Consider the following 139632-nt stretch of genomic DNA (forward strand, 5'->3'; position numbering starts at 1 on the left):
AGGTAGCATCTAGTGCCTCCCCCGGGACAGGGGAGGAAATTAGCGGAATTCCCCCTGCCAGGGAACACCTGTGACACCAGTCAGCTGCGAGGGGGGCGGCCTCAAACCTCGCCCACAAAGTCAGCCGTGTTCCGGAATTCTGAGTTTGGGGAGGTACCGTCATCTGTCTGCAGCACCCGGGATCACCTAGGAGCCATTCGCGAGTCTTCCCCGAGTCCATCCCATTGCGGGCTGCCGGGGTAAGGCGGGGGTTGGGCTGGAAATGCAGGTAGCATCTAGTGCCTCCCCCTGGACAGGGGAGGTAATTAGCGGACTTCCCCCTGCCAGGGAACACCTGTGATACCAGTCAGCTGCGTGGAGGGCGGCCCCAAACCTCCCCCACACTGTCAGCCGTCTTCCGGAATTCTGAGTGTGGGGAGGTTCCGTCATCTGTCTGCTGCACCCGCGATCACCTAGGAGCCCTTCGCGTGTCTTCCCCGAGTGCCTCCCAGTGCGGGCTGCTGGGGAAAGGCGGGGGTTGGGCTGGAAAGGCAGGTAGCATCTAGTGCCTCCCCCTGGATAGGGGGGGTAATTAGCGGACTTCCCCCTGCCAGGGAACACCTGTGACACCAGTCAGCTGCGAGGGGGCGGCCCCAAACCTCCCCCACACAGTCAGACGTGTTCCGGAATTCTGAGTGTGGGGAGGTTCCGTCTTCGGTCTGCAGCACCCGGGATCTCCTAGGAGCCCTTCGCGTGTCTTCCCCGAGTGCCTCCCAGTTCGGGCTGCCGGGGAAAGGCGGGGTTTGGGCTGGAAATGCAGGTAGCATCTAGTGCCTCCCCCTGGACAGGGGAGGTAATTAGCGGACTTCCCCCTGCTAGGGAACACCTGTGACAACAGGCAGCTGCGAGGGGGGCGGCCTCAAACCTCCCCCACACAGTCAGACGTGTTCCGGAATTCTGAGTTTGGGGAGGTACCGTCATCTGTCTGCAGCACCCGGGAACACCTAGGAGCCATTCGCGTGTCTTAACCGAGTGCTTCCCAGTGCGGGCTGCCGGGGAAATACGGGGGTTGGGCTGGAAATGCAGTTAACATCTAGTTCCTCCAGCTGGAGAGGGGAGGCAATTAGCGGACTTCCCCCTGCCAGGGAACACCTGTGGCACCAGTCAGCTGCGTGGGGGGCGGCCCCAAACCTCCCCCACACAGTCAGACGTGTTCCGGAATTCTGAGTGTGGGGAGTTACCGTCATCTGTCTGCAGCACCCGGGATCACCTAGGAACCATTCGCGTGTCTTCCCCGAGTCCCTCCCATTGCGGGCTGCCGGGGAAAGGCGGGGGATGGGCTGGAAATGCAGGTAGCTTCTAGTGCCTCCCCCTGGACAGGGGAGGTAATTAGCGGACTTCCCCCTGCCAGGCAACACCTGTGACACCAGGCAGCTGCGTGGAGGGCGGCCCCAAACCTCCCCCCCACACTTCAGACGTGTTCCGGAATTCTGAGTGTGGGGAGTTACCGTCATCTGTCTGCAGCACCCGGGATCACCTAGGAACCATTCGCGTGTCTTCCCCGAGTCCCTCCCATTGCGGGCTGCCGGGGAAAGGCGGGGGTTGGGCTGGAAATGCAGGTAGCATCTAGTGCCTCCCCCGGGACAGGGGAGGTAATTAGCGGAATTCCCCCTGCCAGGGAACACCTGTGACACCAGTCAGCTGCGAGGGGGGCGGCCCCAAACCTCGCCCACAATGTCAGCCGTGTTCCGGAATTCTGAGTTTGGGGAGGTACCGTCATCTGTCTGCAGCACCCGGGATCACCTAGGAGCCATTCGCGAGTCTTCCCCGAGTCCATCCCATTGCGGGCTGCCGGGGTAAGGCGGGGGTTGGGCTGGAAATGCAGGTAGCATCTAGTGCCTCCCCCTGGACAGGGGAGGTAATTAGCGGACTTCCCCCTGCCAGGGAACACCTGTGACACCAGGCAGCTGCGTGGAGGGCGGCCCCAAACCTCCCCCACACAGTCAGACGTGTTCCGGAATTCTGAGTGTGGGGAGTTACCGTCATCTGTCTGCAGCACCCGGGATCACCTAGGAACCATTCGCGTGTCTTCCCCGAGTCCCTCCCATTGCGGGCTCCCGGGGAAAGGCGGGGGTTGGGCTGGAAATGCAGGTAACATCTAGTGCCTCCAGCTGGAGAGGGGAGGTAATTAGCGGACTTCCCCCTGCCAGGGAACACCTGTGACACCAGGCAGCTGCGAGGGGGGCGGCCCCAAACCTCCCCCACACAGTCAGCCGTCTTCCGGAATTCTGAGTGTGGGGAGGTTCCGTCATCTGTCTGCTGCACCCGCGATCACCTAGGAGCCCTTCGCGTGTCTTCCCCGAGTGCCTCCCAGTGCGGGCTGCCGGGGAAAGGCGGGGGTTGGTCTGGAAATGCAGGTAGCATCTAGTGCCTCCCCCAGGACAGGGGAGGTAATTAGCGGAATTCCCCCTGCCAGGGAACACCTGTGACACCAGTCAGCTGCGAGGTGGGCGGCCCCAAACCTCGCCCAGAAAGTCAGCCGTGTTCCGGAATTCTGAGTTTGGGGAGGTACCGTCATCTGTCTGCAGCACCCGGGATCACCTAGGAGCCATTCGCGAGTCTTCCCCGAGTCCATCCCATTGCGGGCTGACGGGGTAAGGCGGGGGTTGGGCTGGAAATGCAGGTAGCATCTAGTGCCTCCCCCTGGACACGGGAGGTAATTAGCGGACTTCCCCCTGCCAGGGAACACCTGTGACACCAGGCAGCTGCGTGGAGGGCGGCCCCAAACCTCCCCCACACAGTCAGACGTGTTCCGGAATTCTGAGTGTGGGGAGTTACCGTCATCTGTCTGCAGCACCCGGGATCACCTAGGAACCATTCGCGTGTCTTCCCCGAGTCCCTCCCATTGCGGGCTGCCGGGGAAAGGCGGGGGTTGGGCTGGAAATGCAGGTAGCATCTAGTGCCTCCCCCTGGACAGGGGAGGTAATTAGCGGACTTCCCCCTGCCAGGGAACACCTGTGACACCAGTCAGCTGCGTGGAGGGCGGCCCCAAACCTCCCCCACACAGTCAGCCGTCTTCCGGAATTCTGAGTGTGGGGATGTTCCGTCAACTGTCTGCTGCACCCGCGATCACCTAGGATCCCTTCGCGTGTCTTCCCCGAGTGCCTCCCAGTGCGGGCTGCCGGGGAAAGGCGGGGGTTGGGCTGGAAATGCAGGTAGCATCTAGTGCCTCTCCCGGGACAGGGGAGGTAATTAGCGGAATTCCCCCTGCCATGGAACACCTGTGACACCAGTCAGCTGCGAGGGGGGCGGCCCCAAACCTCGCCCACAAAGTCAGCCGTGTTCCGGAATTCTGAGTTTGGGGAGGTACCGTCATCTGTCTGCAGCACCCGGGATCACCTAGGAGCCATTCGCGAGTCTTCCCCGAGTCCATCCCATTGCGGGCTGCCGGGGTAAGGCGGGGGTTGGGCTGGAAATGCAGGTAGCATCTAGTGCCTCCCCCTGGACAGGCGAGGTAATTAGCGGACTTCCCCCTGCCAGGGAACACCTGTGACACCAGGCAGCTGCGTGGAGGGCGGCCCCAAACCTCCCCCACACAGTCAGACGTGTTCCGGAATTCTGAGTGTGGGGAGTTACCGTCATCTGTCTGCAGCACCCGGGATCACCTAGGAACCATTCGCGTGACTTCCCCGAGTCCCTCGCATTGCGGGCTGCCGGGGAAAGGCGGGGGTTGGGCTGGAAATGCAGGTAGAATCTAGTGCCTCCCCCTGGACAGGGGAGGTAATTAGCGGACTTCCCCCTGCCAGGGAACACCTGTGACAACAGGCAGCTGCGAGGGGGGCGGCCCCAAACCTCCCCCACACAGTCAGACGTGTTCCGGAATTCTGAGTTTGGGGAGGTACCGTCATCTGTCTGCAGCACCCGGGAACACCTAGGAGCCCTTCGCGTGTCTTCCCCGAGTGCCTCCCAGTGCGGGCTGCCGGGGAAAGGCGGGGGTTGGGCTGGAAATGCAGGTAGCATCTAGTGCCTCCCCAGGGACAGGGGAGGTAATTAGCGGAATTCCCCCTGCCAGGGAACACCTGTGACACCAGTCAGCTGCGAGGGGGGCGGCCCCAAACCTCGCCCACAAAGTCAGCCGTGTTCCGGAATTCTGAGTTTGGGGAGGTACCGTCATCTGTCTGCAGCACCCGGGATCACCTAGGAGACATTCGCGAGTCTTCCCCGAGTCCATCCCATTGCGGGCTGCCGGGGTAAGGCGGGGGTTGGGCTGGAAATGCAGGTAGCATCTAGTGCCTCCCCCTGGACAGGGGAGGTAATTAGCGGACTTCCCCCTGCCAGGGAACACCTGTGGCACCAGTCAGCTGCGTGGGGGGCGGCCCCAAACCTCCCCCACACAGTCAGACGTGTTCCGGAATTCTGAGTGTGGGGAGTTACCGTCATCTGTCTGCAGCACCCGGGATCACCTAGGAACCATTCGCGTGTCTTCCCCGAGTCCCTCCCATTGCGGGCTCCCGGGGAAAGGCGGGGGTTGGGCTGGAAATGCAGGTAACATCTAGTGCCTCCAGCTGGAGAGGGGAGGTAATTAGAGGACTTCCCCCTGCCAGGGAACACCTGTGACAACAGGCAGCTGCGAGGGGGGCGGCCCCAAACCTCCCCCACACAGTCAGACGTGTTCCGGAATTCTGAGTTTGGGGAGGTACCGTCATCTGTCTGCAGCACCCGGGAACACCTAGGAGCCCTTCGCGTGTCTTCCCCGAGTGCCTCCCAGTGCGGGCTGCCGGGGAAATGCGGGGGTTGGGCTGGAAATGCAGGTAGCATCTAGTGCCTCCCCCGTGACAGGGGAGGTAATTAGCGGACTTCCCCCTGCCAGGGAACACCTGTGACACCAGGCAGCTGCGTGGAGGGCGGCCCCAAACCTCCCCCACACAGTCAGACGTGTTCCGGAATTCTGAGTGTGGGGAGTTACCGTCATCTGTCTGCAGCAGCCGGGATCACCTAGGAACCATTCGCGTGTCTTCCCCGAGTCCCTCCCATTGCGGGCTGCCGGGGAAAGGCGGGGGTTGGGCTGGAAATGCAGGTAGCATCTAGTGCCTCCCCCTGGACAGGGGAGGTAATTAGCGGACTTCCCCCTGCCAGGGAACACCTGTGACAACAGGCAGCTGCGAGTGGGGCGGCCCCAAACCTCCCCCACACAGTCAGACGTGTTCCGGAATTCTGAGTTTGGGGAGGTACCGTCATCTGTCTGCAGCACCCGGGAACACCTAGGAGCCCTTCGCGTGTCTTCCCCGAGTGCCTCCCAGTGCGGGCTGCCGGGGAAAGGCGGGGGTTGGGCTGGAAATGCAGGTAGCATCTAGTGCCTCCCCCGGGACAGGGGAGGTAATTAGCGGAATTCCCCCTGCCAGGGAACACCTGTGACACCAGTCAGCTGCGAGGGGGGCGGCCCCAAACCTCGCCCACAAAGTCAGCCGTGTTCCGGAATTCTGAGTTTGGGGAGGTACCGTCATCTGTCTGCAGCACCCGGGATCACCTAGGAGACATTCGCGAGTCTTCCCCGAGTCCATCCCATTGCGGGCTGCCGGGGTAAGGCGGGGGTTGGGCTGGAAATGCAGGTAGCATCTAGTGCCTCCCCCTGGACAGGGGAGGTAATTAGCGGAATTCCCCCTGCCAGGGAACACCTGTGGCACCAGTCAGCTGCGTGGGGGGCGGCCCCAAACCTCCCCCACACAGTCAGACGTGTTCCGGAATTCTGAGTGTGGGGAGTTACCGTCATCTGTCTGCAGCACCCGGGATCACCTAGGAACCATTCGCGTGTCTTCCCCGAGTCCCTCCCATTGCGGGCTCCCGGGGAAAGGCGGGGGTTGGGCTGGAAATGCAGGTAAAATTTAGTGCCTCCAGCTGGAGAGGGGAGGTAATTAGCGGACTTCCCCCTGCCAGGGAACACCTGTGACAACAGGCAGCTGCGAGGGGGGCGGCCCCAAACCTCTCCCACACAGTCAGACGTGTTCCGGAATTCTGAGTTTGGGGAGGTACCGTCATCTGTCTGCAGCACCCGGGAACACGTAGGAGCCCTTCGCGTGTCTTCCCCGAGTGCCTCCCAGTGCGGGCTGCCGGGGAAAGGCGGGGGTTGGGCTGGAAATGCAGGTAGCATCAAGTGCCTCCCCCGGGACAGGGGAGGTAATTAGCGGAATTCCCCCTGCCAGGGAACACCTGTGACACCAGTCAGCTGCGTGGAGGGCGGCCCCAAACCTCCCACACACAGTCAGCCGTCTTCCGGAATTCTGAGTGTGGGGATGTTCCGTCATCTGTCTGCTGCACCCGCGATCACCTAGGATCCCTTCGCGTGTCTTCCCCGAGTGCCTCCCAGTGCGGGCTGCCGGGGAAATGCGGGGGTTGTGCTGGAAATGCAGGTAGCATCTAGTGCCTCCCCCGGGACAGGGGAGGTAATTAGCGGAATTCCCCCTGCCATGGAACACCTGTGACACCAGTCAGCTGCGAGGGCGGCGGCCCCAAACCTCGCCAACAAAGTCAGCCGTGTTCCGGAATTCTGAGTTTGGGGAGGTACCGTCATCTGTCTGCAGCACCCGGGATCACCTAGGAGCCATTCGCGAGTCTTCCCCGAGTCCATCCCATTGCGGGCTGCCGGGGTAAGGCGGGGGTTGGGCTGGAAATGCAGGTAGCATCTAGTGCCTCCCCCGGGACAGGGGAGGTAATTAGCGGACTTCCCCCTGCCAGGGAACACCTGTGACACCAGGCAGCTGCGTGGAGGGCGGCCCCAAACCTCCCCCACACAGTCAGACGTGTTCCGGAATTCTGAGTGTGGGGAGTTACCGTCATCTGTCTGCAGCACCCGGGATCACCTAGGAACCATTCGCGTGTCTTCCCCGAGTCCCTCCCATTGCGGGCTGCCGGGGAAAGGCGGGGGTTGGGCTGGAAATGCAGGTAGCATCTAGTGCCTCCCCCTGGACAGGGGAGGTAATTAGCGGACTTCCCCCTGCCAGGGAACACCTGTGACACCAGTCAGCTGCGTGGAGGGCGGCCCCAAACCTCCCCCACACAGTCAGCCGTCTTCCGGAATTCTGAGTGTGGGGATGTTCCGTCAACTGTCTGCTGCACCCGCGATCACCTAGGATCCCTTCGCGTGTCTTCCCCGAGTGCCTCCCAGTGCGGGCTGCCGGGGAAAGGCGGGGGTTGGGCTGGAAATGCAGGTAGCATCTAGTGCCTCTCCCGGGACAGGGGAGGTAATTAGCGGAATTCCCCCTGCCATGGAACACCTGTGACACCAGTCAGCTGCGAGGGGGGCGGCCCCAAACCTCGCCCACAAAGTCAGCCGTGTTCCGGAATTCTGAGTTTGGGGAGGTACCGTCATCTGTCTGCAGCACCCGGGATCACCTAGGAGCCATTCGCGAGTCTTCCCCGAGTCCATCCCATTGCGGGCTGCCGGGGTAAGGCGGGGGTTGGGCTGGAAATGCAGGTAGCATCTAGTGCCTCCCCCTGGACAGGCGAGGTAATTAGCGGACTTCCCCCTGCCAGGGAACACCTGTGACACCAGGCAGCTGCGTGGAGGGCGGCCCCAAACCTCCCCCACACAGTCAGACGTGTTCCGGAATTCTGAGTGTGGGGAGTTACCGTCATCTGTCTGCAGCACCCGGGATCACCTAGGAACCAATCGCGTGACTTCCCCGAGTCCCTCGCATTGCGGGCTGCCGGGGAAAGGCGGGGGTTGGGCTGGAAATGCAGGTAGAATCTAGTGCCTCCCCCTGGACAGGGGAGGTAATTAGCGGACTTCCCCCTGCCAGGGAACACCTGTGACAACAGGCAGCTGCGAGGGGGGCGGCCCCAAACCTCCCCCACACAGTCAGACGTGTTCCGGAATTCTGAGTTTGGGGAGGTACCGTCATCTGTCTGCAGCACCCGGGAACACCTAGGAGCCCTTCGCGTGTCTTCCCCGAGTGCCTCCCAGTGCGGGCTGCCGGGGAAAGGCGGGGGTTGGGCTGGAAATGCAGGTAGCATCTAGTGCCTCCCCAGGGACAGGGGAGGTAATTAGCGGAATTCCCCCTGCCAGGGAACACCTGTGACACCAGTCAGCTGCGAGGGGGGCGGCCCCAAACCTCGCCCACAAAGTCAGCCGTGTTCCGGAATTCTGAGTTTGGGGAGGTACCGTCATCTGTCTGCAGCACCCGGGATCACCTAGGAGACATTCGCGAGTCTTCCCCGAGTCCATCCCATTGCGGGCTGCCGGGGTAAGGCGGGGGTTGGGCTGGAAATGCAGGTAGCATCTAGTGCCTCCCCCTGGACAGGGGAGGTAATTAGCGGACTTCCCCCTGCCAGGGAACACCTGTGGCACCAGTCAGCTGCGTGGGGGGCGGCCCCAAACCTCCCCCACACAGTCAGACGTGTTCCGGAATTCTGAGTGTGGGGAGTTACCGTCATCTGTCTGCAGCACCCGGGATCACCTAGGAACCATTCGCGTGTCTTCCCCGAGTCCCTCCCATTGCGGGCTCCCGGGGAAAGGCGGGGGTTGGGCTGGAAATGCAGGTAACATCTAGTGCCTCCAGCTGGAGAGGGGAGGTAATTAGAGGACTTCCCCCTGCCAGGGAACACCTGTGACAACAGGCAGCTGCGAGGGGGGCGGCCCCAAACCTCCCCCACACAGTCAGACGTGTTCCGGAATTCTGAGTTTGGGGAGGTACCGTCATCTGTCTGCAGCACCCGGGAACACCTAGGAGCCCTTCGCGTGTCTTCCCCGAGTGCCTCCCAGTGCGGGCTGCCGGGGAAATGCGGGGGTTGGGCTGGAAATGCAGGTAGCATCTAGTGCCTCCCCCGTGACAGGGGAGGTAATTAGCGGACTTCCCCCTGCCAGGGAACACCTGTGACACCAGGCAGCTGCGTGGAGGGCGGCCCCAAACCTCCCCCACACAGTCAGACGTGTTCCGGAATTCTGAGTGTGGGGAGTTACCGTCATCTGTCTGCAGCAGCCGGGATCACCTAGGAACCATTCGCGTGTCTTCCCCGAGTCCCTCCCATTGCGGGCTGCCGGGGAAAGGCGGGGGTTGGGCTGGAAATGCAGGTAGCATCTAGTGCCTCCCCCTGGACAGGGGAGGTAATTAGCGGACTTCCCCCTGCCAGGGAACACCTGTGACAACAGGCAGCTGCGAGTGGGGCGGCCCCAAACCTCCCCCACACAGTCAGACGTGTTCCGGAATTCTGAGTTTGGGGAGGTACCGTCATCTGTCTGCAGCACCCGGGAACACCTAGGAGCCCTTCGCGTGTCTTCCCCGAGTGCCTCCCAGTGCGGGCTGCCGGGGAAAGGCGGGGGTTGGGCTGGAAATGCAGGTAGCATCTAGTGCCTCCCCCGGGACAGGGGAGGTAATTAGCGGAATTCCCCCTGCCAGGGAACACCTGTGACACCAGTCAGCTGCGAGGGGGGCGGCCCCAAACCTCGCCCACAAAGTCAGCCGTGTTCCGGAATTCTGAGTTTGGGGAGGTACCGTCATCTGTCTGCAGCACCCGGGATCACCTAGGAGACATTCGCGAGTCTTCCCCGAGTCCATCCCATTGCGGGCTGCCGGGGTAAGGCGGGGGTTGGGCTGGAAATGCAGGTAGCATCTAGTGCCTCCCCCTGGACAGGGGAGGTAATTAGCGGAATTCCCCCTGCCAGGGAACACCTGTGGCACCAGTCAGCTGCGTGGGGGGCGGCCCCAAACCTCCCCCACACAGTCAGACGTGTTCCGGAATTCTGAGTGTGGGGAGTTACCGTCATCTGTCTGCAGCACCCGGGATCACCTAGGAACCATTCGCGTGTCTTCCCCGAGTCCCTCCCATTGCGGGCTCCCGGGGAAAGGCGGGGGTTGGGCTGGAAATGCAGGTAAAATTTAGTGCCTCCAGCTGGAGAGGGGAGGTAATTAGCGGACTTCCCCCTGCCAGGGAACACCTGTGACAACAGGCAGCTGCGAGGGGGGCGGCCCCAAACCTCTCCCACACAGTCAGACGTGTTCCGGAATTCTGAGTTTGGGGAGGTACCGTCATCTGTCTGCAGCACCCGGGAACACGTAGGAGCCCTTCGCGTGTCTTCCCCGAGTGCCTCCCAGTGCGGGCTGCCGGGGAAAGGCGGGGGTTGGGCTGGAAATGCAGGTAGCATCAAGTGCCTCCCCCGGGACAGGGGAGGTAATTAGCGGAATTCCCCCTGCCAGGGAACACCTGTGACACCAGTCAGCTGCGTGGAGGGCGGCCCCAAACCTCCCACACACAGTCAGCCGTCTTCCGGAATTCTGAGTGTGGGGATGTTCCGTCATCTGTCTGCTGCACCCGCGATCACCTAGGATCCCTTCGCGTGTCTTCCCCGAGTGCCTCCCAGTGCGGGCTGCCGGGGAAATGCGGGGGTTGTGCTGGAAATGCAGGTAGCATCTAGTGCCTCCCCCGGGACAGGGGAGGTAATTAGCGGAATTCCCCCTGCCATGGAACACCTGTGACACCAGTCAGCTGCGAGGGCGGCGGCCCCAAACCTCGCCAACAAAGTCAGCCGTGTTCCGGAATTCTGAGTTTGGGGAGGTACCGTCATCTGTCTGCAGCACCCGGGATCACCTAGGAGCCATTCGCGAGTCTTCCCCGAGTCCATCCCATTGCGGGCTGCCGGGGTAAGGCGGGGGTTGGGCTGGAAATGCAGGTAGCATCTAGTGCCTCCCCCGGGACAGGGGAGGTAATTAGCGGACTTCCCCCTGCCAGGGAACACCTGTGACACCAGGCAGCTGCGTGGAGGGCGGCCCCAAACCTCCCCCACACAGTCAGACGTGTTCCGGAATTCTGAGTGTGGGGAGTTACCGTCATCTGTCTGCAGCACCCGGGATCACCTAGGAACCATTCGCGTGTCTTCCCCGAGTCCCTCCCATTGCGGGCTGCCGGGGAAAGGCGGGGGTTGGGCTGGAAATGCAGGTAGAATCTAGTGCCTCCCCCTGGACAGGGGAGGTAATTAGCGGACTTCCCCCTGCCAGGGAACACCTGTGACAACAGGCAGCTGCGAGGGGGGCGGCCCCAAACCTCCCCCACACAGTCAGACGTGTTCCGGAATTCTGAGTTTGGGGAGGTACCGTCATCTGTCTGCAGCACCCGGGAACACCTAGGAGCCCTTCGCGTGTCTTCCCCGAGTGCCTCCCAGTGCGGGCTCCCGGGGAAAGGCGGGGGTTGGGCTGGAAATGCAGGTAACATCTAGTGCCTCCAGCTGGAGAGGGGAGGTAATTAGCGGACTTCCCCCTGCCAGGGAACACCTGTGGCACCAGTCAGCTGCGTGGGGGGCGGCCCCAAACCTCCCCCACACAGTCAGACGTGTTCCGGAATTCTGAGTGTGGGGAGTTACCGTCATCTGTCTGCAGCACCCGGGATCACCTAGGAACCATTCGCGTGTCTTCCCCGAGTCCCTCCCATTGCGGGCTGCCGGGGAAATGCGGGGGTTGGGCTGGAAATGCAGGTAGCATCTAGTGCCTCCCCCTGGACAGGGGAGGTAATTAGCGGACTTCCCCCTGCCAGGGAACACCTGTGACAACAGGCAGCTGCGAGGGGGGCGGCCCCAAACCTCCCCCACACAGTCATCCGTCTTCCGGAATTCTGAGTGTGGGGAGGTTCCGTCATCTGTCTGCTGCACCCGCGATCACCTAGGAGCCCTTCGCGTGTCTTCCCCGAGTGCCTCCCAGTGCGGGCTGCCGGGGAAAGGCGGGGGTTGGGCTGGAAATGCAGGTAGTATCTAGTGCCTCCCCCGGGAAAGGGGAGGTAATTAGCGGAATTCCCCCTGCCAGGGAACACCTGTGACACCAGTCAGCTGCGAGGGGGGCGGCCCCAAACCTCGCCCACAAAGTCAGCCGTGTTCCGGAATTCTGAGTTTGGGGAGGTACCGTCATCTGTCTGCAGCACCCGGGATCACCTAGGAGCCATTCGCGAGTCTTCCCCGAGTCCATCCCATTGCGGGCTGCCGGGGTATGGCGGGGGTTGGGCTGGAAATGCAGGTAGCATCTAGTGCCTCCCCCTGGACAGGGGAGGTAATTAGCGGACTTCCCCCTGCCAGGGAACACCTGTGACACCAGTCAGCTGCGTGGAGGGCGGCCCCAAACCTCCCCCACACAGTCAGCCGTCTTCCGGAATTCTGAGTGTGGGGAGGTTCCGTCATCTGTCTGCTGCACCCGCGATCACCTAGGAGCCCTTCGCGTGTCTTCCCCGAGTGCCTCCCAGTGCGGGCTGCCGGGGAAAGGCGGGGGTTGGCCTGGAAATGCAGGTAGCATCTAGTGCCTCCCCCGGGACAGGGGAGGTAATTAGCGGAATTCCCCCTGCCAGGGAACACCTGTGACACCAGTCAGCTGCGAGGGGGGCGGCCCCAAACCTCGCCCACAAAGTCAGCCGTGTTCCGGAATTCTGAGTTTGGGGAGGTACCGTCATCTGTCTGCAGCACCCGGGATCACCTAGGAACCATTCGCGTGTCTTCCCCGAGTCCCTCCCATTGCGGGCTGCCGGGGAAAGGCGGGGGTTGGGCTGGAAATGCAGGTAGCATCTAGTGCCTCCCCCTGGACAGGGGAGGTAATTAGCGGACTTCCCCCTGCCAGGGAACACCTGTGACAACAGGCAGCTGCGAGGGGGGCGGCCCCAAACCTCCCCCACACAGTCAGACGTGTTCCGGAATTCTGAGTTTGGGGAGGTACCGTCATCTGTCTGCAGCACCCGGGAACACCTAGGAGCCCTTCGCGTGTCTTCCCCGAGTGCCTCCCAGTGCGGGCTGCCGGGGAAAGGCGGAGGTTGGGCTGGAAATGCAGGTAGCATCTAGTGCCTCCCCCGGGACAGGGGAGGTAATTAGCGGAATTCCCCCTGCCAGGGAACACCTGTGACACCAGTCAGCTGCGTGGAGGGCGGCCCCAAACCTCCCCCACACAGTCAGCCGTCTTCCGGAATTCTGAGTGTGGGGAAGTTCCGTCATCTGTCTGCTGCACCCGCGATCACCTAGGAGCCCTTCGCGTGACTTCCCCGAGTGCCTCCCAGTGCGGGCTGCCGGGGAAAGGCGGGGGTTGGGCTGGAAATGCAGGTAGCATCTAGTGCCTCCCCCTGGACAGGGGAGGTAATTAGCGGACTTCCCCCTGCCAGGGAACACGTGTGACACCAGTCAGCTGCGTGGAGGGCGGAACCAAACCTCCCCCACACAGTCAGCCGTCTTCCGGAATTCTGAGTGTGGGGAGGTTCCGTCATCTGTCTGCTGCACCCGCGATCACCTAGGAGCCCTTCGCGTGTCTTCCCCGAGTGCCTCCCAGTGCGGGCTGCCGGGGAAAGGCGGGGGTTGGTCTGGAAATGCAGCTAGCATCTAGTGCCTCCCCCGGGACAGGGGAGGTAATTAGCGGAATTCCCCCTGCCAGGGAACACCTGTGACACCAGTCAGCTGCGAGGGGGGCGGCCCCAAACCTCGCCCACAAAGTCAGCCGTGTTCCGGAATTCTGAGTTTGGGGAGGTACCGTCATCTGTCTGCAGCACCCGGGATCACCTAGGAGCCATTCGCGAGTCTTCCCCGAGTCCATCCCATTGCGGGCTGACGGGGTAAGGCGGGGGTTGGGCTGGAAATGCAGGTAGCATCTAGTGCCTTCCCCTGGACAGGGGAGGTAATTAGCGGACTTCCCCCTGCCAGGGAACACCTGTGACACCAGGCAGCTGCGTGGAGGGCGGCCCCAAACCTCCCTCACACAGTCAGACGTGTTCCGGAATTCTGAGTGTGGGGAGTTACCGTCATCTGTCTGCAGCACCCGGGACCACCTAGGAACCATTCGCGTGTCTTCTCCGAGTCCCTCCCATTGCGGGCTGCCGGGGAAAGGCGGGGGTTGGGCTGGAAATGCAGGTAGCATCTAGTGCCTCCCCCTGGACAGGGGAGGTAATTAGCGGACTTCCCCCTGCCAGGGAACACCTGTGACAACAGGCAGCTGCGAGGGGGGCGGCCCCAAACCTCCCCCACACAGTCAGACGTGTTCCGGAATTCTGAGTTTGGGGAGGTACCGTCATCTGTCTGCAGCACCCGGGAACACCTAGGAGCCCTTCGCGTGTCTTCCCCGAGTGCCTCCCAGTGCGGGCTGCCGGGGAAAGGTGGGGGTTGGGCTGGAAATGCAGGTAGCATCTAGTGCCTCCCCCGGGACAGGGGAGGTAATTAGCGGAATTCTCCCTGCCAGGGAACACCTGTGGCACCAGTCAGCTGCGTGGGGGGCGGCCCCAAACCTCCCCCACACAGTCAGACGTGTTCCGGAATTCTGAGTGTGGGGAGTTACCGTCATCTGTCTGCAGCACCCGGGATCACCTAGGAACCATTCGCGTGTCTTCCCCGAGTCCCTCCCATTGCGGGCTCCCGGGGAAAGGCGGGGGTTGGGCTGGAAATGCAGGTAACATCTAGTGCCTCCAGCTGGAGAGGGGAGGTAATTAGCGGACTTCCCCCTGCCAGGGAACATCTGTGGCACCAGTCAGCTGCGTGGGGGGAGGCCCCAAACCTCCCCCACACAGTCAGACGTGTTCCGGAATTCTGAGTGTGGGGAGTTACCGTCATCTGTCTGCAGCACCCGGGATCACCTAGGAACCATTCGCGTGTCTTCCCCGAGTCCCTCCCATTGCGGGCTCCCGGGGAAAGGCGGGGGTTGGGCTGGAAATGCAGGTAGCATCTAGTGCCTCCCCCTGGATAGGGGAGTTAATTAGCGGACTTAACCCTGCCAGGGAACACCTGTGACAACAGGCAGCTGCGAGGGGGGCGGCCCCAAACCTCCCCCACACAGTCAGCCGTCTTCCGGAATTCTGAGTGTGGGGAGGTTCCGTCATCTGTCTGCTGCACCCGCGATCACCTAGGAGCCGTTCGCGTGTCTTCCCCGAGTGCCTCCCAGTGCGGGCTGCCGGGGAAATGCGGGGGTTGGGCTGGAAATGCAGGTAGCATCTAGTGCCTCCCCCGGGACAGGGGAGGTAATTAGCGGAATTCCCCCTGCCAGGGAACACCTGTGAAACCAGTCAGCTGCGAGGGGGGCGGCCCCAAACCTCGCCCACAAAGTCAGCCGTGTTCCGGAATTCTGAGTTTGGGGAGGTACCGTCATCTGTCTGCAGCACCCGGGATCACCTAGGAGCCATTCGCGAGTCTTCCCCGAGTCCATCCCATTGCGGGCTGCCGGGGTAAGGCGGGGGTTGGGCTGGAAATGCAGGTAGCATCTAGTGCCTCCCCCCCCAACAGGGGAGGTAATTAGCGGACTTCCCCCTGCCAGGGAACACCTGTGACACCAGTCAGCTGCGAGGGGGGCGGCCCCAAACCTCCCCCACACCGTCAGCCGTTTTCCGGAATTCTGAGTTTGGGGAGGTTCCGTCATCTGTCTGCAGCACCCGGGATCACCTAGGAGCCATTCGCGTGTCTTAACCGAGTGCCTCCCAGTGCGGGCTGCCGGGGAAATACGGGGGTTGGGCTGGAAATGCAGGTAACATCTAGTGCCTCCAGCTGGAGAGGGGAGGCAATTAGCGGACTTCCCACTGCCAGGGAACACCTGTGGCACCAGTCAGCTGCGTGGGGGGTGGCCCCAAACCTCCCCCACACAGTCAGCCGTGTTCCGGAATTCTGAGTGTGGGGAGTTACCGTCATCTGTCTGCAGCACCCGGGATCACCTAGGAACCATTCGCGTTTCTTCCCCGAATCCCTCCCATTGCGGGCTGCCGGGGAAAGGCGGGGGTTGGGCTGGAAATGCAGGTAGCATCTAGTGCCTCCCCCTGGACAGGGGAGGTAATTAGCGGACTTCCCCCTGCCAGGGAACACCTGTGACAACAGGCAGCTGCGAGGGGGGCGGCCCCAAACCTCCCCCACACAGTCAGACGTGTCCGGAATTCTGAGTGTGGGGAGGTTCCGTCTTCGGTTTGCAGCACCCGGGATATCCTAGGAGCCCTTCGCGTGTATTCCCCGAGTGCCTCCCAGTGCGGACTGCCGGGGAAATACGGGGGTTGGGCTGGAAATGCAGGTAACATCTAGTTCCTCCAGCTGGAGAGGGGAGGTATTTAGCGGACTTCCCCCTGCCAGGGAACACCTGTGGCACCAGTCAGCTGCGTGGGGGGCGGCCCCAAACCTCCCCCACACAGTCAGACGTGTTCCGGAATTCTGAGTGTGGGGAGTTACCGTCATCTGTCTGCAGCACCCGGGATCACCTAGGAACCATTCGCGTGTCTTCCCCGAGTCCCTCCCATTGCGGGCTCCCGGGGAAAGGCGGGGGTTGGGCTGGAAATGCAGGTAGCATCTAGTGCCTCCCCCTGGACAGGGGAGGTAATTAGCGGACTTCCCCCTGCCAGGGAACACCTGTGACAACAGGCAGCTGCGAGGGGGGCGGCCCCAAACCTCCCCCACACAGTCAGCCGTCTTCCGGAATTCTGAGTGTGGGGAGGTTCCGTCATCTGTCTGCTGCACCCGCGATCACCTAGGAGCCCTTCGCGTGTCTTCCCCGAGTGCCTCCCAGTGCGGGCTGCCGGGGAAAGGCGGGGGTTGGGCTGGAAATGCAGGTAGTATCTAGTGCCTCCCCCGGGAAAGGGGAGGTAATTAGCGGAATTCCCCCTGCCAGGGAACACCTGTGACACCAGTCAGCTGCGAGGGGGGCGGCCCCAAACCTCGCCCACAAAGTCAGCCGTGTTCCGGAATTCTGAGTTTGGGGAGGTACCGTCATCTGTCTGCAGCACCCGGGATCACCTAGGAGCCATTCGCGAGTCTTCCCCGAGTCCATCCCATTGCGGGCTGCCGGGGTATGGCGGGGGTTGGGCTGGAAATGCAGGTAGCATCTAGTGCCTCCCCCTGGACAGGGGAGGTAATTAGCGGACTTCCCCCTGCCAGGGAACACCTGTGACACCAGTCAGCTGCGTGGAGGGCGGCCCCAAACCTCCCCCACACAGTCAGCCGTCTTCCGGAATTCTGAGTGTGGGGAGGTTCCGTCATCTGTCTGCTGCACCCGCGATCACCTAGGAGCCCTTCGCGTGTCTTCCCCGAGTGCCTCCCAGTGCGGGCTGCCGGGGAAAGGCGGGGGTTGGGCTGGAAATGCAGGTAGCATCTAGTGCCTCCCCCGGGACAGGGGAGGTAATTAGCGGAATTCCCCCTGCCAGGGAACACCTGTGACACCAGTCAGCTGCGAGGGGGACGGCCCCAAACCTCGCCCACAAAGTCAGCCGTGTTCCGGAATTCTGAGTTTGGGGAGGTACCGTCATCTGTCTGCAGCACCCGGGATCACCTAGGAACCATTCGCGTGTCTTCCCCGAGTCCCTCCCATTGCGGGCTGCCGGGGAAAGGCGGGGGTTGGGCTGGAAATGCAGGTAGCATCTAGTGCCTCCCCCTGGACAGGGGAGGTAATTAGCGGACTTCCCCCTGCCAGGGAACACCTGTGACAACAGGCAGCTGCGAGGGGGGCGGCCCCAAACCTCCCCCACACAGTCAGACGTGTTCCGGAATTCTGAGTTTGGGGAGGTACCGTCATCTGTCTGCAGCACCCGGGAACACCTAGGAGCCCTTCGCGTGTCTTCCCCGAGTGCCTCCCAGTGCGGGCTGCCGGGGAAAGGCGGGGGTTGGGCTGGAAATGCAGGTAGCATCTAGTGCCTCCCCCGGGACAGGGGAGGTAATTAGCGGAATTCCCCCTGCCAGGGAACACCTGTGACACCAGTCAGCTGCGTGGAGGGCGGCCCCAAACCTCCCCCACACAGTCAGCCGTCTTCCGGAATTCTGAGTGTGGGGAAGTTCCGTCATCTGTCTGCTGCACCCGCGATCACCTAGGAGCCCTTCGCGTGACTTCCCCGAGTGCCTCCCAGTGCGGGCTGCCGGGGAAAGGCGGGGGTTGGGCTGGAAATGCAGGTAGCATCTAGTGCCTCCCCCTGGACAGGGGAGGTAATTAGCGGACTTCCCCCTGCCAGGGAACACCTGTGACACCAGGCAGCTGCGTGGAGGGCGGCCCCAAACCTCCCCCACACAGTCAGACTTGTTGCGGAATTCTGAGTGTGGGGAGTAACCGTCATCTGTCTGCAGCACCCGGGATCACCTAGGAACCATTCGGGTGTCTTCCCCGAGTCCCTCCCATTGCGGGCTGCCGGGGAAAGGCGGGGATTGGGCTGGAAATGCAGGTAGCATCTAGTGCCTCCCCCTGGACAGGGGAGGTAATTAGCGGACTTCCCCCTGCCAGGGAACACCTGTGACAACAGGCAGCTGCGAGGGGGGCGGCCCCAAACCTCCCCCACACAGTCAGACGTGTTCCGGAATTCTGAGTTTGGGGAGGTACCGTCATCTGTCTGCAGCACCCGGGAACACCTAGGAGCCATTCGCGTGTCTTCCCCGAGTGCCTCCCAGTGCGGGCTGCCGGGGAAAGGTGGGGGTTGGGCTGGAAATGCAGGTAGCATCTAGTGCCTCCCCCGGGACAGGGGAGGTAATTAGCGGAATTCCCCCTGCCAGGGAACACCTGTGGCACCAGTCAGCTGCGTGGGGGGCGGCCCCAAACCTCCCCCACACAGTCAGACGTGTTCCGGAATTCTGAGTGTGGGGAGTTACCGTCATCTGTCTGCAGCACCCGGGATCACCTAGGAACCATTCGCGTGTCTTCCCCGAGTCCCTCCCATTGCGGGCTCCCGGGGAAAGGCGGGGGTTGGGCTGGAAATGCAGGTAACATCTAGTGCCTCCAGCTGGATAGGGGAGGTAATTAGCGGACTTCCCCCTGCCAGGGAACACCTGTGGCACCAGTCAGCTGCGTGGGGGGCGGCCCCAAACCTCCCCCACACAGTCAGACGTGTTCCGGAATTCTGAGTTTGGGGAGGTACCGTCATCTGTCTGCAGCACCCGGGATCACCTAGGAGCCATTCGCGAGTCTTCCCCGAGTCCATCCCATTGCGGGCTGCCGGGGTAAGGCGGGGGTTGGGCTGGAAATGCAGGTAGCATCTAGTGCCTCCCCCTGGACAGGGGAGGTAATTAGCGGACTTCCCCCTGCCAGGGAACACGTGTGACACCAGTCAGCTGCGTGGAGGGCGGCCCCAAACCTCCCCCACACAGTCAGCCGTCTTCCGGAATTCTGAGTGTGGGGAGGTTCCGTCATCTGTCTGCTGCACCCGCGATCACCTAGGAGCCCTTCGCGTGTCTTCCCCGAGTGCCTCCCAGTGCGGGCTGCCGGGGAAAGGCGGGGGTTGGTCTGGAAATGCAGCTAGCATCTAGTGCCTCCCCCGGGACAGGGGAGGTAATTAGCGGAATTCCCCCTGCCAGGGAACACCTGTGACACCAGTCAGCTGCGAGGTGGGCGGCCCCAAACCTCGCCCACAAAGTCAGCCGTGTTCCGGAATTCTGAGTTTGGGGAGGTACCGTCATCTGTCTGCAGCACCCGGGATCACCTAGGAGCCATTCGCGAGTCTTCCCCGAGTCCATCCCATTGCGGGCTGACGGGGTAAGGCGGGGGTTGGGCTGGAAATGCAGGTAGCATCTAGTGCCTTCCCCTGGACAGGGGAGGTAATTAGCGGACTTCCCCCTGCCAGGGAACACCTGTGACACCAGGCAGCTGCGTGGAGGGCGGCCCCAAACCTCCCCCACACAGTCAGACGTGTTCCGGAATTCTGAGTGTGGGGAGTTACCGTCATCTGTCTGCAGCACCCGGGACCACCTAGGAACCATTCGCGTGTCTTCTCCGAGTCCCTCCCATTGCGGGCTGCCGGGGAAAGGCGGGGGTTGGGCTGGAAATGCAGGTAGCATCTAGTGCCTCCCCCTGGACAGGGGAGGTAATTAGCGGACTTCCCCCTGCCAGGGAACACCTGTGACAACAGGCAGCTGCGAGGGGGGCGGCCCCAAACCTCCCCCACACAGTCAGACGTGTTCCGGAATTCTGAGTTTGGGGAGGTACCGTCATCTGTCTGCAGCACCCGGGAACACCTAGGAGCCCTTCGCGTGTCTTCCCCGAGTGCCTCCCAGTGCGGGCTGCCGGGGAAAGGTGGGGGTTGGGCTGGAAATGCAGGTAGCATCTAGTGCCTCCCCCGGGACAGGGGAGGTAATTAGCGGAATTCCCCCTGCCAGGGAACACCTGTGGCACCAGTCAGCTGCGTGGGGGGCGGCCCCAAACCTCCCCCACACAGTCAGACGTGTTCCGGAATTCTGAGTGTGGGGAGTTACCGTCATCTGTCTGCAGCACCCGGGATCACCTAGGAACCATTCGCGTGTCTTCCCCGAGTCCCTCCCATTGCGGGCTCCCGGGGAAAGGCGGGGGTTGGGCTGGAAATGCAGGTAACATCTAGTGCCTCCAGCTGGAGAGGGGAGGTAATTAGCGGACTTCCCCCTGCCAGGGAACATCTGTGGCACCAGTCAGCTGCGTGGGGGGGGGCCCCAAACCTCCCCCACACAGTCAGACGTGTTCCGGAATTCTGAGTGTGGGAAGTTACCGTCATCTGTCTGCAGCACCCGGGATCACCTAGGAACCATTCGCGTGTCTTCCCCGAGTCCCTCCCATTGCGGGCTCCCGGGGAAAGGCGGGGGTTGGGCTGGAAATGCAGGTAGCATCTAGTGCCTCCCCCTGGATAGGGGAGTTAATTAGCGGACTTCCCCCTGCCAGGGAACACCTGTGACAACAGGCAGCTGCGAGGGGGGCGGCCCCAAACCTCCCCCACACAGTCAGCCGTCTTCCGGAATTCTGAGTGTGGGGAGGTTCCGTCATCTGTCTGCTGCACCCGCGATCACCTAGGAGCCGTTCGCGTGTCTTCCCCGAGTGCCTCCCAGTGCGGGCTGCCGGGGAAATGCGGGGGTTGGGCTGGAAATGCAGGTAGCATCTAGTGCCTCCCCCGGGACAGGGGAGGTAATTAGCGGAATTCCCCCTGCCAGGGAACACCTGTGAAACCAGTCAGCTGCGAGGGGGGCGGCCCCAAACCTCGCCCACAAAGTCAGCCGTGTTCCGGAATTCTGAGTTTGGGGAGGTACCGTCATCTGTCTGCAGCACCCGGGATCACCTAGGAGCCATTCGCGAGTCTTCCCCGAGTCCATCCCATTGCGGGCTGCCGGGGTAAGGCGGGGGTTGGGCTGGAAATGCAGGTAGCATCTAGTGCCTCCCCCCCCAACAGGGGAGGTAATTAGCGGACTTCCCCCTGCAAGGGAACACCTGTGACACCAGTCAGCTGCATGGAGGTCGGCCCCAAACCTCCCCCACACAGTCAGCTGTCTTCCGGAATTCTGAGTGTGGGGAGGTTCCGTCATCTGTCTGCTGCACCCGCGATCACCTAGGAGCCCTTCGCGTGTCTTCCCCGAGTGCCTCCCAGTGCGGGCTGCCGGGGAAAGGCGGGAGTTGGTCTGGAAATGCAGGTAGCATCTAGTGCCTCCCCCGGGACAGGGGAGGTAATTAGCGGAATTCCCCCTGCCAGGGAACACCTGTGGCACCAGTCAGCTGCGAGGGGGGCGGCCCCAAACCTCGCCCACAAAGTCAGCCGTGTTCCGGAATTCTGAGTTTGGGGAGGTACCGTCATCTGTCTGCAGCACCCGGGATCACCTAGGAGCCATTCGCGAGTCTTCCCCGAGTCCATCCCATTGCGGGCTGCCGGGGTAAGGCGGGGGTTGGGCTGGAAATGCAGGTAGCATCTAGTGCCTCCCCCTGGATAGGGGAGGTAATTAGCGGACTTCCCCCTGCCAGGGAACACCTGTGACACCAGTCAGCTGCGAGGGGGGCGGCCCCAAACCTCCCCCACACCGTCAGCCGTTTTCCGGAATTCTGAGTTTGGGGAGGTTCCGTCATCTGTCTGCAGCACCCGGGATCACCTAGGAGCCATTCGCGTGTCTTCCCCGAGTGCCTCCCAGTGCGGGCTGCCGGGGAAAGGCGGGGGTTGGGCTGGAAATGCAGGTAGCATCTAGTGCCTCCCCCTGGACAGGGGAGGTAATTAGCGGAATTCCCCCTGCCAGGGAACACCTGTGACACCAGTCAGCTGCGAGGGGGGCGGCCCCAAACCTCGCCCACAAAGTCAGCCGTGTTCCGGAATTCTGAGTTTGGGGAGGTACCGTCATCTGTCTGCAGTACCCGGGATCACCTAGGAGCCATTCGCGAGTCTTCCCCGAGTCCATCCCATTGCGGGCTGCCGGGGTAAGGCGGGGGTTGGGCTGGAAATGCAGGTAGCATCTAGTGCCTCCCCCTGGACAGGGGAGGTAATTAGTGGAATTCCCCCTGCCAGGGAACACGTGTGGCACCAGTCAGCTGCGTGGGGGGCGGCCCCAAACCTCCCCCACACAGTCAGACGTGTTCCGGAATTCTGAGTGTGGGGAGTTACCGTCATCTGTCTGCAGCACCCGGGATCACCTAGAAACCATTCGCGTGTCTTCCCCGAGTCCCTCCCATTGCGGGCTCCCGGGCAAAGGCGGGGGTTGGGCTGGAAATGCAGGTAGCATCTAGTGCCTCCCCCTGGATAGGGGGGGTAATTAGCGGACTTCCCCCTGCCAGGGAACACCTGTGACACCAGTCAGCTGCGAGGGGGGCGGCCCCAAACCTCCCCCACACAGTCAGACGTGTTCCGGAATTCTGAGTGTGGGGAGGTTCCGTGTTCGGTCTGCAGCACCCGGGATCTCCTAGGAGCCCTTCGCGTGTCTTCCCCGAGTGCCTCCCAGTGCGGGCTGCCGGGGAAAGGCGGGGGTTGGGCTGGAAATGCAGGTAGCATCTAGTGCCTCCCCCGGGACAGGGGAGGTAATTAGCGGACTTCCCCCTGCCAGGGAACACCTGTGACAACAGGCAGCTGCGAGGGGGGCGGCCTCAAACCTCCCCCACACAGTCAGACGTGTTCCGGAATTCTGAGTTTGGGGAGGTACCGTCATCTGTCTGCAGCACCCGGGAACACCTAGGAGCCATTCGCGTGTCTTAACCGAGTGCTTCCCAGTGCGGGCTGCCGGGGAAATACGGGGGTTGGGCTGGAAATGCAGTTAACATCTAGTTCCTCCAGCTGGAGAGGGGAGGCAATTAGCGGACTTCCCCCTGCCAGGGAAAACCTGTGACACCAGGCAGCTGCGTGGGGGGCGGCCCCAAACCTCCCCCACACAGTCAGACGTGTTCCGGAATTCTGAGTGTGGGGAGTTACCGTCATCTGTCTGCAGCACCCGGGATCACCTAGGAACCATTCGCGTGTCTTCCCCGAGTCCCTCCCATTGCGGGCTGCCGGGGAAAGGCGGGGGATGGGCTGGAAATGCAGGTAGCATCTAGTGCCTCCCCCTGGACAGGGGAGGTAATTAGCGGACTTCCCCCTGCCAGGGAACACCTGTGACACCAGGCAGCTGCGTGGAGGGCGGCCCCAAACCTCCCCCACACAGTCAGACGTGTTCCGGAATTCTGAGTGTGGGGAGTTACCGTCATCTGTCTGCAGCACCCGGGATCACCTAGGAACCATTCGCGTGTCTTCCCCGAGTCCTTCCCATTGCGGGCTGCCGGGGAAAGGCGGGGGTTGGGCTGGAAATGCAGGTAGCATCTAGTGCCTCCCCCTGGACAGGGGAGGTAATTAGCGGACTTCCCCCTGCCAGGGAACACCTGTGACAACAGGCAGCTGCGAGGGGGGCGGCCCCAAACCTCCCCCACACAGTCAGCCGTGTTCCAGAATTCTGAGTTTGGGGAGGTACCGTCATCTGTCTGCAGCACCCGGGAACACCTAGGAGCCCTTCGCGTGTCTTCCCCGAGTGCCTCCCAGTGCGGGCTGCCGGGGAAAGGCGGGGGTTGGGCTGGAAATGCAGGTAGCATCTAGTGCCTCCCCCTGGACAGGGGAGGTAATTAGCGGACTTCCCCCTGCCAGGGAACACCTGTGACACCAGGCAGCTGCGTGGAGGGCGGCCCCAAACCTCCCCCACACAGTCAGACGTGTTCCGGAATTCTGAGTGTGGGGAGTTACCGTCATCTGTCTGCAGCACCCGGGATCACCTAGGAACCATTCGCGTGTCTTCCCCGAGTCCCTCCCATTGCGGGCTGCCGGGGAAAGGCGGGGGTTGGGCTGGAAATGCAGGTAGCATCTAGTGCCTCCCCCTGGACAGGGGAGGTAATTAGCGGACTTCCCCCTGCCAGGGAACACCTGTGACACCAGGCAGCTGCGAGGGGGGCGGCCCCAAACCTCCCCCACACAGTCAGACGTGTTCCGGAATTCTGAGTTTGTGGAGGTACCGTCATCTGTCTGCAGCACCCGGGAACACCTAGGAGCCCTTCGCGTGTCTTCCCCGAGTGCCTCCCAGTGCGGGCTGCCGGGGAAAGGCGGGGGTTGGGCTGGAAATGCAGGTAGCATCTAGTGCCTCCCCCGGGACAGGGGAGGTAATTAGCGGACTTCCCCCTGCCAGGGAACACCTGTGACACCAGTCAGCTGCGAGGGGGGCGGCCCCAAACCTCGCCCACAAAGTCAGCCGTGTTCCGGAATTCTGAGTTTGGGGAGGTACCGTCATCTGTCTGCAGCACCCGGGATCACCTAGGAGCCATTCGCGAGTCTTCCCCGAGTCCATCCCATTGCGGGCTGCCGGGGTAAGGCGGGGGTTGGGCTGGAAATGCAGGTAGCATCTAGTGCCTCCCCCTGGACAGGGGAGGTAATTAGCGGACTTCCCCCTGCCAGGGAACACCTGTGGCACCAGTCAGCTGCGTGGGGGGCGGCCCCAAACCTCCCCCACACAGTCAGACGTGTTCCGGAATTCTGAGTGTGGGGAGTTACCGTCATCTGTCTGCAGCACCCGGGATCAACTAGGAACCATTCGCGTGTCTTCCCCGAGTCCCTCCCATTGCGGGCTCCCGGGGAAAGGCGGGAGTTGGGCTGGAAATGCAGGTAGCATCTAGTGCCTCCCCCTGGACATGGGAGGTAATTAGCGGACTTCCCCCTGCCAGGGAACACCTGTGACAACAGGCAGCTGCGAGGGGGGCGGCCCCAAACCTCCCCCACACAGTCAGACGTGTTCCAGAATTCTGAGTTTGGGGAGGTACCGTCATCTGTCTGCAGCACCCGGGAACACCTAGGAGCCCTTCGCGTGTCTTCCCCGAGTGCCTCCCAGTGCGGGCTGCCGGGGAAAGGCGGGGGTTGGGCTGGAAATGCAGGTAGCATCTAGTGCCTCCCCCGGGACAGGGTAGGTAATTAGCGGAATTCCCCCTGCCAGGGAACACCTGTGACACCAGTCAGCTGCGTGGAGGGCGGCCCCAAACCTCCCCCACACAGTCAGCCGTCTTCCGGAATTCTGAGTGTGGGGAGGTTCCGTCATCTGTTGCTGCACCCGCGATCACCTAGGAGCCCTTCGCGTGTCTTCCCCGAGTGCCTCCCAGTGCGGGCTGCCGGGGAAAGGCGGGGGTTGGGCTGGAAATGCAGGTAGCATCTAGTGCCTCCCCCTGGACAGGGGAGGTAATTAGCGGACTTCCCCCTGCCAGGGAACACCTGTGACAACAGGCAGCTTGAGGGGGGCGGCCCCAAACCTCCCCCACACAGTCAGACGTGTTCCGGAATTCTGAGTTTGGGGAGGTACCGTCATCTGTCTGCAGCACCCGGGAACACCTAGGAGCCATTCGCGTGTCTTCCCCGAGTGCCTCCCAGTGCGGGCTGCCGGGGAAAGGTGTGGGTTGGGCTGGAAATGCAGGTAGCATCTAGTGCCTCCCCCGGGACAGGGGAGGTAATTAGCGGAATTCCCCCTGCCAGGGAACACCTGTGACACCAGTCAGCTGCGAGGGGGGCGGCCCCAAACCTCGCCCACAAAGTCAGCCGTGTTCCGGAATTCTGAGTTTGGGGAGGTACCGTCATCTGTCTGCAGCACCCGGGATCACCTAGGAGCCATTCGCGAGTCTTCCCCGAGTCCATCCCATTGCGGGCTGCCGGGGTAAGGCGGGGGTTGGGCTGGAAATGCAGGTAGCATCTAGTGCCTCCCCCTGGACAGGGGAGGTAATTAGCGGACTTCCCCCTGCCAGGGAACACCTGTGGCACCAGTCAGCTGCGTGGGGGGCGGCCGCAAACCTCCCCCAACAGTCAGACGTGTTCCGGAATTCTGAGTGTGGGGAGTTACCGTCATCTGTCTGCAGCACCCGGGATCACCTAGGAACCATTCGCGTGTCTTCCCCGAGTCCCTCCCATTGCGGGCTCCCGGGGAAAGGCGGGGGTTGGGCTGGAAATGCAGGTAGCATCTAGTGCCTCCCCCTGGACAGGGGAGGTAATTAGCGGACTTCCCCCTGCCAGGGAACACCTGTGACAACAGGCAGCTGCGAGGGAGGCGGCCCCAAACCTCCCCCACACAGTCAGCCGTCTTCCGGAATTCTGAGTGTGGGGAGGTTCCGTCATCTGTCTGCTGAACCCGCGATCATCTAGGAGCCCTTCGCGTGTCTTCCCCGAGTGCCTCCCAGTGCGGGCTGCCGGGGAAAGGCGGGGCTTGGGCTGGAAATGCAGGTAGCATCTAGTGCCTCCCCCTGGACAGGGGAGGTAATTAGCGGACTTCCCCCTGCCAGGGAACACCTGTGACAACAGGCAGCTGCGAGGGGGGCGGCCCCAAACCTCCCCCACACAGTCAGCCGTGTTCCGGAATTCTGAGTTTGTGGAGGTACCGTCATCTGTCTGCAGCACCCGGGATCACCTAGGAGCCATTCGCGTGTCTTAACCGAGTGCATCCCAGTGCGGGCTGCCGGGGAAATACAGGGGTTGGGCTGGAAATGCAGGTAACATCTAGTGCCTCCAGCTGGAGAGGGGAGGTAATTAGCGGACTTCCCCCTGCCAGGGAACACCTGTGGCACCAGTCAGCTGCGTGGGGGGCGGCCCCAAACCTCCCCCACACAGTCAGCCGTGTTCCGGAATTCTGAGTGTGGGGAGTTACCGTCATCTGTCTGCAGCACCCGGGATAACCTAGGAACCATTCGCGTGTCTTCCCCGAGTCCCTCCCATTGCGGGCTGCCGGGGAAATGCGGGGGTTGGGCTGGAAATGCAGGTAGCATCTAGTGCCTCCCCCTGGACAGGGGAGGTAATTAGCGGACTTCCCCCTGCCAGGGAACACCTGTGACAACAGGCAGCTGCGAGGGGGGCGGCCCCAAACCTCCCCCACACAGTCAGACGTGTTCCGGAATTCTGAGTTTGGGGAGGTACCGTCATCTGTCTGCAGCACCCGGGATCACCTAGGAGCCATTCGCGAGACTTCCCCGAGTCCATCCCATTGCGCGCTGCCGGGGTAAGGCGGGGGTTGGGCTGGAAATGCAGGTAGCATCTAGTGCCTCCCCCTGGACAGGGGAGGTAATTAGCGGACTTCCCCCTGCCAGGGAACACCTGTGACACCAGTCAGCTGCGTGGAGGGCGGCCCCAAACCTCCCCCACACAGTCAGCCGTCTTCCGGAATTCTGAGTGTGGGGAGGTTCCGTCATCTGTCTGCTGCACCCGCGATCACCTAGGAGCCCTTCGCGTGTCTTCCCCGAGTGCCTCCCAGTGCGGGCTGCCGGGGAAAGGCGGGGGTTGGGCTGGAAATGCAGGTAGCATCTAGTGCCTCCCCCGGGACAGGGGAGGTAATTAGCGGAATTCCCCCTGCCAGGGAACTCCTGTGACACCAGTCAGCTGCGAGGGGGGCGGCCCCAAACCTCGCCCACAAAGTCAGCCGTGTTCCGGAATTCTGAGTTTGGGGAGGTACCGTCATCTGTCTGCAGCACCCGGGATCACCTAGGAGCCATTCGCGAGTCTTCCCCGAGTCCATCCCATTGCGGGCTGCCGGGGTAAGGCGGGGGTTGGGCTGGAAATGCAGGTAGCATCTAGTGCCTCCCCCTGTACAGGGGAGGTAATTAGCGGACTTCCCCCTGCCAGGGAACACCTGTGATACCAGTCAGCTGCGTGGGAGGCGGCCCCAAACCTCCCCCACACAGTCAGCCGTCTTCCGGAATTCTGAGTGTGGGGAGGTTCCGTCATCTGTCTGCTGAACCCGCGATCATCTAGGAGCCCTTCGCGTGTCTTCCCCGAGTGCCTCCCAGTGCGGGCTGCCGGGGAAAGGCGGGGCTTGGGCTGGAAATGCAGGTAGCATCTAGTGCCTCCCCCGGGACAGGGGAGGTAATTAGCGGAATTCCCCCTGCCAGGGAACACCTGTGACAACAGGCAGCTGCGAGGGGGGCGGCCCCAAACCTCCCCCACACAGTCAGCCGTGTTCCGGAATTCTGAGTTTGTGGAGGTACCGTCATCTGTCTGCAGCACCCGGGATCACCTAGGAGCCATTCGCGTGTCTTAACCGAGTGCATCCCAGTGCGGGCTGCCGGGGAAATACAGGGGTTGGGCTGGAAATGCAGGTAACATCTAGTGCCTCCAGCTGGAGAGGGGAGGTAATTAGCGGACTTCCCCCTGCCAGGGAACACCTGTGGCACCAGTCAGCTGCGTGGGGGGCGGCCCCAAACCTCCCCCACACAGTCAGACGTGTTCCGGAATTCTGAGTGTGGGGAGGTTCCGTCTTCGGTCTGCAGCACCCGGGATCTCCTAGGAGCCCTTCGCGTGTCTTCCCCGAGTGCCTCCCAGTGCGGGCTGCCGGGGAAAGGCGGGGGTTGGGCTGGAAATGCAGGTAGCATCTAGTGCCTCCCCCTGGACAGGGGAGGTAATTAGCGGACTTCCCCCTGCCAGGGAACACCTGTGACAACAGGCAGCTGCGTGGAGGGCGGCCCCAAACCTCCCCCACACAGTCAGCCGTCTTCCGGAATTCTGAGTGTGGGGAGGTTCCGTCATCTGTCTGCTGCACCCGCGATCACCTAGGAGCCCTTCGCGTGTCTTCACCGAGTGCCTCCCAGTGCGGGCTGCCGGGGAAAGGCGGGGGTTGGGCTGGAAATGCAGGTAGCATCTAGTGCCTCCCCCGGGACAGGGGAGGTAATTAGCGGAATTCCCCCTGCCAGGGAACTCCTGTGACACCAGTCAGCTGCGAGGGGGGCGGCCCCAAACCTCGCCCACAAAGTCAGCCGTGTTCCGGAATTCTGAGTTTGGGGAGGTACCGTCATCTGTCTGCAGCACCCGGGATCACCTAGGAGCCATTCGCGAGTCTTCCCCGAGTCCATCCCATTGCGGGCTGCCGGGGTAAGGCGGGGGTTGGGCTGGAAATGCAGGTAGCATCTAGTGCCTCCCCCTGTACAGGGGAGGTAATTAGCGGACTTCCCCCTGCCAGGGAACACCTGTGATACCAGTCAGCTGCGTGGAGGGCGGCCCCAAATCTCCCCCACACAGTCAGCCGTCTTCCGGAATTCTGAGTGTGGGGAGGTTCCGTCATCTGTCTGCTGCACCCGCGATCACCTAGGAGCCCTTCGCGTGTCTTCCCCGAGTGCCTCCCAGTGCGGGCTGCCGGGGAAAGGCGGGGGTTGGGCTGGAAATGCAGGTAGCATCTAGTGCCTCCCCCGGGACAGGGGAGGTAATTAGCGGAATTCCCCCTGCCAGGGAACACCTGTGACACCAGTCAGCTGCGAGGGGGGCGGCCCCAAACCTCGCCCACAAAGTCAGCCGTGTTCCGGAATTCTGAGTTTGGGGAGGTACCGTCATCTGTCTGCAGCACCCGGGATCACCTAGGAGCCATTCGCGAGTCTTCCCCGAGTCCATCCCATTGCGGGCTGCCGGGGTAAGGCGGGGGTTGGGCTGGAAATGCAGGTAGCATCTAGTGCCTCCCCCTGGACAGGGGAGGTAATTAGCGGACTTCCCCCTGCCAGGGAATACCTGTGATACCAGTCAGCCTCGTGGAGGGCGGCCCCAAACCTCCCCCACACTGTCAGCCGTCTTCCGGTTTTCTGAGTGTGGGGAGGTTCCGTCATCTGTCTGCTGCACCCGCGATCACCTAGGAGCCCTTCGCGTGTCTTCCCCGAGTGCCTCCCAGTGCGGGCTGCCGGGGAAAGGCGGGGGTTGGGCTGGAAAGGCTGGTAGCATCTAGTGCCTCCCCCTGGATAGGGGGGGTAATTAGCGGACTTCCCCCTGCCAGGGAACACCTGTGACACCAGTCAGCTGCGAGGGGGGCGGCCCCAAACCTCCCCCACACAGTCAGACGTGTTCCGGAATTCTGAGTGTGGGGAGGTTCCGTCTTCGGTCTGCAGCACCCGGGATCTCCTAGGAGCCCTTCGCGTGTCTTCCCCGAGTGCCTCCCAGTGCGGGCTGCCGGGGAAAGGCGGGGGTTGGGCTGGAAATGCAGGTAGCATCTAGTGCCTCCCCCTGGACAGGGGAGGTAATTAGCGGACTTCCCCCTGCCAGGGAACACCTGTGACAACAGGCAGCTGCGTGGAGGGCGGCCCCAAACCTCCCCCACACAGTCAGCCGTCTTCCGGAATTCTGAGTGTGGGGAGGTTCCGTCATCTGTCTGCTGCACCCGCGATCACCTAGGAGCCCTTCGCGTGTCTTCACCGAGTGCCTCCCAGTGCGGGCTGCCGGGGAAAGGCGGGGGTTGGGCTGGAAATGCAGGTAGCATCTAGTGCCTCCCCCGGGACAGGGGAGGTAATTAGCGGAATTCCCCCTGCCAGGGAACTCCTGTGACACCAGTCAGCTGCGAGGGGGGCGGCCCCAAACCTCGCCCACAAAGTCAGCCGTGTTCCGGAATTCTGAGTTTGGGGAGGTACCGTCATCTGTCTGCAGCACCCGGGATCACCTAGGAGCCATTCGCGAGTCTTCCCCGAGTCCATCCCATTGCGGGCTGCCGGGGTAAGGCGGGGGTTGGGCTGGAAATGCAGGTAGCATCTAGTGCCTCCCCCTGTACAGGGGAGGTAATTAGCGGACTTCCCCCTGCCAGGGAACACCTGTGATACCAGTCAGCTGCGTGGAGGGCGGCCCCAAATCTCCCCCACACAGTCAGCCGTCTTCCGGGATTCTGAGTGTGGGGAGGTTCCGTCATCTGTCTGCTGCACCCGCGATCACCTAGGAGCCCTTCGCGTGTCTTCCCCGAGTGCCTCCCAGTGCGGGCTGCCGGGGAAAGGCGGGGGTTGGGCTGGAAATGCAGGTAGCATCTAGTGCCTCCCCCGGGACAGGGGAGGTAATTAGCGGAATTCCCCCTGCCAGGGAACACCTGTGACACCAGTCAGCTGCGAGGGGGGCGGCCCCAAACCTCGCCCACAAAGTCAGCCGTGTTCCGGAATTCTGAGTTTGGGGAGGTACCGTCATCTGTCTGCAGCACCCGGGATCACCTAGGAGCCATTCGCGAGTCTTCCCCGAGTCCATCCCATTGCGGGCTGCCGGGGTAAGGCGGGGGTTGGGCTGGAAATGCAGGTAGCATCTAGTGCCTCCCCCTGGACAGGGGAGGTAATTAGCGGACTTCCCCCTGCCAGGGAATACCTGTGATACCAGTCAGCCTCGTGGAGGGCGGCCCCAAACCTCCCCCACACTGTCAGCCGTCTTCCGGTTTTCTGAGTGTGGGGAGGTTCCGTCATCTGTCTGCTGCACCCGCGATCACCTAGGAGCCCTTCGCGTGTCTTCCCCGAGTGCCTCCCAGTGCGGGCTGCCGGGGAAAGGCGGGGGTTGGGCTGGAAAGGCTGGTAGCATCTAGTGCCTCCCCCTGGATAGGGGGGGTAATTAGCGGACTTCCCCCTGCCAGGGAACACCTGTGACACCAGTCAGCTGCGAGGGGGGCGGCCCCAAACCTCCCCCACACAGTCAGACGTGTTCCGGAATTCTGAGTGTGGGGAGGTTCCGTCTTCGGTCTGCAGCACCCGGGATCTCCTAGGAGCCCTTCGCGTGTCTTCCCCGAGTGCCTCCCAGTGCGGGCTGCCGGGGAAAGGCGGGGGTTGGGCTGGAAATGCAGGTAGCATCTAGTGCCTCCCCCTGGACAGGGGAGGTAATTAGCGGACTTCCCCCTGCCAGGGAACACCTGTGACAACAGGCAGCTGCGAGGGGGGCGGCCTCAAACCTCCCCCACACAGTCAGACGTGTTCCGGAATTCTGAGTTTGGGGAGGTACCGTCATCTGTCTGCAGCACCCGGGAACACCTAGGAGCCATTCGCGTGTCTTAACCGAGTGCTTCCCAGTGCGGGCTGCCGGGGAAATACGGGGGTTGGGCTGGAAATGCAGTTAACATCTAGTTCCTCCAGCTGGAGAGGGGAGGCAATTAGCGGACTTCCCCCTGCCAAGGAACACCTGTGGCACCAGTCAGCTGCGTGGGGGGCGGCCCCAAACCTCCCCCACACAGTCAGACGTGTTCCGGAATTCTGAGTTTGGGGAGGTACCGTCATCTGTCTGCAGCACCCGGGAACACCTAGGAGCCCTTCGCGTGTCTTCCCCGAGTGCCTCCCAGTGCGGGCTGCCGGGGAAAGCGGGGGTTGGGCTGGAAATGCAGGTTGCATCTAGTGCCTCCCCCGGGACAGGGGATGTAATTAGCGGAATTCCCCGTGCCAGGGAACACCTGTGACACCAGTCAGCTGCGCGGAGGGCGGCCCCAAACCTCCCCCACACAGTCAGCCGTCTTCCGGAATTCTGAGTGGGGGGAGGTTCCGTCATCTGTCTGCTGCACCCGCGATCACCTAGGAGCCCTTCGCGTGTCTTCCCCGAGTGCCTCCCAGTGCGGGCTGCCGGGGAAAGGCGGGGGTTGGGCTGGAAATGCAGGTAGCATCTAGTGCCTCCCCCGGGACAGGGGAGGTAATTAGCGGAATTCCCCCTGCCAGGGAACACCTGTGACACCAGTCAGCTGCGAGGGGGGCGGCCCCAAACCTCGCCCACAAAGTCAGCCGTGTTCCGGAATTCTGAGTTTGGGGAGGTACCGTCATCTGTCTGCAGCACCCGGGATCACCTGGGAGCCATTCGCGAGTCTTCCCCGAGTCCATCCCATTGCGGGCTGCCGGGGTAAGGCGGGGGTTGGGCTGGAAATGCAGGTAGCATCTAGTGCCTCCCCCTGGACAGGGGAGGTAATTAGCGGACTTCCCCCTGCCAGGGAACACCTGTGGCACCAGTCAGCTGCGTGGGGGGCGGCCCCAAACCTCCCCCACACAGTCAGACGTGTTCCGGAATTCTGAGTGTGGGGAGTTACCGTCATCTGTCTGCAGCACCCGGGATCACCTAGGAGCCCTTCGCGTGTCTTCCCCGAGTGCCTCCCAGTGCGGGCTGCCGGGGAAAGGCGGGGGTTGGGCTGGAAATGCAGGTAGCATCTAGTGCCTCCCCCGGGACAGGGGAGGTAATTAGCGGAATTCCCCCTGCCAGGGAACACCTGTGACACCAGTCAGCTGCGAGGGGGGCGGCCCCAAACCTCGTCCACAAAGTCAGCCGTGTTCCGGAATTCTGAGTTTGGGGAGGTACCGTCATCTGTCTGCAGCACCCGGGATCACCTAGGAGCCATTCGCGAGTCTTCCCCGAGTCCATCCCATTGCGGGCTGCCGGGGTAAGGCGGGGGTTGGCCTGGAAATGCAGGTAGCATCTAGTGCCTCCCCCTGGACAGGGGAGGTAATTAGCGGACTTCCCCCTGCCAGGGAACACCTGTGACACCAGGCAGCTGCGTGGAGGGCGGCCCCAAACCTCCCCCACACAGTCAGACGTGTTCCGGAATTCTGAGTGTGGGGAGTTACCGTCATCTGTCTGCAGCACCCGGGATCACCTAGGAACTATTCGGGTGTCTTCCCCGAGTCCCTCCCATTGCGGGCTGCCGGGGAAAGGCGGGGGTTGGCCTGGAAATGCAGGTAGCATCTAGTGCCTCCCCCTGGACAGGGGAGGTAATTAGCGGACTTCCCCCTGCCAGGGAACACCTGTGACAACAGGCAGCTGCGAGGGGGGCGGCCCCAAACCTCCCCCACACAGTCAGACGTGTTCCGGAATTCTGAGTGTGGGGAGTTACCGTCATCTGTCTGCAGCACCCGGGATCACCTAGGAACCATTCGGGTGTCTTCCCCGAGTCCCTCCCATTGCGGGCTGCCGGGGAAAGGCGGGGGTTGGGCTGGAAATGCAGGTAGCATCTAGTGCCTCCCCCTGGACAGGGGAGGTAATTAGCGGACTTCCCCCTGCCAGGGAACACCTGTGACAACAGGCAGCTGCGAGGGGGGCGGCCCCAAACCTCCCCCACACAGTCAGACGTGTTCCGGAATTCTGAGTTTGGGGAGGTACCGTCATCTGTCTGCAGCACCCGGGAACACCTAGGAGCCATTCGCGTGTCTTCCCCGAGTGCCTCCCAGTGCGGGCTGCCGGGGAAAGGTGGGGGTTGGGCTGGAAATGCAGGTAGCATCTAGTGCCTCCCCCGGGACAGGGGAGGTAATTAGCGGAATTCCCCCTGCCAGGGAACACCTGTGACACCAGTCAGCTGCGAGGGGGGCGGCCCCAAACCTCGCCCACAAAGTCAGCCGTGTTCCGGAATTCTGAGTTTGGGGAGGTACCGTCATCTGTCTGCAGCACCCGGGATCACCTAGGAGCCATTCGCGAGTCTTCCCCGAGTCCATCCCATTGCGGGCTGCCTGGGAAAGGCGGGGGTTGGGCTGGAAATGCAGGTAGCATCTAGTGCCTCCCCCTGGACAGGGGAGGTAATTAGCGGACTTCCCCCTGCCAGGGAACACCTGTGGCACCAGTCAGCTGCGTGGGGGGCGGCCCCAAACCTCCCCCACACAGTCAGACGTGTTCCGGAATTCTGAGTGTGGGGAGTTACCGTCATCTGTCTGCAGCACCCGGGATCACCTAGGAGCCCTTCGCGTGTCTTCCCCGAGTGCCTCCCAGTGCGGGCTGCCGGGGAAAGGCGGGGGTTGGGCTGGAAATGCAGGTAGCATCTAGTGCCTCCCCCGGGACAGGGGAGGTAATTAGCGGAATTCCCCCTGCCAGGGAACACCTGTGACACCAGTCAGCTGCGAGGGGGGCGGCCCCAAACCTCGTCCACAAAGTCAGCCGTGTTCCGGAATTCTGAGTTTGGGGAGGTACCGTCATCTGTCTGCAGCACCCGGGATCACCTAGGAGCCATTCGCGAGTCTTCCCCGAGTCCATCCCATTGCGGGCTGCCGGGGTAAGGCGGGGGTTGGGCTGGAAATGCAGGTAGCATCTAGTGCCTCCCCCTGGACAGGGGAGGTAATTAGCGGACTTCCCCCTGCCAGGGAATACCTGTGATACCAGTCAGCCTCGTGGAGGGCGGCCCCAAACCTCCCCCACACTGTCAGCCGTCTTCCGGTTTTCTGAGTGTGGGGAGGTTCCGTCATCTGTCTGCTGCACCCGCGATCACCTAGGAGCCCTTCGCGTGTCTTCCCCGAGTGCCTCCCAGTGCGGGCTGCCGGGGAAAGGCGGGGGTTGGGCTGGAAAGGCTGGTAGCATCTAGTGCCTCCCCCTGGATAGGGGGGGTAATTAGCGGACTTCCCCCTGCCAGGGAACACCTGTGACACCAGTCAGCTGCGAGGGGGGCGGCCCCAAACCTCCCCCACACAGTCAGACGTGTTCCGGAATTCTGAGTGTGGGGAGGTTCCGTCTTCGGTCTGCAGCACCCGGGATCTCCTAGGAGCCCTTCGCGTGTCTTCCCCGAGTGCCTCCCAGTGCGGGCTGCCGGGGAAAGGCGGGGGTTGGGCTGGAAATGCAGGTAGCATCTAGTGCCTCCCCCTGGACAGGGGAGGTAATTAGCGGACTTCCCCCTGCCAGGGAACACCTGTGACAACAGGCAGCTGCGAGGGGGGCGGCCTCAAACCTCCCCCACACAGTCAGACGTGTTCCGGAATTCTGAGTTTGGGGAGGTACCGTCATCTGTCTGCAGCACCCGGGAACACCTAGGAGCCATTCGCGTGTCTTAACCGAGTGCTTCCCAGTGCGGGCTGCCGGGGAAATACGGGGGTTGGGCTGGAAATGCAGTTAACATCTAGTTCCTCCAGCTGGAGAGGGGAGGCAATTAGCGGACTTCCCCCTGCCAAGGAACACCTGTGGCACCAGTCAGCTGCGTGGGGGGCGGCCCCAAACCTCCCCCACACAGTCAGACGTGTTCCGGAATTCTGAGTTTGGGGAGGTACCGTCATCTGTCTGCAGCACCCGGGAACACCTAGGAGCCCTTCGCGTGTCTTCCCCGAGTGCCTCCCAGTGCGGGCTGCCGGGGAAAGCGGGGGTTGGGCTGGAAATGCAGGTTGCATCTAGTGCCTCCCCCGGGACAGGGGATGTAATTAGCGGAATTCCCCGTGCCAGGGAACACCTGTGACACCAGTCAGCTGCGCGGAGGGCGGCCCCAAACCTCCCCCACACAGTCAGCCGTCTTCCGGAATTCTGAGTGGGGGGAGGTTCCGTCATCTGTCTGCTGCACCCGCGATCACCTAGGAGCCCTTCGCGTGTCTTCCCCGAGTGCCTCCCAGTGCGGGCTGCCGGGGAAAGGCGGGGGTTGGGCTGGAAATGCAGGTAGCATCTAGTGCCTCCCCCGGGACAGGGGAGGTAATTAGCGGAATTCCCCCTGCCAGGGAACACCTGTGACACCAGTCAGCTGCGAGGGGGGCGGCCCCAAACCTCGCCCACAAAGTCAGCCGTGTTCCGGAATTCTGAGTTTGGGGAGGTACCGTCATCTGTCTGCAGCACCCGGGATCACCTGGGAGCCATTCGCGAGTCTTCCCCGAGTCCATCCCATTGCGGGCTGCCGGGGTAAGGCGGGGGTTGGGCTGGAAATGCAGGTAGCATCTAGTGCCTCCCCCTGGACAGGGGAGGTAATTAGCGGACTTCCCCCTGCCAGGGAACACCTGTGGCACCAGTCAGCTGCGTGGGGGGCGGCCCCAAACCTCCCCCACACAGTCAGACGTGTTCCGGAATTCTGAGTGTGGGGAGTTACCGTCATCTGTCTGCAGCACCCGGGATCACCTAGGAGCCCTTCGCGTGTCTTCCCCGAGTGCCTCCCAGTGCGGGCTGCCGGGGAAAGGCGGGGGTTGGGCTGGAAATGCAGGTAGCATCTAGTGCCTCCCCCGGGACAGGGTAGGTAATTAGCGGAATTCCCCCTGCCAGGGAACACCTGTGACACCAGTCAGCTGCGAGGGGGGCGGCCCCAAACCTCGTCCACAAAGTCAGCCGTGTTCCGGAATTCTGAGTTTGGGGAGGTACCGTCATCTGTCTGCAGCACCCGGGATCACCTAGGAGCCATTCGCGAGTCTTCCCCGAGTCCATCCCATTGCGGGCTGCCGGGGTAAGGCGGGGGTTGGCCTGGAAATGCAGGTAGCATCTAGTGCCTCCCCCTGGACAGGGGAGGTAATTAGCGGACTTCCCCCTGCCAGGGAACACCTGTGACACCAGGCAGCTGCGTGGAGGGCGGCCCCAAACCTCCCCCACACAGTCAGACGTGTTCCGGAATTCTGAGTGTGGGGAGTTACCGTCATCTGTCTGCAGCACCCGGGATCACCTAGGAACCATTCGGGTGTCTTCCCCGAGTCCCTCCCATTGCGGGCTGCCGGGGAAAGGCGGGGGTTGGCCTGGAAATGCAGGTAGCATCTAGTGCCTCCCCCTGGACAGGGGAGGTAATTAGCGGACTTCCCCCTGCCAGGGAACACCTGTGACAACAGGCAGCTGCGAGGGGGGCGGCCCCAAACCTCCCCCACACAGTCAGACGTGTTCCGGAATTCTGAGTGTGGGGAGTTACCGTCATCTGTCTGCAGCACCCGGGATCACCTAGGAACCATTCGGGTGTCTTCCCCGAGTCCCTCCCATTGCGGGCTGCCGGGGAAAGGCGGGGGTTGGGCTGGAAATGCAGGTAGCATCTAGTGCCTCCCCCTGGACAGGGGAGGTAATTAGCGGACTTCCCCCTGCCAGGGAACACCTGTGACAACAGGCAGCTGCGAGGGGGGCGGCCCCAAACCTCCCCCACACAGTCAGACGTGTTCCGGAATTCTGAGTTTGGGGAGGTACCGTCATCTGTCTGCAGCACCCGGGAACACCTAGGAGCCATTCGCGTGTCTTCCCCGAGTGCCTCCCAGTGCGGGCTGCCGGGGAAAGGTGGGGGTTGGGCTGGAAATGCAGGTAGCATCTAGTGCCTCCCCCGGGACAGGGGAGGTAATTAGCGGAATTCCCCCTGCCAGGGAACACCTGTGACACCAGTCAGCTGCGAGGGGGGCGGCCCCAAACCTCGCCCACAAAGTCAGCCGTGTTCCGGAATTCTGAGTTTGGGGAGGTACCGTCATCTGTCTGCAGCACCCGGGATCACCTAGGAGCCATTCGCGAGTCTTCCCCGAGTCCATCCCATTGCGGGCTGCCTGGGAAAGGCGGGGGTTGGGCTGGAAATGCAGGTAGCATCTAGTGCCTCCCCCTGGACAGGGGAGGTAATTAGCGGACTTCCCCCTGCCAGGGAACACCTGTGGCACCAGTCAGCTGCGTGGGGGGCGGCCCCAAACCTCCCCCACACAGTCAGACGTGTTCCGGAATTCTGAGTGTGGGGAGTTACCGTCATCTGTCTGCAGCACCCGGGATCACCTAGGAGCCCTTCGCGTGTCTTCCCCGAGTGCCTCCCAGTGCGGGCTGCCGGGGAAAGGCGGGGGTTGGGCTGGAAATGCAGGTAGCATCTAGTGCCTCCCCCGGGACAGGGGAGGTAATTAGCGGAATTCCCCCTGCCAGGGAACACCTGTGACACCAGTCAGCTGCGAGGGGGGCGGCCCCAAACCTCGTCCACAAAGTCAGCCGTGTTCCGGAATTCTGAGTTTGGGGAGGTACCGTCATCTGTCTGCAGCACCCGGGATCACCTAGGAGCCATTCGCGAGTCTTCCCCGAGTCCATCCCATTGCGGGCTGCCGGGGTAAGGCGGGGGTTGGCCTGGAAATGCAGGTAGCATCTAGTGCCTCCCCCTGGACAGGGGAGGTAATTAGCGGACTTCCCCCTGCCAGGGAACACCTGTGACACCAGGCAGCTGCGTGGAGGGCGGCCCCAAACCTCCCCCACACAGTCAGACGTGTTCCGGAATTCTGAGTGTGGGGAGTTACCGTCATCTGTCTGCAGCACCCGGGATCACCTAGGAACCATTCGGGTGTCTTCCCCGAGTCCCTCCCATTGCGGGCTGCCGGGAAAAGGCGGGGGTTGGGCTGGAAATGCAGGTAGCATCTAGTGCCTCCCCCTGGACAGGGGAGGTAATTAGCGGACTTCCCCCTGCCAGGGAACACCTGTGACAACAGGCAGCTGCGAGGGGGGCGGCCCCAAACCTCCCCCACACAGTCAGACGTGTTCCGGAATTCTGAGTTTGGGGAGGTACCGTCATCTGTCTGCAGCACCCGGGAACACCTAGGAGCCATTCGCGTGTCTTCCCCGAGTGCCTCCCAGTGCGGGCTGCCGGGGAAAGGTGTGGGTTGGGCTGGAAATGCAGGTAGCATCTAGTGCCTCCCCCGGGACAGGGGAGGTAATTAGCGGAATTCCCCCTGCCAGGGAACACCTGTGACACCAGTCAGCTGCGAGGGGGGCGGCCCCAAACCTCGCCCACAAAGTCAGCCGTGTTCCGGAATTCTGAGTGTGGGGAGGTACCGTCATCTGTCTGCAGCACCCGGGATCACCTAGGAGCCATTCGCGAGTCTTCCCCGAGTCCATCCCATTGCGGGCTGCCGGGGTAAGGCGGGGGTTGGGCTGGAAATGCAGGTAGCATCTAGTGCCTCCCCCTGGACAGGGGAGGTAATTAGCGGACTTCCCCCTGCCAGGGAACACCTGTGGCACCAGTCAGCTGCGTGGGGGGCGGCCCCAAACCTCCCCCACACAGTCAGACGTGTTCCGGAATTCTGAGTGTGGGGAGTTACCGTCATCTGTCTGCAGCACCCGGGATCACCTAGGAGCCCTTCGCGTGTCTTCCCCGAGTGCCTCCCAGTGCGGGCTGCCGGGGAAAGGCGGGGGTTGGGCTGGAAATGCAGGTAGCATCTAGTGCCTCCCCCGGGACAGGGGAGGAAATTAGCGGAATTCCCCCTGCCAGGGAACACCTGTGACACCAGTCAGCTGCGAGGGGGGCGGCCTCAAACCTCGCCCACAAAGTCAGCCGTGTTCCGGAATTCTGAGTTTGGGGAGGTACCGTCATCTGTCTGCAGCACCCGGGATCACCTAGGAGCCATTCGCGAGTCTTCCCCGAGTCCATCCCATTGCGGGCTGCCGGGGTAAGGCGGGGGTTGGGCTGGAAATGCAGGTAGCATCTAGTGCCTCCCCCTGGACAGGGGAGGTAATTAGCGGACTTCCCCCTGCCAGGGAACACCTGTGATACCAGTCAGCTGCGTGGAGGGCGGCCCCAAACCTCCCCCACACTGTCAGCCGTCTTCCGGAATTCTGAGTGTGGGGAGGTTCCGTCATCCGTCTGCTGCACCCGCGATCACCTAGGAGCCCTTCGCGTGTCTTCCCCGAGTGCCTCCCAGTGCGGGCTGCTGGGGAAAGGCGGGGGTTGGGCTGGAAAGGCAGGTAGCATCTAGTGCCTCCCCCTGGATAGGGGGGGTAATTAGCGGACTTCCCCCTGCCAGGGAACACCTGTGACACCAGTCAGCTGCGAGGGGGGCGGCCCCAAACCTCCCCCACACAGTCAGACGTGTTCCGGAATTCTGAGTGTGGGGAGGTTCCGTCTTCGGTCTGCAGCACCCGGGATCTCCTAGGAGCCCTTCGCGTGTCTTCCCCGAGTGCCTCCCAGTGCGGGCTGCCGGGGAAAGGCGGGGTTTGGGCTGGAAATGCAGGTAGCATCTAGTGCCTCCCCCTGGACAGGGGAGGTAATTAGCGGACTTCCCCCTGCTAGGGAACACCTGTGACAACAGGCAGCTGCGAGGGGGGCGGCCTCAAACCTCCCCCACACAGTCAGACGTGTTCCGTAATTCTGAGTTTGGGGAGGTACCGTCATCTGTCTGCAGCACCCGGGAACACCTAGGAGCCATTCGCGTGTCTTAACCGAGTGCTTCCCAGTGCGGGCTGCCGGGGAAATACGGGGGTTGGGCTGGAAATGCAGTTAACATCTAGTTCCTCCAGCTGGAGAGGGGAGGCAATTAGCGGACTTCCCCCTGCCAGGGAACACCTGTGGCACCAGTCAGCTGCGTGGGGGGCGGCCCCAAACCTCCCCCACACAGTCAGACGTGTTCCGGAATTCTGAGTGTGGGGAGTTACCGTCATCTGTCTGCAGCACCCGGGATCACCTAGGAACCATTCGCGTGTCTTCCCCGAGTCCCTCCCATTGCGGGCTGCCGGGGAAAGGCGGGGGATGGGCTGGAAATGCAGGTAGCTTATAGTGCCTCCCCCTGGACAGGGGAGGTAATTAGCGGACTTCCCCCTGCCAGGCAACACCTGTGACACCAGGCAGCTGCGTGGAGGGCGGCTCCAAACCTCCCCCACACAGTCAGACGTGTTCCGGAATTCTGAGTGTGGGGAGTTACCGTCATCTGTCTGCAGCACCCGGGATCACCTAGGAACCATTCGCGTGTCTTCCCCGAGTCCCTCCCATTGCGGGCTGCCGGGGAAAGGCGGGGGTTGGGCTGGAAATGCAGGTAGCATCTAGTGCCTCTCCCTGGACAGGGGAGGTAATTAGCGGACTTCCCCCTGCCAGGGAACACCTGTGACACCAGGCAGCTGCGTGGAGGGCGGCCCCAAACCTCCCCCACACAGTCAGCCGTCTTCCGGAATTCTGAGTGTGGGGAGGTTCCGTCATCTGTCTGCTGCACCCGCGATCACCTAGGAGCCCTTCGCGTGTCTTCCCCGAGTGCCTCCCAGTGCGGGCTGCCGGGGAAAGGCGGGGGTTGGGCTGGAAATGCAGGTAGCATCTAGTGCCTCCCCCGGGACAGGGGAGGTAATTAGCGGAATTCCCCCTGCCAGGGAACACCTGTGACACCAGTCAGCTGCGAGGGGGGCGGCCCCAAACCTCGCCCACAATGTCAGCCGTGTTCCGGAATTCTGAGTTTGGGGAGGTACCGTCATCTGTCTGCAGCACCCGGGATCACCTAGGAGCCATTCGCGAGTCTTCCCCGAGTCCATCCCATTGCGGGCTGCCGGGGTAAGGCGGGGGTTGGGCTGGAAATGCAGGTAGCATCTAGTGCCTCCCCCTGGACAGGGGAGGTAATTAGCGGACTTCCCCCTGCCAGGGAACACCTGTGACACCAGGCAGCTGCGTGGAGGGCGGCCCCAAACCTCCCCCACACAGTCAGACGTGTTCCGGAATTCTGAGTGTGGGGAGTTACCGTCATCTGTCTGCAGCACCCGGGATCACCTAGGAACCATTCGCGTGTCTTCCCCGAGTCCCTCCCATTGCGGGCTCCCGGGGAAAGGCGGGGGTTGGGCTGGAAATGCAGGTAACATCTAGTGCCTCCAGCTGGAGAGGGGAGGTAATTAGCGGACTTCCCCCTGCCAGGGAACACCTGTGACACCAGTCAGCTGCGAGGTGGGCGGCCCCAAACCTCGCCCAGAAAGTCAGCCGTGTTCCGGAATTCTGAGTTTGGGGAGGTACCGTCATCTGTCTGCAGCACCCGGGATCACCTAGGAGCCATTCGCGAGTCTTCCCCGAGTCCATCCCATTGCGGGCTGACGGGGTAAGGCGGGGGTTGGGCTGGAAATGCAGGTAGCATCTAGTGCCTCCCCCTGGACACGGGAGGTAATTAGCGGACTTCCCCCTGCCAGGGAACACCTGTGACACCAGGCAGCTGCGTGGAGGGCGGCCCCAAACCTCCCCCACACAGTCAGACGTGTTCCGGAATTCTGAGTGTGGGGAGTTACCGTCATCTGTCTGCAGCACCCGGGATCACCTAGGAACCATTCGCGTGTCTTCCCCGAGTCCCTCCCATTGCGGGCTGCCGGGGAAAGGCGGGGGTTGTGCTGGAAATGCAGGTAGCATCTAGTGCCTCCCCCTGGACAGGGGAGGTAATTAGCGGACTTCCCCCTGCCAGGGAACACCTGTGACACCAGTCAGCTGCGTGGAGGGCGGCCCCAAACCTCCCCCACACAGTCAGCCGTCTTCCGGAATTCTGAGTGTGGGGATGTTCCGTCAACTGTCTGCTGCACCCGCGATCACCTAGGATCCCTTCGCGTGTCTTCCCCGAGTGCCTCCCAGTGCGGGCTGCCGGGGAAAGGCGGGGGTTGGGCTGGAAATGCAGGTAGCATCTAGTGCCTCTCCCGGGACAGGGGAGGTAATTAGCGGAATTCCCCCTGCCATGGAACACCTGTGACACCAGTCAGCTGCGAGGGGGGCGGCCCCAAACCTCGCCCACAAAGTCAGCCGTGTTCCGGAATTCTGAGTTTGGGGAGGTACCGTCATCTGTCTGCAGCACCCGGGATCACCTAGGAGCCATTCGCGAGTCTTCCCCGAGTCCATCCCATTGCGGGCTGCCGGGGTAAGGCGGGGGTTGGGCTGGAAATGCAGGTAGCATCTAGTGCCTCCCCCTGGACAGGCGAGGTAATTAGCGGACTTCCCCCTGCCAGGGAACACCTGTGACACCAGGCAGCTGCGTGGAGGGCGGCCCCAAACCTCCCCCACACAGTCAGACGTGTTCCGGAATTCTGAGTGTGGGGAGTTACCGTCATCTGTCTGCAGCACCCGGGATCACCTAGGAACCATTCGCGTGACTTCCCCGAGTCCCTCGCATTGCGGGCTGCCGGGGAAAGGCGGGGGTTGGGCTGGAAATGCAGGTAGAATCTAGTGCCTCCCCCTGGACAGGGGAGGTAATTAGCGGACTTCCCCCTGCCAGGGAACACCTGTGACAACAGGCAGCTGCGAGGGGGGCGGCCCCAAACCTCCCCCACACAGTCAGACGTGTTCCGGAATTCTGAGTTTGGGGAGGTACCGTCATCTGTCTGCAGCACCCGGGAACACCTAGGAGCCCTTCGCGTGTCTTCCCCGAGTGCCTCCCAGTGCGGGCTGCCGGGGAAAGGCGGGGGTTGGGCTGGAAATGCAGGTAGCATCTAGTGCCTCCCCAGGGACAGGGGAGGTAATTAGCGGAATTCCCCCTGCCAGGGAACACCTGTGACACCAGTCAGCTGCGAGGGGGGCGGCCCCAAACCTCGCCCACAAAGTCAGCCGTGTTCCGGAATTCTGAGTTTGGGGAGGTACCGTCATCTGTCTGCAGCACCCGGGATCACCTAGGAGACATTCGCGAGTCTTCCCCGAGTCCATCCCATTGCGGGCTGCCGGGGTAAGGCGGGGGTTGGGCTGGAAATGCAGGTAGCATCTAGTGCCTCCCCCTGGACAGGGGAGGTAATTAGCGGACTTCCCCCTGCCAGGGAACACCTGTGGCACCAGTCAGCTGCGTGGGGGGCGGCCCCAAACCTCCCCCACACAGTCAGACGTGTTCCGGAATTCTGAGTGTGGGGAGTTACCGTCATCTGTCTGCAGCACCCGGGATCACCTAGGAACCATTCGCGTGTCTTCCCCGAGTCCCTCCCATTGCGGGCTCCCGGGGAAAGGCGGGGGTTGGGCTGGAAATGCAGGTAACATCTAGTGCCTCCAGCTGGAGAGGGGAGGTAATTAGAGGACTTCCCCCTGCCAGGGAACACCTGTGACAACAGGCAGCTGCGAGGGGGGCGGCCCCAAACCTCCCCCACACAGTCAGACGTGTTCCGGAATTCTGAGTTTGGGGAGGTACCGTCATCTGTCTGCAGCACCCGGGAACACCTAGGAGCCCTTCGCGTGTCTTCCCCGAGTGCCTCCCAGTGCGGGCTGCCGGGGAAATGCGGGGGTTGGGCTGGAAATGCAGGTAGCATCTAGTGCCTCCCCCGTGACAGGGGAGGTAATTAGCGGACTTCCCCCTGCCAGGGAACACCTGTGACACCAGGCAGCTGCGTGGAGGGCGGCCCCAAACCTCCCCCACACAGTCAGACGTGTTCCGGAATTCTGAGTGTGGGGAGTTACCGTCATCTGTCTGCAGCAGCCGGGATCACCTAGGAACCATTCGCGTGTCTTCCCCGAGTCCCTCCCATTGCGGGCTGCCGGGGAAAGGCGGGGGTTGGGCTGGAAATGCAGGTAGCATCTAGTGCCTCCCCCTGGACAGGGGAGGTAATTAGCGGACTTCCCCCTGCCAGGGAACACCTGTGACAACAGGCAGCTGCGAGTGGGGCGGCCCCAAACCTCCCCCACACAGTCAGACGTGTTCCGGAATTCTGAGTTTGGGGAGGTACCGTCATCTGTCTGCAGCACCCGGGAACACCTAGGAGCCCTTCGCGTGTCTTCCCCGAGTGCCTCCCAGTGCGGGCTGCCGGGGAAAGGCGGGGGTTGGGCTGGAAATGCAGGTAGCATCTAGTGCCTCCCCCGGGACAGGGGAGGTAATTAGCGGAATTCCCCCTGCCAGGGAACACCTGTGACACCAGTCAGCTGCGAGGGGGGCGGCCCCAAACCTCGCCCACAAAGTCAGCCGTGTTCCGGAATTCTGAGTTTGGGGAGGTACCGTCATCTGTCTGCAGCACCCGGGATCACCTAGGAGACATTCGCGAGTCTTCCCCGAGTCCCTCCCATTGCGGGCTGCCGGGGTAAGGCGGGGGTTGGGCTGGAAATGCAGGTAGCATCTAGTGCCTCCCCCTGGACAGGGGAGGTAATTAGCGGAATTCCCCCTGCCAGGGAACACCTGTGGCACCAGTCAGCTGCGTGGGGGGCGGCCCCAAACCTCCCCCACACAGTCAGACGTGTTCCGGAATTCTGAGTGTGGGGAGTTACCGTCATCTGTCTGCAGCACCCGGGATCACCTAGGAACCATTCGCGTGTCTTCCCCGAGTCCCTCCCATTGCGGGCTCCCGGGGAAAGGCGGGGGTTGGGCTGGAAATGCAGGTAAAATTTAGTGCCTCCAGCTGGAGAGGGGAGGTAATTAGCGGACTTCCCCCTGCCAGGGAACACCTGTGACAACAGGCAGCTGCGAGGGGGGCGGCCCCAAACCTCTCCCACACAGTCAGACGTGTTCCGGAATTCTGAGTTTGGGGAGGTACCGTCATCTGTCTGCAGCACCCGGGAACACGTAGGAGCCCTTCGCGTGTCTTCCCCGAGTGCCTCCCAGTGCGGGCTGCCGGGGAAAGGCGGGGGTTGGGCTGGAAATGCAGGTAGCATCTAGTGCCTCCCCCGGGACAGGGGAGGTAATTAGCGGAATTCCCCCTGCCAGGGAACTCCTGTGACACCAGTCAGCTGCGAGGGCGGCGGCCCCAAACCTCGCCAACAAAGTCAGCCGTGTTCCGGAATTCTGAGTTTGGGGAGGTACCGTCATCTGTCTGCAGCACCCGGGATCACCTAGGAGCCATTCGCGAGTCTTCCCCGAGTCCATCCCATTGCGGGCTGCCGGGGTAAGGCGGGGGTTGGGCTGGAAATGCAGGTAGCATCTAGTGCCTCCCCCGGGACAGGGGAGGTAATTAGCGGACTTCCCCCTGCCAGGTAACACCTGTGACACCAGGCAGCTGCGTGGAGGGCGGCCCCAAACCTCCCCCACACAGTCAGACGTGTTCCGGAATTCTGAGTGTGGGGAGTTACCGTCATCTGTCTGCAGCACCCGGGATCACCTAGGAACCATTCGCGTGTCTTCCCCGAGTCCCTCCCATTGCGGGCTGCCGGGGAAAGGCGGGGGTTGGGCTGGAAATGCAGGTAGAATCTAGTGCCTCCCCCTGGACAGGGGAGGTAATTAGCGGACTTCCCCCTGCCAGGGAACACCTGTGACAACAGGCAGCTGCGAGGGGGGCGGCCCCAAACCTCCCCCACAAAGTCAGACGTGTTCCGGAATTCTGAGTTTGGGGAGGTACCGTCATCTGTCTGCAGCACCCGGGAACACCTAGGAGCCCTTCGCGTGTCTTCCCCGAGTGCCTCCCAGTGCGGGCTGCCGGGGAAAGGCGGGGGTTGGGCTGGAAATGCAGGTAGCATCTAGTGCCTCCCCCGGGACAGGGGAGGTAATTAGCGGAATTCCCCCTGCCAGGGAACACCTGTGACAACAGGCAGCTGCGAGGGGGGCGGCCCCAAACCTCGCCCACAAAGTCAGCCGTGTTCCGGAATTCTGAGTTTGGGGAGGTACCGTCATCTGTCTGCAGCACCCGGGATCACCTAGGAGCCATTCGCGAGTCTTCCCCGAGTCCATCCCATTGCCGGCTGCCGGGGTAAGGCGGGGGTTGGGCTGGAAATGCAGGTAGCATCTAGTGCCTCCCCCTGGACAGGGGAGGTAATTAGCGGACTTCCCCCTGCCAGGGAACACCTGTGGCACCAGTCAGCTGCGTGGGGGGCGGCCCCAAACCTCCCCCACACAGTCAGACGTGTTCCGGAATTCTGAGTGTGGGGAGTTACCGTCATCTGTCTGCAGCACCCGGGATCACCTAGGAACCATTCGCGTGTCTTCCCCGAGTCCCTCCCATTGCGGGCTCCCGGGGAAAGGCGGGGGTTGGGCTGGAAATGCAGGTAACATCTAGTGCCTCCAGCTGGAGAGGGGAGGTAATTAGCGGACTTCCCCCTGCCAGGGAACACCTGTGGCACCAGTCAGCTGCGTGGGGGGCGGCCCCAAACCTCCCCCACACAGTCAGACGTGTTCCGGAATTCTGAGTGTGGGGAGTTACCGTCATCTGTCTGCAGCACCCGGGATCACCTAGGAACCATTCGCGTGTCTTCCCCGAGTCCCTCCCATTGCGGGCTCCCGGGGAAAGGCGGGGGTTGGGCTGGAAATGCAGGTAGCATCTAGTGCCTCCCCCTGGACAGGGGAGGTAATTAGCGGACTTCCCCCTGCCAGGGAACACCTGTGACAACAGGCAGCTGCGAGGGGGGCGGCCCCAAACCTCCCCCACACAGTCAGCCGTCTTCCGGAATTCTGAGTGTGGGGAGGTTCCGTCATCTGTCTGCTGCACCCGCGATCACCTAGGAGCCCTTCGCGTGTCTTCCCCGAGTGCCTCCCAGTGCGGGCTGCCGGGGAAAGGCGGGGGTTGGGCTGGAAATGCAGGTAGTATCTAGTGCCTCCCCCGGGAAAGGGGAGGTAATTAGCGGAATTCCCCCTGCCAGGGAACACCTGTGACACCAGTCAGCTGTGAGGGGGGCGGCCCCAAACCTCGCCCACAAAGTCAGCCGTGTTCCGGAATTCTGAGTTTGGGGAGGTACCGTCATCTGTCTGCAGCACCCGGGATCACCTAGGAGCCATTCGCGAGTCTTCCCCGAGTCCATCCCATTGCGGGCTGCCGGGGTATGGCGGGGGTTGGGCTGGAAATGCAGGTAGCATCTAGTGCCTCCCCCTGGACAGGGGAGGTAATTAGCGGACTTCCCCCTGCCAGGGAACACCTGTGACACCAGTCAGCTGCGTGGAGGGCGGCCCCAAACCTCCCCCACACAGTCAGCCGTCTTCCGGAATTCTGAGTGTGGGGAGGTTCCGTCATCTGTCTGCTGCACCCGCGATCACCTAGGAGCCCTTCGCGTGTCTTCCCCGAGTGCCTCCCAGTGCGGGCTGCCGGGGAAAGGCGGGGGTTGGCCTGGAAATGCAGGTAGCATCTAGTGCCTCCCCCGGGACAGGGGAGGTAATTAGCGGAATTCCCCCTGCCAGGGAACACCTGTGACACCAGTCAGCTGCGAGGGGGGCGGCCCCAAACCTCGCCCACAAAGTCAGCCGTGTTCCGGAATTCTGAGTTTGGGGAGGTACCGTCATCTGTCTGCAGCACCCGGGATCACCTAGGAACCATTCGCGTGTCTTCCCCGAGTCCCTCCCATTGCGGGCTGCCGGGGAAAGGCGGGGGTTGGGCTGGAAATGCAGGTAGCATCTAGTGCCTCCCCCTGGACAGGGGAGGTAATTAGCGGACTTCCCCCTGCCAGGGAACACCTGTGACAACAGGCAGCTGCGAGGGGGGCGGCCCCAAACCTCCCCCACACAGTCAGACGTGTTCCGGAATTCTGAGTTTGGGGAGGTACCGTCATCTGTCTGCAGCACCCGGGAACACCTAGGAGCCCTTCGCGTGTCTTCCCCGAGTGCCTCCCAGTGCGGGCTGCCGGGGAAAGGCGGGGGTTGGGCTGGAAATGCAGGTAGCATCTAGTGCCTCCCCCGGGACAGGGGAGGTAATTAGCGGAATTCCCCCTGCCAGGGAACACCTGTGACACCAGTCAGCTGCGTGGAGGGCGGCCCCAAACCTCCCCCACACAGTCAGCCGTCTTCCGGAATTCTGAGTGTGGGGAAGTTCCGTCATCTGTCTGCTGCACCCGCGATCACCTAGGAGCCCTTCGCGTGACTTCCCCGAGTGCCTCCCAGTGCGGGCTGCCGGGGAAAGGCGGGGGTTGGGCTGGAAATGCAGGTAGCATCTAGTGCCTCCCCCTGGACAGGGGAGGTAATTAGCGGACTTCCCCCTGCCAGGGAACACCTGTGACACCAGGCAGCTGCGTGGAGGGCGGCCCCAAACCTCCCCCACACAGTCAGACTTGTTGCGGAATTCTGAGTGTGGGGAGTAACCGTCATCTGTCTGCAGCACCCGGGATCACCTAGGAACCATTCGGGTGTCTTCCCCGAGTCCCTCCCATTGCGGGCTGCCGGGGAAAGGCGGGGATTGGGCTGGAAATGCAGGTAGCATCTAGTGCCTCCCCCTGGACAGGGGAGGTAATTAGCGGACTTCCCCCTGCCAGGGAACACCTGTGACAACAGGCAGCTGCGAGGGGGGCGGCCCCAAACCTCCCCCACACAGTCAGACGTGTTCCGGAATTCTGAGTTTGGGGAGGTACCGTCATCTGTCTGCAGCACCCGGGAACACCTAGGATCCATTCGCGTGTCTTCCCCGAGTGCCTCCCAGTGCGGGCTCCCGGGGAAAGGCGGGGGTTGGGCTGGAAATGCAGGTAACATCTAGTGCCTCCAGCTGGATAGGGGAGGTAATTAGCGGACTTCCCCCTGCCAGGGAACACCTGTGGCACCAGTCAGCTGCGTGGGGGGCGGCCCCAAACCTCCCCCACACAGTCAGACGTGTTCCGGAATTCTGAGTTTGGGGAGGTACCGTCATCTGTCTGCAGCACCCGGGATCACCTAGGAGCCATTCGCGAGTCTTCCCCGAGTCCATCCCATTGCGGGCTGCCGGGGTAAGGCGGGGGTTGGGCTGGAAATGCAGGTAGCATCTAGTGCCTCCCCCTGGACAGGGGAGGTAATTAGCGGACTTCCCCCTGCCAGGGAACACGTGTGACACCAGTCAGCTGCGTGGAGGGCGGCCCCAAACCTCCCCCACACAGTCAGCCGTCTTCCGGAATTCTGAGTGTGGGGAGGTTCCGTCATCTGTCTGCTGCACCCGCGATCACCTAGGAGCCCTTCGCGTGTCTTCCCCGAGTGCCTCCCAGTGCGGGCTGCCGGGGAAAGGCGGGGGTTGGTCTGGAAATGCAGCTAGCATCTAGTGCCTCCCCCGGGACAGGGGAGGTAATTAGCGGAATTCCCCCTGCCAGGGAACACCTGTGACACCAGTCAGCTGCGAGGTGGGCGGCCCCAAACCTCGCCCACAAAGTCAGCCGTGTTCCGGAATTCTGAGTTTGGGGAGGTACCGTCATCTGTCTGCAGCACCCGGGATCACCTAGGAGCCATTCGCGAGTCTTCCCCGAGTCCATCCCATTGCGGGCTGACGGGGTAAGGCGGGGGTTGGGCTGGAAATGCAGGTAGCATCTAGTGCCTTCCCCTGGACAGGGGAGGTAATTAGCGGACTTCCCCCTGCCAGGGAACACCTGTGACACCAGGCAGCTGCGTGGAGGGCGGCCCCAAACCTCCCCCACACAGTCAGACGTGTTCCGGTATTCTGAGTGTGGGGAGTTACCGTCATCTGTCTGCAGCACCCGGGACCACCTAGGAACCATTCGCGTGTCTTCTCCGAGTCCCTCCCATTGCGGGCTGCCGGGGAAAGGCGGGGGTTGGGCTGGAAATGCAGGTAGCATCTAGTGCCTCCCCCGGGACAGGGGAGGTAATTAGCGGAATTCCCCCTGCCAGGGAACACCTGTGGCACCAGTCAGCTGCGTGGGGGGCGGCCCCAAACCTCCCCCACACAGTCAGACGTGTTCCGGAATTCTGAGTGTGGGGAGTTACCGTCATCTGTCTGCAGCACCCGGGATCACCTAGGAACCATTCGCGTGTCTTCCCCGAGTCCCTCCCATTGCGGGCTCCCGGGGAAAGGCGGGGGTTGGGCTGGAAATGCAGGTAACATCTAGTGCCTCCAGCTGGAGAGGGGAGGTAATTAGCGGACTTCCCCCTGCCAGGGAACATCTGTGGCACCAGTCAGCTGCGTGGGGGGAGGCCCCAAACCTCCCCCACACAGTCAGACGTGTTCCGGAATTCTGAGTGTGGGGAGTTACCGTCATCTGTCTGCAGCACCCGGGATCACCTAGGAACCATTCGCGTGTCTTCCCCGAGTCCCTCCCATTGCGGGCTCCCGGGGAAAGGCGGGGGTTGGGCTGGAAATGCAGGTAGCATCTAGTGCCTCCCCCTGGATAGGGGAGTTAATTAGCGGACTTCCCCCTGCCAGGGAACACCTGTGACAACAGGCAGCTGCGAGGGGGGCGGCCCCAAACCTCCCCCACACAGTCAGCCGTCTTCCGGAATTCTGAGTGTGGGGAGGTTCCGTCATCTGTCTGCTGCACCCGCGATCACCTAGGAGCCGTTCGCGTGTCTTCCCCGAGTGCCTCCCAGTGCGGGCTGCCGGGGAAATGCGGGGGTTGGGCTGGAAATGCAGGTAGCATCTAGTGCCTCCCCCGGGACAGGGGAGGTAATTAGCGGAATTCCCCCTGCCAGGGAACACCTGTGAAACCAGTCAGCTGCGAGGGGGGCGGCCCCAAACCTCGCCCACAAAGTCAGCCGTGTTCCGGAATTCTGAGTTTGGGGAGGTACCGTCATCTGTCTGCAGCACCCGGGATCACCTAGGAGCCATTCGCGAGTCTTCCCCGAGTCCATCCCATTGCGGGCTGCCGGGGTAAGGCGGGGGTTGGGCTGGAAATGCAGGTAGCATCTAGTGCCTCCCCCCCCAACAGGGGAGGTAATTAGCGGACTTCCCCCTGCAAGGGAACACCTGTGACACCAGTCAGCTGCGTGGAGGTCGGCCCCAAACCTCCCCCACACAGTCAGCTGTCTTCCGGAATTCTGAGTGTGGGGAGGTTCCGTCATCTGTCTGCTGCACCCGCGATCACCTAGGAGCCCTTCGCGTGTCTTCCCCGAGTGCCTCCCAGTGCGGGCTGCCGGGGAAAGGCGGGAGTTGGTCTGGAAATGCAGGTAGCATCTAGTGCCTCCCCCGGGACAGGGGAGGTAATTAGCGGAATTCCCCCTGCCAGGGAACACCTGTGGCACCAGTCAGCTGCGAGGGGGGCGGCCCCAAACCTCGCCCACAAAGTCAGCCGTGTTCCGGAATTCTGAGTTTGGGGAGGTACCGTCATCTGTCTGCAGCACCCGGGATCACCTAGGAGCCATTCGCGAGTCTTCCCCGAGTCCATCCCATTGCGGGCTGCCGGGGTAAGGCGGGGGTTGGGCTGGAAATGCAGGTAGCATCTAGTGCCTCCCCCTGGATAGGGGAGGTAATTAGCGGACTTCCCCCTGCCAGGGAACACCTGTGACACCAGTCAGCTGCGAGGGGGGCGGCCCCAAACCTCCCCCACACCGTCAGCCGTTTTCCGGAATTCTGAGTTTGGGGAGGTTCCGTCATCTGTCTGCAGCACCCGGGATCACCTAGGAGCCATTCGCGTGTCTTAACCGAGTGCCTCCCAGTGCGGGCTGCCGGGGAAATACGGGGGTTGGGCTGGAAATGCAGGTAACATCTAGTGCCTCCAGCTGGAGAGGGGAGGCAATTAGCGGACTTCCCCCTGCCAGGGAACACCTGTGGCACCAGTCAGCTGCGTGGGGGGTGGCCCCAAACCTCCCCCACACAGTCAGCCGTGTTCCGGAATTCTGAGTGTGGGGAGTTACCGTCATCTGTCTGCAGCACCCGGGATCACCTAGGAACCATTCGCGTTTCTTCCCCGAATCCCTCCCATTGCGGGCTGCCGGGGAAAGGCGGGGGTTGGGCTGGAAATGCAGGTAGCATCTAGTGCCTCCCCCTGGACAGGGGAGGTAATTAGCGGACTTCCCCCTGCCAGGGAACACCTGTGACAACAGGCAGCTGCGAGGGGGGCGGCCCCAAACCTCCCCCACACAGTCAGACGTGTCCGGAATTCTGAGTGTGGGGAGGTTCCGTCTTCGGTTTGCAGCACCCGGGATATCCTAGGAGCCCTTCGCGTGTATTCCCCGAGTGCCTCCCAGTGCGGACTGCCGGGGAAATACGGGGGTTGGGCTGGAAATGCAGGTAACATCTAGTTCCTCCAGCTGGAGAGGGGAGGTATTTAGCGGACTTCCCCCTGCCAGGGAACACCTGTGGCACCAGTCAGCTGCGTGGGGGGCGGCCCCAAACCTCCCCCACACAGTCAGACGTGTTCCGGAATTCTGAGTGTGGGGAGTTACCGTCATCTGTCTGCAGCACCCGGGATCACCTAGGAACCATTCGCGTGTCTTCCCCGAGTCCCTCCCATTGCGGGCTCCCGGGGAAAGGCGGGGGTTGGGCTGGAAATGCAGGTAGCATCTAGTGCCTCCCCCTGGACAGGGGAGGTAATTAGCGGACTTCCCCCTGCCAGGGAACACCTGTGACAACAGGCAGCTGCGAGGGGGGCGGCCCCAAACCTCCCCCACACAGTCAGCCGTCTTCCGGAATTCTGAGTGTGGGGAGGTTCCGTCATCTGTCTGCTGCACCCGCGATCACCTAGGAGCCCTTCGCGTGTCTTCCCCGAGTGCCTCCCAGTGCGGGCTGCCGGGGAAAGGCGGGGGTTGGGCTGGAAATGCAGGTAGTATCTAGTGCCTCCCCCGGGAAAGGGGAGGTAATTAGCGGAATTCCCCCTGCCAGGGAACACCTGTGACACCAGTCAGCTGCGAGGGGGGCGGCCCCAAACCTCGCCCACAAAGTCAGCCGTGTTCCGGAATTCTGAGTTTGGGGAGGTACCGTCATCTGTCTGCAGCACCCGGGATCACCTAGGAGCCATTCGCGAGTCTTCCCCGAGTCCATCCCATTGCGGGCTGCCGGGGTATGGCGGGGGTTGGGCTGGAAATGCAGGTAGCATCTAGTGCCTCCCCCTGGACAGGGGAGGTAATTAGCGGACTTCCCCCTGCCAGGGAACACCTGTGACACCAGTCAGCTGCGTGGAGGGCGGCCCCAAACCTCCCCCACACAGTCAGCCGTCTTCCGGAATTCTGAGTGTGGGGAGGTTCCGTCATCTGTCTGCTGCACCCGCGATCACCTAGGAGCCCTTCGCGTGTCTTCCCCGAGTGCCTCCCAGTGCGGGCTGCCGGGGAAAGGCGGGGGTTGGGCTGGAAATGCAGGTAGCATCTAGTGCCTCCCCCGGGACAGGGGAGGTAATTAGCGGAATTCCCCCTGCCAGGGAACACCTGTGACACCAGTCAGCTGCGAGGGGGGCGGCCCCAAACCTCGCCCACAAAGTCAGCCGTGTTCCGGAATTCTGAGTTTGGGGAGGTACCGTCATCTGTCTGCAGCACCCGGGATCACCTAGGAACCATTCGCGTGTCTTCCCCGAGTCCCTCCCATTGCGGGCTGCCGGGGAAAGGCGGGGGTTGGGCTGGAAATGCAGGTAGCATCTAGTGCCTCCCCCTGGACAGGGGAGGTAATTAGCGGACTTCCCCCTGCCAGGGAACACCTGTGACAACAGGCAGCTGCGAGGGGGGCGGCCCCAAACCTCCCCCACACAGTCAGACGTGTTCCGGAATTCTGAGTTTGGGGAGGTACCGTCATCTGTCTGCAGCACCCGGGAACACCTAGGAGCCCTTCGCGTGTCTTCCCCGAGTGCCTCCCAGTGCGGGCTGCCGGGGAAAGGCGGGGGTTGGGCTGGAAATGCAGGTAGCATCTAGTGCCTCCCCCGGGACAGGGGAGGTAATTAGCGGAATTCCCCCTGCCAGGGAACACCTGTGACACCAGTCAGCTGCGTGGAGGGCGGCCCCAAACCTCCCCCACACAGTCAGCCGTCTTCCGGAATTCTGAGTGTGGGGAAGTTCCGTCATCTGTCTGCTGCACCCGCGATCACCTAGGAGCCCTTCGCGTGACTTCCCCGAGTGCCTCCCAGTGCGGGCTGCCGGGGAAAGGCGGGGGTTGGGCTGGAAATGCAGGTAGCATCTAGTGCCTCCCCCTGGACAGGGGAGGTAATTAGCGGACTTCCCCCTGCCAGGGAACACCTGTGACACCAGGCAGCTGCGTGGAGGGCGGCCCCAAACCTCCCCCACACAGTCAGACTTGTTGCGGAATTCTGAGTGTGGGGAGTAACCGTCATCTGTCTGCAGCACCCGGGATCACCTAGGAACCATTCGGGTGTCTTCCCCGAGTCCCTCCCATTGCGGGCTGCCGGGGAAAGGCGGGGATTGGGCTGGAAATGCAGGTAGCATCTAGTGCCTCCCCCTGGACAGGGGAGGTAATTAGCGGACTTCCCCCTGCCAGGGAACACCTGTGACAACAGGCAGCTGCGAGGGGGGCGGCCCCAAACCTCCCCCACACAGTCAGACGTGTTCCGGAATTCTGAGTTTGGGGAGGTACCGTCATCTGTCTGCAGCACCCGGGAACACCTAGGAGCCATTCGCGTGTCTTCCCCGAGTGCCTCCCAGTGCGGGCAGCCGGGGAAAGGTGGGGGTTGGGCTGGAAATGCAGGTAGCATCTAGTGCCTCCCCCGGGACAGGGGAGGTAATTAGCGGAATTCCCCCTGCCAGGGAACACCTGTGGCACCAGTCAGCTGCGTGGGGGGCGGCCCCAAACCTCCCCCACACAGTCAGACGTGTTCCGGAATTCTGAGTGTGGGGAGTTACCGTCATCTGTCTGCAGCACCCGGGATCACCTAGGAACCATTCGCGTGTCTTCCCCGAGTCCCTCCCATTGCGGGCTCCCGGGGAAAGGCGGGGGTTGGGCTGGAAATGCAGGTAACATCTAGTGCCTCCAGCTGGATAGGGGAGGTAATTAGCGGACTTCCCCCTGCCAGGGAACACCTGTGGCACCAGTCAGCTGCGTGGGGGGCGGCCCCAAACCTCCCCCACACAGTCAGACGTGTTCCGGAATTCTGAGTTTGGGGAGGTACCGTCATCTGTCTGCAGCACCCGGGATCACCTAGGAGCCATTCGCGAGTCTTCCCCGAGTCCATCCCATTGCGGGCTGCCGGGGTAAGGCGGGGGTTGGGCTGGAAATGCAGGTAGCATCTAGTGCCTCCCCCTGGACAGGGGAGGTAATTAGCGGACTTCCCCCTGCCAGGGAACACGTGTGACACCAGTCAGCTGCGTGGAGGGCGGCCCCAAACCTCCCCCACACAGTCAGCCGTCTTCCGGAATTCTGAGTGTGGGGAGGTTCCGTCATCTGTCTGCTGCACCCGCGATCACCTAGGAGCCCTTCGCGTTTCTTCCCCGAGTGCCTCCCAGAGCGGGCTGCCGGGGAAAGGCGGGGGTTGGTCTGGAAATGCAGCTAGCATCTAGTGCCTCCCCCGGGACAGGGGAGGTAATTAGCGGAATTCCCCCTGCCAGGGAACACCTGTGACACCAGTCAGCTGCGAGGTGGGCGGCCCCAAACCTCGCCCACAAAGTCAGCCGTGTTCCGGAATTCTGAGTTTGGGGAGGTACCGTCATCTGTCTGCAGCACCCGGGATCACCTAGGAGCCATTCGCGAGTCTTCCCCGAGTCCATCCCATTGCGGGCTGACGGGGTAAGGCGGGGGTTGGGCTGGAAATGCAGGTAGCATCTAGTGCCTTCCCCTGGACAGGGGAGGTAATTAGCGGACTTCCCCCTGCCAGGGAACACCTGTGACACCAGGCAGCTGCGTGGAGGGCGGCCCCAAACCTCCCCCACACAGTCAGACGTGTTCCGGAATTCTGAGTGTGGGGAGTTACCGTCATCTGTCTGCAGCACCCGGGACCACCTAGGAACCATTCGCGTGTCTTCTCCGAGTCCCTCCCATTGCGGGCTGCCGGGGAAAGGCGGGGGTTGGGCTGGAAATGCAGGTAGCATCTAGTGCCTCCCCCTGGACAGGGGAGGTAATTAGCGGACTTCCCCCTGCCAGGGAACACCTGTGACAACAGGCAGCTGCGAGGGGGGCGGCCCCAAACCTCCCCCACACAGTCAGACGTGTTCCGGAATTCTGAGTTTGGGGAGGTACCGTCATCTGTCTGCAGCACCCGGGAACACCTAGGAGCCCTTCGCGTGTCTTCCCCGAGTGCCTCCCAGTGCGGGCTGCCGGGGAAAGGTGGGGGTTGGGCTGGAAATGCAGGTAGCATCTAGTGCCTCCCCCGGGACAGGGGAGGTAATTAGCGGAATTCCCCCTGCCAGGGAACACCTGTGGCACCAGTCAGCTGCGTGGGGGGCGGCCCCAAACCTCCCCCACACAGTCAGACGTGTTCCGGAATTCTGAGTGTGGGGAGTTACCGTCATCTGTCTGCAGCACCCGGGATCACCTAGGAACCATTCGCGTGTCTTCCCCGAGTCCCTCCCATTGCGGGCTCCCGGGGAAAGGCGGGGGTTGGGCTGGAAATGCAGGTAACATCTAGTGCCTCCAGCTGGAGAGGGGAGGTAATTAGCGGACTTCCCCCTGCCAGGGAACATCTGTGGCACCAGTCAGCTGCGTGGGGGGAGGCCCCAAACCTCCCCCACACAGTCAGACGTGTTCCGGAATTCTGAGTGTGGGGAGTTACCGTCATCTGTCTGCAGCACCCGGGATCACCTAGGAACCATTCGCGTGTCTTCCCCGAGTCCCTCCCATTGCGGGCTCCCGGGGAAAGGCGGGGGTTGGGCTGGAAATGCAGGTAGCATCTAGTGCCTCCCCCTGGATAGGGGAGTTAATTAGCGGACTTCCCCCTGCCAGGGAACACCTGTGACAACAGGCAGCTGCGAGGGGGGCGGCCCCAAACCTCCCCCACACAGTCAGCCGTCTTCCGGAATTCTGAGTGTGGGGAGGTTCCGTCATCTGTCTGCTGCACCCGCGATCACCTAGGAGCCGTTCGCGTGTCTTCCCCGAGTGCCTCCCAGTGCGGGCTGCCGGGGAAATGCGGGGGTTGGGCTGGAAATGCAGGTAGCATCTAGTGCCTCCCCCGGGACAGGGGAGGTAATTAGCGGAATTCCCCCTGCCAGGGAACACCTGTGAAACCAGTCAGCTGCGAGGGGGGCGGCCCCAAACCTCGCCCACAAAGTCAGCCGTGTTCCGGAATTCTGAGTTTGGGGAGGTACCGTCATCTGTCTGCAGCACCCGGGATCACCTAGGAGCCATTCGCGAGTCTTCCCCGAGTCCATCCCATTGCGGGCTGCCGGGGTAAGGCGGGGGTTGGGCTGGAAATGCAGGTAGCATCTAGTGCCTCCCCCCCCAACAGGGGAGGTAATTAGCGGACTTCCCCCTGCAAGGGAACACCTGTGACACCAGTCAGCTGCGTGGAGGTCGGCCCCAAACCTCCCCCACACAGTCAGCTGTCTTCCGGAATTCTGAGTGTGGGGAGGTTCCGTCATCTGTCTGCTGCACCCGCGATCACCTAGGAGCCCTTCGCGTGTCTTCCCCGAGTGCCTCCCAGTGCGGGCTGCCGGGGAAAGGCGGGAGTTGGTCTGGAAATGCAGGTAGCATCTAGTGCCTCCCCCGGGACAGGGGAGGTAATTAGCGGAATTCCCCCTGCCAGGGAACACCTGTGGCACCAGTCAGCTGCGAGGGGGGCGGCCCCAAACCTCGCCCACAAAGTCAGCCGTGTTCCGGAATTCTGAGTTTGGGGAGGTACCGTCATCTGTCTGCAGCACCCGGGATCACCTAGGAGCCATTCGCGAGTCTTCCCCGAGTCCATCCCATTGCGGGCTGCCGGGGTAAGGCGGGGGTTGGGCTGGAAATGCAGGTAGCATCTAGTGCCTCCCCCTGGATAGGGGAGGTAATTAGCGGACTTCCCCCTGCCAGGGAACACCTGTGACACCAGTCAGCTGCGAGGGGGGCGGCACCAAACCTCCCCCACACCGTCAGGCGTTTTCCGGAATTCTGAGTTTGGGGAGGTTCCGTCATCTGTCTGCAGCACCCGGGATCACCTAGGAGCCATTCGCGTGTCTTCCCCGAGTGCCTCCCAGTGCGGGCTGCCGGGGAAAGGCGGGGGTTGGGCTGGAAATGCAGGTAGCATCTAGTGCCTCCAGCTGGAGAGGGGAGGTATTTAGCGGACTTCCCCCTGCCAGGGAACACCTGTGACACCAGGCAGCTGCGTGGAGGGCGGCCCCAAACCTCCCCCACACAGTCAGACGTGTTCCGGAATTCTGAGAGTGGGGAGTTACCGTCATCTGTCTGCAGCACCCGGGATCACCTAGGAACCATTCGCGTGTCTTCCCCGAGTCCCTCCCATTGCGGGCTGCCGGGGAAAGGCGGGGGTTGGGCTGGAAATGCAGGTAGCATCTAGTGCCTCCCCCGGGACAGGGGAGGTAATTAGCGGAATTCCCCCTGCCAGGGAACACCTGTGACACCAGTCAGCTGCGAGGGGGGCGGCCCCAAACCTCCCCCACATAGTCAGCCGTGTTCCGGAATTCTGAGTTTGGGGAGGTACCGTCATCTGTTTGCAGCACCCGGGATCACCTAGGAGCCATTCGCGTGTCTTAACCGAGTGCATCCCAGTGCGGGCTGCCGGGGAAATACGGGGGTTGGGCTGGAAATGCAGGTAACATCTAGTGCCTCCAGCTGGACAGGGGAGGGAATTAGCGGACTTCCCCCTGCCAGGGAACACCTGTGGCACCAGTCAGCTGCGTGGGGGGCGGCCCCAAATCTCCCCCACACAGTCAGACGTGTTCCGGAATTCTGAGTGTGGGGAGTTACCGTCATCTGTCTGCAGCACCCGGGATCACCTAGGAACCATTCGCGTGTCTTCCCCGAGTCCCTCCCATTATGGGCTCCCGGGGAAAGGCGGGGGTTGGGCTGGAAATGCAGGTAGCATCTAGTGCCTCCCCCTGGACAGGGGAGGTAATTAGCGGACTTCCCCCTGCCAGGGAACACCTGTGACAACAGGCAGCTGCGAGCGGGGAGGCCCCAAACCTCCCCCACACAGTCAGCCGTCTTCCGGAATTCTGAGTGTGGGGAGGTTCCGTCATCTGTCTGCTGCACCCGCGATCACCTAGGAGCCCTTCGCGTGTCTTCCACGAGTGCCTCCCAGTGCGGGCTGCCGGGGAAAGGCGGGGGTTGGGCTGGAAATGCAGGTAGCATCTAGTGCCTCCCCCGGGACAGGGGAGGTAATTAGCGGACTTCCCCCTGCCAGGGAACACCTGTGACACCAGTCAGCTGCGTGGAGGGCCGCCCCAAACCTCCCCCACACAGTCAGCCGTCTTCCGGAATTCTGAGTGTGAGGAGGTTCCGTCATCTGTCTGCTGCACCCGCGATCACCTAGGAGCCCTTCGCGTGTCTTCCCCGAGTGCCTCCCAGTGCGGGCTGCCGGGGAAAGGCGGGTGTTGGGCTGGAAATGCAGGTAGCATCTAGTGCCTCCCCCGGGACAGGGGAGGTAATTAGCGGAATTCCCCCTGCCAGGGAACACCTGTGACACCAGTCAGCTGCGAGGGGGGCGGCCCCAAACCTCGCCCACAAAGTCAGCCGTGTTCCGGAATTCTGAGTTTGGGGAGGTACCGTCATATGTCTGCAGCACCCGCGATCACCTAGGAGCCCTTCGCGTGTCTTCCCCGAGTGCCTCCCAGTGCGGGCTGCTGGGGAAAGGCGGGGGTTGGGCTGGAAATGCAGGTAACATCTAGTGCCTCCAGCTGGAGAGGGGAGGTAATTAGCGGACTTCCCCCTGCCATGGAACACCTGTGGAACCAGTCAGCTGCGTGGGGGGCGGCCCCAAACCCCCCCCACACAGTCAGACGTGTTCCGGAATTCTGAGTGTGGTGAGTTACCGTCATCTGTCTGCAGCACCCGGGATCACCTAGGAACCATTCGCGTGTCTTCCCCGAGTCCCTCACATTGCGGGCTCCCGGGGAAAGGCGGGGGTTGGGCTGGAAATGCAGGTAGCATCTAGTGCCTCCCCCTGGACAGGGGAGGTAATTAGCGGAATTCCCCCTGCCAGGGAACATCTGTGACAACAGGCAGCTGCGAGGGGGGCGGCCCCAAACCTCCCCCACACAGTCAGACGTGTTCCGGAATTCTGAGTTTGGGGAGGTACCGTCATCTGTCTGCAGCACCCGGGAACACCTAGGAGCCCTTCGCGTGTCTTCCCCGAGTGCCTCCTAGTGCGGGCTGCAGGGGAAAGGCGGGGGTTGGGCTGGAAATGCAGGTAGCATCTAGTGCCTCCCCCGGGACAGGGGAGGTAATTAGCGGAATTCCCCCTGCCAGGGAACACCTGTGACACCAGTCAGCTGCGAGGGGGGCGGCCCCAAACCTCGCCCACAAAGTCAGCCGTGTTCCGGAATTCTGAGTTTGGGGAGGTACCGTCATATGTCTGCAGCACCCGCGATCACCTAGGAGCCCTTCGCGTGTCTTCCCCGAGTGCCTCCCAGTGCGGGCTGCTGGGGAAAGGCGGGGGTTGGGCTGGAAATGCAGGTAACATCTAGTGCCTCCAGCTGGAGAGGGGAGGTAATTAGCGGACTTCCCCCTGCCATGGAACACCTGTGGAACCAGTCAGCTGCGTGGGGGGCGGCCCCAAACCCCCCCCACACAGTCAGACGTGTTCCGGAATTCTGAGTGTGGTGAGTTACCGTCATCTGTCTGCAGCACCCGGGATCACCTAGGAACCATTCGCGTGTCTTCCCCGAGTCCCTCACATTGCGGGCTCCCGGGGAAAGGCGGGGGTTGGGCTGGAAATGCAGGTAGCATCTAGTGCCTCCCCCTGGACAGGGGAGGTAATTAGCGGAATTCCCCCTGCCAGGGAACATCTGTGACAACAGGCAGCTGCGAGGGGGGCGGCCCCAAACCTCCCCCACACAGTCAGACGTGTTCCGGAATTCTGAGTTTGGGGAGGTACCGTCATCTGTCTGCAGCACCCGGGAACACCTAGGAGCCCTTCGCGTGTCTTCCCCGAGTGCCTCCTAGTGCGGGCTGCAGGGGAAAGGCGGGGGTTGGGCTGGAAATGCAGGTAGCATCTAGTGCCTCCCCCGGGACAGGGGAGGTAATTAGCGGAATTCCCCCTGCCAGGGAACACCTGTGACACCAGTCAGCTGCGAGGGGGGCGGCCCCAAACCTCGCCCACAAAGTCAGCCGTGTTCCGGAATTCTGAGTTTGGGGAGGTACCGTCATCTGTCTGCAGCACCCGGGATCACCTAGGAGCCATTCGCGAGTCTTCCCCGAGTCCATCCCATTGCGGGCTGCCGGGGTAAGGCGGGGGTTGGGCTGGAAATGCAGGTAGCATCTAGTGCCTCCCCCTGGATAGGGGAGGTAATTAGCGGACTTCCCCCTGCCAGGGAACACCTGTGACACCAGTCAGCTGCGAGGGGGGCGGCCCCAAACCTCCCCCACACCGTCAGCCGTTTTCCGGAATTCTGAGTTTGGGGAGGTTCCGTCATCTGTCTGCAGCACCCGGGATCACCTAGGAGCCATTCGCGTGTCTTAACCGAGTGCCTCCCAGTGCGGGCTGCCGGGGAAATACGGGGGTTGGGCTGGAAATGCAGGTAACATCTAGTGCCTCCAGCTGGAGAGGGGAGGCAATTAGCGGACTTCCCCCTGCCAGGGAACACCTGTGGCACCAGTCAGCTGCGTGGGGGGTGGCCCCAAACCTCCCCCACACAGTCAGCCGTGTTCCGGAATTCTGAGTGTGGGGAGTTACCGTCATCTGTCTGCAGCACCCGGGATCACCTAGGAACCATTCGCGTTTCTTCCCCGAATCCCTCCCATTGCGGGCTGCCGGGGAAAGGCGGGGGTTGGGCTGGAAATGCAGGTAGCATCTAGTGCCTCCCCCTGGACAGGGGAGGTAATTAGCGGACTTCCCCCTGCCAGGGAACACCTGTGACAACAGGCAGCTGCGAGGGGGGCGGCCCCAAACCTCCCCCACACAGTCAGACGTGTCCGGAATTCTGAGTGTGGGGAGGTTCCGTCTTCGGTTTGCAGCACCCGGGATATCCTAGGAGCCCTTCGCGTGTATTCCCCGAGTGCCTCCCAGTGCGGACTGCCGGGGAAATACGGGGGTTGGGCTGGAAATGCAGGTAACATCTAGTTCCTCCAGCTGGAGAGGGGAGGTATTTAGCGGACTTCCCCCTGCCAGGGAACACCTGTGACACCAGGCAGCTGCGTGGAGGGCGGCCCCAAACCTCCCCCACACAGTCAGACGTGTTCCGGAATTCTGAGAGTGGGGAGTTACCGTCATCTGTCTGCAGCACCCGGGATCACCTAGGAACCATTCGCGTGTCTTCCCCGAGTCCCTCCCATTGCGGGCTGCCGGGGAAAGGCGGGGGTTGGGCTGGAAATGCAGGTAGCATCTAGTGCCTCCCCCGGGACAGGGGAGGTAATTAGCGGAATTCCCCCTGCCAGGGAACACCTGTGACACCAGTCAGCTGCGAGGGGGGCGGCCCCAAACCTCCCCCACATAGTCAGCCGTGTTCCGGAATTCTGAGTTTGGGGAGGTACCGTCATCTGTCTGCAGCACCCGGGATCACCTAGGAACCATTCGCGTGTCTTCCCCGAGTCCCTCCCATTGCGGGCTCCCGGGGAAAGGCGGGGGTTGGGCTGGAAATGCAGGTAGCATCTAGTGCCTCCCCCTGGACAGGGGAGGTAATTAGCGGACTTCCCCCTGCCAGGGAACACCTGTGACAACAGGCAGCTGCGAGCGGGGAGGCCCCAAACCTCCCCCACACAGTCAGCCGTCTTCCGGAATTCTGAGTGTGGGGAGGTTCCGTCATCTGTCTGCTGCACCCGCGATCACCTAGGAGCCCTTCGCGTGTCTTCCACGAGTGCCTCCCAGTGCGGGCTGCCGGGGAAAGGCGGGGGTTGGGCTGGAAATGCAGGTAGCATCTAGTGCCTCCCCCGGGACAGGGGAGGTAATTAGCGGACTTCCCCCTGCCAGGGAACACCTGTGACACCAGTCAGCTGCGTGGAGGGCGGCCCCTAACCTCCCCCACACAGTCAGCCGTCTTCCGGAATTCTGAGTGTGAGGAGGTTCCGTCATCTGTCTGCTGCACCCGCGATCACCTAGGAGCCCTTCGCGTGTCTTCCCCGAGTGCCTCCCAGTGCGGGCTGCCGGGGAAAGGCGGGGGTTGGGCTGGAAATGCAGGTAGCATCTAGTGCCTCCCCCGGGACAGGGGAGGTAATTAGCGGAATTCCCCCTGCCAGGGAACACCTGTGACACCAGTCAGCTGCGAGGGGGGCGGCCCCAAACCTCGCCCACAAAGTCAGCCGTGTTCCGGAATTCTGAGTTTGGGGAGGTACCGTCATATGTCTGCAGCACCCGCGATCACCTAGGAGCCCTTCGCGTGTCTTCCCCGAGTGCCTCCCAGTGCGGGCTGCTGGGGAAAGGCGGGGGTTGGGCTGGAAATGCAGGTAACATCTAGTGCCTCCAGCTGGAGAGGGGAGGTAATTAGCGGACTTCCCCCTGCCATGGAACACCTGTGGAACCAGTCAGCTGCGTGGGGGGCGGCACTAAACCCCCCCCACACAGTCAGACGTGTTCCGGAATTCTGAGTGTGGTGAGTTACCGTCATCTGTCTGCAGCACCCGGGATCACCTAGGAACCATTCGCGTGTCTTCCCCGAGTTCCTCACATTGCGGGCTCCCGGGGAAAGGCGGGGGTTGGGCTGGAAATGCAGGTAGCATCTAGTGCCTCCCCCTGGACAGGGGAGGTAATTAGCGGAATTCCCCCTGCCAGGGAACATCTGTGACAACAGGCAGCTGCGAGGGGGGCGGCCCCAAACCTCCCCCACACAGTCATACGTGTTCCGGAATTCTGAGTTTGGGGAGGTACCGTCATCTGTCTGCAGCACCCGGGAACACCTAGGAGCCCTTCGCGTGTCTTCCCCGAGTGCCTCCTAGTGCGGGCTGCAGGGGAAAGGCGGGGGTTGGGCTGGAAATGCAGGTAGCATCTAGTGCCTCCCCCGGGACAGGGGAGGTAATTAGCGGACTTCCCCCTGCCAGGGAACACCTGTGACAACAGGCAGCTGCGAGCGGGGAGGCCCCAAACCTCCCCCACACAGTCAGCCGTCTTCCGGAATTCTGAGTGTGGGGAGGTTCCGTCATCTGTCTGCTGCACCCGCGATCACCTAGGAGCCCTTCGCGTGTCTTCCACGAGTGCCTCCCAGTGCGGGCTGCCGGGGAAAGGCGGGGGTTGGGCTGGAAATGCAGGTAGCATCTAGTGCCTCCCCCGGGACAGGGGAGGTAATTAGCGGACTTCCCCCTGCCAGGGAACACCTGTGACACCAGTCAGCTGCGTGGAGGGCGGCCCCAAACCTCCCCCACACAGTCAGCCGTCTTCCGGAATTCTGAGTGTGAGGAGGTTCCGTCATCTGTCTGCTGCACCCGCGATCACCTAGGAGCCCTTCGCGTGTCTTCCCCGAGTGCCTCCCAGTGCGGGCTGCCGGGGAAAGGCGGGGGTTGGGCTGGAAATGCAGGTAGCATCTAGTGCCTCCCCCGGGACAGGGGAGGTAATTAGCGGAATTCCCCCTGCCAGGGAACACCTGTGACACCAGTCAGCTGCGAGGGGGGCGGCCCCAAACCTCGCCCACAAAGTCAGCCGTGTTCCGGAATTCTGAGTTTGGGGAGGTACCGTCATATGTCTGCAGCACCCGCGATCACCTAGGAGCCCTTCGCGTGTCTTCCCCGAGTGCCTCCCAGTGCGGGCTGCTGGGGAAAGGCGGGGGTTGGGCTGGAAATGCAGGTAACATCTAGTGCCTCCAGCTGGAGAGGGGAGGTAATTAGCGGACTTCCCCCTGCCATGGAACACCTGTGGAACCAGTCAGCTGCGTGGGGGGCGGCCCCAAACCCCCCCCACACAGTCAGACGTGTTCCGGAATTCTGAGTGTGGTGAGTTACCGTCATCTGTCTGCAGCACCCGGGATCACCTAGGAACCATTCGCGTGTCTTCCCCGAGTTCCTCACATTGCGGGCTCCCGGGGAAAGGCGGGGGTTGGGCTGGAAATGCAGGTAGCATCTAGTGCCTCCCCCTGGACAGGGGAGGTAATTAGCGGAATTCCCCCTGCCAGGGAACATCTGTGACAACAGACAGCTGCGAGGGGGGCGGCCCCAAACCTCCCCCACACAGTCAGACGTGTTCCGGAATTCTGAGTTTGGGGAGGTACCGTCATCTGTCTGCAGCACCCGGGAACACCTAGGAGCCCTTCGCGTGTCTTCCCCGAGTGCCTCCTAGTGCGGGCTGCAGGGGAAAGGCGGGGGTTGGGCTGGAAATGCAGGTAGCATCTAGTGCCTCCCCCGGGACAGGGGAGGTAATTAGCGGAATTCCCCCTGCCAGGGAACACCTGTGACACCAGTCAGCTGCGAGGGGGGCGGCCCCAAACCTCGCCCACAAAGTCAGCCGTGTTCCGGAATTCTGAGTTTGGGGAGGTACCGTCATCTGTCTGCAGCACCCGGGATCACCTAGGAGCCATTCGCGTGTCTTGACCGAGTGCATCCCAGTGCGGTCTGCCGGGGAAATACGGGGGTTGGGCTGGAAATGCAGGTAACATCTAGTGCCTCCAGCTGGAGAGGGGAGGTAATTAGCGGACTTCCCCCTGCCAGGGAACACCTGTGGCACCAGTCAGCTGCGTGGGGGGCGGCCCCAAACCTCCCCCACACAGTCAGCCGTGTTCCGGAATTCTGAGTGTGGGGAGTTACCGTCATCTGTCTGCAGCACCCGGGATCACCTAGGAACCATTCGCGTGTCTTCCCCGAGTCCCTCCCATTGCGGGCTGCCGGGGAAAGGCGGGGGTTGGGCTGGAAATGCAGGTAGCATCTCGTGCCTCCCCCTGGACAGAGGAGGTAATTAGCGGACTTCCCCCTGCCAGGGAACACCTGTGACAACAGGCAGCTGCGAGGGGGGTGGCCCCAAACCTCCCCCACACAGTCAGACGTGTTCCGGAATTCTGAGTGTGGGGAGGTTCCGTCTTCGGACTGCAGCACCCGGGATCCCCTAGGAGCCTTTCGCGTGTCTTACCCGAGTGCCTCCCAGTGCGGGCTGCAGGGGAAAGGCGGGGGTTGGGCTGGAAATGCAGGTAACATCTAGTTCCTCCAGCTGGAGAGGGGAGGTAATTAGCGGACTTCCCCCTGCCAGGGAACACCTGTGGCACCAGTCAGCTGCGTGGTGGGCGGCCCCAAACCTCCCCCACACAGTCAGACGTGTTCCGGAATTCTGAGTGTGGGGAGTTACCGTCATCTGTCTGCAGCACCCGGGATCACCTAGGAACCATTCGCGTGTCTTCCCCGAGTCCCTCCCATTGCGGGCTCCCGGGGAAAGGCGGGGGTTGAGCTGGAAATGCAGGTAGCATCTAGTGCCTCCCCCTGGATAGGGGAGGTAATTAGCGGACTTCCCCCTGCCAGGGAACACCTGTGACAACAGGCAGCTGCGAGGGGGGCGGCAACAAACCTCCCCCACACAGTCAGCCGTCTTCCGGAATTCTGAGTGTGGGGAGGTTCCGTCATCTGTCTGCTGCACCCGCGATCACTTAGGAGCCCTTCGCGTGTCTTCCCCGAGTGCCTCCCAGTGCGGGCTGCCGGGGAAAGGCGGGGGTTGGGCTGGAAATGCAGGTAGCATCTAGTGCCTCCCCCGGGACAGGGGAGGTAATTACCGGAATTCCCCCTGCCAGGGAACACCTGTGACACCAGTCAGCTGCGAGGGGGGCGGCCCCAAACCTCGCCCACATAGTCAGCCGTGTTCCGGAATTCTGAGTTTGGGGAGGTACCGTCATTTGTCTGCAGCACCCGGGATCACCTAGGAGCCATTCGCGAGTCTTCCCCGAGTCCATGCCATTGAGGGCTGCCGGGGTAAGGCGGGGGTTGGGCTGGAAATGCAGGTAGCATCTAGTGCCTCCCCCAGGACAGGGGAGGTAATTAGCGGACTTCCCCCTGCCAGGGAACACCTGTGACACCAGTCAGCTGCGTGGAGGGCGGCCCCAAACCTCCCCCACACAGTCAGCCGTCTTCCGGAATTCTGAGTGTGGGGAGGTTCCGTCATCTGTCTGCTGCACCCGCGATCACCTAGGAGCCCTTCGCGTGTCTTCCCCGAGTGCCTCCCAGTGCGGGCTGCCGGGGAAAGGCGGGGGTTGGGCTGGAAATGCAGGTAGCATCTAGTGCCTCTCCCGGGACAGGGGAGGTAATTAGCGGAATTCCCCCTGCCAGGGAACACCTGTGACACCAGTCAGCTGCGAGGGGGGCGGCCCCAAACCTCGCCCACAAAGTCAGCCGTGTTCCGGAATTCTGAGTTTGGGGAGGTACCGTCATCTGTCTGCAGCACCCGGGATCACCTAGGAGCCATTCGCGAGTCTTCCCCGAGTCCATCCAATTGCGGGCTGCCGGGGTAAGGCGGGGGTTGGGCTGGAAATGCAGGTAGCATCTAGTGCCTCCCCCTGGATAGGGGAGGTAATTAGCGGACTTCCCCCTGCCAGGGAACACCTGTGACAACAGGCAGCTGCGAGGGGGGCGGCAACAAACCTCCCCCACACAGTCAGCCGTCTTCCGGAATTCTGAGTGTGGGGAGGTTCCGTCATCTGTCTGCTGCACCCGCGATCACCTAGGAGCCCTTCGCGTGTCTTCCCCGAGTGCCTCCCAGTGCGGGCTGCCGGGCAAAGGCGGGGGTTGGGCTGGAAATGCAGGTAGCATCTAGTGCCTCCCCCGGGACAGGGGAGGTAATTAGCGGAATTCCCCCTGCCAGGGAACACCTGTGACACCAGTCAGCTGCGAGGGGGGCGGCCCCAAACCTCGCCCACATAGTCAGCCGTGTTCCGGAATTCTGAGTTTGGGGAGGTACCGTCATTTGTCTGCAGCACCCGGGATCACCTAGGAGCCATTCGCGAGACTTCCCCGAGTCCATGCCATTGAGGGCTGCCGGGGTAAGGCGGGGGTTGGGCTGGAAATGCAGGTAGCATCTAGTGCCTCCCCCTGGACAGGGGAGGTAATTAGCGGACTTCCCCCTGCCAGGGAACACCTGTGACACCAGTCAGCTGCGTGGAGGGCGGCCCCAAACCTCCCCCACAAAGTCAGCCGTCTTCCGGAATTCTGAGTGTGGGGAGGTTCCGTCATCTGTCTGCTGCACCCGCGATCACCTAGGAGCCCTTCGCGTGTCTTCCCCGAGTGCCTCCCAGTGCGGGCTGCCGGGGAAAGGCGGGGGTTGGGCTGGAAATGCAGGTAGCATCTAGTGCCTCTCCCGGGACAGGGAGGTAATTAGCGGAATTCCCCCTGCCAGGGAACACCTGTGACACCAGTCAGCTGCGAGGGGGGCGGCCCCAAACCTCGCCCACAAAGTCAGCCGTGTTCCGGAATTCTGAGTTTGGGGAGGTACCGTCATCTGTCTGCAGCACCCGGGATCACCTAGGAGCCATTCGCGAGTCTTCCCGGAGTCCATCCAATTGCGGGCTGCCGGGGTAAGGCGGGGGTTGGGCTGGAAATGCAGGTAGCATCTAGTGCCTCCCCCTAGATAGGGGAGGTAATTAGCGGACTTCACCCTGCCAGGGAACACCTGTGAAACCAGTCAGCTGCGAGGGGGGCGGCCCCAAACCTCGCCCACAAAGTCAGCCGTGTTCCGGAATTCTGAGTTTGGGGAGGTACCGTCATCTGTCTGCAGCACCCGGGATCACCTAGGAACCATTCGCGTGTCTTCCCCGAGTCCCTCCCATTGCGGGCTGCCGGGGAAAGGCGGGGGTTGGGTTGGAAATCCAGGTAGCATCTAGTGCCTCCCCCTGGACAGGGGAGGTAATTAGCGGACTTCCCCCTGCCAGGGAACACCTGTGACAACAGGCAGCTGCGAGGGGGCGGCCCCAAACCTCCCCCACACAGTCAGACGTGTTCCGGAATTCTGAGTGTGGGGAGGTTCCGTCTTCGGACTGCAGCACCCGGGATCCCCTAGGAGCCATTCGCGTGTCTTACCCGAGTGCCTCCCAGTGCGGGCTGCAGGGGAAAGGCGGGGGTTGGGCTGGAAATGCAGGTAACATCTAGTTCCTCCAGCTGGAGAGGGGAGGCAATTAGCGGACTTCCCCCTGCCAGGGAACACCTGTGGCACCAGTCAGCTGCGTGGGGGGCGGCCCCAAACCTCCCCCACACAGTCAGACGTGTTCCGGATTTCTGAGTGTGGGGAGTTACCGTCATCTGTCTGCAGCACCCGGGATCACCTAGGAACCATTCGCGTGTCTTCCCCGAGTCCCTCCCATTGCGGGCTGCCGGGGAAAGGCGGGGGTTGGGCTGGAAATGCAGGTAGCATCTAGTGCCTCCCCCTGGACAGGGGAGGTAATTAGCGGACTTCCCCCTGCCAGGGAACACCTGTGACACCAGGCAGCTGCGTGGAGGGCGGCCCCAAACCTCCCCCACACAGTCAGACGTGTTCCGGAATTCTGAGGTTGGGGAGGTACCGTCATCTGTCTGCAGCACCCGGGAACACCTAGGAGCCCTTCGCGTGTCTTCCCCGAGTGCCTCCTAGTGCGGGCTGCAGGGGAAAGGCGGGGGTTGGGCTGGAAATGCAGGTAGCATCTAGTGCCTCCCCCGGGACAGGGGAGGTAATTAGCGGAATTCCCCCTGCCAGGGAACACCTGTGACACCAGTCAGCTGCGAGGGGGGCGGCCCCAAACCTCGCCCACAAAGTCAGCCGTGTTCCGGAATTCTGAGTTTGGGGAGGTACCGTCATCTGTCTGCAGCACCCGGGATCACCTAGGAGCCATTCGCGTGTCTTAACCGAGTGCATCCCAGTGCGGGCTGCCGGGGAAATACGGGGGTTGGGCTGGAAATGCAGGTAACATCTAGTGCCTCCAGCTGGAGAGGGGAGGTAATTAGCGGACTTCCCACTGCCAGGGAACACCTGTGGCACCAGTCACCTGCGTGGGGGGCGGCGCCAAACCTCCCCCACACAGTCAGCCGTGTTCCGGAATTCTGAGTGTGGGGAGTTACCGTCATCTGTCTGCAGCACCCGCGATCACCTAGGAGCCCTTCGCGTGTCTTCCCCGAGTGCCTCCCAGTGCGGGCTGCCGGGGAAAGGCGGGGGTTGGGCTGGAAATGCAGGTAGCATCTAGTGCCTCCCCCTGGATAGGGGAGGTAATTAGCGGACTTCACCCTGCCAGGGAACACCTGTGAAACCAGTCAGCTGCGAGGGGGGCGGCCCCAAACCTCGCCCACAAAGTCAGCCGTGTTCCGGAATTCTGAGTTTGGGGAGGTACCGTCATCTGTCTGCAGCACCCGGGATCACCTAGGAACCATTCGCGTGTCTTCCCCGAGTCCCTCCCATTGCGGGCTGCCGGGGAAAGGCGGGGGTTGGGCTGGAAATCCAGGTAGCATCTAGTGCCTCCCCCTGGACAGGGGAGGTAATTAGCGGACTTCCCCCTGCCAGGGAACACCTGTGACAACAGGCAGCTGCGAGGGGGCGGCCCCAAACCTCCCCCACACAGTCAGACGTGTTCCGGAATTCTGAGTGTGGGGAGGTTCCGTCTTCGGACTGCAGCACCCGGGATCCCCTAGGAGCCCTTCGCGTGTCTTACCCGAGTGCCTCCCAGTGCGGGCTGCAGGGGAAAGGCGGGGGTTGGGCTGGAAATGCAGGTAACATCTAGTTCCTCCAGCTGGAGAGGGGAGGCAATTAGCGGACTTCCCCCTGCCAGGGAACACCTGTGGCACCAGTCAGCTGCGTGGGGGGCGGCCCCAAACCTCCCCCACACAGTCAGACGTGTTCCGGAATTCTGAGTGTGGGGAGTTACCGTCATCTGTCTGCAGCACCCGGGATCACCTAGGAACCATTCGCGTGTCTTCCCCGAGTCCCTCCCATTGCGGGCTGCCGGGGAAAGGCGGGGGTTGGGCTGGAAATGCAGGTAGCATCTAGTGCCTCCCCCTGGACAGGGGAGGTAATTAGCGGACTTCCCCCTGCCAGGGAACACCTGTGACACCAGGCAGCTGCGTGGAGGGCGGCCCCAAACCTCCCCCACACAGTCAGACGTGTTCCGGAATTCTGAGGTTGGGGAGGTACCGTCATCTGTCTGCAGCACCCGGGAACACCTAGGAGCCCTTCGCGTGTCTTCCCCGAGTGCCTCCTAGTGCGGGCTGCAGGGGAAAGGCGGGGGTTGGGCTGGAAATGCAGGTAGCATCTAGTGCCTCCCCCGGGACAGGGGAGGTAATTAGCGGAATTCCCCCTGCCAGGGAACACCTGTGACACCAGTCAGCTGCGAGGGGGGCGGCCCCAAACCTCGCCCACAAAGTCAGCCGTGTTCCGGAATTCTGAGTTTGGGGAGGTACCGTCATCTGTCTGCAGCACCCGGGATCACCTAGGAGCCATTCGCGTGTCTTAACCGAGTGCATCCCAGTGCGGGCTGCCGGGGAAATACGGGGGTTGGGCTGGAAATGCAGGTAACATCTAGTGCCTCCAGCTGGAGAGGGGAGGTAATTAGCGGATTTCCCACTGCCAGGGAACACCTGTGGCACCAGTCACCTGCGTGGGGGGCGGCGCCAAACCTCCCCCACACAGTCAGCCGTGTTCCGGAATTCTGAGTGTGGGGAGTTACCGTCATCTGTCTGCAGCACCCGCGATCACCTAGGAGCCCTTCGCGTGTCTTCCCCGAGTGCCTCCCAGTGCGGGCTGCCGGGGAAAGGCGGGGGTTGGGCTGGAAATGCAGGTAGCATCTAGTGCCTCTCCCGGGACAGGGGAGGTATTTAGCGGAATTCCCCCTGCCAGGGAACACCTGTGACACCAGTCAGCTGCGAGGGGGGCGGCCCCAAACCTCGCCCACAAAGTCAGCCGTGTTCCGGAATTCTGAGTTTGGGGAGGTACCGTCATCTGTCTGCAGCACCCGGGATCACCTAGGAGCCATTCGCGAGTCTTCCCCGAGTCCATCCCATTGCGGGCTGCCGGGGTAAGGCGGGGGTTGGGCTGGAAATGCAGGTAGCATCTAGTGCCTCCCCCTGGATAGGGGAGGTAATTAGCGGACTTCCCCCTGCCAGGGAACACCTGTGACACCAGTCAGCTGCGAGGGGGGCGGCCCCAAACCTCGCCCACAAAGTCAGCCGTGTTCCGGAATTCTGAGTTTGGGGAGGTACCGTCATCTGTCTGCAGCACCCGGGATCACCTAGGAGCCATTCGCGTGTCTTGACCGAGTGCATCCCAGTGCGGGCTGCCGGGGAAATACGGGGGTTGGGCTGGAAATGCAGGTAACATCTACTGCCTCCAGCTGGAGAGGGGAGGTAATTAGCGGACTTCCCCCTGCCAGTGAACACTTGTGGCACCAGTCAGCTGCGTGGGGGGCGGCCCCAAACCTCCCCCACACAGTCAGCCGTGTTCCGGAATTCTGAGTGTGGGGAGTTACCGTCATCTGTCTGCAGCACCCGGGATCACCTAGGAACCATTCGCGTGTCTTCCCCGAGTCCCTCCCATTGCGGGCTGCCGGGGAAAGGCGGGGGTTGGGCTGGAAATGCAGGTAGCATCTAGTGCCTCCCCCTGTACAGAGGAGGTAATTAGCGGACTTCCCCCTGCCAGGGAACACCTGTGACACCAGTCAGCTGCGAGGGGGGCGGCCCCAAACCTCGCCCACAAAGTCAGCCGTGTTCCGGAATTCTGAGTTTGGGGAGGTACCGTCATCTGTCTGCAGCACCCGGGATCACCTAGGAGCCATTCGCGAGTCTTCCCCGAGTCCATCCAATTGCGGGCTGCCGGGGTAAGGCGGGGGTTGGGCTGGAAATGCAGGTAGCATCTAGTGCCTCCCCCTGGATAGGGGAGGTAATTAGCGGACTTCCCCCTGCCAGGGAACACCTGTGACAACAGGCAGCTGCGAGGGGGGCGGCAACAAACCTCCCCCACACAGTCAGCCGTCTTCCGGAATTCTGAGTGTGGGGAGGTTCCGTCATCTGTCTGCTGCACCAGCGATCACCTAGGAGCCCTTCGCGTGTCTTCCCCGAGTGCCTTCCAGTGCGGGCTGCCGGGGAAAGGCGGGGGTTGGGCTGGAAATGCAGGTAGCATCTAGTGCCTCTCCCGGGACAGGGAGGTAATTAGCGGAATTCCCCCTGCCAGGGAACACCTGTGACACCAGTCAGCTGCGAGGGGGGCGGCCCCAAACCTCGCCCACAAAGTCAGCCGTGTTCCGGAATTCTGAGTTTGGGGAGGTACCGTCATCTGTCTGCAGCACCCGGGATCAACTAGGAGCCATTCGCGAGTCTTCCCCGAGTCCATCCAATTGCGGGCTGCCGGGGTAAGGCGGGGGTTGGGCTGGAAATGCAGGTAGCATCTAGTGCCTCCCCCTGGATAGGGGAGGTAATTAGCGGACTTCACCCTGCCAGGGAACACCTGTGAAACCAGTCAGCTGCGAGGGGGGCGGCCCCAAACCTCGCCCACAAAGTCAGCCGTGTTCCGGAATTCTGAGTTTGGGGAGGTACCGTCATCTGTCTGCAGCACCCGGGATCACCTAGGAGCCATTCGCGTGTCTTGACCGAGTGCATCCCAGTGCGGGCTGTCGGGGAAATACGGGGGTTGGGCTGGAAATGCAGGTAACATCTAGTGCCTCCAGCTGGAGAGGGGAGGTAATTAGCGGACATCCCCCTGCCAGGGAACACCTGTGGCACCAGTCAGCTGCGTGGGGGGCGGCCCCAAACCTCCCCCACACAGTCAGCCGTGTTCCGGAATTCTGAGTGTGGGGAGTTACCGTCATCTGTCTGCAGCACCCGGGATCACCTAGGAACCATTCGCGTGTCTTCCCCGAGTCCCTCCCATTGCGGGCTGCCGGGGAAAGGCGGGGGTTGGGCTGGAAATGCAGGTAGCATCTAGTGCCTCCCCCTGGACAGGGGAGGTAATTAGCGGACTTCCCCCTGCCAGGGAACACCTGTGACAACAGGCAGATGCGAGGGGGGCGGCCCCAAACCTCCCCCACACAGTCAGACGTGTTCCGGAATTCTGAGTGTGGGGAGGTTCCGTCTTCGGACTGCAGCACCCGGGATCCCCTAGGAGCCCTTCGCGTGTCTTACCCGAGTGCCTCCCAGTGCGGGCTGCAGGGGAAAGGCGGTTGTTGGGCTGGAAATGCAGGTAACATCTAGTTCCTCCAGCTGGAGAGGGGAGACAATTAGCTGACTTCCCCCTGCCAGGGAACACCTGTGGCACCAGTCAGCTGCGTGGGGGGCGGCCCCAAACCTCCCCCACACAGTCAGACGTGTTCCGGAATTCTGAGTGTGGGGAGTTACCGTCATCTGTCTGCAGCACCCGGGATCACCTAGGAACCATTCGCGTGTCTTCCCCGAGTGCCTCCTAGTGCGGGCTGCAGGGGAAAGGCGGGGGTTGGGCTGGAAATGCAGGTAGCATCTAGTGCCTCCCCCGGGACAGGGGAGGTAATTAGCGGAATTCCCCCTGCCAGGGAACACCTGTGACACCAGTCAGCTGCGAGGGGGGCGGCCCCAAACCTCGCCCACAAAGTCAGCCGTGTTCCGGAATTCTGAGTTTGGGGAGGTACCGTCATCTGTCTGCAGCACCCGGGATCACCTAGGAGCCATTCGCGTGTCTTAACCGAGTGCATCCCAGTGCGGGCTGCCGGGGAAATACGGGGGTTGGGCTGGAAATGCAGGTAACATCTAGTGCCTCCAGCTGGAGAGGGGAGGTAATTAGCGGACTTCCCCCTGCCAGGGAACACCTGTGGCACCAGTCACCTGCGTGGGGGGCGGCCCCAAACCTCCCCCACACAGTCAGCCGTGTTCCGGAATTCTGAGTGTGGGGAGTTACCGTCATCTGTCTGCAGCACCCGCGATCACCTAGGAGCCCTTCGCGTGTCTTCCCCGAGTGCCTCCCAGTGCGGGCTGCCGGGGAAAGGCGGGGGTTGGGCTGGAAATGCAGGTAGCTTCTAGTGCCTCTCCCGGGAGAGGGGAGGTATTTAGCGGAATTCCCCCTGCCAGGGAACACCTGTGACACCAGTCAGCTGCGAGGGGGGCGGCCCCAAACCTCGTCCACAAAGTCAGCCGTGTTCCGGAATTCTGAGTTTGGGGAGGTACCGTCATCTGTCTGCAGCACCCGGGATCACCTAGGAGCCATTCGCGAGTCTTCCCCGAGTCCATCCCATTGCGGGCTACCGGGGTAAGGCGGGGGTTGGGCTGGAAATGCAGGTAGCATCTAGTGCCTCCCCCTGGATAGGGGAGGTAATTAGCGGACTTCCCCCTGCCAGGGAACACCTGTGACACCAGTCAGCTGCGAGGGGGGCGGCCCCAAATCTCCCCCACACAGTCAGCCGTTTTCCGGAATTCTGAGTTTGGGGAGGTTCCGTCATCTGTCTGCAGCACCCGGGATCACCTAGGAGCCATTCGCGTGTCTTAACCGAGTGCCTCCCAGTGCGGGCTGCCGGGGAAATACGGGGGTTGGGCTGGAAATGCAGGTAACATCTAGTGCCTCCACCTGGAGAGGGGAGGCAATTAGCGGACTTCCCCCTGCCAGGGAACACCTGTGGCACCAGTCAGCTGCGTGGGGGGTGGCCCCAAACCTCCCCCACATAGTCAGCCGTGTTCCGGAATTCTGAGTGTGGGGAGTTACCGTCATCTGTCTGCAGCACCCGGGATCACCTAGGAACCATTCGCGTGTCTTCCCCTAGTCCCTCCCATTGCGGGCTGCTGGGGAAACGCGGGGGTTGGGCTGGAAATGCAGGTAGCATCTAGTGCCTCCCCCTGGACAGGGGAGGTAATTAGCGGACTTCCCCCTGCAAGGGAACACCTGTGACAACAGGCAGCTGCGAGGGGGGCGGCCCCAAACCTCCCCCACACAGTCAGACGTGTTCCGGAATTCTGAGTGTGGGGAGGTTCCGTCTTCGGTCTGCAGCACCCGGGATCTCCTAGGAGCCCTTCGCGTGTCTTCCCCGAGTGCCTCCCAGTGCGGGCTGCCGGGGAAAGGCGGGGGTTGGGCTGGAAATGCAGGTAGCATCTAGTGCCTCCCCCTGGACAGGGGAGGTAATTAGCGGACTTCCCCCTGCCAGGGAACACCTGTGACAACAGGCAGCTGCGAGGGGGGCGGCCCCAAACCTCCCCCACACAGTCAGACGTGTTCCGGAATTCTGAGTTTGGGGAGGTACCGTCATCAGTCTGCAGCACCCGGGAACACCTAGGAGCCATTCGCGTGTCTTAACCGAGTGCTTCCCAGTGCGGGCTGCCGGGGAAATACGGGGGTTGGGCTGGAAATGCAGGTAACATCTAGTTCCTCCAGCTGGAGAGGGGAGGCAATTAGCGGACTTCCCCCTGCCAGGGAACACCTGTGGCACCAGTCAGCTGCGTGGGGGGCGGCCCCAAACCTCCCCCACACAGTCAGCCGTGTTCCGGAATTCTGAGTGTGGGGAGTTACCGTCATCTGTCTGCAGCACCCGGGATCACCTAGGAACCATTCGCGTGTCTTCCCCGAGTCCCTCCCATTGCGGGCTGCCGGGGAAATGCGGGGGTTGGGCTGGAAATGCAGGTAGCATCTAGTGCCTCCCCCTGGACAGGGGAGTAATTAGCGGACTTCCCCCTGCCAGGGAACACCTGTGACACCAGGCAGCTGCGTGGAGGGCGGCGCCAAACCTCCCCCACATAGTCAGACGTGTTCCGGAATTCTGAGTTTGGGGAGGTACCGTCATCTGTCTGCAGCACCCGGGAACACCTAGGAGCCCTTCGCGTGTCTTCCCCGAGTGCCTCCCAGTGCGGGCTGCCGGGGAAAGGCGGGGGTTGGGCTGGAAATGCAGGTAGCATCTAGTGCCTCCCCCGGGACAGGGGAGGTAATTAGCGGAATTCCCCCTGCCAGGGAACACCTGTGACACCAGTCAGCTGCGAGGGGGGCGGCCCCAAACCTCCCCCACATAGTCAGCCGTGTTCCGGAATTCTGAGTTTGGGGAGGTACCGTCATCTGTCTGCAGCACCCGGGATCACCTAGGAGCCATTCGCGTGTCTTAACCGAGTGCCTCCCAGTGCGGGCTGCCGGGGAAATACGGGGGTTGGGCTGGAAATGCAGGTAACATCTAGTGCCTCCAGCTGGAGGGGGGAGGTAATTAGCGGACTTCCCCCTGCCAGGGAACACCTGTGGCACCAGTCAGCTGCGTGGGGGCGGCCCGAACCTCCCCCACACAGTCAGCCGTGTTCCGGAATTCTGAGTGTGGGGAGTTACCGTCATCTGTCTGCAGCACCCGGGATCACCTAGGAACCATTCGCGTGTCTTCCCCGAGTCCCTCCCATTGCGGGCTGCCGGGGAAAGGCGGGGGTTGGGCTGGAAATGCAGGTAGCATCTAGTGCCTCCCCCTGGACAGGGAGGTAATTAGCGGACTTCCCCCTGCCAGGGAACACCTGTGACAACAGGCAGCTGCGAGGGGGGCGGCCCGAAACCTCCCCCACACAGTCAGACGTGTTCCGGATTTCTGAGTGTGGGGAGGTTCCGTCTTCGGACTGCAGCACCCGGGATCCCCTAGGAGACCTTCGCGTGTCTTACCCGAGTGCCTCCCAGTGCGGGCTGCAGGGGAAAGGCGGGGGTTGGGCTGGAAATGCAGGTAACATCTAGTGCCTCCAGCTGGACAGGGGAGGTAATTAGCGGACTTCCCCCTGCCAGGGAACACCTGTGGCACCAGTCAGCTGCGTGGGGGGCGGCCCCAAACCTCCCCCACACAGTCAGACGTGTTCCGGAATTCTGAGTGTGGGGAGTTACCGTCATCTGTCTGCAGCACCCGGGATCACCTAGGAACCATTCGCGTGTCTTCCCCGAGTCCCTCCCATTGCGGGCTCCCGGGGAAAGGCGGGGGTTGGGCTGGAAATGCAGGTAGCATCTAGTGCCTCCCCCGGGACAGGGGAGGTAATTAGCGGAATTCCCCCTGCCAGGGAACACCTGTGACACCAGTCAGCTTCGAGGGGGGCGGCCCCAAACCTCGCCCACAAAGTCAGTCGTGTTCCGGAAATCTGAGTTTGGGGAGGTACCGTCATCTGTCTGCAGCACCCGGGATCACCTAGGAGCCATTCGCGAGTCTTCCCCGAGTCCATCCCATTGCGGGCTGCCGGGGTAATGCGGGGGTTGGGCTGGAAATGCAGGTAGAGTCTAGTGCCTCCCCATGGATAGGGGAGGTAATTAGCGGACTTCCCCCTGCCAGGGAACACCTGTGACACCAGTCAGCTGCGAGGGGTGCGGCCCCAAACCTCCCCCACACAGTCAGCCGTTTTCCGGAATTCTGAGTTTGGGGAGGTTCCGTCATCTGTCTGCAGCACCCGGGATCACCTAGGAGCCATTCGCGTTTCTTAACCGAGTGCCTCCCAGTGCGGGCTGCCGGAGAAATACGGGGGTTGGGCTGGAAATGCAGGTAACATCTAGTGCCTCCAGCTGGAGAGGGGAGGCAATTAGCGGACTTCCCCCTGCCAGGGAACACCTGTGGCACCAGTCAGCTGCGTGGGGGGTGGCCCCAAACCTCCCCCACACAGTCAGCCCAGTTCCGGAATTCTGAGTGTGGGGAGTTACCGTCATCTGTCTGCAGCACCCGGGATCACCTAGGAACCATTCGCGTGTCTTCCCCTAGTCCCTCCCATTGCGGGCTGCCGGGGAAACGTGGGGGTTGGGCTGGAAATGCAGGTAGCATCTAGTGCCTCCCCCTGGACAGGGGAGGTAATTAGCGGACTTCCCCCTGCCAGGGAACACCTGTGACAACAGGCAGCTGCGAGGGGGGCGGCCCCAAAACTCCCCCACACAGTCAGACGTGTTCCGGAATTCTGAGTGTGGGGAGGTTCCGTCTTCGGTCTGCAGCACCCGGGATCTCCTAGGAGCCCTTCGCGTGTCTTACCCGAGTGCCTCCCAGTGCGGGCTGCAGGGGAAAGGCGGGGGTTGGGCTGGAAATGCAGGTAACATCTAGTGCCTCCAGCTGGACAGGGGAGGTAATTAGCGGACTTCCCCCTGCCAGGGAACACCTGTGGCATCAGTCAGCTGCGTGGGGGGCGGCCCCAAACCTCCCCAACACAGTCAGACGTGTTCCGGAATTCTGAGTGTGGGGAGTTACCGTCATCTGTCTGCAGCACCCGGGATCACCTAGGAACCATTCGCGTGTCTTCCCCGAGTCCCTCCCATTGCGGGCTCCCGGGGAAAGGCGGGGGTTGGGCTGGAAATGCAGGTAGCATCTAGTGCCTCCCCCTGGACAGGGGAGGTAATTAGCGGACTTCCCCCTGCCAGGGAACACCTGTGACAACAGGCAGCTGCGAGGGGGGCGGCCCCAAACCTCCCCCACACAGTCAGCCGTCTTCCGGAATTCTGAGTGTGGGGAGGTTCCGTCATCTGTCTGCTGCACCCGCGATCACCTAGGAGCCCTTCGCGTGTCTTCCCCGAGTGCCTCCCAGTGCGGGCTGCAGGGGAAAGGCGGGGGTTGGGCTGGAAATGCAGGTAGCATCTAGTGCCTCCCCCGGGACAGGGGAGGTAATTAGCGGAATTCCCCCTGCCAGGGAACACCTGTGACACCAGTCAGCTGCGAGGGGGGCGGCCCCAAACCTCGCCCACAAAGTCAGCCGTGTTCCGGAATTCTGAGTTTGGGGAGGTTCCGTCATCTGTCTGCAGCACCCGGGATCACCTAGGGGCCATTCGCGAGTCTTCCCCGAGTCCATCCCATTGCGGGCTGCCGGGGTAAGGCGGGGGTTGGGCTGGAAATGCAGGTAGCATTTAGTGCCTCCCCCTGGATAGGGGAGGTAATTAGCGGACTTCCCCCTGCCAGGGAACACCTGTGACACCAGTCAGCTGCGAGGGGGGCGGCCCCAAACCTCCCCCACACAGTCAGGCGTTTTCCGGAATTCTGAGTTTGGGGAGGATCCGTCATCTGTCTGCAGCACCCGGGATCACCTAGGAGCCATTCGCGTGTCTTAACCGAGTGCCTCCCATTGCGGGCTGCCGGAGAAATACGGGGGTTGGGCTGGAAATGCAGGTAACATCTAGTGCCTCCAGCTGGACAGGGGAGGCAATTAGCGGACTTCCCCCTGCCAGGGAACACCTGTGGCACCAGTCAGCTGCGTGGGGGGTGGCCCCAAACCTCCCCCACACAGTCAGCCGTGTTCCGGAATTCTGAGTGTGGGGAGGTACCGTCATCTGTCTGCAGCACCCGGGATCACCTAGGAACCATTCGCGTGTCTTCCCCTAGTCCCTCCCATTGCGAGCTGCCGGGGAAACGCGGGGGTTGGGCTGGAAAAGCAGGTAGCATCTAGTGCCTCCCCCTGGACAGGGGAGTTAATTAGCGGACTTCCCCCTGCCAGGGAACACCTGTGACAACAGGCAGCTGCGAGGGGGGCGGCCCCAAAACTCCCCCACACAGTCAGACGTGTTCCGGAATTCTGAGTGTGGGGAGGTTCCGTCTTCGGTCTGCAGCACCCGGGATCTCCTAGGAGCCCTTCGCGTGTCTTCCCCGAGTGCCTCCCATTGCGGGCTGCAGGGGAAAGGCGGGGGTTGGGCTGGAAATGCAGGTAACATCTAGTGCCTCCAGCTGGAGAGGGGAGTTAATTAGCGGACTTCCCCCTGCCAGGGAACACCTGTGGCACCAGTCAGCTGCGTGGGGGGCGGCCCCAAACCTCCCCCACACAGTCAGACGTGTTCCGGAATTCTGAGTGTGGGGAGTTACCGTCATGTGTCTGCAGCACCCGGGATCACCTAGGAACCATTCGCGTGTCTTCCCCGAGTCCCCCCCATTGCGGGCTGCCGGGGAAAGGCGGGGGTTGGGCTGGAAATGCAGGTAGCATCTAGTGCCTCCCCCTGGACAGAGGAGGTAATTAGCGGACTTCCCCCTGCCAGGGAACACCTGTGACACCAGTCAGCTGCGAGGTGGGCGGCCCCAAACCTCCCCCACACAGTCAGCCGTCTTCCGGAATTCTGAGTGTGGGGAGGTTCCGTCATCTGTCTGCTGCACCCGCGATTACCTAGGAGCCCTTCGCGTGTCTTCCCCGAGTGCCTCCCAGTGCGGGCTGCCGGGGAAAGGCGGGGGTTGGGCTGGAAATGCAGGTAGCATCTAGTGCCTCCCCCGGGACAGGGGATGTAATTAGCGGAATTCCCCCTGACAGGGAACACCTGTGACAACAGGCAGCTGCGAGGGGGGCGGCCCCAAACCTCCCCCACACAGTCAGACGTGTTCCGGAATTCTGAGTGTGGGGAGGTTCCGTCTTCGGACTGCAGCACCCGGGATCTCCTAGGAGCCCTTCGCGTGTCTTACCCGAGTGCCTCCCAGTGCGGGCTGCAGGGGAAAGGCGGGGGTTGGGCTGGAAATGCAGGTAACATCTAGTGCCTCCAGCTGGAGAGGGGAGGTAATTAGCGGACTTCCCCCTGCCAGGGAACACCTGTGAAAATAGGCAGCTGCGAGGGGGGTGGCCCCAAACCTCCCCCACACAGTCAGCCGTGTTCCGGAATTCTGAGTGTGGGGAGTTACCGTCATCTGTCTGCAGCACTCGGGATCACCTAGGAACCATTCGCGTGTCTTCCCCGAGTCCCTCACATTGTGGGCTGCCAGGGTAAGGCGGGGGTTGGGCTGGAAATGCAGGTAGCATCTAGTGCCTCCCCCTGGACAGGGGAGGTAATTAGCGGACTTCCCCCTGCCAGGGAACACCTGTGACACCAATCAGCTGCGAGGGGGACGGCCCCAAACCTCCCCCACACAGTCAGGCGTTTTCCGGAATTCTGAGTTTGGGGAGGTTCCGTCATCTGTCTGCATCACCCGGGATCACCTAGGAGCCATTCGCGTGTCTTAACCGAGTGCCTCCCAGTGCGGGCTGCCGGGGAAATACGGGGGTTGTGCTGGAAATGCAGGTAACATCTAGTGCCTCCAGCTGGAGATGGGAGTCAATTAGCGGACTTCCCCCTGCCAGGGAACACCTGTGACAACAGGCAGCTGCGAGGGGGGCGGCCCCAAACCTCCCCCACACAGTCAGACGTGTTCCGGAATTCTGAGTGTGGGGAGGTTCCGTCTTCGGACTGCAGCAGCCGGGATCTCCTAGGAGCCCTTCGCGTGTCTTACCCGAGTGCCTCCCAGTGCGGGCTGCAGGGGAAAGGCGGGGGTTGGGCTGGAAATGCAGGTAGCATCTTGTGCCTCCCCCTGGACAGGGGAGGTAATTAGCGGACTTCCCCCTGCCAGGGAACACCTGTGACAACAGGCAGCTGCGAGGGGGGCGGCCCCAAACCTCCCCCACACAGTCAGACGTGTTCCGGAATTCTGAGTGTGGGGAGGTTCCGTCTTCAGTCTGCAGCACCCGGGATCTCCTAGGAGCCCTTCGCGTGTCTTCCCCGTGTCCCTCCCAGTGAGGGCTGTCGGCGAATGGCGGGGTTTGGCCTGGAAATGCAGGTAGCATCTAGTGCCTCCCCCGGGACAGGGGAGGTAATTAGCGGACTTCCCCCTGCCAGGGAACACCTGTGACACCAGTCAGCTGCGTGGAGGGCGGCCCCAAACCTCCCCCACACAGTCAGCCGTCTTCCGGAATTCTGAGTGTGGGGAGGTTCCGTCATCTGTCTGCTGCACCCGGGATCACCTAGGAGCCCTTCGCGTGTCTTCCCCGAGTGCCTCCCAGTGCGGGCTGCCGGGGAAAGGCGGGGGTTGGGCCTAAAATGCAGGTAGCATCTAGTGCCTCCCCCGGGACAGGGGAGGTAATTAGCGGAATTCCCCTGCCAGGGAACACCTGTGACACCAGGCAGCTTCGTGGAGGGCGGCCCCAAACCTCCCCCACACAGTCAGACTTGTTCCGGAATTCTGAGTGTGGGGAGGTTCCGTCATCTGTCTGCAGCACCCGGGATCACCTAGGAACCATTCGCGTGTCTTCCCCGAGTCCCTCCCATTGCGGGCTGCCGGGGAAATGCGGGGGTTGGGCTGGAAATGCAGGTAGCATCTAGTGCCTCCCCCTGGACAGGGGAGGTAATTAGCGGACTTCCCCCTGCCAGGGAACACCTGTGACAACAGGCAGCTTCGAGGGGGGCGGCCCCAAACCTCCCCCACACAGTCAGACGTGTTCCGGAATTCTGAGTTTGGGGAGGTACCGTCATCTGTCTGCAGCACCCGGGAACACCTAGGAGCCATTCGCGTGTCTTAACCGAGTGCTTCCCAGTGCGGGCTGCCGTGGAAACACGGGGGTTGGGCTGGAAATGCAGGTAACATCTAGTGCCTCCAGCTGGAGAGGGGAGGTAATTAGCGGACTTCCCCTTGCCAGGGAACACCTGTGGCACCAGTCAGCTGCGTGGGGGGCGGCCCCAAACCTCCCCCACACAGTCAGCCATCTTCCGGAATTCTGAGTGTGGGGAGTTACCGTCATCTGTCTGCAGCACCCTGGATCACCTAGGAACCATTCGCGTGTCTTCCCCGAGTCCCTCCCATTGCGGGCTGCCGGGGAAAGGCGGGGGTTGGGCTGGAAATGCAGGTAGCATCTAGTGCCTCCCCCTGGACAGGGGAGGTAATTAGCGGACTTCCCCCTGCCAGGGAACACCTGTGACAACAGGCAGCTGCGAGGGGGGCGGCCCCAAACCTCCCCCACACAGTCAGACGTGTTCCGGAATTCTGAGTGTGGGGAGGTTCCGTCTTAGGACTGCAGCACCCGGGATCTCCTAGGAGCCCTTCGCGTGTCTTACCAGAGTGCCTCCCAGTGCGGGCTGCAGGGGAAAGGCGGGGGTTGGGCTGGAAATGCAGGTAACATCTAGTGCCTCCAGCTGGAGAGGGGAGGTAATTAGCGGACTTCCCCCTGCCAGGGAACACCTGTGGCACCAGTCAGCTGCGTGGGGGGCGGCCCCAAACCTCCCCCACACAGTCAGCCGTCTTCCGGAATTCTGAGTGTGGGGAGTTACCGTCATCTGTCTGCAGCACCCGGGATCACCTAGGAACCATTCGCGTGTCTTCCCCGAGTCCCTCCCATTGCGGGCTCCCGGGGAAAGGCGGGGGTTGGGCTGGAAATGCAGGTAGCATCTAGTGCCTCCCCCTGGACAGGGGAGGTAATTAGCGGACTTCCCCCTGCCAGGGAACACCTGTTACAACAGGCAGCTGCGAGGGGGGCGGCCCCAAACCTCCCCCACACAGTCAGACGTGTTCCGGAATTCTCAGTGTGGGGAGGTTCCGTCTTCGGACTGCAGCACCCGGGATCTCCTAGGAGCCCTTCGCGTGTCTTACCCGAGTGCCTCCCAGTGCGGGCTGCCGGGGAAAGGCGGGGGTTGGGCTGGAAATGCAGGTAGCATCTAGTGCCTCCCCCGGGACAGGGGAGGTAATTAGCGGAATTCCCCCTGCCAGGGAACACCTGTGACACCAGTCAGCTGCGAGGGGGGCGGCCCCAAACCTCCCCCACATAGTCAGCCGTGTTCCGGAATTCTGAGTTTGGGGAGGTACCGTCATCTCTCTGCAGCACCCGGGATCACCTAGGAACCATTCGCGTGTCTTCCCCGAGTCCCTCCCATTGCGGGCTGCTGGGGAATGGCGGGGGTTGGGCTGGAAATGCAGGTAGCATCTAGTGCCTCCCCCTGGACAGGGGAGGTAATTAGCGGACTTCCCCCTGCCAGGGAACACCTGTGACAACAGGCAGCTGCGAGGGGGGCGGCCCCAAACCTCCCCCACACAGTCAGACGTGTTCCGGAATTCTGAGTGTGGGGAGGTTCCGTCTTCGGACTGCAGCACCCGGGATCTCCTAGGAGCCCTTCGCGTGTCTTACCCGAGTGCCTCCCAGTGCGGGCTGCAGGGGAAAGGCGGGGGTTGGGCTGGAAATGCAGGTAACATCTAGTGCCTCCAGCTGGAGAGGGGAGGTAATTAGCGGACTTCCCCCTGCTAGGGAACACCTGTGACACCAGGCAGCTGCGTGGAGGGCGGCCCCAAACCTCCCCCACACAGTCAGACGTGTTCCGGAATTCTGAGTGTGGGGAGGTTCCGTCTTCGGTCTGCAGCACCCGGGATCTCCTAGGAGCCCTTCGCGTGTCTTCCCCGTGTCCCTCCCAGTGCGGGCTGCCGGGGAAATACGGGGTTTGGCCTGGAAATGCAGGTAGCATCTAGTGCCTCCCCCTGGACAGGGGAGGTAATTAGCGGACTTCCCCCTGCCAGGGAACACCTGTGACACCAATCAGCTGCGAGGGGGACGGCCCCAAACCTCCCCCACACAGTCAGCCGTTTTCCGGAATTCTGAGTTTGGGGAGGTTCCGTCATCTGTCTGCAGCACCTGGGATCACCTAGGAGCCATTCGCGTGTCTTAACCGAGTGCCTCCCAGTGCGGGCTGCCGGGGAAATACGGGGGTTGTGCTGGAAATGCAGGTAACATCTAGTGCCTCCAGCTGGAGAGGGGAGTCAATTAGCGGACTTCCCCCTGCCAGGGAACACCTGTGACAACAGGCAGCTTCGAGGGGGGCGGCCCCAAACCTCCCCCACACAGTCAGACGTGTTCCGGAATTCTGAGTGTGGGGAGGTTCCGTCTTCGGACTGCAGCACCCGGGATCTCCTAGGAGCCCTTCGCGTGTCTTACCCGAGTGCCTCCCAGTGCGGGCTGCAGGGGAAAGGCGGGGGTTGGGCTGGAAATGCAGGTAGCATCTTGTGCCTCCCCCTGGACAGGGGAGGTAATTAGCGGACTTCCCCCTGCCAGGGAACACCTGTGACAACAGGTAGCTGCGAGGGGGGCGGCCCCAAACCTCCCCCACACAGTCAGACGTGTTCCGGAATTCTGAGTGTGGGGAGGTTCCGTCTTCGGTCTGCAGCACCCGGGATCTCCTAGGAGCGCTTCGCGTGTCTTCCCCGCGTCCCTCCCATTGAGGGCTGTCGGCGAATGGCGGGGTTTGGCCTGGAAATGCAGGTAGCATCTAGTGCCTCCAACGGGACATGGGAGGTAATTAGCGGACTTCCCCCTGCCAGGGAACACCTGTGACACCAGTCAGCTGCGTGGAGGGCGGCCCCAAACCTCCCCCACACAGTCAGACGTGTTCCGGAATTCTGAGTTTGGGGAGGTACCGTCATCTGTCTGCAGCACCCGGGAACACCTACGAGCCATTCGCGTGTCTTAACCTAGTGCTTCCCAGTGCGGGCTGCCGGGGAAATACGGGGGTTGGGCTGGAAATGCAGGTAACATCTAGTGCCTTCAGCTGGAGAGGGGAGGTAATTAGCGGACTTCCCCCTGCCAGGGAACACCTGTGGCACCAGTCAGCTGCGTGGGGGGCGGCTCCAAACCTCCCCCACACAGTCAGCCGTGTTCCGGAATTCTGAGTGTGCGGAGTTACCGTCATCTGTCTGCAGCACCCGGGATCACCTAGGAACCATTCGCGTATCTTCCCTGAGTCCCTCCCATTGCGGGCTGCCGGGGAAAGGCGGGGGTTGGGCTGGAAATTCAGGTAGCATCTAGTGCCTCCCCCTGGACAGGGGAGGTAATTAGCGGACTTCCCCCTGCCAGGGAACACCTGTGACAACAGGCAGCTGCAAGGGGGGCGGCCCCAAACCTCCCCCACACAGTCAGACGTGTTCCGGAATTCTGAGTGTGGGGAGGTTCCGTATTCGGACTGCAGCACCCGGGATCTCCTAGAAGCCCTTCGCGTGTCTTACCCGAGTGCCTCCCAGTGCGGGCTGCAGGGGAAAGGCGGGGGTTGGGCTGGAAATGCAGGTAGCATCTAGTGCCTCCCCCTGGACAGGGGAGGTAATTTGCGGACTTCCCCCAGCCAGGGAACACCTGTGACAACAGGCAGCTGCGAGGGGGGCGGCCCCAAACCTCCCCCACACAGTCAGACGTGTTCCGGAATTCTGAGTGTGGGGAGGTTCCGTCTTCGGTCTGCAGCACCCGGGATCTCCTAGGAGCCCTTCGCGTGTCTTCCCCGTGTCCCTCCCAGTGCGGGCTGTCGGCGAAAGGCGGGGTTTGGCCTGGAAATGCAGGTAGCATCTAGTGCCTCCCCCTGGACAGGGGAGGTAATTAGCGGATTCCCCCTGCCAGGGAACACCTGTGACACCAGTCAGCTGCGTGGAGGGCGGCCCCAAACCTCCCCAACACAGTCAGCCGTCTTCCGGAATTCTGAGTTTGGGGAGGTTCCGTCATCTGTCTGCTGCACCCGCGATCACCTAGAAGCCCTTCGCGTGTCTTCCCCGAGTGCCTCCCAGTGCGGGCTGCCGGGGAAATACGGGGGTTGGGCTGGAAATGCAGGTAACATCTAGTGCCTCCAGCTGGAGAGGGGAGGTAATTAGCGTACTTCCCACTGCCAGGGAACACCTGTGGCACCAGTCAGCTGCGTGGAGGGCGGCCCCAAACCTCCCCCACACAGTCAGCCGTCTTCCGGAATTCTGAGTGTGGGGAGTTACCGTCATCTGTCTGCAGCACCCGGGATCACCTAGGAACCATTCGCGTGTCTTCCCCGAGTCCCTCCCATTGCGGGCTGCCGGGGAAAGGCGGGGGTTGGGCTGGAAATGCAGGAGCATCTTGTGCCTCCCCCTGGACAGGGGAGGTAATTAGCGGACTTCCCCCTGCCAGGGAACACCTGTGACAACAGGCAGCTGCGAGGGGGGCGGCCCCAAACCTCCCCCACACAGTCAGACGTGTTCCGGAATTCTGAGTGTGGGGAGGTTCCGTCATCTGTCTGCTGCACCCGGGATCACCTAGGAGCCCTTCGCGTGTCTTCCCCGAGTGCCTCCCAGTGCGGGCTGCCGGGGAAAGGCGGGGGTTGGGCTGGAAATGCAGGTAGCATCTAGTGCCTCCCCCGGGACAGGGGAGGTAATTAGCGGAATTCCCCCTGCCAGGGAACACCTGTGACAACAGGCAGCTGCGAGGGGGGCGGCCCCAAACCTCCCCCACACAGTCAGACGTGTTCCGGAATTCTGAGTTTGGGGAGGTACCGTCATCTGTCTGCAGCACCCGGGAACACCTACGAGCCATTCGCGTGTCTTAACCTAGTGCTTCCCAGTGCGGGCTGCCGGGGAAATACGGGGGTTGGGCTGGAAATGCAGGTAACATCTAGTGCCTAAAGCTGGAGAGGGGAGGTAATTAGCGGACTTCCCCCTGCCAGGGAACACCTGTGGCACCAGTCAGCTGCGTGGGGGGCGGCTCCAAACCTCCCCTACACAGTCAGCCGTGTTCCGGAATTCTGAGTGTGCGGAGTTACCGTCATCTGTCTGCAGCACCCGGGATCACCTAGGAACCATTCGCGTATCTTCCCTGAGTCCCTCCCATTGCGGGCTGCCGGGGAAAGGCGGGGGTTGGGCTGGAAATTCAGGTAGCATCTAGTGCCTCCCCCTGGACAGGGGAGGTAATTAGCAGACTTCCCCCTGCCAGGGAACACCTGTGACAACAGGCAGCTGCGAGGGGGGCGGCCCCAAACCTCCCCCACACAGTCAGACGTGTTCCGGAATTCTGAGTGTGGGGAGTTACCGTCATCTGTCTGCAGCACCCGGGATCACCTAGGAACCATTCGCGTGTCTTCCCCGAGTCCCTCCCATTGCGGGCTGCCGGGGAAAGGCGGGGGTTGGGCTGGAAATGCAGGTAGCATCTAGTGCCTCCCCGTGGACAGGGGAAGTAATTAGCGGACTTCCCCCTGCCAGGGAACACCTGTGACAACAGGCAGCTTCGAGGTGGGCGGCCTCAAAATAACCCCACACAGTCAGACGTGTTCCGGAATTCTGAGTGTGGGGAGGTTCCGTATTCGGACTGCAGCACCCGGGATCTCCTAGGAGCCCTTCGCGTGTCTTCCCCGTGTCCCTCCCAGTGCGGGCTGTCGGCGAAAGGCGGGGTTTGGCCTGGAAATGCAGGTAGCATCTAGTGCCTCCCCCTGGACAGGGGAGGTAATTAGCGGACTTCCCCCTGCCAGGGAACACCTGTGACACCAGTCAGCTGCGTGGAGGGCGGCCCCAAACCTCCCCAACACAGTCAGCCGTCTTCCGGAATTCTGAGTGTGGGGAGGTTCCGTCATCTGTCTGCTGCACCCGCGATCACCTAGGAGCCCTTCGCGTGTCTTCCCCGAGTGCCTCCCAGTGCGGGCTGCCGGGGAAAGGCGGGGGTTGGGCTGGAAATGCAGGTAGCATCTACTGCCTCCCCCTGGACAGGGGAGGTAATTAGCGGAATTCCCCCTGCCAGGGAACACCTGTGACACCAGTCAGCTGCGAGGGTGGCGGCCCCAAACCTCCCCCACACAGTCAGACGTGTTCCGGAATTCTGAGTTTGGGGAGGTTCCGTCATCTGTCTGCAGCACCCGGGATTACCTAGGAACCATTCGCGTGTCTTAACCGAGTTCCTCCCAGTGCGGGCTGCCGGGGAAATACGGGGGTTGGGCTGGAAATGCAGGTAACATCTAGTGCCTCCAGCTGGAGAGGGGAGGTAATTAGCGGACTTCCGCCTGCCAGGGAACACCTGTGGCACCAGTCAGCTGCGTGGGGGGCGGCCCCAAACCTCCCCCACACAGTCAGCCGTGTTCCGGAATTCTGAGTGTGGGGAGTTACCGTCATCTCTCTGCAGCACCCGGGATCACCTAGGAACCATTCGCGTGGCTTCCCCGAGTCCCTCCCATTGCGGGCTGCTGGGGAATGGCGGGGGTTGGGCTGGAAATGCAGGTAGCATCTAGTGCCTCCCCCTGGACAGGGGAGGTAATTAGCGGACTTCCCCCTGCCAGGGAACACCTGTGACAACAGGCAGCTGCGAGGGGGGCGGCCCCAAACCTCCCCCACACAGTCAGACGTGTTCCGGAATTCTGAGTGTGGGGAGGTTCCGTCTTCGGACTGCAGCACCCGGGATCTCCTAGGAGCCCTTCGCGTGTCTTACCCGAGTGCCTCCCAGTGCGGGCTGCAGGGGAAAGGCGGGGGTTGGGCTGGAAATGCAGGTAGCATCTAGTGCCTCCCCCTGGGCAGGGGAGGTAATTAGCGGACTTCCCCCTGCTAGGGAACACCTGTGACACCAGGCAGCTGCGTGGAGGGCGGCCCCAAACCTCCCCCACACAGTCAGACGTGTTCCGGAATTCTGAGTGTGGGGAGGTTCCGTCTTCGGTCTGCAGCACCCGGGATCTCCTAGGAGCCCTTCGCGTGTCTTCCCCGTGTCCCTCCCAGTGCGGGCTGTCGGCGAAAGGCGGGGTTTGGCCTGGAAATGCAGGTAGCATCTAGTGCCTCCCCCTGAACAGGGGAGGTAATTAGCGGACTTCCCCCTGCCAGGGAACACCTGTGACACCAATCAGCTGCGAGGGGGACGGCCCCAAACCTCCCCCACACAGTCAGCCGTGTTCCGGAATTCTGAGTTTGGGGAGGTTCCGTCATCTGTCTGCAGCACCCGGGATCACCTAGGAGCCATTCGCGTGTCTTAACCGAGTGCCTCCCAGTGCGGGCTGCCGGGGAAATACGGGGGTTGTGCTGGAAATGCAGGTAACATCTAGTGCCTCCAGCTGGAGAGGGGAGTCAATTAGCGGACTTCCCCCTGCCAGGGAACACCTCTGACAACAGGCAGCTTCGAGGGGGGCGGCCCCAAACCTCCCCCACACTGTCAGACGTGTTCCGGAATTCTGAGTGTGGGGAGGTTCCGTCATCTGTCTGCTGCACCCGGGATCTCCTAGGAGCCCTTCGCGTGTCTTACCCGAGTGCCTCCCAGTGCGGGCTGCAGGGGAAAGGCGGGGGTTGGGCTGGAAATGCAGGTAGCATCTAGTGCCTCCCCCTGGACAGGGGAGGTAATTTGCCGACTTCCCCCTGCCAGGGAACACCTGTGACAACAGGCAGCTGCGAGGGGGGCGGCCCCAAACCTCCCCCACACAGTCAGACGTGTTCCGGAATTCTGAGTGTGGGGAGGTTCCGTCTTCGGTCTGCAGCACCCGGGATCTCCTAGGAGCCCTTCGCGTGTCTTCCCCGTGTCCCTCCCAGTGCGGGCTGTCGGCGAAAGGCGGGGGTTGGCCTGGAAATTCAGGTAGCATCTAGTGCCTCCCCCTGGACAGGGGAGGTAATTAGCGGACTTCCCCCTGCCAGGGAACACCTGTGACACCAGTCAGCTGCGTGGAGGGCGGCCCCAAACCTCCCCCACACAGTCAGCCGTCTTCCGGAATTCTGAGTGTGGGGAGGTTCCGTCATCTGTCTGCTGCACCCGCGATCACCTAGGAGCCCTTCGCGTGTCTTCCCCGAGTGCCTCCCAGTGCGGGCTGCCGGGGAAAGGCGGGGGTTGGGCTGGAAATGCAGGTAGCATCTAGTGCCTCCCCCTGGACAGGGGATGTAATAAGCGGAATTCCCCCTGCCAGGGAACGTAATTAGCGGAATTCCCCCTGCCAGGGAACACCTGTGACACCAGTCAGCTGCGAGGGTGGCGGCCCCAAACCTCCCCCACACAGTCAGCCGTGTTCCAGAATTCTGAGTTTGGGGAGGTTCCGTCATCTGTCTGCAGCACCCGGGATTACCTAGGAACCATTCGCGTGTCTTAACCGATTTCCTCCCAGTGCGGGCTGCCGGGGAAATACGGGGGTTGGGCTGGAAATGCAGGTAACATCTAGTGCCTCCAGCTGGAGTGGGGAGGTAATTAGCGGACTTCCCACTGCCAGGGAACACCTGTGGCACCAGTCAGCTGCGTGGAGGGCGGCCCCAAACCTCCCCCACACAGTCAGCCGTCTTCCGGAATTCTGAGTGTGGGGAGTTACCGTCATCTGTCTGCAGCACCCGGGATCACCTAGGAACCATTCGCGTGTCTTCCCCGAGTCCCTCCCATTGCGGGCTGCCGGGGAAAGGCGGGGGTTGGGCTGGAAATGCAGGTAGCATCTTGTGCCTCCCCCTGGACAGGGGAGGTAATTAGCGGACTTCCCCCTGCCAGGGAACACCTGTGACAACAGGCAGCTGCGAGGGGGGCGGCCCCAAACCTCCCCCACACAGTCAGACGTGTTCCGGAATTCTGAGTGTGGGGAGGTTCCGTCATCTGTCTGCTGCACCCGGGATCACCTAGGAGCCCTTCGCGTGTCTTCCCCGAGTGCCTCCCAGTGCGGGCTGCCGGGGAAAGGCGGGGGTTGGGCTGGAAATGCAGGTAGCATCTAGTGCCTCCCCCGGGACAGGGGAGGTAATTAGCGGAATTCCCCCTGCCAGGGAACACCTGTGACAACAGGCAGCTGCGAGGGGGGCGGCCCCAAACCTCCCCCACACAGTCAGACGTGTTCCGGAATTCTGAGTTTGGGGAGGTACCGTCATCTGTCTGCAACACCCGGGAACACCTACGAGCCATTCGCGTGTCTTAACCTAGTGCTTCCCAGTGCGGGCTGCCGGGGAAATACGGGGGTTGGGCTGGAAATGCAGGTAACATCTAGTGCCTCCAGCTGGAGAGGGGAGGTAATTAGCGGACTTCCCCCTGCCAGGGAACACCTGTGGCACCAGTCAGCTGCGTGGGGGGCGGCTCCAAACCTCTCCCACACAGTCAGCCGTGTTCCGGAATTCTGAGTGTGCGGAGTTACCGTCATCTGTCTGCAGCACCCGGGATCACCTAGGAACCATTCGCGTATCTTCCCTGAGTCCCTCCCATTGCGGGCTGCTGGGGAAAGGCGGGGGTTGGGCTGGAAATTCAGGTAGCATCTAGTGCCTCCCCCTGGACAGGGGAGGTAATTAGCAGACTTCCCCCTGCCAGGGAACACCTGTGACAACAGGCAGCTGCGAGGGGGGCGGCCCCAAACCTCCCCCACACAGTCAGACGTGTTCCGGAATTCTGAGTGTGGGGAGGTTCCGTCTTCGGACTGCAGCACCCGGGATCTCCTAGGAGCCCTTCGCGTGTCTTACCCGAGTGCCTCCCATTGCGGGCTGCCGGGGAAAGGCGGGGGTTGGGCTGGAAATGCAGGTAGCATCTAGTGCCTCCCCGTGGACAGGGGAAGTAATTAGTGGACTTCCCCCTGCCAGGGAACACCTGTGACAACAGGCAGCTTCGAGGTGGGCGGCCCCAAAATAACCCCACACAGTCAGACGTGTTCCGGAATTCTGAGTGTGGGGAGGTTCCGTATTCGGACTGCAGCACCCGGGATCTCCTAGGAGCCCTTCGCGTGTCTTACCCGAGTGCCTCCCAGTGCGGGCTGCAGGGGAAAGGCGGGGGTTGGGCTGGAAATGCAGGTAGCATCTAGTGCCTCCCCCTGGACAGGGGAGGTAATTTGCGGACTTCCCCCTGCCAGGGAACACCTGTGACAACAGGCAGCTGCGAGGGGGGCGGCCCCAAACCTCCCCCACACAGTCAGACTTGTTCCGGAATTCTGAGTGTGGGGAGGTTCCGTCATCTGTCTGCAGCACCCGGGATTACCTAGGAACCATTCGCGTGTCTTAACCGAGTTCCTCCCAGTGCGGGCTGCCGGGGAAATACGGGGGTTGGGCTGGAAATGCAGGTAACATCTAGTGCCTCCAGCTGGAGAGGGGAGGTAATTAGCGGACTTCCCACTGCCAGGGAACACCTGTGGCACCAGTCAGCTGCGTGGAGGGCGGCCCCAAACCTCCCCCAGACAGTCAGCCGTCTTCCGGAATTCTGAGTTTGGGGAGGTACCGTCATCTGTCTGCAGCACCCGGGATCACCTAGGAACCATTCGCGTGTCTTAACCGAGTTCCTCCCAGTGCGGGCTGCCGGGGAAATACGGGGGTTGGGCTGGAAATGCAGGTAACATCTAGTGCCTCCAGCTGGAGAGGGGAGGTAATTAGCGGACTTCCGCCTGCCAGGGAACACCTGTGGCACCAGTCAGCTGCGTGGGGGGCGGCCCCAAACCTCCCCCACACAGTCAGCCGTGTTCCGGAATTCTGAGTGTGGGGAGTTACCGTCATCTCTCTGCAGCACCCGGGATCACCTAGGAACCATTCGCGTGTCTTCCCCGAGTCCCTCCCATTGCGGGCTGCTGGGGAATGGCGGGGGTTGGGCTGGAAATGCAGGTAGCATCTAGTGCCTCCCCCTGGACAGGGGAGGTAATTAGCGGACTTCCCCCTGCCAGGGAACACCTGTGACAACAGGCAGCTGCGAGGGGGGCGGCCCCAAACCTCCCCCACACAGTCAGACGTGTTCCGGAATTCTGAGTGTGGGGAGGTTCCGTCTTCGGACTGCAGCACCCGGGATCTCCTAGGAGCCCTTCGCGTGTCTTACCCGAGTGCCTCCCAGTGCGGGCTGCAGGGGAAAGGCGGGGGTTGGGCTGGAAATGCAGGTAACATCTAGTGCCTCCAGCTGGAGAGGGGAGGTAATTAGCGGACTTCCCCCTGCCATGGAACACCTGTGGCACCAGTCAGCTGCGTGGGGGGCGGCCCCAAACCTCCCCCACACAGTCAGCCGTGTTCCGGAATTCTGAGTGTGCGGAGTTACCGTCATCTGTCTGCAGCACTCGGGATCACCTAGGAACCATTCGCGTGTCTTCCCCGAGTCCCTCACATTGTGGGCTGCCAGGGTAAGGCGGGGGTTGGGCTGGAAATGCAGGTAGCATCTAGTGCCTCCCCCTGGGCAGGGGAGGTAATTAGCGGACTTCCCCCTGCTAGGGAACACCTGTGACACCAGGCAGCTGCGTGGAGGGCGGCCCCAAACCTCCCCCACACAGTCAGACGTGTTCCGGAATTCTGAGTGTGGGGAGGTTCCGTCTTCGGTCTGCAGCACCCGGGATCTCCTAGGAGCCCTTCGCGTGTCTTCCCCGTGTCCCTCCCAGTGCGGGCTGTCGGCGAAAGGCGGGGTTTGGCCTGGAAATGCAGGTAGCATCTAGTGCCTCCCCCTGAACAGGGGAGGTAATTAGCGGACTTCCCCCTGCCAGGGAACACCTGTGACACCAATCAGCTGCGAGGGGGACGGCCCCAAACCTCCCCCACACAGTCAGCCGTTTTCCGGAATTCTGAGTTTGGGGAGGTTCCGTCATCTGTCTGCAGCACCCGGGATCACCTAGGAGCCATTCGCGTGTCTTAACCGAGTGCCTCCCAGTGCGGGCTGCCGGGGAAATACGGGGGTTGTGCTGGAAATGCAGGTAACATCTAGTGCCTCCAGCTGGAGAGGGGAGTCAATTAGCGGACTTCCCCCTGCCAGGGAACACCTCTGACAACAGGCAGCTTCCAGGGGGGCGGCCCCAAACCTCCCCCACACTGTCAGACTTGTTCCGGAATTCTGAGTGTGGGGAGGTTCCGTCATCTGTCTGCTGCACCCGGGATCTCCTAGGAGCCCTTCGCGTGTCTTACCCGAGTGCCTCCCAGTGCGGGCTGCAGGGGAAAGGCGGGGGTTGGGCTGGAAATGCAGGTAGCATCTAGTGCCTCCCCCTGGACAGGGGAGGTAATTTGCCGACTTCCCCCTGCCAGGGAACACCTGTGACAACAGGCAGCTGCGAGGGGGGCGGCCCCAAACCTCCCCCACACAGTCAGACGTGTTCCGGAATTCTGAGTGTGGGGAGGTTCCGTCTTCGGTCTGCAGCACCCGGGATCTCCTAGGAGCCCTTCGCGTGTCTTCCCCGTGTCCCTCCCAGTGCGGGCTGTCGGCGAAAGGCGGGGGTTGGCCTGGAAATGCAGGTAGCATCTAGTGCCTCCCCCTGGACAGGGGAGGTAATTAGCGGACTTCCCCCTGCCAGGGAACACCTGTGACACCAGTCAGCTGCGTGGAGGGCGGCCCCAAACCTCCCCCACACAGTCAGCCGTCTTCCGGAATTCTGAGTGTGGGGAGGTTCCGTCATCTGTCTGCTGCACCCGCGATCACCTAGGAGCCCTTCGCGTGTCTTCCCCGAGTGCCTCCCAGTGCGGGCTGCCGGGGAAAGGCGGGGGTTGGGCTGGAAATGCAGGTAGCATCTAGTGCCTCCCCCTGGACAGGGGAGGTAATTAGCGGAATTCCCCCTGCCAGGGAACACCTGTGACACCAGTCAGCTGCGAGGGTGGCGGCCCCAAACCTCCCCCACACAGTCAGCCGTGTTCCAGAATTCTGAGTTTGGGGAGGTTCCGTCATCTGTCTGCAGCACCCGGGATTACCTAGGAACCATTCGCGTGTCTTAACCGATTTCCTCCCAGTGCGGGCTGCCGGGGAAATACGGGGGTTGGGCTGGAAATGCAGGTAACATCTAGTGCCTCCAGCTGGAGTGGGGAGGTAATTAGCGGACTTCCCACTGCCAGGGAACACCTGTGGCACCAGTCAGCTGCGTGGAGGGCGGCCCCAAACCTCCCCCACACAGTCAGCCGTCTTCCGGAATTCTGAGTGTGGGGAGTTACCGTCATCTGTCTGCAGCACCCGGGATCACCTAGGAACCATTCGCGTGTCTTCCCCGAGTCCCTCCCATTGCGGGCTGCCGGGGAAAGGCGGGGGTTGGGCTGGAAATGCAGGTAGCATCTTGTGCCTCCCCCTGGACAGGGGAGGTAATTAGCGGACTTCCCCCTGCCAGGGAACACCTGTGACAACAGGCAGCTGCGAGGGGGGCGGCCCCAAACCTCCCCCACACAGTCAGACGTGTTCCGGAATTCTGAGTGTGGGGAGGTTCCGTCATCTGTCTGCTGCACCCGGGATCACCTAGGAGCCCTTCGCGTGTCTTCCCCGAGTGCCTCCCAGTGCGGGCTGCCGGGGAAAGGCGGGGGTTGGGCTGGAAATGCAGGTAGCATCTAGTGCCTCCCCCGGGACAGGGGAGGTAATTAGCGGAATTCCCCCTGCCAGGGAACACCTGTGACAACAGGCAGCTGCGAGGGGGGCGGCCCCAAACCTCCCCCACACAGTCAGACGTGTTCCGGAATTCTGAGTTTGGGGAGGTACCGTCATCTGTCTGCAACACCCGGGAACACCTACGAGCCATTCGCGTGTCTTAACCGAGTTCCTCCCAGTGCGGGCTGCCGGGGAAATACGGGGGTTGGGCTGGAAATGCAGGTAACATCTAGTGCCTCCAGCTGGAGAGGGGAGGTAATTAGCGGACTTCCCCCTGCCAGGGAACACCTGTGGCACCAGTCAGCTGCGTGGGGGGCGGCTCCAAACCTCTCCCACACAGTCAGCCGTGTTCCGGAATTCTGAGTGTGCGGAGTTACCGTCATCTGTCTGCAGCACCCGGGATCACCTAGGAACCATTCGCGTATCTTCCCTGAGTCCCTCCCATTGCGGGCTGCTGGGGAAAGGCGGGGGTTGGGCTGGAAATTCAGGTAGCATCTAGTGCCTCCCCCTGGACAGGGGAGGTAATTAGCAGACTTCCCCCTGCCAGGGAACACCTGTGACAACAGGCAGCTGCGAGGGGGGCGGCCCCAAACCTCCCCCACACAGTCAGACGTGTTCCGGAATTCTGAGTGTGGGGAGGTTCCGTCTTCGGACTGCAGCACCCGGGATCTCCTAGGAGCCCTTCGCGTGTCTTACCCGAGTGCCTCCCAGTGCGGGCTGCAGGGGAAAGGCGGGGGTTGGGCTGGAAATGCAGGTAACATCTAGTGCCTCCAGCTGGAGAGGGGAGGTAATTAGCGGACTTCCCCCTGCCAGGGAACACCTGTGACAACAGGCAGCTGCGAGGGGGGCGGCCCCAAACCTCCCCCACACAGTCAGACGTGTTCCGGAATTCTGATTTTGGGGAGGTACCGTCATCTGTCTGCAGCACCCTGGATCACCTAGGAGCCATTCGCGAGTCTTCCCCGAGTCCATTCCATAGCGGGCTGCCGGGGTAAGGTGGGGGTTGGGCTGGAAATGCAGGTAGCATCTAGTGCCTCCCCCTGGACAGAGGAGGTAATTAGCGGACTTCCCCCTGCCAGGGAACACCTGTGGCACCAGTCAGCTGCGTGGGGGGTGGCCCCAAACCTCCCCCACACAGTCAGCCGTGTTCCGGAATTCTGAGTGTGGGGAGTTACCGTCATCTGTCTGCAGCACCCGGGATCACCTAGGAACCATTCGCGTGTCTTCCCCGAGTCCCTCCCATTGCGGGCTGCCGGGGAAAGGCGGGGGTTGGGCTGGAAATGCAGGTAGCATCTAGTGCCTCCCCGTGGACAGGGGAAGTAATTAGTGGACTTCCCCCTGCCAGGGAACACCTGTGACAACAGGCAGCTTCGAGGTGGGCGGCCCCAAAATAACCCCACACAGTCAGACGTGTTCCGGAATTCTGAGTGTGGGGAGGTTCCGTATTCGGACTGCAGCACCCGGGATCTCCTAGGAGCCCTTCGCGTGTCTTACCCGAGTGCCTCCCAGTGCGGGCTGCAGGGGAAAGGCGGGGGTTGGGCTGGAAATGCAGGTAGCATCTAGTGCCTCCCCCTGGACAGGGGAGGTAATTTGCGGACTTCCCCCTGCCAGGGAACACCTGTGACAACAGGCAGCTGCGAGGGGGGCGGCCCCAAACCTCCCCCACACAGTCAGACTTGTTCCGGAATTCTGAGTGTGGGGAGGTTCCGTCTTCGGTCTGCAGCACCCGGGATCTCCTAGGAGCCCTTCGCGTGTCTTCCCCGTGTCCCTCCCAGTGCGGGCTGTCGGCGAAAGGCGGGGTTTGGCCTGGAAATGCAGGTAGCATCTAGTGCCTCCCCCTGGACAGGGGAGGTAATTAGCGGACTTCCCCCTGCCAGGGAACACCTGTGACACCAGTCAGCTGCGTGGAGGGCGGCCCCAAACCTCCCCCACACAGTCAGCCGTCTTCCGGAATTCTGAGTGTGGGGAGGTTCCGTCATCTGTCTGCTGCACCCGCGATCACCTAGGAGCCCTTCGCGTGTCTTCCCCGAGTGCCTCCCAGTGCGGGCTGCCGGGGAAAGGCGGGGGTTGGGCTGGAAATGCAGGTAGCATCTAGTGCCTCCCCCTGGACAGGGGAGGTAATTAGCGGAATTCCCCCACCAGGGAACACCTGTGACACCAGTCAGCTGCGAGGGTGGCGGCCCCAAACCTCCCCCACACAGTCAGCCGTGTTCCGGAATTCTGAGTTTGGGGAGGTTCCGTCATCTGTCTGCAGCACCCGGGATTACCTAGGAACCATTCGCGTGTCTTAACCGAGTTCCTCCCAGTGCGGGCTGCCGGGGAAATACGGGGGTTGGGCTGGAAATGCAGGTAACATCTAGTGCCTCCAGCTGGAGAGGGGAGGTAATTAGCGGACTTCCCACTGCCAAGGAACACCTGTGGCACCAGTCAGCTGCGTGGAGGGCGGCCCCAAACCTCCCCCACACAGTCAGCCGTCTTCCGGAATTCTGAGTGTGGGGAGTTACCGTCATCTGTCTGCAGCACCCGGGATCACCTAGGAACCATTCGCGTGTCTTCCCCGAGTCCCTCCCATTGCGGGCTGCCGGGGAAAGGCGGGGGTTGGGCTGGAAATGCAGGTATCATCTTGTGCCTCCCCCTGGACAGGGGAGGTAATTAGCGGACTTCCCCCTGCCAGGGAACACCTGTGACAACAGGCAGCTGCGAGGGGGGAGGCCCCAAACCTCCCCCACACAGTCAGACGTGTTCCGGAATTCTGAGTGTGGGGAGGTTCCGTCTTCGGTCTGCAGCACCCGGGATCTCCTAGGAGCCCTTCGCGTGTCTTCCCCGTGTCCCTCCCAGTGCGGGCTGTCGGCGAAAGGCGGGGTTTGGCCTGGAAATGCAGGTAGCATCTAGTGCCTCCCCCTGGACAGGGGAGGTAATTAGCGGACTTCCCCCTGCCAGGGAACACCTGTGACACCAGTCAGCTGCGTGGAGGGCGGCCCCAAACCTCCCCCACACAGTCAGCCGTCTTCCGGAATTCTGAGTGTGGGGAGGTTCCGTCATCTGTCTGCTGCACCCGCGATCACCTAGGAGCCCTTCGCGTGTCTTCCCCGAGTGCCTCCCAGTGCGGGCTGCCGGGGAAAGGCGGGGATTGGGCTGGAAATGCAGGTAGCATCTAGTGCCTCCCCCGGGACAGGGGAGGTAATTAGCGGAATTCCCCCTGCCAGGGAACACCTGTGACAACAGGCAGCTGCGAGGGGGGCGGCCCCAAACCTCCCCCACACAGTCAGACGTGTTCCGGAATTCTGAGTTTGGGGAGGTACCGTCATCTGTCTGCAGCACCCGGGAACACCTACGAGCCATTCGCGTGTCTTAACCTAGTGCTTCCCAGTGCGGGCTGCCGGGGAAATACGGGGGTTGGGCTGGAAATGCAGGTAACATCTAGTGCCTCCAGCTGGAGAGGGGAGGTAATTAGCGGACTTCCCCCTGCCAGGGAACACCTGTGGCACCAGTCAGCTGCGTGGGGGGCGGCTCCAAACCTCCCCCACACAGTCAGCCGTGTTCCGGAATTCTGAGTGTGCGGAGTTACCGTCATCTGTCTGCAGCACCCGGGATCACCTAGGAACCATTCGCGTATCTTCCCTGAGTCCCTCCCATTGCGGGCTGCCGGGGAAAGGCGGGGGTTGGGCTGGAAATTCAGGTAGCATCTAGTGCCTCCCCCTGGACAGGGGAGGTAATTAGCAGACTTCCCCCTGCCAGGGAACACCTGTGACAACAGGCAGCTGCGAGGGGGGCGGCCCCAAACCTCCCCCACACAGTCAGACGTGTTCCGGAATTCTGAGTGTGGGGAGGTTCCGTCTTCGGACTGCAGCACCCGGGATCTCCTAGGAGCCCTTCGCGTGTCTTACCCGAGTTCCTCCCAGTGCGGGCTGCAGGGGAAAGGCGGGGGTTGGGCTGGAAATGCAGGTAACATCTAGTGCCTCCAGCTGGAGAGGGGAGGTAATTAGCGGAGTTCCCCCTGCCAGGGAACACCTGTGACAACAGGCAGCTGCGAGGGGGGCGGCCCCAAACCTCCCCCACACAGTCAGCCGTGTTCCGGAATTCTGATTTTGGGGAGGTACCGTCATCTGTCTGCAGCACCCGGGATCACCTAGGAGCCATTCGCGAGTCTTCCCCGAGTCCATTCCATTGCGGGCTGCCGGGGTAAGGTGGGGGTTGGGCTGGAAATGCAGGTAGCATCTAGTGCCTCCCCCTGGACAGAGGAGGTAATTAGCGGACTTCCCCCTGCCAGGGAACACCTGTGGCACCAGTCAGCTGCGTGGGGGGTGGCCCCAAACCTCCCCCACACTGTCAGCCGTGTTCCGGAATTCTGAGTGTGGGGAGTTACCGTCATCTGTCTGCAGCACCCGGGATCACCTAGGAACCATTCGCGTGTCTTCCCCGAGTCCCTCCCATTGCGGGCTGCCGGGGAAAGGCGGGGGTTGGGCTGGAAATGCAGGTAGCATCTAGTGCCTCCCCGTGGACAGGGGAAGTAATTAGTGGACTTCCCCCTGCCAGGGAACACCTGTGACAACAGGCAGCTTCGAGGTGGGCGGCCCCAAAATAACCCCACACAGTCAGACGTGTTCCGGAATTCTGAGTGTGGGGAGGTTCCGTATTCGGACTGCAGCACCCGGGAACACCTACGAGCCATTCGCGTGTCTTAACCTAGTGCTTCCCAGTGCGGGCTGCCGGGGAAATACGGGGGTTGGGCTGGAAATGCAGGTAACATCTAGTGCCTCCAGCTGGAGAGGGGAGGTAATTAGCGGACTTCCCCCTGCCAGGGAACACCTGTGGCACCAGTCAGCTGCGTGGGGGGCGGCTCCAAACCTCCCCCACACAGTCAGCCGTGTTCCGGAATTCTGAGTGTGCGGAGTTACCGTCATCTGTCTGCAGCACCCGGGATCACCTAGGAACCATTCGCGTATCTTCCCTGAGTCCCTCCCATTGCGGGCTGCCGGGGAAAGGCGGGGGTTGGGCTGGAAATTCAGGTAGCATCTAGTGCCTCCCCCTGGACAGGGGAGGTAATTAGCAGACTTCCCCCTGCCAGGGAACACCTGTGACAACAGGCAGCTGCGAGGGGGGCGGCCCCAAACCTCCCCCACACAGTCAGACGTGTTCCGGAATTCTGAGTGTGGGGAGGTTCCGTCTTCGGACTGCAGCACCCGGGATCTCCTAGGAGCCCTTCGCGTGTCTTACCCGAGTTCCTCCCAGTGCGGGCTGCAGGGGAAAGGCGGGGGTTGGGCTGGAAATGCAGGTAACATCTAGTGCCTCCAGCTGGAGAGGGGAGGTAATTAGCGGAGTTCCCCCTGCCAGGGAACACCTGTGACAACAGTCAGCTGCGAGGGGGGCGGCCCCAAACCTCCCCCACACAGTCAGACGTGTTCCGGAATTCTGATTTTGGGGAGGTACCGTCATCTGTCTGCAGCACCCGGGATCACCTAGGAGCCATTCGCGAGTCTTCCCCGAGTCCATTCCATTGCGGGCTGCCGGGGTAAGGTGGGGGTTGGGCTGGAAATGCAGGTAGCATCTAGTGCCTCCCCCTGGACAGAGGAGGTAATTAGCGGACTTCCCCCTGCCAGGGAACACCTGTGGCACCAGTCAGCTGCGTGGGGGGTGGCCCCAAACCTCCCCCACACAGTCAGCCGTGTTCCGGAATTCTGAGTGTGGGGAGTTACCGTCATCTGTCTGCAGCACCCGGGATCACCTAGGAACCATTCGCGTGTCTTCCCCGAGTCCCTCCCATTGCGGGCTGCCGGGGAAAGGCGGGGGTTGGGCTGGAAATGCAGGTAGCATCTAGTGCCTCCCCGTGGACAGGGGAAGTAATTAGTGGACTTCCCCCTGCCAGGGAACACCTGTGACAACAGGCAGCTTCGAGGTGGGCGGCCCCAAAATAACCCCACACAGTCAGACGTGTTCCGGAATTCTGAGTGTGGGGAGGTTCCGTATTCGGACTGCAGCACCCGGGATCTCCTAGGAGCCCTTCGCGTGTCTTACCCGAGTGCCTCCCAGTGCGGGCTGCAGGGGAAAGGCGGGGGTTGGGCTGGAAATGCAGGTAGCATCTAGTGCCTCCCCCTGGACAGGGGAGGTAATTTGCGGACTTCCCCCTGCCAGGGAACACCTGTGACAACAGGCAGCTGCGTGGAGGGCGGCCCCAAACCTCCCCAACACAGTCAGCCGTCTTCCGGAATTCTGAGTGTGGGGAGGTTCCGTCATCTGTCTGCTGCACCCGGGATTACCTAGGAACCATTCGCGTGTCTTAACCGAGTTCCTCCCAGTGCGGGCTGCCGGGGAAATACGGGGGTTGGGCTGGAAATGCAGGTAACATCTAGTGCCTCCAGCTGCAGAGGGGAGGTAATTAGCGGACTTCCCACTGCCAGGGAACACCTGTGGCACCAGTCAGCTGCGTGGAGGGCGGCCCCAAACCTCCCCCACACAGTCAGCCGTCTTCCGGAATTCTGAGTGTGGGGAGTTACCGTCATCTGTCTGCAGCACCCGGGATCACCTAGGAACCATTCGCGTGTCTTCCCCGAGTCCCTCCCATTGCGGGCTGCCGGGGAAAGGCGGGGGTTGGGCTGGAAATGCAGGTAGCATCTTGTGCCTCCCCCTGGACAGGGGAGGTAATTAGCGGACTTCCCCCTGCCAGGGAACACCTGTGACAACAGGCAGCTGCGAGGGGGGCGGCCCCAAACCTCCCCCACACAGTCAGACGTGTTCCGGAATTCTGAGTGTGGGGAGGTTCCGTCTTCGGTCTGCAGCACCCGGGATCTCCTAGGAGCCCTTCGCGTGTCTTCCCCGTGTCCCTTCCAGTGCGGGCTGTCGGCGAAAGGCGGGGTTTGGCCTGGAAATGCAGGTAGCATCTAGTGCCTCCCCCTGGACAGGGGAGGTAATTAGCGGACTTCCCCCTGCCAGGGAATACCTGTGACACCAGTCAGCTGCGTGGAGGGCGACCCCAAACCTCCCCAACACAGTCAGCCGTCTTCCGGAATTCTGAGTGTGGGGAGGTTCCGTCATCTGTCTGCTGCACCCGCGATCACCTAGGAGCCCTTCGCGTATCTTCCCCGAGTGCCTCCCAGTGCGGGCTGCCGGGGAAAGGCGGGGGTTGGGCTGGAAATGCAGGTAGCATCTAGTGCCTCCCCCTGGACAGGGGAGGTAATTAGCGGAATTCCCCCTGCCAGGGAACACCTGTGACACCAGTCAGCTGCGAGGGTGGCGGCCCCAAACCTCCCCCACACAGTCAGCCGTGTTCCGGAATTCTGAGTTTGGGGAGGTTCCGTCATCTGTCTGCAGCACCCGGGATTACCTAGGAACCATTCGCGTGTCTTAACCGATTTCCTCCCAGTGCGGGCTGCCGGGGAAATACGGGGGTTGGGCTGGAAATGCAGGTAACATCTAGTGCCTCCAGCTGGAGAGGGGAGGTAATTAGCGGACTTCCCACTGCCAGGGAACACCTGTGGCACCAGTCAGCTGCGTGGAGGGCGGCCCCAAACCTCCCCCACACAGTCAGCCGTCTTCCGGAATTCTGAGTGTGGGGAGTTACCGTCATCTGTCTGCAGCACCCGGGATCACCTAGGAACCATTCGCGTGTCTTCCCCGAGTCCCTCTCATTGCGGGTTGCCGGGGAAAGGCGGGGGTTGGGCTGGAAATGCAGGTAGCATCTTGTGCCTCCCCCTGGACAGGGGAGGTAATTAGCGGACTTCCCCCTGCCAGGGAACACCTGTGACAACAGGCAGCTGCGAGGGGGGCGGCCCCAAACCTCCCCCACACAGTCAGACGTGTTCCGGAATTCTGAGTATGGGGAGGTTCCGTCATCTGTCTGCTGCACCCGGGATCACCTAGGAGCCCTTCGCGTGTCTTCCCCGAGTGCATCCCAGTGCGGGCTGCCGGGGAAAGGCGGGGGTTGGGCTGGAAATGCAGGTAGCATCTAGTGCCTCCCCCGGGACAGGGGAGGTAATTAGCGGAATTCCCCCTGCCAGGGAACACCTGTGACAACAGGCAGCTGCGAGGGGGGCGGCCCCAAACCTCCCCCACACAGTCAGACGTGTTCCGGAATTCTGAGTTTGGGGAGGTACCGTCATCTGTCTGCAGCACCCGGGAACACCTACGAGCCATTCGCGTGTCTTAACCTAGTGCTTCCCAGTGCGGGCTGCCGGGGAAATACGGGGGTTGGGCTGGAAATGCAGGTAACATCTAGTGCCTCCAGCTGGAGAGGGGAGGTAATTAGCGGACTTCCCCCTGCCAGGGAACACCTGTGGCACCAGGCAGCTGCGAGGGGGGCGGCCCCAAACCTCCCCCACACAGTCAGACGTGTTCCGGAATTCTGATTTTGGGGAGGTACCGTCATCTGTCTGCAGCACCCGGGATCACCTAGGAGCCATTCGCGAGTCTTCCCCGAGTCCATTCCATTGCGGGCTGCCGGGGTAACGTGGGGGTTGGGCTGGAAATGCAGGTAGCATCTAGTGCCTCCCCCTGGACAGAGGAGGTAATTAGCGGACTTCCCCCTGCCAGGGAACACCTGTGGCACCAGTCAGCTGCGAGGGTGGCGGCCCCAAACCTCCCCCACACAGTCAGCCGTGTTCCGGAATTCTGAGTTTGGGGAGGTTCCGTCATCTGTCTGCAGCACCCGGGATTACCTAGGAACCATTCGCGTGTCTTAACCGATTTCCTCCCAGTGCGGGCTGCCGGGGAAATACGGGGGTTGGGCTGGAAATGCAGGTAACATCTAGTGCCTCCAGCTGGAGAGGGGAGGTAATTAGCGGACTTCCCACTGCCAGGGAACACCTGTGGCACCAGTCAGCTGCGTGGAGGGCGGCCCCAAACCTCCCCCACACAGTCAGCCGTCTTCCGGAATTCTGAGTGTGGGGAGTTACCGTCATCTGTCTGCAGCACCCGGGATCACCTAGGAACCATTCGCGTGTCTTCCCCAAGTCCCTCCCATTGCGGGTTGCCGGGGAAAGGCGGGGGTTGGGCTGGAAATGCATGTAGCATCTTGTGCCTCCCCCTGGACAGGGGAGGTAATTAGCGGACTTCCCCCTGCCAGGGAACACCTGTGACAACAGGCAGCTGCGAGGGGGGCGGACCCAAACCTCCCCCACACAGTCAGACGTGTTCCGGAATTCTGAGTATGGGGAGGTTCCGTCATCTGTCTGCTGCACCCGGGATCACCTAGGAGCCCTTCGCGTGTCTTCCCCGAGTGCCTCCCAGTGCGGGCTGCCGGGGAAAGGCGGGGGTTGGGCTGGAAATGCAGGTAGCATCTAGTGCCTCCCCCGGGACAGGGGAGGTAATTAGCGGAATTCCCCCTGCCAGGGAACACCTGTGACAACAGGCAGCTGCGAGGGGGGCGGCCCCAAACCTCCCCCACACAGTCAGACGTGTTCCGGAATTCTGAGTTTGGGGAGGTACCGTCATCTGTCTGCAGCACCCGGGAACACCTACGAGCCATTCGCGTGTCTTAACCTAGTGCTTCCCAGTGCGGGCTGCCGGGGAAATACGGGGGTTGGGCTGGAAATGCAGGTAACATCTAGTGCCTCCAGCTGGAGAGGGGAGGTAATTAGCGGACTTCCCCCTGCCAGGGAACACCTGTGGCACCAGGCAGCTGCGAGGGGGGCGGCCCCAAACCTCCCCCACACAGTCAGACGTGTTCCGGAATTCTGATTTTGGGGAGGTACCGTCATCTGTCTGCAGCACCCGGGATCACCTAGGAGCCATTCGCGAGTCTTCCCCGAGTCCATTCCATTGCGGGCTGCCGGGGTAAGGTGGGGGTTGGGCTGGAAATGCAGGTAGCATCTAGTGCCTCCCCCTGGACAGAGGAGGTAATTAGCGGACTTCCCCCTGCCAGGGAACACCTGTGGCACCAGTCAGCTGCGTGGGGGCTGGCCCCAAACCTCCCCCACACAGTCAGCCGTGTTCCGGAATTCTGAGTGTGGGGAGTTACCGTCATCTGTCTGCAGCACCCGGGATCACCTAGGAACCATTCGCGTGTCTTCCCCGAGTCCCTCCCATTGCGGGCTGCCGGGGAAAGGCGGGGGTTGGGCTGGAAATGCAGGTAGCATCTAGTGCCTCCCCGTGGACAGGGGAAGTAATTAGTGGACTTCCCCCTGCCAGGGAACACCTGTGACAACAGGCAGCTTCGAGGTGGGCGGCCCCAAAATAACCCCACACAGTCAGACTTGTTCCGGAATTCTGAGTGTGGGGAGGTTCCGTCTTCGGTCTGCAGCACCCGGGATCTCCTAGGAGCCCTTCGCGTGTCTTCCCCGAGTGCCTCCCAGTGCGGGCTGCCGGGGAAAGGCGGGGGTTGTGCTGGAAATGCAGGTAGCATCTAGTGCCTCCCCCTGGACAGGGGAGGTAATTAGCGGACTTCCCCCTGCCAGGGATCACCTGTGACAACAGGCAGCTGCGAGGGGGGCGGCCCCAAACCTCCCGCACACAGTCAGACGTGTTCCGGAATTCTGAGTTTGGGGAGGTACCGTCATCTGTCTGCAGCACCCGGTAACACCTAGGAGCCATTCGCGTGTCTTAACCGAGTGCTTCCCAGTGTGGGCTGCCGGGGAAATACGGGGGTTGGGCTGGAAATGCAGGTAACATCTAGTTCCTCCAGCTGGAGAGGGGAGGCAATTAGCGGACTTCCCCCTGCCAGGGAACACCTGTGGCACCAGTCAGCTGCGTGGGGGGCGGCCCCAAACCTCCCCCACACAGTCAGCCGTGTTCCGGAATTCTGAGTGTGGGGAGTTACCGTCATCTCTCTGCAGCACCCGGGATCACCTAGGAACCATTCGCGTGTCTTCCCCGAGTCCCTCCCATTGCGGGCTGCTGGGGAATGGCGGGGGTTGGGCTGGAAATGCAGGTAGCATCTAGTGCCTCCCCCTGGACAGGGGAGGTAATTAGCGGACTTCCCCCTGCCAGGGAACACCTGTGACAACAGGCAGCTGCGAGGGGGGCGGCCCCAAACCTCCCCCACACAGTCAGACGTGTTCCGGAATTCTGAGTGTGGGGAGGTTCCGTCTTCGGACTGCAGCACCCGGGATCTCCTAGGAGCCCTTCGCGTGTCTTACCCGAGTGCCTCCCAGTGCGGGCTGCAGGGGAAAGGCGGGGGTTGGGCTGGAAGTGCAGGTAACATCTAGTGCCTCCAGCTGGAGAGGGGAGGTAATTAGCGGACTTCCCCCTGCCAGGGAACACCTGTGGCACCTGTCAGCTGCGTGGAGGGCGGCCCCAAACCTCCCCCACACAGTCAGCCGTCTTCCGGAATTCTGAGTGTGGGGAGTTACCGTCATCTGTCTGCAGCACCCGGGATCACCTAGGAACCATTCGCGTGTCTTCCCCGAGTCCCTCCCATTGCGGGTTGCCGGGGAAAGGCGGGGGTTGGGCTGGAAATGCAGGTAGCATCTTGTGCCTCCCCCTGGACAGGGGAGGTAATTAGCGGACTTCCCCCTGCCAGGGAACACCTGTGACAACAGGCAGCTGCGAGGGGGGCGGCCCCAAACCTCCCCCACACAGTCAGACGTGTTCCGGAATTCTGAGTATGGGGAGGTTCCGTCATCTGTCTGCTGCACCCGGGATCACCTAGGAGCCCTTCGCGTGTCTTCCCCGAGTGCCTCCCAGTGCGGGCTGCCGGGGAAAGGCGGGGGTTGGGCTGGAAATGCAGGTAGCATCTAGTGCCTCCCCCGGGACAGGGGAGGTAATTAGCGGAATTCCCCCTGCCAGGGAACACCTGTGACAACAGGCAGCTGCGAGGGGGGCGGCCCCAAACCTCCCCCACACAGTCAGACGTGTTCCGGAATTCTGAGTTTGGGGAGGTACCGTCATCTGTCTGCAGCACCCGGGAACACCTACGAGCCATTCGCGTGTCTTAACCTAGTGCTTCCCAGTGCGGGCTGCCGGGGAAATACGGGGGTTGGGCTGGAAATGCAGGTAACATCTAGTGCCTCCAGCTGGAGAGGGGAGGTAATTAGCGGACTTCCCCCTGCCAGGGAACACCTGTGGCACCAGGCAGCTGCGAGGGGGGCGGCCCCAAACCTCCCCCACACAGTCAGACGTGTTCCGGAATTCTGATTTTGGGGAGGTACCGTCATCTGTCTGCAGCACCCGGGATCACCTAGGAGCCATTCGCGAGTCTTCCCCGAGTCCATTCCATTGCGGGCTGCCGGGGTAAGGTGGGGGTTGGGCTGGAAATGCAGGTAGCATCTAGTGCCTCCCCCTGGACAGAGGAGGTAATTAGCGGACTTCCCCCTGCCAGGGAACACCTGTGGCACCAGTCAGCTGCGTGGGGGCTGGCCCCAAACCTCCCCCACACAGTCAGCCGTGTTCCGGAATTCTGAGTGTGGGGAGTTACCGTCATCTGTCTGCAGCACCCGGGATCACCTAGGAACCATTCGCGTGTCTTCCCCGAGTCCCTCCCATTGCGGGCTGCCGGGGAAAGGCGGGGGTTGGGCTGGAAATGCAGGTAGCATCTAGTGCCTCCCCGTGGACAGGGGAAGTAATTAGTGGACTTCACCCTGCCAGGGAACACCTGTGACAACAGGCAGCTTCGAGGTGGGCGGCCCCAAAATAACCCCACACAGTCAGACGTGTTCCGGAATTCTGAGTGTGGGGAGGTTCCGTCTTCGGTCTGCAGCACCCGGGATCTCCTAGGAGCCCTTCGCGTGTCTTCCCCGAGTGCCTCCCAGTGCGGGCTGCCGGGGAAAGGCGGGGGTTGTGCTGGAAATGCAGGTAGCATCTAGTGCCTCCCCCTGGACAGGGGAGGTAATTAGCGGACTTCCCCCTGCCAGGGATCACCTGTGACAACAGGCAGCTGCGAGGGGGGCGGCCCCAAACCTCCCCCACACAGTCAGACGTGTTCCGGAATTCTGAGATTGGGGAGGTACCGTCATCTGTCTGCAGCACCCGGTAACACCTAGGAGCCATTCGCGTGTCTTAACCGAGTGCTTCCCAGTGTGGGCTGCCGGGGAAATACGGGGGTTGGGCTGGAAATGCAGGTAACATCTAGTTCCTCCAGCTGGAGAGGGGAGGCAATTAGCGGACTTCCCCCTGCCAGGGAACACCTGTGGCACCAGTCAGCTGCGTGGGGGGCGGCCCCAAACCTCCCCCACACAGTCAGCCGTGTTCCGGAATTCTGAGTGTGGGGAGTTACCGTCATCTCTCTGCAGCACCCGGGATCACCTAGGAACCATTCGCGTGTCTTCCCCGATTCCCTCCCATTGCGGGCTGCTGGGGAATGGCGGGGGTTGGGCTGGAAATGCAGGTAGCATCTAGTGCCTCCCCCTGGACAGGGGAGGTAATTAGCGGACTTCCCCCTGCCAGGGAACACCTGTGACAACAGGCAGCTGCGAGGGGGGCGGCCCCAAACCTCCCCCACACAGTCAGACGTGTTCCGGAATTCTGAGTGTGGGGAGGTTCCGTCTTCGGACTGCAGCACCCGGGATCTCCTAGGAGCCCTTCGCGTGTCTTACCCGAGTGCCTCCCAGTGCGGGCTGCAGGGGAAAGGCGGGGGTTGGGCTGGAAATGCAGGTAACATCTAGTGCCTCCAGCTGGAGAGGGGAGGTAATTAGCGGACTTCCCCCTGCCAGGGAACACCTGTGAAAATAGGCAGCTGCGAGGGGGGTGGCCCCAAACCTCCCCCACACAGTCAGCCGTGTTCCGGAATTCTGAGTGTGGGGAGTTACCGTCATCTGTCTGCAGCACTCGGGATCACCTAGGAACCATTCGCGTGTCTTCCCCGAGTCCCTCACATTGTGGGCTGCCAGGGTAAGGCGGGGGTTGGGCTGGAAATGCAGGTAGCATCTAGTGCCTCCCCCTGGACAGGGGAGGTAATTAGCGGACTTCCCCCTGCCAGGGAACACCTGTGACACCAATCAGCTGCGAGGGGGACGGCCCCAAACCTCCCCCACACAGTCAGGCGTTTTCCGGAATTCTGAGTTTGGGGAGGTTCCGTCATCTGTCTGCATCACCCGGGATCACCTAGGAGCCATTCGCGTGTCTTAACCGAGTGCCTCCCAGTGCGGGCTGCCGGGGAAATACGGGGGTTGGGCTGGAAATGCAGGTAACATCTAGTGCCTCCAGCTGGAGATGGGAGTCAATTAGCGGACTTCCCCCTGCCAGGGAACACCTGTGACAACAGGCAGCTGCGAGGGGGGCGGCCCCAAACCTCCCCCACACAGTCAGACGTGTTCCGGAATTCTGAGTGTGGGGAGGTTCCGTCTTCGGACTGCAGCAGCCGGGATCTCCTAGGAGCCCTTCGCGTGTCTTACCCGAGTGCCTCCCAGTGCGGGCTGCAGGGGAAAGGCGGGGGTTGGGCTGGAAATGCAGGTAGCATCTTGTGCCTCCCCCTGGACAGGGGAGGTAATTAGCGGACTTCCCCCTGCCAGGGAACACCTGTGACAACAGGCAGCTGCGAGGGGGGCGGCCCCAAACCTCCCCCACACAGTCAGACGTGTTCCGGAATTCTGACTTTGGGGAGGTACCGTCATCTGTCTGCAGCACCCGGGATCACCTAGGAGCCATTCGCGAGTCTTCCCCGAGTCCATTCCATTGCGGGCTGCCGGGGTAAGGTGGGGGTTGGGCTGGAAATGCAGGTAGCATCTAGTGCCTCCCCCTGGACAGAGGAGGTAATTAGCGGACTTCCCCCTGCCAGGGAACACCTGTGGCACCAGTCAGCTGCGTGGGGGCTGGCCCCAAACCTCCCCCACACAGTCAGCCGTGTTCCGGAATTCTGAGTGTGGGGAGTTACCGTCATCTGTCTGCAGCACCCGGGATCACCTAGGAACCATTCGCGTGTCTTCCCCGAGTCCCTCCCATTGCGGGCTGCCGGGGAAAGGCGGGGGTTGGGCTGGAAATGCAGGTAGCATCTAGTGCCTCCCCGTGGACAGGGGAAGTAATTAGTGGACTTCCCCCTGCCAGGGAACACCTGTGACAACAGGCAGCTTCGAGGTGGGCGGCCCCAAAATAACCCCACACAGTCAGACTTGTTCCGGAATTCTGAGTGTGGGGAGGTTCCGTCTTCGGTCTGCAGCACCCGGGATCTCCTAGGAGCCCTTCGCGTGTCTTCCCCGAGTGCCTCCCAGTGCGGGCTGCCGGGGAAAGGCGGGGGTTGTGCTGGAAATGCAGGTAGCATCTAGTGCCTCCCCCTGGACAGGGGAGGTAATTAGCGGACTTCCCCCTGCCAGGGATCACCTGTGACAACAGGCAGCTGCGAGGGGGGCGGCCCCAAACCTCCCGCACACAGTCAGACGTGTTCCGGAATTCTGAGTTTGGGGAGGTACCGTCATCTGTCTGCAGCACCCGGTAACACCTAGGAGCCATTCGCGTGTCTTAACCGAGTGCTTCCCAGTGTGGGCTGCCGGGGAAATACGGGGGTTGGGCTGGAAATGCAGGTAACATCTAGTTCCTCCAGCTGGAGAGGGGAGGCAATTAGCGGACTTCCCCCTGCCAGGGAACACCTGTGGCACCAGTCAGCTGCGTGGGGGGCGGCCCCAAACCTCCCCCACACAGTCAGCCGTGTTCCGGAATTCTGAGTGTGGGGAGTTACCGTCATCTCTCTGCAGCACCCGGGATCACCTAGGAACCATTCGCGTGTCTTCCCCGAGTCCCTCCCATTGCGGGCTGCTGGGGAATGGCGGGGGTTGGGCTGGAAATGCAGGTAGCATCTAGTGCCTCCCCCTGGACAGGGGAGGTAATTAGCGGACTTCCCCCTGCCAGGGAACACCTGTGACAACAGGCAGCTGCGAGGGGGGCGGCCCCAAACCTCCCCCACACAGTCAGACGTGTTCCGGAATTCTGAGTGTGGGGAGGTTCCGTCTTCGGACTGCAGCACCCGGGATCTCCTAGGAGCCCTTCGCGTGTCTTACCCGAGTGCCTCCCAGTGCGGGCTGCAGGGGAAAGGCGGGGGTTGGGCTGGAAGTGCAGGTAACATCTAGTGCCTCCAGCTGGAGAGGGGAGGTAATTAGCGGACTTCCCCCTGCCAGGGAACACCTGTGGCACCTGTCAGCTGCGTGGAGGGCGGCCCCAAACCTCCCCCACACAGTCAGCCGTCTTCCGGAATTCTGAGTGTGGGGAGTTACCGTCATCTGTCTGCAGCACCCGGGATCACCTAGGAACCATTCGCGTGTCTTCCCCGAGTCCCTCCCATTGCGGGTTGCCGGGGAAAGGCGGGGGTTGGGCTGGAAATGCAGGTAGCATCTTGTGCCTCCCCCTGGACAGGGGAGGTAATTAGCGGACTTCCCCCTGCCAGGGAACACCTGTGACAACAGGCAGCTGCGAGGGGGGCGGCCCCAAACCTCCCCCACACAGTCAGACGTGTTCCGGAATTCTGAGTATGGGGAGGTTCCGTCATCTGTCTGCTGCACCCGGGATCACCTAGGAGCCCTTCGCGTGTCTTCCCCGAGTGCCTCCCAGTGCGGGCTGCCGGGGAAAGGCGGGGGTTGGGCTGGAAATGCAGGTAGCATCTAGTGCCTCCCCCGGGACAGGGGAGGTAATTAGCGGAATTCCCCCTGCCAGGGAACACCTGTGACAACAGGCAGCTGCGAGGGGGGCGGCCCCAAACCTCCCCCACACAGTCAGACGTGTTCCGGAATTCTGAGTTTGGGGAGGTACCGTCATCTGTCTGCAGCACCCGGGAACACCTACGAGCCATTCGCGTGTCTTAACCTAGTGCTTCCCAGTGCGGGCTGCCGGGGAAATACGGGGGTTGGGCTGGAAATGCAGGTAACATCTAGTGCCTCCAGCTGGAGAGGGGAGGTAATTAGCGGACTTCCCCCTGCCAGGGAACACCTGTGGCACCAGGCAGCTGCGAGGGGGGCGGCCCCAAACCTCCCCCACACAGTCAGACGTGTTCCGGAATTCTGATTTTGGGGAGGTACCGTCATCTGTCTGCAGCACCCGGGATCACCTAGGAGCCATTCGCGAGTCTTCCCCGAGTCCATTCCATTGCGGGCTGCCGGGGTAAGGTGGGGGTTGGGCTGGAAATGCAGGTAGCATCTAGTGCCTCCCCCTGGACAGAGGAGGTAATTAGCGGACTTCCCCCTGCCAGGGAACACCTGTGGCACCAGTCAGCTGCGTGGGGGCTGGCCCCAAACCTCCCCCACACAGTCAGCCGTGTTCCGGAATTCTGAGTGTGGGGAGTTACCGTCATCTGTCTGCAGCACCCGGGATCACCTAGGAACCATTCGCGTGTCTTCCCCGAGTCCCTCCCATTGCGGGCTGCCGGGGAAAGGCGGGGGTTGGGCTGGAAATGCAGGTAGCATCTAGTGCCTCCCCGTGGACAGGGGAAGTAATTAGTGGACTTCACCCTGCCAGGGAACACCTGTGACAACAGGCAGCTTCGAGGTGGGCGGCCCCAAAATAACCCCACACAGTCAGACGTGTTCCGGAATTCTGAGTGTGGGGAGGTTCCGTCTTCGGTCTGCAGCACCCGGGATCTCCTAGGAGCCCTTCGCGTGTCTTCCCCGAGTGCCTCCCAGTGCGGGCTGCCGGGGAAAGGCGGGGGTTGTGCTGGAAATGCAGGTAGCATCTAGTGCCTCCCCCTGGACAGGGGAGGTAATTAGCGGACTTCCCCCTGCCAGGGATCACCTGTGACAACAGGCAGCTGCGAGGGGGGCGGCCCCAAACCTCCCCCACACAGTCAGACGTGTTCCGGAATTCTGAGATTGGGGAGGTACCGTCATCTGTCTGCAGCACCCGGTAACACCTAGGAGCCATTCGCGTGTCTTAACCGAGTGCTTCCCAGTGTGGGCTGCCGGGGAAATACGGGGGTTGGGCTGGAAATGCAGGTAACATCTAGTTCCTCCAGCTGGAGAGGGGAGGCAATTAGCGGACTTCCCCCTGCCAGGGAACACCTGTGGCACCAGTCAGCTGCGTGGGGGGCGGCCCCAAACCTCCCCCACACAGTCAGCCGTGTTCCGGAATTCTGAGTGTGGGGAGTTACCGTCATCTCTCTGCAGCACCCGGGATCACCTAGGAACCATTCGCGTGTCTTCCCCGATTCCCTCCCATTGCGGGCTGCTGGGGAATGGCGGGGGTTGGGCTGGAAATGCAGGTAGCATCTAGTGCCTCCCCCTGGACAGGGGAGGTAATTAGCGGACTTCCCCCTGCCAGGGAACACCTGTGACAACAGGCAGCTGCGAGGGGGGCGGCCCCAAACCTCCCCCACACAGTCAGACGTGTTCCGGAATTCTGAGTGTGGGGAGGTTCCGTCTTCGGACTGCAGCACCCGGGATCTCCTAGGAGCCCTTCGCGTGTCTTACCCGAGTGCCTCCCAGTGCGGGCTGCAGGGGAAAGGCGGGGGTTGGGCTGGAAATGCAGGTAACATCTAGTGCCTCCAGCTGGAGAGGGGAGGTAATTAGCGGACTTCCCCCTGCCAGGGAACACCTGTGAAAATAGGCAGCTGCGAGGGGGGTGGCCCCAAACCTCCCCCACACAGTCAGCCGTGTTCCGGAATTCTGAGTGTGGGGAGTTACCGTCATCTGTCTGCAGCACTCGGGATCACCTAGGAACCATTCGCGTGTCTTCCCCGAGTCCCTCACATTGTGGGCTGCCAGGGTAAGGCGGGGGTTGGGCTGGAAATGCAGGTAGCATCTAGTGCCTCCCCCTGGACAGGGGAGGTAATTAGCGGACTTCCCCCTGCCAGGGAACACCTGTGACACCAATCAGCTGCGAGGGGGACGGCCCCAAACCTCCCCCACACAGTCAGGCGTTTTCCGGAATTCTGAGTTTGGGGAGGTTCCGTCATCTGTCTGCATCACCCGGGATCACCTAGGAGCCATTCGCGTGTCTTAACCGAGTGCCTCCCAGTGCGGGCTGCCGGGGAAATACGGGGGTTGGGCTGGAAATGCAGGTAACATCTAGTGCCTCCAGCTGGAGATGGGAGTCAATTAGCGGACTTCCCCCTGCCAGGGAACACCTGTGACAACAGGCAGCTGCGAGGGGGGCGGCCCCAAACCTCCCCCACACAGTCAGACGTGTTCCGGAATTCTGAGTGTGGGGAGGTTCCGTCTTCGGACTGCAGCAGCCGGGATCTCCTAGGAGCCCTTCGCGTGTCTTACCCGAGTGCCTCCCAGTGCGGGCTGCAGGGGAAAGGCGGGGGTTGGGCTGGAAATGCAGGTAGCATCTTGTGCCTCCCCCTGGACAGGGGAGGTAATTAGCGGACTTCCCCCTGCCAGGGAACACCTGTGACAACAGGCAGCTGCGAGGGGGGCGGCCCCAAACCTCCCCCACACAGTCAGACGTGTTCCGGAATTCTGAGTGTGGGGAGGTTCCGTCTTCGGTCTGCAGCACCCGGGATCTCCTAGGAGCCCTTCGCGTGTCTTCCCCGTGTCCCTCCCAGTGAGGGCTGTCGGCGAATTGCGGGGTTTGGCCTGGAAATGCAGGTAGCATCTAGTGCCTCCCCCGGGACAGGGGAGGTAATTAGCGGACTTCCCCCTGCCAGGGAACACCTGTGACACCAGTCAGCTGCGTGGAGGGCGGCCCCAAACCTCCCCCACACAGTCAGCCGTCTTCCGGAATTCTGAGTGTGGGGAGGTTCCGTCATCTGTCTGCTGCACCCGGGATCACCTAGGAGCCCTTCGCGTGTCTTCCCCGAGTGCCTCCCAGTGCGGGCTGCCGGGGAAAGGCGGGGGTTGGGCCTGAAATGCAGGTAGCATCTAGTGCCTCCCCCGGGACAGGGGAGGTAATTAGCGGAATTCCCCTGCCAGGGAACACCTGTGACACCAGGCAGCTTCGTGGAGGGCGGCCCCAAACCTCCCCCACACAGTCAGACTTGTTCCGGAATTCTGAGTGTGGGGAGGTTCCGTCATCTGTCTGCAGCACCCGGGATCACCTAGGAACCATTCGCGTGTCTTCCCCGAGTCCCTCCCATTGCGGGCTGCCGGGGAAATGCGGGGGTTGGGCTGGAAATGCAGGTAGCATCTAGTGCCTCCCCCTGGACAGGGGAGGTAATTAGCGGACTTCCCCCTGCCAGGGAACACCTGTGACAACAGGCAGCTTCGAGGGGGGCGGCCCCAAACCTCCCCCACACAGTCAGACGTGTTCCGGAATTCTGAGTTTGGGGAGGTACCGTCATCTGTCTGCAGCACCCGGGAACACCTAGGAGCCATTCGCGTGTCTTAACCGAGTGCTTCCCAGTGCGGGCTGCCGTGGAAACACGGGGGTTGGGCTGGAAATGCAGGTAACATCTAGTGCCTCCAGCTGGAGAGGGGAGGTAATTAGCGGACTTCCCCTTGCCATGGAACACCTGTGGCACCAGTCAGCTGCGTGGGGGGCGGCCCCAAACCTCCCCCACACAGTCAGCCATCTTCCGGAATTCTGAGTGTGGGGAGTTACCGTCATCTGTCTGCAGCACCCTGGATCACCTAGGAACCATTCGCGTGTCTTCCCCGAGTCCCTCCCATTGCGGGCTGCAGGGGAAAGGCGGGGGTTGGGCTGGAAATGCAGGTAGCATCTAGTGCCTCCCCCTGGACAGGGGAGGTAATTAGCGGACTTCCCCCTGCCAGGGAACACCTGTGACAACAGGCAGCTGCGAGGGGGGCGGCCCCAAACCTCCCCCACACAGTCAGACGTGTTCCGGAATTCTGAGTGTGGGGAGGTTCCGTCTTAGGACTGCAGCACCCGGGATCTCCTAGGAGCCCTTCGCGTGTCTTACCCGAGTGCCTCCCAGTGCGGGCTGCAGGGGAAAGGCGGGGGTTGGGCTGGAAATGCAGGTAACATCTAGTGCCTCCAGCTGGAGAGGGGAGGTAATTAGCGGACTTCCCCCTGCCAGGGAACACCTGTGGCACCAGTCAGCTGCGTGGGGGGCGGCCCCAAACCTCCCCCACACAGTCAGCCGTCTTCCGGAATTCTGAGTGTGGGGAGTTACCGTCATCTGTCTGCAGCACCCGGGATCACCTAGGAACCATTCGCGTGTCTTCCCCGAGTCCCTCCCATTGCGGGCTCCCGGGGAAAGGCGGGGGTTGGGCTGGAAATGCAGGTAGCATCTAGTGCCTCCCCCTGGACAGGGGAGGTAATTAGCGGACTTCCCCCTGCCAGGGAACACCTGTTACAACAGGCAGCTGCGAGGGGGGCGGCCCCAAACCTCCCCCACACAGTCAGACGTGTTCCGGAATTCTCAGTGTGGGGAGGTTCCGTCTTCGGACTGCAGCACCCGGGATCTCCTAGGAGCCCTTCGCGTGTCTTACCCGAGTGCCTCCCAGTGCGGGCTGCCGGGGAAAGGCGGGGGTTGGGCTGGAAATGCAGGTAGCATCTAGTGCCTCCCCCGGGACAGGGGAGGTAATTAGCGGAATTCCCCCTGCCAGGGAACACCTGTGACACCAGTCAGCTGCGAGGGGGGCGGCCCCAAACCTCCCCCACATAGTCAGCCGTGTTCCGGAATTCTGAGTTTGGGGAGGTACCGTCATCTCTCTGCAGCACCCGGGATCACCTAGGAACCATTCGCGTGTCTTCCCCGAGTCCCTCCCATTGCGGGCTGCTGGGGAATGGCGGGGGTTGGGCTGGAAATGCAGGTAGCATCTAGTGCCTCCCCCTGGACAGGGGAGGTAATTAGCGGACTTCCCCCTGCCAGGGAACACCTGTGACAACAGGCAGCTGCGAGGGGGGCGGCCCCAAACCTCCCCCACACAGTCAGACGTGTTCCGGAATTCTGAGTGTGGGGAGGTTCCGTCTTCGGACTGCAGCACCCGGGATCTCCTAGGAGCCCTTCGCGTGTCTTACCCGAGTGCCTCCCAGTGCGGGCTGCAGGGGAAAGGCGGGGGTTGGGCTGGAAATGCAGGTAACATCTAGTGCCTCCAGCTGGAGAGGGGAGGTAATTAGCGGACTTCCCCCTGCTAGGGAACACCTGTGACACCAGGCAGCTGCGTGGAGGGCGGCCCCAAACCTCCCCCACACAGTCAGACGTGTTCCGGAATTCTGAGTGTGGGGAGGTTCCGTCTTCGGTCTGCAGCACCCGGGATCTCCTAGGAGCCCTTCGCGTGTCTTCCCCGTGTCCCTCCCAGTGCGGGCTGTCGGCGAAAGGCGGGGTTTGGCCTGGAAATGCAGGTAGCATCTAGTGCCTCCCCCTGGACAGGGGAGGTAATTAGCGGACTTCCCCCTGCCAGGGAACACCTGTGACACCAATCAGCTGCGAGGGGGACGGCCCCAAACCTCCCCCACACAGTCAGCCGTTTTCCGGAATTCTGAGTTTGGGGAGGTTCCGTCATCTGTCTGCAGCACCTGGGATCACCTAGGAGCCATTCGCGTGTCTTAACCGAGTGCCTCCCAGTGCGGGCTGCCGGGGAAATACGGGGGTTGTGCTGGAAATGCAGGTAACATCTAGTGCCTCCAGCTGGAGAGGGGAGTCAATTAGCGGACTTCCCCCTGCCAGGGAACACCTGTGACAACAGGCAGCTTCGAGGGGGGCGGCCCCAAACCTCCCCCACACAGTCAGACGTGTTCCGGAATTCTGAGTGTGGGGAGGTTCCGTCTTCGGACTGCAGCACCCGGGATCTCCTAGGAGCCCTTCGCGTGTCTTACCCGAGTGCCTCCCAGTGCGGGCTGCAGGGGAAAGGCGGGGGTTGGGCTGGAAATGCAGGTAGCATCTTGTGCCTCCCCCTGGACGGGGGAGGTAATTAGCGGACTTCCCCCTGCCAGGGAACACCTGTGACAACAGGTAGCTGCGAGGGGGGCGGCCCCAAACCTCCCCCACACAGTCAGACGTGTTCCGGAATTCTGAGTGTGGGGAGGTTCCGTCTTCGGTCTGCAGCACCCGGGATCTCCTAGGAGCGCTTCGCGTGTCTTCCCCGTGTCCCTCCCAGTGAGGGCTGTCGGCGAATGGCGGGGTTTGGCCTGGAAATGCAGGTAGCATCTAGTGCCTCCAACGGGACATGGGAGGTAATCAGCGGACTTCCCCCTGCCAGGGAACACCTGTGACACCAGTCAGCTGCGTGGAGGGCGGCCCCAAACCTCCCCCACACAGTCAGACGTGTTCCGGAATTCTGAGTTTGGGGAGGTACCGTCATCTGTCTGCAGCACCCGGGAACACCTACGAGACATTCGCGTATCTTAACCTAGTGCTTCCCAGTGCGGGCTGCCGGGGAAATACGGGGGTTGGGCTGGAAATGCAGGTAACATCTAGTGCCTTCAGCTGGAGAGGGGAGGTAATTAGCGGACTTCCCCCTGCCAGGGAACACCTGTGGCACCAGTCAGCTGCGTGGGGGGCGGCTCCAAACCTCCCCCACACAGTCAGCCGTGTTCCGGAATTCTGAGTGTGCGGAGTTACCGTCATCTGTCTGCAGCACCCGGGATCACCTAGGAACCATTCGCGTATCTTCCCTGAGTCCCTCCCATTGCGGGCTGCCGGGGAAAGGCGGGGGTTGGGCTGGAAATTCAGGTAGCATCTAGTGCCTCCCCCTGGACAGGGGAGGTAATTAGCGGACTTCCCCCTGCCAGGGAACACCTGTGACAACAGGCAGCTGCAAGGGGGGCGGCCCCAAACCTCCCCCACACAGTCAGACGTGTTCCGGAATTCTGAGTGTGGGGAGGTTCCGTATTCGGACTGCAGCACCCGGGATCTCCTAGAAGCCCTTCGCGTGTCTTACCCGAGTGCCTCCCAGTGCGGGCTGCAGGGGAAAGGCGGGGGTTGGGCTGGAAATGCAGGTAGCATCTAGTGCCTCCCCCTGGACAGGGGAGGTAATTTGCGGACTTCCCCCTGCCAGGGAACACCTGTGACAACAGGCAGCTGCGAGGGGGGCGGCCCCAAACCTCCCCCACACAGTCAGACGTGTTCCGGAATTCTGAGTGTGGGGAGGTTCCGTCTTCGGTCTGCAGCACCCGGGATCTCCTAGGAGCCCTTCGCGTGTCTTCCCCGTGTCCCTCCCAGTGCGGGCTGTCGGCGAAAGGCGGGGTTTGGCCTGGAAATGCAGGTAGCATCTAGTGCCTCCCCCTGGACAGGGGAGGTAATTAGCGGACTTCCCCCTGCCAGGGAACACCTGTGACACCAGTCAGCTGCGTGGAGGGCGGCCCCAAACCTCCCCAACACAGTCAGCCGTCTTCCGGAATTCTGAGTTTGGGGAGGTTCCGTCATCTGTCTGCTGCACCCGCGATCACCTAGAAGCCCTTCGCGTGTCTTCCCCGAGTGCCTCCCAGTGCGGGCTGCCGGGGAAATACGGGGGTTGGGCTGGAAATGCAGGTAACATCTAGTGCCTCCAGCTGGAGAGGGGAGGTAATTAGCGTACTTCCCACTGCCAGGGAACACCTGTGGCACCAGTCAGCTGCGTGGAGGGCGGCCCCAAACCTCCCCCACACAGTCAGCCGTCTTCCGGATTTCTGAGTGTGGGGAGTTACCGTCATCTGTCTGCAGCACCCGGGATCACCTAGGAACCATTCGCGTGTCTTCCCCGAGTCCCTCCCATTGCGGGCTGCCGGGGAAAGGCGGGGGTTGGGCTGGAAATGCAGGAGCATCTTGTGCCTCCCCCTGGACAGGGGAGGTAATTAGCGGACTTCCCCCTGCCAGGGAACACCTGTGACAACAGGCAGCTGCGAGGGGGGCGGCCCCAAACCTCCCCCACACAGTCAGACGTGTTCCGGAATTCTGAGTGTGGGGAGGTTCCGTCTTCGGACTGCAGCACCCGGGATCTCCTAGGAGCCCTTCGCGTGTCTTACCCGAGTGCCTCCCCGTGCGGGCTGCAGGGGAAATGCGGTGGTTGGGCTGGAAATGCAGGTAACATCTAGTGCCTCCAGCTGGAGAGGGGAGGTAATTAGCGGACTTCCCCCTGCCAGGGAACACCTGTGACAACAGGCAGCTGCGAGGGGGGCGGCCCCAAACCTCCCCCACACAGTCAGACGTGTTCCGGAATTCTGAGTGTGGGGAGTTACCGTCATCTGTCTGCAGCACCCGGGATCACCTAGGAACCATTCGCGTGTCTTCCCCGAGTCCCTCCCATTGCGGGCTGCCGGGGAAAGGCGGAGGTTGGGCTGGAAATGCAGGTAGCATCTAGTGCCTCCCCGTGGACAGGGGAAGTAATTAGCGGACTTCCCCCTGCCAGGGAACACCTGTGACAACAGGCAGCTTCGAGGTGGGCGGCCTCAAAATAACCCCACACAGTCAGACGTGTTCCGGAATTCTGAGTGTGGGGAGGTTCCGTATTCGGACTGCAGCACCCGGGATCTCGTAGGAGCCCTTCGCGTGTCTTACCCGAGTGCCTCCCAGTGCGGGCTGCAGGGGAAATGCGGGGGTTGGGCTGGAAATGCAGGTAGCATCTAGTGCCTCCCCCTGGACAGGGGAGGTAATTTGCGGACTTCCCCCTGCCAGGGAACACCTGTGACAACAGGCAGCTGCGAGGGGGGCGGCCCCAAACCTCCCCCACACAGTCAGACGTGTTCCGGAATTCTGAGTGTGGGGAGGTTCCGTCTTCGGTCTGCAGCACCCGGGATCTCCTAGGAGCCCTTCGCGTGTCTTCCCCGTGTCCCTCCCAGTGCGGGCTGTCGGCGAAAGGCGGGGTTTGGCCTGGAAATGCAGGTAGCATCTAGTGCCTCCCCCTGGACAGGGGAGGTAATTAGCGGACTTCCCCCTGCCAGGGAACACCTGTGACACCAGTCAGCTGCGTGGAGTGCGGCCCCAAACCTCCCCAACACAGTCAGCCGTCTTCCGGAATTCTGAGTGTGGGGAGGTTCCGTCATCTGTCTGCTGCACCCGCGATCACCTAGGAGCCCTTCGCGTGTCTTCCCCGAGTGCCTCCCAGTGCGGGCTGCCGGGGAAAGGCGGGGGTTGGGCTGGAAATGCAGGTAGCATCTAGTGCCTCCCCCTGGACAGGGGAGGTAATTAGCGGAATTCCCCCTGCCAGGGAACACCTGTGACACCAGTCAGCTGCGAGGGTGGCGGCCCCAAACCTCCCCCACACAGTCAGACGTGTTCCGGAATTCTGAGTTTGGGGAGGTTCCGTCATCTGTCTGCAGCACCCGGGATTACCTAGGAACCATTCGCGTGTCTTAACCGAGTTCCTCCCAGTGCGGGCTGCCGGGGAAATACGGGGGTTGGGCTGGAAATGCAGGTAACATCTAGTGCCTCCAGCTGGAGAGGGGAGGTAATTAGCGGACTTCCCACTGCCAGGGAACACCTGTGGCACCAGTCAGCTGCGTGGAGGGCGGCCCCAAACCTCCCCCACACAGTCAGCCGTCTTCCGGAATTCTGAGTTTGGGGAGGTACCGTCATCTGTCTGCAGCACCCGGGATCACCTAGGAACCATTCGCGTGTCTTAACCGAGTTCCTCCCAGTGCGGGCTGCCGGGGAAATACGGGGGTTGGGCTGGAAATGCAGGTAACATCTAGTGCCTCCAGCTGGAGAGGGGAGGTAATTAGCGGACTTCCCACTGCCAGGGAACACCTGTGGCACCAGTCAGCTGCGTGGAGGGCGGCCCCAAACCTCCCCCACACAGTCAGCCGTCTTCCGGAATTCTGAGTGTGGGGAGTTACCGTCATCTGTCTGCAGCACCCGGGATCACCTAGGAACCATTCGCGTGTCTTCCCCGAGTCCCTCCCATTGCGGGCTGCCGGGGAAAGGCGGGGGTAGTGCTGGAAATGCAGGTAGCATCTTGTGCCTCCCCCTGGACAGGGGAGGTAATTAGCGGACTTCCCCCTGCCAGGGAACACCTGTGACAACAGGCAGCTGCGAGGGGGGCGGCCCCAAACCTCCCCCACACAGTCAGACGTGTTCCGGAATTCTCAGTGTGGGGAGGTTCCGTCTTCGGACTGCAGCACCCGGGATCTCCTAGGAGCCCTTCGCGTGTCTTAACCGAGTGCCTCCCAGTGCGGGCTGCCGGGGAAAGGCGGGGGTTGGGCTGGAAATGCAGGTAGCATCTAGTGCCTCCCCCGGGACAGGGGAGGTAATTAGCGGAATTCCCCCTGCCAGGGAACACCTGTGACACCAGTCAGCTGCGAGGGGGGCGGCCCCAAACCTCCCCCACATAGTCAGCCGTGTTCCGGAATTCTGAGTTTGGGGAGGTACCGTCATCTGTCTGCAGCACCCTGGATCACCTAGGAGCCATTCGCGTGTCTTAACCGAGTGCATCCCAGTGCGGGCTGCCGGGGAAATACGGGGGTTGGGCTGGAAATGCAGGTAACATCTAGTGCCTCCAGCTGGAGAGGGGAGGTAATTAGCGGACTTCCGCCTGCCAGGGAACACCTGTGGCACCAGTCAGCTGCGTGGTGGGCGGCCCCAAACCTCCCCCACACAGTCAGCCGTGTTCCGGAATTCTGAGTGTGGGGAGTTACCGTCATCTCTCTGCAGCACCCGGGATCACCTAGGAACCATTCGCGTGTCTTCCCCGAGTCCCTCCCATTGCGGGCTGCTGGGGAATGGCGGGGGTTGGGCTGGAAATGCAGGTAGCATCTAGTGCCTCCCCCTGGACAGGGGAGGTAATTAGCGGACTTCCCCCTGCCAGGGAACACCTGTGACAACAGGCAGCTGCGAGGGGGGCGGCCCCAAACCTCCCCCACACAGTCAGACGTGTTCCGGAATTCTGAGTGTGGGGAGGTTCCGTCTTCGGACTGCAGCACCCGGGATCTCCTAGGAGCCCTTCGCGTGTCTTCCCCGTGTCCCTCCCAGTGCGGGCTGTCGGCGAAAGGCGGGGTTTGGCCTGGAAATGCAGGTAGCATCTAGTGCCTCCCCCTGAACAGGGGAGGTAATTAGCGGACTTCCCCCTGCCAGGGAACACCTGTGACACCAATCAGCTGCGAGGGGGACGGCCCCAAACCTCCCCCACACAGTCAGCCGTTTTCCGGAATTCTGAGTTTGGGGAGGTTCAGTCATCTGTCTGCAGCACCCGGGATCACCTAGGAGCCATTCGCTTGTCTTAACCGAGTGCCTCCCAGTGCGGGCTGCCGGGGAAATACGGGGGTTGTGCTGGAAATGCAGGTAACATCTAGTGCCTCCAGCTGGAGAGGGGAGTCAATTAGCGGACTTCCCCCTGCCAGGGAACACCTCTGACAACAGGCAGCTTCGAGGGGGGCGGCCCCAAACCTCCCCCACACTGTCAGACGTGTTCCGGAATTCTGAGTGTGGGGAGGTTCCGTCATTTGTCTGCTGCACCCGGGATCTCCTAGGAGCCCTTCGCGTGTCTTACCCGAGTGCCTCCCAGTGCGGGCTGCAGGGGAAAGGCGGGGGTTGGGCTGGAAATGCAGGTAGCATCTAGTGCCTCCCCCTGGACAGGGGAGGTAATTTGCCGACTTCCCCCTGCCAGGGAACACCTGTGACAACAGGCAGCTGCGAGGGGGGCGGCCCCAAACCTCCCCCACACAGTCAGACGTGTTCCGGAATTCTGAGTGTGGGGAGGTTCCGTCTTCGGTCTGCAGCACCCGGGATCTCCTAGGAGCCCTTCGCGTGTCTTCCCCGTGTCCCTCCCAGTGCGGGCTGTCGGCGAAAGGCGGGGGTTGGCCTGGAAATGCAGGTAGCATCTAGTGCCTCCCCCTGGACAGGGGAGGTAATTAGCGGACTTCCCCCTGCCAGGGAACACCTGTGACACCAGTCAGCTGCGTGGAGGGCGGCCCCAAACCTCCCCCACACAGTCAGCCGTCTTCCGGAATTCTGAGTGTGGGGAGGTTCCGTCATCTGTCTGCTGCACCCGCGATCACCTAGGAGCCCTTCGCGTGTCTTCCCCGAGTGCCTCCCAGTGCGGGCTGCCGGGGAAAGGCGGGGGTTGGGCTGGAAATGCAGGTAGCATCTAGTGCCTCCCCCTGGACAGGGGAGGTAATTAGCGGAATTCCCCCTGCCAGGGAACACCTGTGACACCAGTCAGCTGCGAGGGTGGCGGCCCCAAACCTCCCCCACACAGTCAGCCGTGTTCCAGAATTCTGAGTTTGGGGAGGTTCCGTCATCTGTCTGCAGCACCCGGGATTACCTAGGAACCATTCGCGTGTCTTAACCGATTTCCACCCAGTGCGGGCTGCCGGGGAAATACGGGGGTTGGGCTGGAAATGCAGGTAACATCTAGTGCCTCCAGCTGGAGTGGGGAGGTAATTAGCGGACTTCCCACTGCCAGGGAACACCTGTGGCACCAGTCAGCTGCGTGGAGGGCGGCCCCAAACCTCCCCCACACAGTCAGCCGTCTTCCGGAATTCTGAGTGTGGGGAGTTACCGTCATCTGTCTGCAGCACCCGGGATCACCTAGGAACCATTCGCGTGTCTTCCCCGAGTCCCTCCCATTGCGGGCTGCCGGGGAAAGGCGGGGGTTGGGCTGGAAATGCAGGTAGCATCTTGTGCCTCCCCCTGGACAGGGGAGGTAATTAGCGGACTTCCCCCTGCCAGGGAACACCTGTGACAACAGGCAGCTGCGAGGGGGGCGGCCCCAAACCTCCCCCACACAGTCAGACGTGTTCCGGAATTCTGAGTGTGGGGAGGTTCCGTCATCTGTCTGCTGCACCCGGGATCACCTAGGAGCCCTTCGCGTGTCTTCCCCGAGTGCCTCCCAGTGCGGGCTGCCGGGGAAAGGCGGGGGTTGGGCTGGAAATGCAGGTAGCATCTAGTGCCTCCCCCGGGACAGGGGAGGTAATTAGCGGAATTCCCCCTGCCAGGGAACACCTGTGACAACAGGCAGCTGCGAGGGGGGCGGCCCCAAACCTCCCCCACACAGTCAGACGTGTTCCGGAATTCTGAGTTTGGGGAGGTACCGTCATCTGTCTGCAACACCCGGGAACACCTACGAGCCATTCGCGTGTCTTAACCTAGTGCTTCCCAGTGCGGGCTGCCGGGGAAATACGGGGGTTGGGCTGGAAATGCAGGTAACATCTAGTGCCTCCAGCTGGAGAGGGGAGGTAATTAGCGGACTTCCCCCTGCCAGGGAACACCTGTGGCACCAGTCAGCTGCGTGGGGGGCGGCTCCAAACCTCTCCCACACAGTCAGCCGTGTTCCGGAATTCTGAGTGTGCGGAGTTACCGTCATCTGTCTGCAGCACCCGGGATCACCTAGGAACCATTCGCGTATCTTCCCTGAGTCCCTCCCATTGCGGGCTGCTGGGGAAAGGCGGGGGTTGGGCTGGAAATTCAGGTAGCATCTAGTGCCTCCCCCTGGACAGGGGAGGTAATTAGCAGACTTCCCCCTGCCAGGGAACACCTGTGACAACAGGCAGCTGCGAGGGGGGCGGCCCCAAACCTCCCCCACACAGTCAGACGTGTTCCGGAATTCTGAGTGTGGGGAGGTTCCGTCTTCGGACTGCAGCACCCGGGATCTCCTAGGAGCCCTTCGCGTGTCTTACCCGAGTGCCTCCCAGTGCGGGCTGCAGGGGAAAGGCGGGGGTTGGGCTGGAAATGCAGGTAACATCTAGTGCCTCCAGCTGGAGAGGGGAGGTAATTAGCGGACTTCCCCCTGCCAGGGAACACCTGTGACAACAGGCAGCTGCGAGGGGGGCGGCCCCAAACCTCCCCCACACAGTCAGACGTGTTCCGGAATTCTGATTTTGGGGAGGTACCGTCATCTGTCTGCAGCACCCTGGATCACCTAGGAGCCATTCGCGAGTCTTCCCCGAGTCCATTCCATAGCGGGCTGCCGGGGTAAGGTGGGGGTTGGGCTGGAAATGCAGGTAGCATCTAGTGCCTCCCCCTGGACAGAGGAGGTAATTAGCGGACTTCCCCCTGCCAGGGAACACCTGTGGCACCAGTCAGCTGCGTGGGGGGTGGCCCCAAACCTCCCCCACACAGTCAGCCGTGTTCCGGAATTCTGAGTGTGGGGAGTTACCGTCATCTGTCTGCAGCACCCGGGATCACCTAGGAACCATTCGCGTGTCTTCCCCGAGTCCCTCCCATTGCGGGCTGCCGGGGAAAGGCGGGGGTTGGGCTGGAAATGCAGGTAGCATCTAGTGCCTCCCCGTGGACAGGGGAAGTAATTAGTGGACTTCCCCCTGCCAGGGAACACCTGTGACAACAGGCAGCTTCGAGGTGGGCGGCCCCAAAATAACCCCACACAGTCAGACGTGTTCCGGAATTCTGAGTGTGGGGAGGTTCCGTATTCGGACTGCAGCACCCGGGATCTCCTAGGAGCCCTTCGCGTGTCTTACCCGAGTGCCTCCCAGTGCGGGCTGCAGGGGAAAGGCGGGGGTTGGGCTGGAAATGCAGGTAGCATCTAGTGCCTCCCCCTGGACAGGGGAGGTAATTTGCGGACTTCCCCCTGCCAGGGAACACCTGTGACAACAGGCAGCTGCGAGGGGGGCGGCCCCAAACCTCCCCCACACAGTCAGACTTGTTCCGGAATTCTGAGTGTGGGGAGGTTCCGTCTTCGGTCTGCAGCACCCGGGATCTCCTAGGAGCCCTTCGCGTGTCTTCACCGTGTCCCTCCCAGTGCGGGCTGTCGGCGAAAGGCGGGGTTTGGCCTGGAAATGCAGGTAGCATCTAGTGCCTCCCCCTGGACAGGGGAGGTAATTAGCGGACTTCCCCCTGCCAGGGAACACCTGTGACACCAGTCAGCTGCGTGGAGGGCGGCCCCAAACCTCCCCAACACAGTCAGCCGTCTTCCGGAATTCTGAGTGTGGGGAGGTTCCGTCATCTGTCTGCTGCACCCGCGATCACCTAGGAGCCCTTCGCGTGTCTTCCCCGAGTCCCTCCCATTGCGGGCTGCTGGGGAAAGGCGGGGGTTTGGCTGGAAATGCAGGTAGCATCTAGTGCCTCCCCGTGGACAGGGGAAGTAATTAGTGGACTTCCCCCTGCCAGGGAACACCTGTGACAACAGGCAGCTTCGAGGTGGGCGGCCCCAAAATAACCCCACACAGTCAGACGTGTTCCGGAATTCTGAGTGTAGGGAGGTTCCGTATTCGGACTGCAGCACCCGGGATCTCCTAGGAGCCCTTCGCGTGTCTTACCCGAGTGCCTCCCAGTGCGGGCTGCAGGGGAAAGGCGGGGGTTGGGCTGGAAATGCAGGTAGCATCTAGTGCCTCCCCCTGGACAGGGGAGGTAATTTGCGGACTTCCCCCTGCCAGGGAACACCTGTGACAACAGGCAGCTGCGAGGGGGGCGGCCCCAAACCTCCCCCACACAGTCAGACATGTTCCGGAATTCTGAGTGTGGGGAGGTTCCGTCTTCGGTCTGCAGCACCCGGGATCTCCTAGGAGCCCTTCGCGTGTCTTCCCCGTGTCCCTCCCAGTGCGGGCTGTCGGCGAAAGGCGGGGTTTGGCCTGGAAATGCAGGTAGCATCTAGTGCCTCCCCCTGGACAGGGGAGGTAATTAGCGGACTTCCCCCTGTCAGGGAACACCTGTGACACCAGTCACCTGCGTGGAGGGCGGCCCCAAACCTCCCCAACACAGTCAGCCGTCTTCCGGAATTCTGAGTGTGGGGAGGTTCCGTCATCTGTCTGCTGCACCCGGGATTACCTAGGAACCATTCGCGTGTCTTAACCGAGTTCCTCCCAGTGCGGGCTGCCGGGGAAATACGGGGGTTGGGCTGGAAATGCAGGTAACATCTAGTGCCTCCAGCTGCAGAGGGGAGGTAATTAGCGGACTTCCCACTGCCAGGGAACACCTGTGGCACCAGTCAGCTGCGTGGAGGGCGGCCCCAAACCTCCCCCACACAGTCAGCCGTCTTCCGGAATTCTGAGTGTGGGGAGTTACCGTCATCTGTCTGCAGCACCCGGGATCACCTAGGAACCATTCGCGTGTCTTCCCCGAGTCCCTCACATTGCGGGCTGCCGGGGAAAGGCGGGGGTTGGGCTGGAAATGCAGGTAGCATCTTGTGCCTCCCCCTGGACAGGGGAGGTAATTAGCGGACTTCCCCCTGCCAGGGAACACCTGTGACAACAGGCAGCTGCGAGGGGGGCGGCCCCAAACCTCCCCCACACAGTCAGACGTGTTCCGGAATTCTGAGTGTGGGGAGGTTCCGTCTTCGGTCTGCAGCACCCGGGATCTCCTAGGAGCACTTCGCGTGTCTTCCCCGTGTCCCTCCCAGTGCGGGCTGTCGGCGAAAGGCGGGGTTTGGCCTGGAAATGCAGGTAGCATCTAGTGCCTCCCCCTGGACAGGGGAGGTAATTAGCGGACTTCCCCCTGCCAGGGAACACCTGTGACACCAGTCAGCTGCGTGGAGGGCGGCCCCAAACCTCCCCAACACAGTCAGCCGTCTTCCGGAATTCTGAGTGTGGGGAGGTTCCGTCATCTGTCTGCTGCACCCGCGATCACCTAGGAGCCCTTCGCGTGTCTTCCCCGAGTGCCTCCCAGTGCGGGCTGCCGGGGAAAGGCGGGGGTTGGGCTGGAAATGCAGGTAGCATCTAGTGCCTCCCCCGGGACAGGGGAGGTAATTAGCGGAATTCCCCCTGCCAGGGAACACCTGTGACAACAGGCAGCTGCGAGGGGGGCGGCCCCAAACCTCCCCCACACAGTCAGACGTGTTCCGGAATTCTGAGTTTGGGGAGGTACCGTCATCTGTCTGCAGCACCCGGGAACACCTACGAGCCATTCGCGTGTCTTAACCTAGTGCTTCCCAGTGCGGGCTGCCGGGGAAATAAGGGGGTTGGGCTGGAAATGCAGGTAACATCTAGTGCCTCCAGCTGGAGAGGGGAGGTAATTAGCGGACTTCCCCCTGCCAGGGAACACCTGTGGCACCAGTCAGCTGCGTGGGGGGCGGCTCCAAACCTCCCCCACACAGTCAGCCGTGTTCCGGAATTCTGAGTGTGCGGAGTTACCGTCATCTGTCTGCAGCACCCGGGATCACCTAGGAACCATTCGCGTATCTTCCCTGAGTCCCTCCCATTGCGGGCTGCCGGGGAAAGGCGGGGGTTGGGCTGGAAATTCAGGTAGCATCTAGTGCCTCCCCCTGGACAGGGGAGGTAATTAGCAGACTTCCCCCTGCCAGGGAACACCTGTGACAACAGGCAGCTGCGAGGGGGGCGGCCCCAAACCTCCCCCACACAGTCAGACGTGTTCCGGAATTCTGAGTGTGGGGAGGTTCCGTCTTCGGACTGCAGCACCCGGGATCTCCTAGGAGCCCTTCGCGTGTCTTACCTGAGTTCCTCCCAGTGCGGGCTGCAGGGGAAAGGCGGGGGTTGGGCTGGAAATGCAGGTAACATCTAGTGCCTCCAGCTGGAGAGGGGAGGTAATTAGCGGAGTTCCCCCTGCCAGGGAACACCTGTGACAACAGGCAGCTGCGAGGGGGGCGGCCCCAAACCTCCCCCACACAGTCAGACGTGTTCCGGAATTCTGATTTTGGGGAGGTACCGTCATCTGTCTGCAGCACCCGGGATCACCTAGGAGCCATTCGCGAGTCTTCCCCGAGTCCATTCCATTGCGGGCTGCCGGGGTAAGGTGGGGGTTGGGCTGGAAATGCAGGTAGCATCTAGTGCCTCCCCCTGGACAGAGGAGGTAATTAGCGGACTTCCCCCTGCCAGGGAACACCTGTGGCACCAGTCAGCTGCGTGGGGGGTGGCCCCAAACCTCCCCCACACAGTCAGCCGTGTTCCGGAATTCTGAGTGTGGGGAGTTACCGTCATCTGTCTGCAGCACCCGGGATCACCTAGGAACCATTCGCGTGTCTTCCCCGAGTCCCTCCCATTGCGGGCTGCTGGGGAAAGGCGGGGGTTGGGCTGGAAATGCAGGTAGCATCTAGTGCCTCCCCGTGGACAGGGGAAGTAATTAGTGGACTTCCCCCTGCCAGGGAACACCTGTGACAACAGGCAGCTTCGAGGTGGGCGGCCCCAAAATAACCCCACACAGTCAGACGTGTTCCGGAATTCTGAGTGTAGGGAGGTTCCGTATTCGGACTGCAGCACCCGGGATCTCCTAGGAGCCCTTCGCGTGTCTTACCCGAGTGCCTCCCAGTGCGGGCTGCAGGGGAAAGGCGGGGGTTGGGCTGGAAATGCAGGTAGCATCTAGTGCCTCCCCCTGGACAGGGGAGGTAATTTGCGGACTTCCCCCTGCCAGGGAACACCTGTGACAACAGGCAGCTGCGAGGGGGGCGGCCCCAAACCTCCCCCACACAGTCAGACGTGTTCCGGAATTCTGAGTGTGGGGAGGTTCCGTCTTCGGTCTGCAGCACCCGGGATCTCCTAGGAGCCCTTCGCGTGTCTTCCCCGTGTCCCTCCCAGTGCGGGCTGTCGGCGAAAGGCGGGGTTTGGCCTGGAAATGCAGGTAGCATCTAGTGCCTCCCCCTGGACAGGGGAGGTAATTAGCGGACTTCCCCCTGTCAGGGAACACCTGTGACACCAGTCACCTGCGTGGAGGGCGGCCCCAAACCTCCCCAACACAGTCAGCCGTCTTCCGGAATTCTGAGTGTGGGGAGGTTCCGTCATCTGTCTGCTGCACCCGGGATTACCTAGGAACCATTCGCGTGTCTTAACCGAGTTCCTCCCAGTGCGGGCTGCCGGGGAAATACGGGGGTTGGGCTGGAAATGCAGGTAACATCTAGTGCCTCCAGCTGCAGAGGGGAGGTAATTAGCGGACTTCCCACTGCCAGGGAACACCTGTGGCACCAGTCAGCTGCGTGGAGGGCGGCCCCAAACCTCCCCCACACAGTCAGCCGTCTTCCGGAATTCTGAGTGTGGGGAGTTACCGTCATCTGTCTGCAGCACCCGGGATCACCTAGGAACCATTCGCGTGTCTTCCCCGAGTCCCTCCCATTGCGGGCTGCCGGGGAAAGGCGGGGGTTGGGCTGGAAATGCAGGTAGCATCTTGTGCCTCCCCCTGGACAGGGGAGGTAATTAGCGGACTTCCCCCTGCCAGGGAACACCTGTGACAACAGGCAGCTGCGAGGGGGGCGGCCCCAAACCTCCCCCACACAGTCAGACGTGTTCCGGAATTCTGAGTGTGGGGAGGTTCCGTCTTCGGTCTGCAGCACCCGGGATCTCCTAGGAGCCCTTCGCGTGTCTTCCCCGTGTCCCTCCCAGTGCGGGCTGTCGGCGAAAGGCGGGGTTTGGCCTGGAAATGCAGGTAGCATCTAGTGCCTCCCCCTGGACAGGGGAGGTAATTAGCGGACTTCCCCCTGCCAGGGAACACCTGTGACACCAGTCAGCTGCGTGGAGGGCGGCCCCAAACCTCCCCAACACAGTCAGCCGTCTTCCGGAATTCTGAGTGTGGGGAGGTTCCGTCATCTGTCTGCTGCACCCGCGATCACCTAGGAGCCCTTCGCGTGTCTTCCCCGAGTGCCTCCCAGTGCGGGCTGCCGGGGAAAGGCGGGGGTTGGGCTGGAAATGCAGGTAGCATCTAGTGCCTCCCCCGGGACAGGGGAGGTAATTAGCGGAATTCCCCCTGCCAGGGAACACCTGTGACAACAGGCAGCTGCGAGGGGGGCGGCCCCAAACCTCCCCCACACAGTCAGACGTGTTCCGGAATTCTGAGTTTGGGGAGGTACCGTCATCTGTCTGCAGCACCCGGGAACACCTACGAGCCATTCGCGTGTCTTAACCTAGTGCTTCCCAGTGCGGGCTGCCGGGGAAATACGGGGGTTGGGCTGGAAATGCAGGTAACATCTAGTGCCTCCAGCTGGAGAGGGGAGGTAATTAGCGGACTTCCCCCTGCCAGGGAACACCTGTGGCACCAGTCAGCTGCGTGGGGGGCGGCTCCAAACCTCCCCCACACAGTCAGCCGTGTTCCGGAATTCTGAGTGTGCGGAGTTACCGTCATCTGTCTGCAGCACCCGGGATCACCTAGGAACCATTCGCGTATCTTCCCTGAGTCCCTCCCATTGCGGGCTGCCGGGGAAAGGCGGGGGTTGGGCTGGAAATTCAGGTAGCATCTAGTGCCTCCCCCTGGACAGGGGAGGTAATTAGCAGAATTCCCCCTGCCAGGGAACACCTGTGACAACAGGCAGCTGCGAGGGGGGCGGCCCCAAACCTCCCCCACACAGTCAGACGTGTTCCGGAATTCTGAGTGTGGGGAGGTTCCGTCTTCGGACTGCAGCACCCGGGATCTCCTAGGAGCCCTTCGCGTGTCTTACCTGAGTTCCTCCCAGTGCGGGCTGCAGGGGAAAGGCGGGGGTTGGGCTGGAAATGCAGGTAACATCTAGTGCCTCCAGCTGGAGAGGGGAGGTAATTAGCGGAGTTCCCCCTGCCAGGGAACACCTGTGACAACAGGCAGCTGCGAGGGGGGCGGCCCCAAACCTCCCCCACACAGTCAGACGTGTTCCGGAATTCTGATTTTGGGGAGGTACCGTCATCTGTCTGCAGCACCCGGGATCACCTAGGAGCCATTCGCGAGTCTTCCCCGAGTCCATTCCATTGCGGGCTGCCGGGGTAAGGTGGGGGTTGGGCTGGAAATGCAGGTAGCATCTAGTGCCTCCCCCTGGACAGAGGAGGTAATTAGCGGACTTCCCCCTGCCAGGGAACACCTGTGGCACCAGTCAGCTGCGTGGGGGGTGGCCCCAAACCTCCCCCACACAGTCAGCCGTGTTCCGGAATTCTGAGTGTGGGGAGTTACCGTCATCTGTCTGCAGCACCCAGGATCACCTAGGAACCATTCGCGTGTCTTCCCCGAGTCCCTCCCATTGCGGGCTGCTGGGGAAAGGCGGGGGTTGGGCTGGAAATGCAGGTAGCATCTAGTGCCTCCCCGTGGACAGGGGAAGTAATTAGTGGACTTCCCCCTGCCAGGGAACACCTGTGACAACAGGCAGCTTCGAGGTGGGCGGCCCCAAAATAACCCCACACAGTCAGACGTGTTCCGGAATTCTGAGTGTAGGGAGGTTCCGTATTCGGACTGCAGCACCCGGGATCTCCTAGGAGCCCTTCGCGTGTCTTACCCGAGTGCCTCCCAGTGCGGGCTGCAGGGGAAAGGCGGGGGTTGGGCTGGAAATGCAGGTAGCATCTAGTGCCTCCCCCTGGACAGGGGAGGTAATTTGCGGACTTCCCCCTGCCAGGGAACACCTGTGACAACAGGCAGCTGCGAGGGGGGCGGCCCCAAACCTCCCCCACACAGTCAGACGTGTTCCGGAATTCTGAGTGTGGGGAGGTTCCGTCTTCGGTCTGCAGCACCCGGGATCTCCTAGGAGCCCTTCGCGTGTCTTCCCCGTGTCCCTCCCAGTGCGGGCTGTCGGCGAAAGGCGGGGTTTGGCCTGGAAATGCAGGTAGCATCTAGTGCCTCCCCCTGGACAGGGGAGGTAATTAGCGGACTTCCCCCTGTCAGGGAACACCTGTGACACCAGTCACCTGCGTGGAGGGCGGCCCCAAACCTCCCCAACACAGTCAGCCGTCTTCCGGAATTCTGAGTGTGGGGAGGTTCCGTCATCTGTCTGCTGCACCCGGGATTACCTAGGAACCATTCGCGTGTCTTAACCGAGTTCCTCCCAGTGCGGGCTGCCGGGGAAATACGGGGGTTGGGCTGGAAATGCAGGTAACATCTAGTGCCTCCAGCTGCAGAGGGGAGGTAATTAGCGGACTTCCCACTGCCAGGGAACACCTGTGGCACCAGTCAGCTGCGTGGAGGGCGGCCCCAAACCTCCCCCACACAGTCAGCCGTCTTCCGGAATTCTGAGTGTGGGGAGTTACCGTCATCTGTCTGCAGCACCCGGGATCACCTAGGAACCATTCGCGTGTCTTCCCCGAGTCCCTCCCATTGCGGGCTGCCGGGGAAAGGCGGGGGTTGGGCTGGAAATGCAGGTAGCATCTTGTGCCTCCCCCTGGACAGGGGAGGTAATTAGCGGACTTCCCCCTGCCAGGGAACACCTGTGACAACAGGCAGCTGCGAGGGGGGCGGCCCCAAACCTCCCCCACACAGTCAGACGTGTTCCGGAATTCTGAGTGTGGGGAGGTTCCGTCTTCGGTCTGCAGCACCCGGGATCTCCTAGGAGCCCTTCGCGTGTCTTCCCCGTGTCCCTCCCAGTGCGGGCTGTCGGCGAAAGGCGGGGTTTGGCCTGGAAATGCAGGTAGCATCTAGTGCCTCCCCCTGGACAGGGGAGGTAATTAGCGGACTTCCCCCTGCCAGGGAACACCTGTGACACCAGTCAGCTGCGTGGAGGGCGGCCCCAAACCTCCCCAACACAGTCAGCCGTCTTCCGGAATTCTGAGTGTGGGGAGGTTCCGTCATCTGTCTGCTGCACCCGCGATCACCTAGGAGCCCTTCGCGTGTCTTCCCCGAGTGCCTCCCAGTGCGGGCTGCCGGGGAAAGGCGGGGGTTGGGCTGGAAATGCAGGTAGCATCTAGTGCCTCCCCCGGGACAGGGGAGGTAATTAGCGGAATTCCCCCTGCCAGGGAACACCTGTGACAACAGGCAGCTGCGAGGGGGGCGGCCCCAAACCTCCCCCACACAGTCAGACGTGTTCCGGAATTCTGAGTTTGGGGAGGTACCGTCATCTGTCTGCAGCACCCGGGAACACCTACGAGCCATTCGCGTGTCTTAACCTAGTGCTTCCCAGTGCGGGCTGCCGGGGAAATACGGGGGTTGGGCTGGAAATGCAGGTAACATCTAGTGCCTCCAGCTGGAGAGGGGAGGTAATTAGCGGACTTCCCCCTGCCAGGGAACACCTGTGGCACCAGTCAGCTGCGTGGGGGGCGGCTCCAAACCTCCCCCACACAGTCAGCCGTGTTCCGGAATTCTGAGTGTGCGGAGTTACCGTCATCTGTCTGCAGCACCCGGGATCACCTAGGAACCATTCGCGTATCTTCCCTGAGTCCCTCCCATTGCGGGCTGCCGGGGAAAGGCGGGGGTTGGGCTGGAAATTCAGGTAGCATCTAGTGCCTCCCCCTGGACAGGGGAGGTAATTAGCAGACTTCCCCCTGCCAGGGAACACCTGTGACAACAGGCAGCTGCGAGGGGGGCGGCCCCAAACCTCCCCCACACAGTCAGACGTGTTCCGGAATTCTGAGTGTGGGGAGGTTCCGTCTTCGGACTGCAGCACCCGGGAACACCTACGAGCCATTCGCGTGTCTTACCTGAGTTCCTCCCAGTGCGGGCTGCAGGGGAAAGGCGGGGGTTGGGCTGGAAATGCAGGTAACATCTAGTGCCTCCAGCTGGAGAGGGGAGGTAATTAGCGGAGTTCCCCCTGCCAGGGAACACCTGTGACAACAGGCAGCTGCGAGGGGGGCGGCCCCAAACCTCCCCCACACAGTCAGACGTGTTCCGGAATTCTGATTTTGGGGAGGTACCGTCATCTGTCTGCAGCACCCGGGATCACCTAGGAACCATTCGCGTATCTTCCCTGAGTCCCTCCCATTGCGGGCTGCCGGGGAAAGGCGGGGGTTGGGCTGGAAATTCAGGTAGCATCTAGTGCCTCCCCCTGGACAGGGGAGGTAATTAGCAGACTTCCCCCTGCCAGGGAACACCTGTGACAACAGGCAGCTGCGAGGGGGGCGGCCCCAAACCTCCCCCACACAGTCAGACGTGTTCCGGAATTCTGAGTGTGGGGAGGTTCCGTCTTCGGACTGCAGCACCCGGGATCTCCTAGGAGCCCTTCGCGTGTCTTACCTGAGTTCCTCCCAGTGCGGGCTGCAGGGGAAAGGCGGGGGTTGGGCTGGAAATGCAGGTAACATCTAGTGCCTCCAGCTGGAGAGGGGAGGTAATTAGCGGAGTTCCCCCTGCCAGGGAACACCTGTGACAACAGGCAGCTGCGAGGGGGGCGGCCCCAAACCTCCCCCACACAGTCAGACGTGTTCCGGAATTCTGATTTTGGGGAGGTACCGTCATCTGTCTGCAGCACCCGGGATCACCTAGGAGCCATTCGCGAGTCTTCCCCGAGTCCATTCCATTGCGGGCTGCCGGGGTAAGGTGGGGGTTGGGCTGGAAATGCAGGTAGCTTCTAGTGCCTCCCCCTGGACAGAGGAGGTAATTAGCGGACTTCCCCCTGCCAGGGAACACCTGTGGCACCAGTCAGCTGCGTGGGGGGTGGCCCCAAACCTCCCCCACACAGTCAGCCGTGTTCCGGAATTCTGAGTGTGGGGAGTTACCGTCATCTGTCTGCAGCACCCGGGATCACCTAGGAACCATTCGCGTGTCTTCCCCGAGTCCCTCCCATTGCGGGCTGCTGGGGAAAGGCGGGGGTTGGGCTGGAAATGCAGGTAGCATCTAGTGCCTCCCCGTGGACAGGGGAAGTAATTAGTGGACTTCCCCCTGCCAGGGAACACCTGTGACAACAGGCAGCTTCGAGGTGGGCGGCCCCAAAATAACCCCACACAGTCAGACGTGTTCCGGAATTCTGAGTGTAGGGAGGTTCCGTATTCGGACTGCAGCACCCGGGATCTCCTAGGAGCCCTTCGCGTGTCTTACCCGAGTGCCTCCCAGTGCGGGCTGCAGGGGAAAGGCGGGGGTTGGGCTGGAAATGCAGGTAGCATCTAGTGCCTCCCCCTGGACAGGGGAGGTAATTTGCGGACTTCCCCCTGCCAGGGAACACCTGTGACAACAGGCAGCTGCGAGGGGGGCGGCCCCAAACCTCCCCCACACAGTCAGACGTGTTCCGGAATTCTGAGTGTGGGGAGGTTCCGTCTTCGGTCTGCAGCACCCGGGATCTCCTAGGAGCCCTTCGCGTGTCTTCCCCGTGTCCCTCCCAGTGCGGGCTGTCGGCGAAAGGCGGGGTTTGGCCTGGAAATGCAGGTAGCATCTAGTGCCTCCCCCTGGACAGGGGAGGTAATTAGCGGACTTCCCCCTGTCAGGGAACACCTGTGACACCAGTCACCTGCGTGGAGGGCGGCCCCAAACCTCCCCAACACAGTCAGCCGTCTTCCGGAATTCTGAGTGTGGGGAGGTTCCGTCATCTGTCTGCTGCACCCGGGATTACCTAGGAACCATTCGCGTGTCTTAACCGAGTTCCTCCCAGTGCGGGCTGCCGGGGAAATACGGGGGTTGGGCTGGAAATGCAGGTAACATCTAGTGCCTCCAGCTGCAGAGGGGAGGTAATTAGCGGACTTCCCACTGCCAGGGAACACCTGTGGCACCAGTCAGCTGCGTGGAGGGCGGCCCCAAACCTCCCCCACACAGTCAGCCGTCTTCCGGAATTCTGAGTGTGGGGAGTTACCGTCATCTGTCTGCAGCACCCGGGATCACCTAGGAACCATTCGCGTGTCTTCCCCGAGTCCCTCCCATTGCGGGCTGCCGGGGAAAGGCGGGGGTTGGGCTGGAAATGCTGGTAGCATCTTGTGCCTCCCCCTGGACAGGGGAGGTAATTAGCGGACTTCCCCCTGCCAGGGAACACCTGTGACAACAGGCAGCTGCGAGGGGGGCGGCCCCAAACCTCCCCCACACAGTCAGACGTGTTCCGGAATTCTGAGTGTGGGGAGGTTCCGTCTTCGGTCTGCAGCACCCGGGATCTCCTAGGAGCCCTTCGCGTGTCTTCCCCGTGTCCCTCCCAGTGCGGGCTGTCGGCGAAAGGCGGGGTTTGGCCTGGAAATGCAGGTAGCATCTAGTGCCTCCCCCTGGACAGGGGAGGTAATTAGCGGACTTCCCCCTGCCAGGGAACACCTGTGACACCAGTCAGCTGCGTGGAGGGCGGCCCCAAACCTCCCCAACACAGTCAGCCGTCTTCCGGAATTCTGAGTGTGGGGAGGTTCCGTCATCTGTCTGCTGCACCCGCGATCACCTAGGAGCCCTTCGCGTGTCTTCCCCGAGTGCCTCCCAGTGCGGGCTGC

This window comes from Camelus dromedarius, chromosome 25 (genome assembly GCF_036321535.1).
Source record: "Camelus dromedarius isolate mCamDro1 chromosome 25, mCamDro1.pat, whole genome shotgun sequence".
NCBI lineage: Eukaryota > Metazoa > Chordata > Mammalia > Artiodactyla > Camelidae > Camelus > Camelus dromedarius.